The sequence below is a fragment of the Phocoena phocoena genome, chromosome 5, assembly GCF_963924675.1.
Source record: "Phocoena phocoena chromosome 5, mPhoPho1.1, whole genome shotgun sequence".
Lineage (NCBI taxonomy): Eukaryota > Metazoa > Chordata > Mammalia > Artiodactyla > Phocoenidae > Phocoena > Phocoena phocoena.
In genome coordinates, this window is record NC_089223.1 from 9,189,027 (window position 1) to 9,333,205 (window position 144,179).

Here is a 144,179-nt window from a genome sequence, read left to right on the forward strand (position 1 = left end):
CACAGTGCTATTAAGCTTACCAAATTAATTCTTTATTTCTGATATCATATTTTTTGTTTCTAGCATTTCCATTTTCTTTATAGTTTTTGTCTCTGCTCAAATTCCCTTTCAGACATGCTTCCCTCATTCTAGCAAAGTTAGGTTAAATTCTCTGTCAATACATCTAATATCTGAGCCTTCTCTGGATTTTTTTCTACTGATGTTTTCTTTCCTGACTATGGGTCACATTTTCTCGTGTCTTCATTTGTCTCATAATTTTTGAGAGGCATTATGTGTAAAAGAACTGTAGTAAATAATATTTACCTCAGAGAAGGGCATACCTTTCCTCCTGTCAGGCCTCTAGCATGGAGGTTGAGTCACACCAATTTGTAGTGAGCTCGGTTTAATCTAAACCAAGTTGTTGCATCTTTTATTAGTTTTAACTCACGATAGTTTTTAAATACTTTGAGGGTGTGATCAGTATTTTCCTTTCAACTAAGCTTAAGATCTGAGCAGAAACAAAGCTCCAGAGAGTTCTTTATTCTTTGCAATACAGAAAAAAGCTCTCTGAACTTTGTGTGTTATAAGACCTAAAATTAAGGTTTACTATCATATGCTGCTTTGACATGTGAAACCCCGAGGGCTTCATATGGCCTAACCACAAGTTCCCTTCCCCACTCTGCTCCAGCGGATAAGGTCCCCTGGCCAAATAGTTCTGATCACGGGGACCAGACACAGTTCCTGCTTGTCCCTGAGTAGTGGATTTCAGTTCTCTGCCAGCCTGTAGCATTACTCAAACAAGCCAATTGCATCCGCCAGTGAGAGCCGGGAGGGCAACCTATACTCTTAATATTACACAGCCTGCCTCTCACAGCTCCTGGCTGTTTGCTCTGTTCTCAAGTGCAACCCCTGTGTCGCTCTGCATGGTGTGTGGTGTCTCTCTTACCAGCTCTGTGAGTATATATTCATCCAGTATCGGGTGCCATGTGTTCAGCCACCCCCATAACCTTAGGGTGGGAATTCCTTCCTCACCAGTGAAGAGGAGATGATTAAAACACTGTGGGAGATCTCCTACTTTACAGTAAAAAAAAAATCTATTTTTTTCATCTCTGATGAGTTATCTTTCTTCCCCAGAACCACCCCTGGATTTCTACACTATGGAAGATATTTCTCCGACTTTTTGCCTTATCACCTACCTTTGGGGGACCATCGAAGTGTGCTCAGTGAAGACCTGGCATGCCTCAAAGTTATTTTTTTTCTATTCTCTTGCCCTTTACCCAGCCTACGGAGGGTTATGGCAGTGACTTAGTGGAGACTAAGTTCTCCTCTGTTAGCCTTCTCTTGTCACTACCCCAGGGAAGGGATGGGGGCTGAGGCTGCTTGTACAAACCTTGTGAGTGTGGAAGACTAAGCTCTCCATTCAGCCTCTGCAGGCAGGGACGGGGCAGCACCACAGTTCTTTCTGTGGTATTTTGTGCTAGTAGAGCAGTTACTGTCTAATAAGATTTCTGTCTTTCTAGGTTGACCGCTTTCTGGTCCTTTGGCTTTTCTTGGGTTTTTTATTGTTCATGCCATTGGTGTTTCTAGTTTGCCAAATTCTCCAGTACTCAGTCTGGGAGGTGTGAGGCAAAAAGAAAATCCAGAGAACCCAATGCTGTGTTGTTCCTTGGGTCTCCTAGCCAATCTGCCTTCTTTTCTTCACCTCAGAGTCTTATGTTTGTTTTACATATAGTGTCCAGGATTTTTAGATGTACTTAGCAGGAGGAATAGGGAAAAGTATGTCTATTCCATAGGTCCAGAAGCAGACGTCACTAATGATAATCACTCAACGACCAGACATAACTTTCATGAAGGTAAAGAAAATGTTATTTCTAAAATGTGCAAAAGAAATTAGGCTTAAAGACTTTTTAAATTAACTTTTTCAAGTGTATTGCTCTACTTAAACTGGAAATATAAAATAAGCAACAGTATAGTTTTACATCCTACCAATATAAACATTTGCTTATGAAGGATATTTGGTCATCTTTTATCAATTTGTTCTTAATGTTCCTAATTATAGCGTTAAAAATTTTATGTCAGTACAAAATATGTTGTGTTTTTTCCTGACAAACTAATACATTTCTCTCATTTAATATTAAGAATTATATGACTCATTATACTTCCGTATTCCCTTTTCTACCAGCCTACTTAGACCTAAATTTTACTCTTAATTTCAGTTTGTTGCACACCTGAGATTTTTCTGGCGTAACTACTTTGTTATTATCCTTTCTTATACAGCTCTTAGACTTTGCTCTATAGTCGTCATGTGTCTGCAATGGTTTCAAAATAAACTGTTTCAAATATACTTTGAAAACAGATGAGGTAGAAACAATGGGCCTTCTGAGTTTTACTTAGGAAGGACTTGCAAGAGGTAATCTGATTGAAAGGGTATTCTAGGAGACCTTTTGAAGCTGTGTTCATAAAGGGAGTACTTGTGTTTATTTACACTGCCTTTTTTTTTTTCTTTTGTGTGGCTATGAGTTGGGGAAATGGATCCTCCTCTCTAACCCCTGACATGTGCTACTACAGATATATAGAAGTACATTCATAGTTTTATCCATTCATGTGTTTGATAAATATTTATTGAATGCCTACCAAACACTGTTCTAGATGACGGGGATGTAGCAGTCTTATACTGTCCTGGAGGTTCCAATCTAGCAAATGAAAGGAGCACATTATCTGTGCTGTCAAGGATAAGGCAATGTCATCACTTACAATACTGCACAGGAATTGAAAAACGCACCCAACCAAAAAGAATAAAAAGTAAAGATTAGACTAAAAGCAAACTTATAAACACAACACTTCCCCTCTGATTCCATAAATTTGAACAAATAGAAATCACAATGTTATTAGCATTATCTCACTATATGTTTTAGCTGTGAAATAAAAGCTAAATATTGAGTTAAAAACAATAGAGAAAATGAATTTAAGAGCATTTGAAAATTATTTTCTCTAGATTTTTGTAAACTTTAGATGTTTACTATTTCTTTGGGGGGCATATTTTCAGATGGTGGAAAGAACCAGAATTGGACATACATATCTATCGATTACCAGTGTGTTACCCTAGGAAGTTACTTAACTTCTTTAAGCCTGATTTTCCCTCAGTAAAATGAGAGTTGGATACTTACTTGGCATAATTAGGAGAATTAAATAATAAGCCAAAGTTAACTTATTTAGCACATTGCTTAGCTCATCAAAATCACATGTAAATCTGTTTCAGTCCTTCCCCCAGCCCTTTTACTGTATGGTTATAACGCCCTTGGGTCCATATATAAATGTAACATGTTTTTAATACTTTCAACCAACATAAAATCGAAAAAAGCTTAGAGCACTGTTTTCTGCAATTATCTTTTGACAGTGACAATTTATGGAGAAGGGGTGTAGTGAAATATTATTTTAAAAGTTTCATACTAATTTAAGAAAATAATAATTTCTCATGTAAGAAAGAAAGAAGCTGCTAAGAAGTCCTAATAATCTAGTGGAAGTTATTCCTTACTCCCAATATTTTACAAAGGATAATAACTCTTGCAGCCATAAAAATGGCTTTAAATAATACATGGCACCATCTACAAACCATGAAATCCTTAATCTAAGATTCTCTTTTAACTCATATTTATATTTTTGTTTCAACTTAATAACACTTTTGTTTTTTTCCTATGATTAGAAGACTAAAATAATAATGTATAATAAATTAAATAATAATACATTAGAGGGCTTCCCTGGTGGCACAGTGGTTAAGAATCCACCTGCCAATGCAGGGGACACAGGTTCGAGCCCTGGTCCGGGAAGATCCCACATGCCGTGGAGCAACTAAGCCCATGGGCCACAACTACTGAGCCTGCACTCTAGAGCCCACGAGCCACAACTACCAAGCCCGTACACCACAACTATTGAAGCCTGCGCAGCTAGAGCCCGTGCTCTGCAACGAGAGGAGCCACTGCAATCAGAAGCCCGCGCACCACAACGAAGAGTAGCCCCTGCTTACCACAACTAGAGGAAGCCCGTACTCAGCAACAAAGACCCAAAGCAGCCAAAAATAAATACATTTATTTTAAAAAATAATAATAATACATAAGAAAAAGAAAACTGAAATAAACCCATTATACCATCACCTAGAGAGAACCACTTTTGCAATACGTATTCAATCTTTTGTTTATGGTACAAAGAAAAATGACATAAAAACCTCCTGACAGCACATAATATAATGAGTTTCATAGTTTTTTTCTTATAAATTACTCAGTGGAAAAAAAAGGCAATAGGGTAAAACATCATTTAATATAAAAAGTTAGCAGGCACAGGGATGTAGCAGAATGATGGGGTCCAGGTATACAAAAATCTGATGATATAGTTTAATCCAAGGATAGTATTTAGAGTAGTTAGAAAAATGATTGAGTATTCTTTGGGCAATAATCCCAGGAATATTATTTTTTAACTGTTATTTGATAAGTATTAATGAGCCTCATTAAGCAGTTTCTCTGACAGTTTCTGAAGTACAGACATAAATTACGTCTCCAGTTAAGGGATGATCCATACATCTAAAACCATCAGATGAGCTGGGGACTCTCTGGGGAGTTACAGCACAAGATGGCTTAGTGAATTGATAATGAGATACGGAACCTTCAGGCTTTTGATTGCAAGGTCACTTGTAGGCTAGGATAAGAGTAACCAAAATCATTATTGGTCAATACCTTACCGGAGGAGGAATGGATTGGTTAGCTCATTTCAGTTTTTATTACCATTTGAGAGCCATTTGTTATCACTTATAGATCCAATGAGTGACCCTTTACCACTCAAGTTCACTTGTCCTAAGCAGGATCAAGATGTTGTTTTTCAAATCATAGAAGCAAAAAAATCTACGTGTGTCATTATTCCGGTTGTTTCTTAAACTTTCAAGATGGTTTCTTCCTCGACTTTTACTAAATCTAGGAAAATGGATTTAAAATTGTACACTAAATAGAAATACTTTACTTGGATTTTTCTAACTGGTATTCTGCTCTAAGCCAAAGATAGTTGCTTGTGTCTCTTCCAGATTAAGAAGCTGTAATGTCTTTTTCTTAGTGCTGAAAACCATGTTTGTGTGAAAATTATGCCGTTTCATCACCCTTTTTAGTTACTAACTCTGCCTGGATTGTCTGTGCTGGGCTTTTCTGCTCTTTTACTAATGCAAAGTTTGTGGGATTGTCCTGTGATATATCCGAGAAACAGATGTTTGTACTCCATGCCAAAGTCAACTGGGGTTGCTGCTGACTACTGTGTGTCGTAGTTTAAATAACCTCATACTAGATACTCTCTAATATGTCGACAATATGCTTGTATAAGAGAATGGCAAAGAGTAAGGGGAGAAAGGAGTATTAACACCAAAAAGTTAGTAGTTCAGAGGAAAACTAGGTCTTGTTTCAAACCCCGGTGTCCTGTATCCAGGATTAGAGACAAGAGTATATATCTACAATAACATAGAACCAAATAGTCACAAGGTTTCCAATTTTCCAGTTCTGAAAGAAAACATTCCATGACTGAATATTTAACAAGAACCTAATGCCACACATAGAAGTTGACAGAAAGATTAATTACACAGAGATCTAGCCTTCAGATAATGTATATAGGCCACGAGCAAATTGAGAGCCAAGAATATTCTTGCTTTATAATCTCAGCACCTAAGCGAGTACCTTACTAAAGCTGACTGAGGGTTTGGGTAATTACCACATGAATGAAGGAAGGAAGGAAGGAATGTATATGGATGGATGAACTGTTCTAGCTTGTTACTTGTATGTCTGAAAAGTTTGCTATGGAATATTTTACAGATGAGAGAACTTAACGGAAGTCTGAGAATCAGACATTTGTTGGAGTAGTGAAATCATAAATCCCATGAAGCATCTCTACTGGGAAAACAACCACAGAAAAGTCTTTGATCGATTTAGTTCTCTCTTTTCTGCAGCTGTTATATTTTGCACTACAGAAGAAGTACAAAAACTGGTCCCAGTTTATTTTCATGTGACTCCACTTTTTCTTTCATCCCTTCCTTAGTGGTAAAATACTAATCACCCCCCAACCACTAGAAGATAAGGATTAGAAAATAGAGGAAGTAAATTTCTGATTATTCATTCCATTAATTGGTTCTAATAGAAATTTGGAGAGCATAATTTAAAGTGATTTTCTTGTATACTCGCATAACTCAATAATTTATGCTTTTCTCTTTTATTATCATCATTGAGATTAACTTCAAATAACGCTACAGCTGAAGTGTAGATATAAAAATAAGGATGTATATATATATTTCACAATTCAGCCTGTGATGTGTGAAAGAGCAGAGACATTGCAGATGAGTTTTTGTTTACATGTGTACATGCGTATGTGTCCTTGAACAAAATGTGGCTCTCTGGATGGGGCACAGTGGAAAGGAAGCATCACAAAACTTTTTCTCAAGTTCCTCGTATAGTAGAAAAAAAATGTTAAACTCCTTGATTCAGCCCATCCAAACAAAATTCCATTATCAACGTGAAATTTCTCTTCAAAATCAGCAGCACGTGAAATACGAGTGAACCTAGGAAAGGAAAGTTACTTCATGTTTCTCTCATGGGTTTTCCTGATAATAATTGCCTGTGTTTTTCCATTTACCCTTAGCCTCGTCAGACACCCTTCACTGCTTCCATAGATCATCCTACCAGAGGTCACAGATCACAAAGAACCTACAGAAACAGGAAATCAAACTTCCTGAGTCCACTGCAAAACACAGAAACCTGTTTCCTCTACACATCTCAAATTGGCAAAGTTCTGTCTTAGCAGATTCAGTGTGGAAGCAGCCATCGAAGAGGCTAGAAGGACTTTATCCCCCTCCCAATTTCACACGAGCTTTCTAGCTTCAAACTACTGAAATGAAAGGAGCAAGGCTATTCATCCTCCTTTCTAGTTTATGGAGTGGGGGGATTGGGCGTAACAACACTACACATACTTGGACTACACCCGAGGATGAGAACTCCTGGAACTCCCAGACCTCTGCTCCGGCTCCTCTAAGCAAAATACAAAGTCTTCAGGCGCTGCCAACCACCCAGATCCCATCAGTGGAGATGGCCATAGCTCCCGAGGCAAGCACTTCCGAGGAGAGTCTTCTGAAATCGACATTGCTTCCCTCAGAGACAAGTGCATCTCCCAAGCGTGTGAGAAACCAAACTCTCACACCCACAGGGAAGACAGAAGTGGTACTGAAGTTACAAACTCCTGCCCTCCCGACCAAATCGAGCATCAGGTTCAGTCCTAAAGCAGAGTCAGTGGTCCTTTCCAACTCCACCCTGAAATTTCTTCAGAGCTTTGCCAGAAAGTCGAATGAACAAGCCATTTCTCTAAACTCGGTTAGAGGCGTTGGAAATCGTTCCCCACGGGAAACGTACCTCAGCAGAGGTGACAGCCCTGGAAGCCAAAGAACCAGCTACCAAAAATCAAGCTTTGAAACAACTAGAGGAAAGTAAGAAACATTCTTTTTTCTTTTTCTTCCTAACTATAAGGTTTATAAGATTGCAAGCTAACAGCTGTCTTACCTCCAGAAAAGGATTTCATGTCCAAGATGAAACCAGATCATATTTCAGTGAGGTGAGGTAATTAAGTGTTACCTTATCTAAAAGGGAAAAGATGAACAAACAAAACGCAGCAATTTATTTCAATTGAAGTGGTCGAAGTTACTAATAGAGGTGCTTTAACTGGGGATAGTCGGTAACAAACTGTAACCTCACAGTGACTGTTAGTAAATTCAGATCAAGGGTAAGTTGGTCATGCTCAGAACTACACGCACAACATGAAAGAAAAAATGTCATTACAGTTAAGGTGTGAACAGGTTTAAAAACTGAAACAGCCTGCGCTGTGGAAAGCTCAAACTAAGCAGAGCTAGGTTGGAAACCTGGCTCCAGTACTGCCTAGATCCTTGACTTGAGCGAGTCAACTGATGTCCCTGAATATCAGTTTCTTCATTTGTAAAAGACAGATATGGTATAAGGAGTACAGATAAAAATCCCAACTTTGCAGGGTTATCATGCAAGATTCAAATTAATGAGATGTGCTCAGACACACGCTTCTCACAGAATAGGTACTCAACAAGTCATCTTTTACTAGGACCATTATACTGAATTATGCCATCATTATGAATGGGTTGACTAGAACGGCCAATTTTTCAAATTGATTTTGATTTAAAATGAGAGAAAATTCAATTTGAATTGTTGAAGCAAAATAATAAGACAAAGCTGAAAGGAGTATCATTAAAGAAGTCTTTCAAAAGGACCAAAAAACAAAAACAAAACCCTGGAAAATGTGCGTCCATGTTCTATTCATTTAATGTTCAAAGTTAAACACCTGACTATATAAAATAATTCAAGTTAATAATAGCAACTAACACCTGCTATGAAAGGCATTGTGTTAACACTGTTGTTGATATAAACATGAGACACTGGGAAGTATATAAGCCAATAGATTTGTATTTATGTATTCTTTATTATTCAAATCCATTTTTCACTGTATTTCAAAGGCTATGGCATTTTTTAAAACATGAAAGTAAATTTGATTTTATAAAAACTTATTAACATGGTGGAATTTGGAACATGCCAATTTACTGTAAAAACAAATGCTACAGATTACAAAATGTTCAACTTAGGATAGATAGACTGTCTAAAACAGACATTTTAACAGATATAAATTAAACTTTCTCATGTTTAGGAACAACAGAATGTGGTCTATTAAGTAAAAAATGTAATTTATTGAGAGTCTTTTCTGAGTCATGTATAATATCATTTCTATTAATCATATTTTGTTAGACTATGATTTAATTTTTTAAACCAATTATATAGAAATCTTAGGCACTCATAGGAAATGATTTGAACCTTTTAGAGATGTTATTATAAAGGGATTTTTCAATAGACTAGTAAATATAACCAAAAGAAGGGAACAGTTGAAAGTAAAATACCAATTAAATTTTACATAGCATATAGAAAGTGGCATATGGTTGTTTCATAATTAGAACTAGTAATTGATAATTTGATGAATACTAGTTTTTAAATAAATGCTAGTTGCTTTATCCAAAGACCTCACTGTCAAAGCTTATGAACCCTTACTCATTTGATGACTGTTTATACATTGCTGGTCTCAGGGGAAACAGAATTTTTCAAACAAAAATAATTCCTGCTCCCAAGGAATGTGTTATATAAAAAGCAAGCACTAACATATCTCAGATTTTTAAAAATTCATTATATGTTAGGAGGAAACAAGATATTAAAGGTGTAACTTGCTGAGCCGAACTCCATCCCATGCATTTTCCAATGAAAAGAATCTTAAATTATTTCTAGAGAAAAGAACTAACTGTACTTAGAGATTCTACATCCTGAGGTCCTAGAGAGCTAAGGTTCTCTTTGGTAATACTTTTCTTTTCTTTTATAAATTTATTTCTTTATTTATGTTTGGCTGCATTGGGTCTTCATTGCTGCGTGTGGGCTTTCTCTAGTTGCGGCGAGCGGGGGCTACTCTTTGTTGCGGTGTGCGGGCTTCTCATTGCAGTGGCTTCTCTTGTTGCGGAGCACGGGCTCTAGGCACGCGGGCTTCAGTAGTTGTGTCACGTGGGCTCAGTAGTTGTGGCTCGCAGGCTCTAGAGCGCAGGCTCAGTAGTTGTGGCGCACAGGCTTAGCTGCTCCATGGCATGTGGGATCTTCCCGGACCAGGGCTCGAACCCGTGTCCCCTGCATTGGCAAGCGGATTCCTAACCACTGCGCCACCAGGGAAGTCCCGGTAATACTTTTCATTAAGTATCCGTTCATTAAGTAATACTTCATTAAGTCCCAGACTTCTTACTCATTAGCCATGCAATTGATAATGGTATTAGAGAAAACTTAGGTCCATCTATTATGGCCACAGTGCTGATGCAAATAAGCCTTGGTAAGGTCAAAAGAGGTCTTTCATATTTTCGTTTGATTAGCAAATAATGATAATAGCAAACACTTTATGGCATTTTTCCTAGTACTGTACTATTCCGAGTGTGTGTGTGTATGTGTATATATATGTATACACACACACACACACACTCGCATATTTTCAATCCTTTAATCATAACCATAATTCCATGAAGAAGATTCTGTTACTATTTCATTATAGAGAGGTTAAGAAAATTAACTAGGGTCACTTAGCTAGTAAATCCCAGGACAAAAATTCAAACCCAGGCTGGCTGGCTTCAGAGACGTAGCTCTCAATCCGTACATTATACTCCTTCAGCAAATACAGTCTATCATCCCAACTGGGAAAATACAAGTGGCCAGTTTATTTCCCCACTTCTTAGGCTTCAGAGGCTATTCTTTGCCTCCAGAATAAATTCCAGATTTCATTCCCAGTCGGTCATACAATGCCATCCTTGATCTGGCTCCTGCCTACTTCCCCAGCCTCACCTTCTGTGACTTTCTGGCCATGAAAATTTGTAGTTTTCTAGTCCACAATATGCTGTTTGTTAAACCTATCTTTGTTCCCTGTTTGTCCCTCTGGCTAGCATGGTCTTCTTTTCCCATCACCTACTTCTTTTACACCTGATAATAATACCTCCAGGAAGCTTTCTCAGGCTCAGTTATGTGGCCCCTCTAACTGTTCATAGGGCTCTCTTTGAATTCTTCTATCACCGCACTTACAATGTTATAATTACAGTGAACTTGTGATCTCCTTGAGTTTAGGGACATATTTCCAGTGCTAGTAAGGTGTTTGGTTTACAATAAGTACACAGTATTTAACAAACTGAATGTAAAGTTTATGGATCTATATGTGAATATATAGATGAATCCTTCCCAAAGAAATATTTCTGTATAATAAAACCTTGTTGACTTGGGACAAACTCATCTTAGGTTTGGGGATTTTTTCCTTACTATTTTTGGAATTTTATAGTGGTTCTATGTAAAAGGAATACTTCTGTCAATAGAATTTTTCTGGCATATTTTTGTCTCATCTTGTACTTTCCCTCATCTTACCACCACAGGAACTCCTGGCTACACCAGAGCTGTGGTTTCCTGTCTGGAAAAGTGGGTGTTGGTCAGTGACCAAGCACTTTGAAACAGGCAGGATAAAAAGAAGAAATTGGGATTAATGCATTTAGGTATTGAACCAACATTTGCTGAGGACCTAATATGTGCCCAGCTTTGTGCTTGTGCTGAGGGTAAACAGTGAAGACAAACTCCCACCTGTTCTGTCCTCACGGAATCTGCAGTCCAGTGGGAAAAGGGCATGGGGAGGAAAAACAGTACATCACAAATGCTGGTGTTGAATCAAAATGGTGAACAAACATTCTGAACGAAGTTTATGAGAGAACATAACAGGATGAGTGGTCTACCTGGAGGCTATGAGCTTTCCCTGAGAGGATAGTAGGTGAAACGAGATACTGGCATTAACTGCCTACCTAACTTCTCTCACAATCCCAATCCCTGCACACACGTACTTGAATCTTCATCTCAGTGAACGGCTAGTTCCATAACTAGAAACCTTGGGTATACCCTTTATACTTTTTCTCTCCCGGCCTTTACATAATCAGTCAAGAAGTCTTCTTGGTGTTCCCTCCAATATCCCCCAAATCTGCCAGCTTCTCTCCACCTTCACCACACCATGTTATTCTTAGCCACCATTATCTACTACTCAGTCTCTTAACTTGTCCATGTTTCCACTCTTGCCTCCACACAAGTGTGAGATCTTTCAAACTTTTTTTTATTGAATACATTTGACATAGAACATTGTATACATTTAAGGTATTTAAACTTTAATGCAGGTTAATACGTTTCATCTATTGTGATGGGATTTTATGTACTAATCAGGAAGTATGACATTATTTAAAGTTTTCAGATTTATCTCAGAGTTGTTTTTGGTTTTTTTTTTTTTTGCGGTACGCGGGCCTCTCACTGTTGTGGCCTCTCGCGTTGCGGAGCACAGGCTCCGGACACGCAGGCCCAGCGGCCATGGCTCACGGGCCCAGCCGCTCCGCGGCATGTGGGATCTTCCCGGACCAGGGCACACACCCACGTCCCCTGCATCAGCAGGCGGACTCTCAACCACTGCGCCACCAGGGAAGCCCTATCTCAGAGTTTTTATATCACTTTTGCCTCCTTGAAATGAAGATATAAATGAAACTGGTTAAGACATTTCTAAGGCAATGACAAAAACTACTGTCTGACTAGTAGTGACTAAAATATATCATTGATTTCAAAATATATTCCTGATTTCAGAGATGTTTTAAAACCTGTAAAATTTAGTATTTTGCTCACATGCTCAAAATCACTTTGTAGCTTTCCAATACATTTAGAATAAAATCCTAAATCCTCACCATGCACACAGGGTCCTGCTTGACATGACCCCTGCCTATCTTTATGATCTCATTTTCTACCATGCTCCAAGCTCACTCCACTCAATCTCGTCCAGCCACACTGCCCTTCCTCCTGGTTACTGACCATGCCAAGTTAATACATATCTCAAGGAAACTCCTGTTTGCTCTTGAGAGAATGCTCTTCCCTCAGCATTTAGACAAATGGCTCCTTTTCTTATGCAATTTGAGCTTTAATGGCCCTCCCTCAAGTAGACCTTCTCTGACCACCCAATGGAAAGTTGCCATCCTTATCTTATCACCCTTATTGTTTCTTCAGAGCATTTATTTGAAATTATTGGGTCTATTTATGCAGACAGTTGTGTATTTTATATTTTTCCACAAAATACATTCTGTGAAAATAGGACCCTTGACCTTCTTACTTACTATTATTCTATTCACTGCCAACAATAGTGCTATGCACATAGAGAGAGCTCCACAAAACTCTGTGGAATGACAGATTATTGGATGGATTTGGAGTTCACAGCAGAGATAAAGACTAGAAATATAAGTTTGGGAAATATGAGAACTATAGAAATATGGATGCTCAATTGAGGAGTTTTTCTTTCTTTCTTTCTTTCTTTAATGAAAGGGAGGGAGAGAGGGCAGAAATCAGAGCTCTTCCAGAGAGTTTCCCACTTACCTGTTTGTCATTGTATTTGATTTTGCATATAGAATGGCCATAAATATGGTAAAATGTTAATGAAAGGGCCAGAAGGGAAAAGTTGAATATGAAACAAGATGAATCCTCTATTTGCTGAGTTTATTGACTTTATTTATTTTAGAATTTCACTTGTTTATTCTTTCTATAAGCTATGTAACTTGCTTTATGTACAAATAGGTGGCTCAAGTTAAATGAATTCTGATTTCTAACATGATAAACTCTACAAGTCTTTTATTAAACCACTTGTAAATAGAAAATTTTAATTTTAAAATTTAATGGTTTAAAATTACAAAAACTAACCATTAAATTAATTCTGCTGCCTATCGTCATATGCAATTTTCTGCTTAATTCTGTAAATTATGAGGTTTTACATGTGAAAAATCTGGTCAATTAAATTCAGATGCCACCTTAGTCCATTCAGGCTGTTATAACAAAATGAGCGACTGGGTTCCTTATAAACAACAGAAATTTATTTCTCACAGTTCCGGAAGCTGGAAACCCAGGAACAGGTTGCCAGCATGGCCTTTTTCAGATTCCCGACTTCTCATTGTACTCCTACATTGTGGAAGGCATGAGGGATCTCTCTAGGGCCACTTTTATAAGGGCACTAATCCCTTATACCTAACCACCTCCCCAAATCCCCATCTCTCGATATTATCATAATGGGAATTTGGATGTCAACAAATGAATTTTGGGGGGACACAACCATCCAGTCTTTATCATTTATAGTTGGCAAAGTTCTTATCAGTGGCCTAGTAGCATCCAAGGGGATTATTCTCACATGCTGTTAAATTATAAAAAGAAATACACCATTATATTAAAGAGTATTTTTTATGTCCTTGAGAAATTAAATGTATCTACTACATTACTGCCAGTGAAAATACTAAAGTATATTCAGTATCTCGGTTTTTTTCTCATTAATCGCTTCCTTTTTTATTTGTTTGATATTTCTACTCACTGCTGAATATACATACACATATTGTATGATACATGGCAGAATTTATACAGTCTAGGTGATTAAACAAGAAATGTTTGTACACCTTCTGTTTCTTTAAATACCAAAATATTAATTTAAAAATGTGTTATTTCGGGAAATGCTAAAAGAGTCAGTTTACAGGAACAACTGGTTTAAGTACAGAATTAAGCATCACAGCACCTATTAGCTTGCCTTTCCCGAGGCTCCGTGGTCTGCACACTGGGAAAGTCTGACACCTACTGGAATAGAATTTACAATGTCCCTGAATACGCTGAAGTAACAGGATGGGGAAACGAAACAAAAAAATACAGTTAGGTAAAATAAAACAAATTTGTGAAAAAAGTTTAATTAAGGTAACTTTAAGAATTGTTTCTTAGGTATAATGTACGTATTTTTATATCTAATTCAGTGTACCTCTTAAAAATGTACTGTCATTGGCTTTAAAACTTTGAAAATAGGTTGGATCCAAAAAGCAAACTCCATGCACATCCTGAGAAGGGGACACACTCAGCTCATTCTCCTAAAATTTTACACTGAGAAATTATTAGTAGTATTATTACTGTATGTACACAATGATTTGTGACTCTGAGGTACTATATGGCATATATCATTAAAAACTCAACTACATACTACACTGTGCCCAACATGGAAGGCAAATCAGTGCCTGACCAAAGATTTTCATTGCAAAAGTTGGTATGTAAAAGGGGTTTCATCTTAAAACCTAAATTAACCAGAAAATTAAAGTATCAGAAATTCCCCATAATCTGAGCTTTTCATGATTGCCTCTCAAGATTTGTTTCAAATATTTACACGATTCTTTTATAAAACTGATACTTCTATCCCAGTTTACATATTATATAGACTTTTGAAAAAGGATGGACTATATAAAGGTATTTACACTAAAATAAAATGAACCACAATATTTTTTTTAATTTGAAAATAGTAATTTTCTTAAGGAGATTTGTATCAAGATGGACTTATCTTTTGGACTAATAGCCAAAACTAAATATAAAAAGTCTAATGCTTTATTTGTGTGTGATTTACATATTAAAAATCTTTTTACTAAATCTAAATGCTTACTTCCAATTTCTGTTAATATTTCTTTCACACTGGGTATATTTCCTTTCTCATTTATGACTGATGAACTACCTGTAAATCCTGGTCTCTCATAATAATTAATAATTTCATCTTTTTTTTTAGTTTGATTGAAAAAATAAAGATTACATAACATTTAGGAAGTATTTTTGTTCATAACTACTTAAGACTATAAAGACATTTAGTATATATTTCTTCTGAGAGCTAAGCCTCCTCATATGAATTGAACATCACCAATAATAGTCTTCTGTCATGGTTTTCTGGAACTTATTATTGACCTGATACACATAAGCAATTATGGTTAAGACGAATTTATCAGGTCATTACAGAAACAAGAAAGGAGCAACCTCTACTTGTGTACGAGGCCAAAAACAAAATGGGAGATATATACATTCATATATATAGCTATATAGGTATCTATTCCTGTTATAAAAAATCCTACTGAGCTCTCTGAATCATCTAGGCATTACCAGCAGCAGCAAGTGTTTTACATATATTAAGTCATTTAATCTCACAACAATCCTGTGAGGTAGGTAATATTATTATATTTATTGTATCGATGAGGAAGCCACATTTAACAAACAAGCTAATGGCTAATAAGTTGTTTCATTTTCTCTTGGTCCTTATTGAATCCCTAAGTTCATCTCAATAACGGGATGACAGGAAACAAAGTCAAAATGTCCTTAAATATATCATCTCCCCAAGCAGAGAATCTTCTCCAACTTCCAAGAGAAAATTACATATCATTGGCTAGTTTATGGAGGGGATTTTGCGTTTACCTTGATTTCTAGTGAATAGCCTCAGGACTTGGTATTTTCATGCTATCGTGTCAATTCAAATCACAGGTTATGAATATAAATGTTTAAACATTGTCTTCTACGAACAGCAGACAAGCAAGTTATTAATCTGTGTTCTAAGGACTAGTATAAATAAATAACATTAATTCTTAGATTGATGTCTTCTATTTCTTAAGGAAAATACTTGTCATGGTCATTATTTAAATGAATCCTTTGTTGCTTCAGTCCACTCTCAATTCAGGATAAGAATGGATATGTCTGGACCAGGGTTTGGTCAGGGTACACTTCAAATGGCAAATGACCAATTAATGCAATCTTTGTTTTTAATTTAGTGTTTTCAGGGCTCCTTGGGAGACTGGATTTCTAAAATGTTTCAACCAAAAGTACAGTGATTGTTTACTTACAATGCTTTTCTTAGTTCATTATCCACAAGACTTCAAGTTGTCTCTGTCAAAATAGAATCCTTTTCTCCCTTTTGTAAGTTCTGCAAGCCAGGCTCATGTTCATAAATAACAAAAGATGTCTGCTTTTTCTTCAAACAAACATTTTACCTATTAACTTGGAAAATCCAAAGGATCAATACAAGCTTTTTTCAGTACATGTTGCCACACAAAAGCAACAGTGTTATTACCATTAAAGAGAATCCCAAATGCAGTCTGCTGTTTGGAGTGTTCGGACCCCACGGAAAGCTCAATACTTCAAAGAAACCGCTCTCCGTTGGCCATAATCACTCTGGAAAGGTACAAAGGATTTCTAGATTTAAGCAAAATACTTGTCTGGGATCATTACATTTGCTTTTATACTGGCCTGTCACCATTTCACCATGCTGAATTTTCTGTTTTTAAACTTCTATTTTCAGATTATTTCATTTTAAATTTATATTTACATTTTTAACATCTCTTAATGAGCTTATTTCATCGGTGGCATAAACCTAATTACAAGTCACACCAGGGGCTCTTTGGCTGTGGATTGTTCTTACAATTTACACTGGATCAAAGGTTGCTGGGCCACTGGCAATCTGCTCTTTTGCCTACTCAACTATTTTAGTCATGAAATGGTTTCACTATTTAGGGTTTTAAACAATCTCTGCAGGTGACACTGATTTATTCTCACAAACAATATCTTTCTGTTTGTCTATCTGTCTTTCTAACAACCATCTCTTTTCTTTTTTTTTCAGTACCCAGGGTATGCAGGGACGGTGGTATTTTTTCCTGCCTCGCCCCCGTGCCCTCCATAGTCATTCAGCCAATGCTCACGTGACAGACAATGTGTGCTTCTGATGAAGTTAGACATTCTCTGTGATTAGGATAATCAGTGGATTTGCAGGAGAAATCTACTTTTAAAATATCCCTTTATCATGGTGTCTTTATTAATTTTAAAATTTTTATTTCCTGTTTTTGCCGTACTTAGTTTCACATTATTTTGCCAAGTATCACCATGCTTGAACAAAATGTACCAACGTGTCTTTTCATGCCTTTATGGAGCTGAATCTTCAAACTTCTCATTCAAGAGAACCTTGCACAATAAGCTGTACAGTGCTCAATTTATCTGCCTTAGACAGATGAATGGCTGAGTCAGCTTTATTTGTAGAGGAACATGTGGTCCAAAGAGGCCTAAATATTCCAAAGCAGATGCTTACTAACTTCAGTGACTCTACTCTGGGGGAAGATGTGTTCCTTCTTTGTTTTTTAACATTTAGGTTGACTTTTGCGTTATTTTGATTATAATAATAATAATTTTAAGCAGCATAGAGGTCTTATGTTCTACTGATTTAGTGGTGTACATCTCATATTAATTTGAACTCATAGTGATTTGATTTTACAGTCATGTAGCATTTCCTTTAGTACTAGATTTTGTAAATCATTTCTGCCTCTACCCTCGATAAAAAACCTCAGAAAACAAACGAGAGGGAAGAATATAAATGTAACATAACAAGGTATATATTCACAATAGGGAAAAAATGACAGAAACAGAAAAGTAGAGAGAAAAAAAATCGTGCTATAATCCAATCATTCAATCTATAGTTATTAAGAACTTTCTACAGTTTAGTATAGGATGTTTTATAATAAAATAACTGGTATTACAACAGAAATGAGGCTGATTTTTGTTTTCCTAAACAGTATCTATATGATTTTGGATGGCTTCTACCAGGATGTCATCTAAAAATAGGTATTTTAATAAAGGCTCTTTTTGTCTGATCATGGCATTTTTGTGGCAAATGGCCTACTTTGATGTTGTTAAAGTTTCTCAGCCACTGGAGCGTGGTCAATTCATATTCCTCTACTATCTTATATGTTGAAGACAGTAAGCGTACATGGATGGACATAAACAAAGGTTTTTAGAAACGGGCTTGAGAAAAGTTATGGATACAGTATGGTCTAATTGATAAGACATGTGGATCAGAACAGCAATTCAGCTAAATCTTTCTGTAAGGCAGGATTTGTTATTCTTAATCATATCATTTAAAATTGTGCTATATTTGATACAAAATAGATGTGTACCTAATTTTACCATATGTATCCTTAACAGTGTATCGTTCACTTTTATATTTTAGCTTTATGTAAGAAAAAAATCATCGTATGTATTATTTCTGTAACTTGCTTGTATCACACAAGTTTATTATAAGTTATATTTGGGTTATTGAATATTACAGTTCATTTGTTTAACTGGTGAATAATGCCTATGTGTAAATATTTCAATGTATTTCTCCATTCTACGGTAAATGGACATTTAAACTACTTTTAGGTTTTGATAGTTATGAATAATGCTTGTTACTATAAATACTCAGATAACATGATTCCTGGAACACATGCGCAAGAGTTTCTCTAAAGTATATATCTAGAAGTATAACTGCTGGGTCAGTATACGCATGTTCATCATTACATGATATTAACACATTGTTTTTCAAAGTGGTTTTACCATATATTTCTACGAACAGTATATATGAGATTCCAGTTCTCTATATCCTCTGAACACATGAGATTGTCAAATTCTCAAAATTTGCTTATTTGGTGACATACACCAAGAGCCTGGAAAGGCCTTTCCTAGCCTTCATGAATTGGGCCTGGTGTCAACCAGCAGCTTTAACAGAAACCCGAGGTCTGTGTGATGCAGCAATGTTGGCTGCACCTGGAAAACGCTTGAGTTCACAGGAGATGAAGGAAGGCACATCTGGGGACTCAAAGCCCACTTCTTCCTTTATAGGAAGCACCTTGGCACACGAGAGGCTTGCCCCCTCAAAGGCTTTCCCCCTTAGTGCTAGTTCTGAGGGGTTAGCCATCCCCTCTGAGAATGGAGGTTTGGAGAGAGAGAGCACGAGACTCCTAAGTCACAGCTCAGTCAATATCCCAGATTTCAAACGCAAGAGCTGAGAACAGTCTATGGGTTGCAAATCTCTAGAAAAGGACCTTCCCTCACTCCCTCAAAAAGCGGAGGGAGGGGCTTCCCTGGTGGCGCAGTGGTTGAGAGTCCGCCTGCCGATGCAGGGGACACGGGTTCGTGTCTTGGTCCGGGAAGATCCCACATGCCGCGGAGCGCGGCTGGGCCCGTGAGCCACGGCCGCCGAACCTGCGTGTCTGGAGCCTGTGCTCCGCAGCGGGAGAGGCCACAACAGTGAGAGGCCCGCGTACAGCAAAAAAAAAAAAAAAAAAAAAAAAAGCAGAAGGAAATCAACCAGCCTCAAGAGGCGTGAGAGAGAAAGCAAGAATCTGAGGGTTTAAGAACCCATTCCATCTCCTAGTTCGGTTTCTGGAAAGAAGCAAGCCAATATAGCAGTGACTGTCTACAACTTGGCTATAAGAATTCCCTGAGAAGCCACTGAGGACCAAGTCTCCAAGACGACTACCTTTCCATTGGAGGTGGTTGTCAGAACTGTAGCCTACACGCATGCTTCCCAGCTGCCAAGGAATCCGTCCAAGCAGTTCCAAGACTGTAGCCAGTTTGGTCAGAGGATCCTACTAGTATCTCTCCCCCATGTGCTGAGGTGGACTTGCCTACCGCAGAGGAGCCTAGGAAAGTCCAGCCTCTGTTTCGCTCACCACCCTGAAAAACGTACCCAATAGGGAGGAGGGTGGAAGAAGTGACTGTATCCCCTTGAAGAAAGTGAAGTGGGGAGTCTGCCTGAGACTCAGAGCTGAATTTGACAGAGGATATAGGCTGAAATAATCAAGGCCTCACTCCTTTCTGAGCATGCTGGGGTTTAATCTTCATGGGAGAAGATCAAAACATTTTACCTCCCCAGCAGAGATCACAGACGAGCTAATCTAGACATCTGGGCAATTTCCACGTAGAATGCATTTAGGCCTCCATGTATCCCATGGTATTTAGCACCACCAATGTTTGTTCCTCCTGGAAAAGCTTCCTTTTTACATACATATTTACACACTTAAAAGCAGTTCAATGCCTGCTAGCTTGGCTCATACAAAAGAGGGTTAAAACTCTCAGAGGAAAGACCAAAATGTGTCCAATTGTATAAAGGCCTCTTCCCTTGCAAGAAACAGGGAGACAGCTGATTTCCTCCCATTTTTCCTCTTTTGCAAAAGAAGTCTTAATTGTAAGCTCGTGTTGTAATTCGAAGACCCATTCTCAGGCCATTTTCTAGCCGATGTTGGAGCCAGGCAGTGTTAAAAAAGAAAGTCATTTTCTTCTTTATCGTAACTCTAGTACACCACATACAGTAGGAAGTCATATAGAATTAAGAACATAATACGTTGCCATTTATAGAATAAAAGCACGTAGCTAAAAGAGCCACATTATCAGAAAGGACAGGTACAAACTTACTGATAAGAGTTCTATATCCAGTGGATTCTTAGATATTATCTCCATTAGAAAACATTATCTCCATCTTCAAAATACTTCAACCCTCTCCAGCCACTCTCAGATGTGTTTAATACGTAAGAGAATTCTTAGTGAGATTGTTGAAAATAGCTCTTATCAAGCTTTGTCTGTGTTTTGGAAGATTTTTTTGCTTTGCTTTACAGTCGGCTAAATGTAGGCCAAGTCTGATCACCATATTTATTATTTAAACTGCAAGTAATTATACACAATTCCTCTTTGTCCTGTTACTGCCTTAACAATCTCAACCTTCCTTAAATCCCTATTTGTCTAATAACATTGTCCCACCTGTTTTATTTCTTTAGTCTCTGCCTTTCATTAACTCACTCTAAAGACACAGGTGTGCTTTTTATTCCATGCTGACCACCAATTTGGAAATAGACAATCTTTCTCTTAGCTCCCATTTCACTAATTTTACTTCTTATATTTGCTATTTATTTTTACTGTGCTTACTCCTTAGACTGACTGGTATGATCACATGTCTCTTCTTTTCCCTTCCTGTTAAATTAGCAGGTATATCGCTGACATACCCCATTTTGGAAGGGCTTTTTCTCAGGATGACCAGAGCAAAATGACACCAAGGAGGCGTCTTGGGTGGAAATTCCTCTAACCCAGGCACAGAACATGTTCTGCAGTGGAGAGTTTTCCTGATTTACAGTCCCTCATTTCTCCTTTACCCTCTCACACAACATGGTAATCGGGGCAGGTTCCATTAAGGACACACACCTGTATCTATACCTCCAGGCGATCATATTAGGCATGGGTGAAAAACCAACCCCTGCGTAAAGGCAAGATTTCTAGTCAGGGAGCAATATCTTACCGCCTGATTCAGAGGACCCCCACTAATATCAGGTTTAATATTTTGCTACAGTCATCCGCGAGCCAACCCCTCTTAACCAATCCTAACAAAATAGACATAGACAAACATGGACAAAGAAATCCAAAGTCTTAGGACTCCATCCTTTGAGTACCTCAGCAGCTGTAACCTTTTATATTGTCTCCCTCAGGGTGGGAATCTAACCCACAATCCTGAGAAGGTTATTAGACAACTTTAGGTGCTGGCACATTTTAACAATGTTACTCACCCAAAAGACGTCTGATCCAGTGCGGTTTCTTCTCTCAAAAGTGAAAGTAGCACCAAGGAGCCTGGAGAGCAGCAGCGGGAAGCAGCAACGCGACAGCTGACCCTCTAGACAAGTTTGGTCTGGGTGACTGCTCAGGGTGGGTGACGAGGGTCTGCTCTCTGCCAGGGGCTGTGGTGCCTTTGGCAGGTAGTCATGAGATTTACATCCCTTTGTGGTGACCAACATTGCTACCGAGCAAGGGCTCCTTGCCCAATGTGCACAGAAGCCAATACCAAGGCACCGGCTTTTGAGAAAAATAAAAGCTCTACTGCGAGATCGACCGGCAAGGAAACAGGAAGCAAGGCTCTCGCATCTGTCTTCGCCATCCAGGGCTCGGGGTGAAGTTGAGGGGGATTAGGGAAATTTCAAACTTGGAAGCTGATTGGCTAGGCTTGAATTAGTCCATATAAGCTCCCACTGTTGCTGGGAGCCAGATTTTCCTTGTTGAAGAACTTCTCATTTCATCAAAGCCTCAACACGTCTATTCTTTGAGTTCCACAGACTGAAGACTCTCGGCTCTGGGGTTATACCGCACACGTGGGTTCCTGTCTTGCGCATGCCCGGGGCTGTCTGTAAAATAACTCAAGGCTTGATTAATCAACATCCTCTCTAAGGATGCAAAACCAGTTTAAGCTGGTCAACGTTTTACATGCTGTTAAATTTAACAAGAACAATGTTATTTTTCCTATTATAAACAGTATCTCTCTTAAATTTGCTGTTAGCACATCAAACTATAACTGATCTTAACTGTATGGCTAATCTTTTTTATTAATTATAAAACATTTTATATTGATCTTCACTAAATTGATGAACTCATTCATTATAATCATTTACATATAGACTCCTTTATATTTTCTTTCTTCATAATCATATCACCTGCTGCTAATAAGTTATTTTTTTCCCTCATTTTAGATCCTTACATCATTTATTTATTTTCATCTTACTGCACATTGTTCAATGGAAGTAACAGATCTACGTCTGAGTCACTACCTCAGTCTAATATTGATATCTGCATAAGGGCAATTTTGGATTTTGACTTAGCTTATAGCTAAACAATAGAGATTCTGGTTTTAGCTCTGATTTATTCTTAATTTACTTTTATCTTACAGTGCTTTTTTTTTAAACATCTTTATTGGAGTATAATTGCTTTACACTGTTGTGTTAGTTTCTGCTGTATAAAAAGTGAATCAGCTATATGTATACGTACATCCCCATATCTCCTCCCTCTTGCATCTCCCTCCCACCCTCCCTATCCCACCCATCTAGGTGGTCACAAACCACCGAGCTGATCTCCCTGTGCTATGCGGCTGCTTCCCACTAGCTATCTATTTTACGTTTGCTAGTTTATATATGTCCATGCCACTCTCTCACTTTGTCACAGCTTACCCTTCCCCCCCGCCATATCCTCAAGTCCATTCTCTAGTAGGTTTGTGTCTTTATTCCCATCTTACCCCTAGGTTCTTCATCACCTTTTTTTTTTTCTTAGGTTCCATATATATGTGTTAGCATACGGTATTTGTTTTTCTCCTTCTGACATTTCACTCTTTATGACAGACTCTAGGTCCATCCACCTCACTACAAATAACTCAATTTCATTTCTTTTTATGGCTGAGTAATATTCCATTGTATATATGTGCCACATCTTCTTTATCCATTCATCTGTTGATGGACACTTAGGTTGCTTCCATGCCCTGGCTATTGTAAATAGAGCTGCAATAAACATTTTGGTACATGACTCTTTTTGAATTATTGTTTTCTCAGGGTATATGCCCAGTAGTGGGATTGCTGGGTCTTATGGGAGTTCTATTTTTAGTTTTTTAAGAAACCTCCATACTGTTCTCCATAGTGGCTGTATCCATTTACATTCCCACCAACAGTGCAAGAGGGCTCCCTTTTCTCCACACCCTCTCCAGCATTTATAGTTTCTAGATTTTGTGATGATGGCCATTTTGACCAGTGTGAGATGATATCTCATTGTAGTTTCGATTTGCATTTCTCTAATGATTAATGATGTTGAGCATCCTTTCATGTGTTTGTTGGCAATCTGCATATCTTCTTCGGAGAAATGTCTATTTAGGTCTTCTGCCCATTTTTGGATTGGGTTGTTTGTTTTTTTGTTATTGAGCTGCTTGTAAATTTTGGGAATTAATTCTTTGTCAGTTGCTTCATTTGCAAATATTTTCTCCCATTCTAAAGGTTGTCTTTTGGTCTTGTTTATGGTTTCCTTTGCTGTGCAAAAGCTATTAAGTTTCATTAGGTCCCATTTGTTTATTTTTGTTTTTATTTCCATTTCTCTAGGAGGTGGGTCAAAAAGGATCTTGCTGTGATTTATGTCATAGAGTGTTCTGCCAATGTTTTCCTATAAGAGTTTGATAGTGTCTGGCCTTACATTTAGGTCTTTAATCCATTTTGAGTTTATTTTTGTGTATGGTTAGGGAGTGTTCTAATTTCATACTTTTACATGTACCTGTCCAGTTTTCCCAGCACCACTTATTGAAGAGGCTGTCTTTTCTCCACTGTATATTCTTGCCTCCTTTATCAAAGATAAGGCGACCATATGTGCGTGGGTTTATCTCTGGGCTTTCTATCCTGTTCCATTGGTCTATATTTCTGTTTTTGTGCCAGTACCATACTGTCTTGATTACTACAGCTTTGTAGTATAGTCTGAAGTCAGGGAGCCTGATTCCTCCAGCTCCATTTTTCATTCTCCAGATTGCTTTGACTATTCGGGGTCTTTTGTGTTTCTATACAAATTACGAAATTTTTTGTTCTAATTCTGTGAAAAGTGCCAGTGGTAGTTTGATAGGGATTGCGTTGAATCTGTAGATTGCTTTGGGTAGTAGAGTCATTTTCACAATGTTGATTCTTCCAATCCAAGAATATGGTATATCTCTCCATCAATTTGTATCATCTTTAATTTCTTTCATCAGTGTCTTATAACTTTCGGCATACAGGTTTTGTCTCCTTAGGTAGGTTTACTCCTAGATATTTTAGTCTTTTTGTTGCAGTGGTAAAGGGGAGTGTTTTCTTAATTTCACTTTCAGATTTTTCATCATTAGTGTATAGGAATGCCAAAGATTTCTGTGCATTAATTTTATATCCTGCTACTTTACCAAATTCATTGATTAGCTCTAGTAGTTTTCTGGTAGCATCTTTAGGATTCTCTATGTAGAGTATCATGTCATCTGCAAAAAGTGACAGCTTTATTTCATCTTTTCCGATTTGGATTCCTTTTATTTCTTTTTCTTCTCTGATTGCTGTGGCTAAAACTTCCAAAACTATGTCGAGTAAGAGTGGTGAGAGTGGGCAACTTTGTCTTTTCATGATCTTAGTGGAAACAGTTTCAGTTTTTCACCATTGAGGTTTATGTTGGCTGTGGGTTTGTCATATATGGCCTTTATTATGTTGAGGAAAGTTCCCTCTATGCCTGCTTTCTGCAGGGTTTTTATCATAAATGAGTGTTGAATTTTGTCAAAAGCTTTCTCTGCATCTATTGAGATGATCATATGGTTTTTCTCCTTCAATTTGTTAATATGGTGTACCACGTTGATTGATTTGCATATATTGAAGAATCCTTGCATTCCTGGAATAAACCCCACTTGATCATGGTGTATGATCCTTTTAATGTGCTGTTGGATTCTGTTTGCTAGTATTTTGTTGAGGATTTGTGCATCTATGTTCATCAGTGATATTGGTCTGTTCATCAGTGATATTGGCCTGTAGTTTTCTTTCTTTGTGACATCTTTGTCTGGTTTTGGTATCAGGTGATGGTGGCCTCGTAGAATGAGTTTGGGAGTGTTCCTCCCTCTGCTATATTTCGGAAGAGTTTGAGAAAGATTGGTGTTAGTTCTTCTCTAAATATTTGATGGAGTTTGCCTCTGAAGGCATCTGGTCCTGGGCTGTTGTTTTTTGGAAGATTTTTAATCACAGTTTCAATTTCAGTGCTTGTGATTGGTCTCTTCATATTTTCTATTTCTTCCTGGTTCAGTCTCAGCAGGTTGTGCATTTCTAAGAATTTGTCCATTTCTTACAGGTTGTCCATTTTATTGGCATAGAGTTGCTTGTAGTAATCTCTCACGATCCTTCGTATTTCTGTAGTGTCAGTTGTTACTTCTCCTTTTGCATTTCTAATTCTATTGATTTGAGTCTTCTCCCTTGTTTTCTTGATGAGTCTGGCTAATCGTTTATCAATTTTGTTTATCTTCTCAAAGAACCAACTTTTAGTTTTATTGAACTTTGCTATCGTTTCCTTCATCTCTTTTTCATTTATTTCTGATCTGATCTTTATGATTTCTTTCCTTCTGCTAATTTTGGGATTCTTTTGTTCTTCTTTCTCTAAATGCTTTAGGTGCAAGTTTAGGTTCTTTATCTGAGATGTTTCCTGTTTCTTGAGGTAGGATTGTATTGCTATAAACTTCCCTCTTAGAATGGCTTTTGCTGCACCCCATAGGTTTTGGGTTGTCGTGTCTCCATTGTCATTTGTTTCTAGGTAGTTTTTGATTTCCTCTTTGATTTCTTCAGTGATCACTTCGTTATTAAGTAGTGCATTGTTTAGCCTCCATGTGTTTGTCTTTATTACAGATCTTTTCCTGTAATTGATATCTAGTCTCATAGCGTTGTGGTTGGAAAAGATACTTGATACAATTTCAAGTTTCTTAAATTTACCAAGGCTTGATTTGTGACCCAAGATATGATCTATCCTGGAGAATGTTCCATGAGCACTTGAGAAAAATGAGTATTCTGTTGTTTTGGGATGCCATGTCCTATAAATATCAATTATGTCCATCTTGTTTAATGTATCATTTAAAGCTTGTGTTTCCTTATTTATTTTCATTTTGGATGATCTGTGCATTGGTGAAAGCGGGGTGTTAAAGTCCCCTACTATGTCTGTGTTACTGTCAATTTCCCCTTTTACAGCTGTTAGTATTTGCCTTATGTATTGAGGTGCTCCTATGCTGGGTGCATAAATATTTACAATTGTGATATCTTCTTCTTGGATCGATCCCTTGATCATTATGTAGTGTCCTTCCTTGTCTCTTGTAATAGTCTTTATTTTAAAGTCTATTTTGTCTCACATGAGAATTGCTACTCCAGCTTTCTTTTTATTTCTATTTTCATGGAATATATTTTTCCATCCTCTCACTTTCGGTCTGTATGTGTCCCTAGGTCTGAAGTGAGTCTCTTGTAGACAGCATATATACAGGTCTTGTTTTTGTATCCATTCAGCCAATCTGTGTCTTTTGGTGGGAGCATTCAATCCATTTACATTTAAGGTAATTATCAGTAGGTATGTTCCTATTTCCATTTTCTTAATTGTTTTGGGTTTGTTATTGTAGATCTTTTCCTTCTCTTGTTTTTCTTGTCTAGAGAAGTTCCTTTAGCATTTGTTGTAAAGCTGGTTTGGTGGTTCTGAACTGTCTCAGCTTTTGCTTGTCTGTAAAGGTTTTAATTTCTCCATCAAATCTGAATGAGATCCTTGCTGGGTACAGTAAACTTGGTTGTAGGTTTTTCTCCTTCATCACTTTAAATATGTCCTGCCAGGGCTTCCCTGGTGGCGCAGTGGTTGAGAGTCCGCCTGCCGATGCAGGGGACACGGGTTCATGCCCCGGTCTGGGAAGAGCCCACATGTCACTGAGTGGCTGGGCCCGTGAGCCACGGCTGCTGAGCCTGCGCGTCCAGAGCCTGTGCTCCGCAGCGGGAGAGGCCACAACAGTGAGAAGCCCATGTATCGCAAAAAAAAAATATATGTCCTGCCAGTCCCTTCTGGCTTGCAGAGTTTCTGCTGAAAGATCAGCTGTTAACCTTATGGGGATTCCCCTGTGTGTTATTTGTTGTTTTTCCCTTGCTGCTTTTTTTTTTTTTTTTTTTGCGGTACGCAGGCCTCTCACTGTTGTGGCCTCTCCCGTTGCAGAGCACAGGCTCTGGACACGCAGGCCCAGCAGCCATGGCTCACGGGCCCAGCCGCTCCATGGCATGTGGGATCTTCCCGGACCGGGGCACGAACCCGTGTCCCCTGCATCAGCAGGCGGACTCTCAACCACTGCGCCACCAGGGAAGCCCCCTTGCTGCTTTTAATGTTTTCTTTGTATTTAATTTTTGATAGTTTGATTAATATGTGTCTTGGCATGTTTCTCCCCGGATTTATCTTGTATGGGACTCTCTGTGCTTCCTGGACTTGATTAACTATTTCCTTTCCCATATTAGGGAAGTTTTCAACTATAATCTCTTCAAATATTTTTTCAGTCCCTTTCTTTTACTCTTCTTCTTCTGGGACCCCTATAATTCGAATGTTGGTGCATTTAATGTTGTCCCAGAGGTCTCTGAGACTGTCCTCAGTTCTTTTCATCCTCTTTTTAAATTCTGTTCTGCAGTATTTATTTCCACTATTTTATTTTCCAGGTCACTTATCCGTTCTTCTGCCTCAGTTATTCTGATATTGGTCCCTTCTAGAGTATTTTTAATTTCATTTATTGTGTTGTTCATCATTGCTTGCTTCCTCTTTAGTTCTTCTAGGTCCTTGTTAAATGTTTTTTGCATTTTCTCTATTCTATTTCCAAGATTTTGGATCATCTTTACTATCATTATTCTGAATTCTTTTTCAGGTAGACTGCCTATTTCCTCTTCATTTGTTAGGTCTGGTGGGTTTTTACCTTTCTCCTTCATCTGTCGTGTGTTTTTCTGTCTTCTCATTTTGGTTATCTTACTGTGTTTGGGGTCTCCTTTTTGCAGGCTGCTAGCCATGAAGCACTAGTCCTCTCCCTGCACTCCGACCAAAGCCCCAGCCTCAACTCTCAGCCCCACCCGCCCCGGCGGGTGAGCAGACAAGCCTCTCGGGCTGGTGAGTGCCGGTCGGCCCTGATCCTCTGTGCAGGAATCTCTCCGCTTTGCCCTCCGCACCCCTGTGGCTGCGCTCTCCTCCACGGCCCCGAAGCTTCCCCCCCTCCACCACCCGCAGTCTCCGCCTGCGAAAGGGCTCCTAGTGTGTGGAAACCTTTCCTCCTTCATGGCTCCCTCCCACTGGTGCCGGTCCCATCCCTATCCTTTTGTCTCTGTTTATTCTTTTTTCTTTTGCCTTACCCAGGTACGTGGGGGGTTTCTTGACTTTTGGGAGGTCTGAGGTCTTCTGCCAGCGTTCAGTAGGTGTTCTGCCAGCGTTCTGCCATGTGTAGATGTATTTCTGATGTATCTGTGGGGAGGAAGGTGATATCCGCGTCTAACTCTTCCGCCAGCGTTCAGTAGGTGTTCTGCCAGCGTTCTGCCATGTGTAGATGTATTTCTGATGTATCTGTGGGGAGGAAGGTGATATCCGCGTCTTACTCTTCCGCCATCTTCTCAAATCTCCCCTTACAGTGCTTCTTTTTTTTTTTTTTTTTTTTGCGGTACACAGGCCTCTCACCGCTGCGGCCTCGCCCGTTGCGGAGCACAGGCTCCGGACGCACAGGCTCAGCGGCCATGGCTCACGGGCCCAGCCACTCCGCGGCACGTGGGATCCTCCCGTACCGGGGCACGAACCCGTGTCCCCCGCATCGGCAGGCGGACTCTCAACCACTGCGCCACCAGGGAAGCCCTACAGTGCTTCTTTACTGTCCATCAGTACAGTAATGAAGTAACATATGTTTTCTGTCATTTCTACATATTTTAAAGCCAGATATCAAGTTTTCAATGTATCTGATACACAGTACTGACAGTATAGGTCTATGCAAATAACTTTGATGAAAAGAATTCTTTCTGACAATTCTTTTCTAACAAAAATTATCTCTTCCTTAGGAACTGGTGTGCTTATGTACATACCAGATTATCTCCAACAGTGATACTGGACAACCAAGTCACTTATATTCCAGCTGGCAAAGGGCCCTGTGGCTGGACCAGTGGATCCTGTCCTCAGAGGTATGTAATATTTTTTGAAAATACCTACTTCTTGTACCATAATCATGTGTGGCCTGGAATATATAGAGAAAGTTAATCATCCCAGGTACACGTAAGTATAGGAGGGTCAGGGTAGGGTCATCACATTAAACTGGAAGTATGATCTTAAATAAGTTAAAATGCAGAAACTAATTATACTTGCTTCATGTGGGTGTTTTTAGAATATGTGAGATAAATGGAGTAATATGTTTAGCCTAGGACCTGGTACTCTGTGAGTCTTCAGTGAATGTTAACTCATGTGTCTTTCTATTTTTACTATGACTATTACTTTTATTCTATGACCTGACCAACAATCCTGTCCTTTAATTCCATTAAATTCATACACAGTTTTAAAGGACTATTGATAATTTCCCTTTCATACTAGGCCAAAGAGAAGTCCATAACGTTGTAAGCCACTAATTGCTATTATGCATGGTAAAGCAACTAAGTAGGGCCTTTCTTCTTGTGTCTATTGTAATGACTTATTTAGGGGTTTTGTTTTAATTATGTAATTGTCCTAAAATGTGGGGCTGAGTAATTGATAAATTCTCTGAATTCATACAGTCACAGTAGCTCAGCTGGGGGTGTTTCAGGAATGCCTGCAATAAAAACTAAAATTGTCGTTCAGGCCATGATGGCTCATGTTATACAAATAGTCATACAAATAACTCAGGCAGTGAATCTGACACATTGGCAATCTGGAACAGTGTGCAATAAGGATACATAAAATCAAGGTGTTTCGTAGTCCCTAAAGAAATAGCTAGGGCTCATGGTCCAGAGAGCTAAGCACATCTTAGGGATTTGGGAGAGCTGAGCTCCAGTTCTGTTTCTGGCATTTACTCCCTTTGTGACAATTTCCTAGTCAACCTGAGATACAAAGAATGCACTGTTAATTCTTTAGTAATGAAACTATTACCACAGTAACCCCCATCATTCTGCCCTTCTGAGTTCAAGGTGAGCTTTTTTCTCTCTTTAAACAAACTAGGAATAGGTATCTTTATTCTCATTTCTTATCTTTCTCTGCATCTGAATAGTTCTCTCCATTCACTCACTATTTCAGTGCATATGCACTGTTTGTCACTTTTTCTTTCTGTCTGAGCCGCATAAGCCAGCGATCCAGTTTGCCAAAGCAGGAACATTGAGTCCAATAATAATGCAACTAACTGCTTGAGTTCACCTTAATCAACGCTAAAGAATCCTTTCTAAGCTACCTTACTTCCTGTTTAGCACTAGCTGTTGGACTAGATATGATATTTCACTGAACAGAGTTATTTGCTGAGTATAATTTACAGAAATAAACACAGATGAATGATTAGCCTACTTTCAGAGATGGAAGGAGTCTTACAGCTCATTTTAAAATTGAGGAATAATTTCACACATAATTAATTGCCCATCAGGTTATAGCAGAAACTAAAACCCAGTCTGTTATAATACATAATCCATGAGAGTGACTACTGTTGTCGCCACATAGTCATACGTAACAAACTCTAGATAATAACAGGAGAGGCTAACCCATGCGGAGTGGATTAAAATCCTAGCTCGGTAACTTTTAGATGTGGGACTTTCAGCAAGTATTCCATCTCTCTGTTCCTCAGGTTCTTCATCAGCACGTCAAGATAATAATAATACTTTCCTCATAGAACTAATATGAGGACTAAACAAGATAATACATACCCATTTCACAGAATCATTTGATAGATATTAGCTAAATGTTGAAGTCATGGGGATAAGGATAACATGGCCAAATTGGATTTATGATTTACATTTACATACATAATGCCTGCAATTTAGGGCCATTCACTACTTATATTGATTGTTAATTTGAAATGTTATAGTTTCTTTATTTCCCTTTCATGGTTTCCTCTCAAAAACAACATTTTCTCATGTTAGATCCTCTTCCCTTCCTCACCTCCCTCTCAGAGAAATACTAGATGAGAGAAATAATAGATGGTACAATTTAAAAACTTGAGATATGAGAAAGTACAGGTTGAAGTCACAGTGGAATATCTAATTTGTTTTGAGTTATTTGATATTGATCTGGAGGAAAACACATCCTTTTAACTATAATGATTTAAGAAATAAGAACTAAAAAAATTATTCCCATAAACTATTTAAAAATTAGAATTACAATAAGTTTTAACATTGGTTTAGTGAAAAGCATTACCAAGGGAAAAGTTATAGAGTCTTTAGAAAACATAATGAGAGGTATAAATTTAAAATACCAAAAAGTATAAACCTTAATGCTTTTTGTAATGTACTTAAGGAAATCTAAGTTTGACAATAATATTGATGATGAAGATTATTATAATAAGAAGAACAGATAACACTTACTGAATGCTTATTTTTTAAAAATATTTACTTATTTATTTGGTTGCATGGGGTCTTAGTTGCGGCAGGTGGGCTCCTTAGTTGTGGCATGTGGGCTCCTTAGTTGTGGCATGCAAACTCTTAACTGCAGCATGCATGTGGGATCTGCTGACCAGGGATCGAACCTGTGCCCCCTGCATTGGGAATGTAGAGTCTTATCCACTGCACCACCAGGGAAGTCCCTGAATGTTTTTTATATTCCAGGTATCATCCCAAACACTTTTATTCCAATTGATAATTTAATGTGAGACAAATAATCTGTTTTCCCCCAACTGCTCTCCTCTCTAGATCTCAGAAGATATCAAATCCTGTGTACAGGATGCAACATAAAATTGTTACCTCATTAGAATGGAAGTGCTGTCCTGGATTCAGTGGACCAAAATGTCAGTTAGAAGGTATATTCTAATCTTAATTTCATAATAACAATGAGAAGCATAAAACTTCTAAAGAATAAGCAACTGATTCCAGTGAAGAGAAGAGTTGCAATTTATCTTTTGAGCAAAGTTAATTAACATGTAGCCAAACTATCAAGACTGTTACTTTCTTCGAGCTTCCTAATTTAGTAGCTGTGATATCTCATAAGCTGTCCTTTAACTTCTCTCATCATTTTCATGTTGGTTTCACAGGATGAATAATTGGAGACCTGACTACGTATCTTACTGTTTCTTAGCTATATGGCATAGACACGTGCCTTGTTAAAATATCAGAAATCCTAATTGTATATTTTTAAATAAACTGTCATTAGCAGTGACCCTATGTAAAAATAAGATTACCCTCTAGTTTTGTTCCAGTTCAGTTATTTGAAATAATATCGTCTATAAATGAAATTCAGTTGTAAAGAATATACCAATATGACATGAATAACCCTGCTTTTTAAAAAATCTCCTAATGGAGCCATTTTTTCAACGGATTTTAAGGATTTTCTGGTGGCAAAAGGCTGATCAAGTAAGTACATGGTAACCTGCTGTGGCCTAGCATCCATGTGGCTGTTATTTTGCTTTGGGCTTTAAACAGGTTCCCTGTGAAACATAAGATATGGCCTCCGCATACATATTTTAAATGAATGAATATTACAAGGAAGGCTATTAGCGGTAGTGGGGAATTCAATCAGCAGTGTAAGAGACTGTGATTAAAAATTAATGTAAGTGTGGAGAAACCATTATGATTCACATTTTACAAAAAGAAAGTTGTAATATAAAAGCTCTAGAAAACCTGCAGTTTAGTTAAGGATATTATATATGGCTCTTCTAGCCCATTCGTTGAGAATCTATAGGCAAATTTCACTGTAACGCTATTTATTCTGGATATGGCCTTAATTTCAAAGATGTTATAAAAATTTAATACATTTCCAGAGTACAGCATGAATATGTACTTCATTTATAACCAGGTAAAATAAAGTTTTAAACAAAATATCATCTATACCAAAAATATTTGCAAACAAGATACTTTACCATATTCTAAAAAAGAAAAACTCCAAATATGATCCTGCTTTCAAAGGATTTCTAATTTCCATGAGATGCACAGATATACTCACAGCAGTAAAACCTATTTGTTTATAGTCTGTGTATGACAGACAGTTAAGAGTATTTAGAATTATATTTCTGAAGTCTAAGATTAATTTTTATATTTCTCTCCTTATGAAAAAGGATTTTAATTCCATCATCATTTCTTAAATATTCAGTGTTTGTTCACAATATACCCTTCTAGAAATTTCGAATGTCGTTCCACACCCTATCGTACATAAGAGATAGGAAGCAAAGTCTGTATGTCAAAGAATGTCATGGTGTCCAGCTGATGAGGACTGTGTTGTTTCATGCTTCTTCCTTTTATACCTGCTAATGGATTATTAATCACTATGATGGACTGTATAAGCCTAGGAGGGAAAAACATAGAATTCCATCATTATAAATATACACACAAGAGACAAGACTAGTTGACAGTTTTGAATACCTGCTACGTACTATTTTTCCCTTTTTTAGAAAAGTAGTATATGAAATATTTAAATGGAATTCAAACCGTTTAGCTTTGATTGCTTACTAACACCTCATGTTCTAATGGATGCAACCTGTGGATATCTTTAATACTGGATTCACAAATCGTTATCTTGAATCCCCATTAACAAAAATGTCCCAGAACAGTTCTATGACTCTCTGTCACAATACTGTAACTAGAATTACTCATAATTCAGGTGTGTGCTGATTAAACTGCTGTGGGAAAGACTTCTTTCTATTGAAATCTATGGTAGGAATAATTCTCTGATGGCAGATATGCCCATTGTGTCATTTTGTCATACAATCAACTCTAATACAACTGTGATTCCAAAAGAACTGACTGTTGCTCCCTACGGCATCCTGACCATCCTCATCTTCACTTTTATGGAAGTACATAAAAGCTGTTGAATTCTTTATTACTGAAGTTGATGCACTGGTAGTATCAAGAACTACTGAGTCTCTTTGTCCCTTGAGCCATTCTTCATTATCTCATCTATCCTTGGAGCAGGCAGTGGGGAGGTACACATATTTTCCTTCTGATTCCTACCCAATTATGTGCCAAGGTCCCCCTCCCCTTTTCATCACACTTTATATATGTGCCAACAGTCTTTTATTCTTATGTGGGAGAGAAAATTGTCAGGTTTCCTTTGACAGCACTCTCCACACTGTCTCATATGACAAGCAGCTCCAAATATGGCAAGAATAATCAGTGTGACTGATCCATTCTTTAAAGCTCTTCAGAGCCCTCAAGGGTTTGGAAAACCTGGTTATGTAGCTACCGTGATAATTACTTCAGTGCTAGTCCTTTACAACAAGAGGAAATTATTTTATTCACAGAAAATTTGTAAACTATTACATGAATTTCACAACTCCCTGTTTCCCCAACAAGTTTCCTCCCCACAACAAAATTCATTTCATAATAGAAAAAGTAACCATTTTAATTTAAATTGCAGTAGGGAGGTCTTTTTAAATATACAAAAAAATCGGTAGATCAGGAATAAAATGGAATTGCTGGCAACTGCACTCTTGTTTATTTCTCCTCCCTCACTTTCTACCCTCTCTTTTTCTTTTTCTGTTTCTCTCTCTCTCCATAGACCCATCCCTGACCTGTTCGGAAAGGATGTTGTGATTCAAAATTCGGGTCCAAAGAATTTGAAAAAGAACAGATCCATATATATGTATAAATGAATCACTTTGCTGTACACCTGACACTAACACAACATTGTTAATCACCTATACTCCAATATAAAATAAAGAGTTAAAAAAGAATCCATGGGGCAATTATTCTGTTGTCTTATTCTCCAATATGCTGTTTATAATATTACTAACCCTCCATAGATGCTCTTTTTGCTGTAACTCAGATAATCAAAATTCTGGTAATAAGTTCTAGATCAGTTTATTAAAAATATTAGTCATACTGTCAAGAAGAAACTAAGTTTTAAGAAGTCTAAGTGAATAGAGTTTTGCTGGGAGAAAAAGGAGCATTAAGTCCAATGGCAAAGTAACACTTTTTATATATTTTACATTTGTTATATCTTTTTGAGGGTCAACGAGTTTGTCTCAGAAAGGGAGCTAGATTTGTGATATGATATGCGAGAAAGTTTTTTGAAATGTCAGTAACAACATACTTTTTAAGCCAATTTTATAAAAAATGCAATAATTTGCTTTTCCAGTAGATGTCTCTAAAATGTTCTAAAGTAGTACAAGGAAATTGTGGCTTTGCTCTAATGACACAAAGTACAGGAATTTAAGTTCAAATAACGTTAGATCACAGAGGAGGAAAAAAAAACTTCTTTGCAAATCTGTTTTTAAAAAATCTACTCAGCATATGGTATTTGTTTTTCTCTTTCTGACTTACTTCACTCTGTATGACAGACTCTCGGTCCATCCACCTCACTACAAATAACTCAATTTCATTTCTTTTTATGACTGAGTAATATTCCATTGTATATATGTGCCACATGGGAAGCATCTGCATAGCACAGGGGGATCAGCTCAGTGCTCTGTGACCACCTAGAGGGGTGGGATAGGGAGGGTGGGAGGGAGATGCAAGAGGGAAGGGATATGGGGATATATGTCTATGTATAGCTGATTCACTTTGTTATATAGCAGAAACTAACACAACATTGTAAAGCGATTATACTCCAATAAAGATGTTAAAAAATAAAAAAACAAAGTCCAGCCAGCTTTAATCAGATCCTCTATGTAGGGAAAAGATATTTTATAAAATTGTGCTTTATAAAATCTATCACAGTTATTATGAATGTTAAAAAATGCAATTATGCAGTAATTGGAATAAACTAACCCTGCCATATGTTATGAATATATAAGAATATTTCATTTCACAAGTGTGCACTAATTCAATAAATTATGTAAGAGCTATTGTAACTAACATTTTAAATATGGGGCTTCTCTAGTAAGATTATTTTAAGTATTACTCCAATTACTATGCCATAAAAGTTATAATATTTAAAACAGAAAAAATCCTGTACTTCTTATATTTTTGCATATCTAGTTCTCCTCGGTGGTGATTAATGCTTTCCTCTTTGAAAAAGAACATTACCTCCTGTAAGCATCTTTGCTCAATAAAATTATGATACATTTAGTCAAAAAACACCAGGGACCTTTGTTGCATAAAACTGCATTCTACTGTTTAACTACTAAATCTTTACGTATGTACTGAACATCGTCATGCAAGCATTCAGTTGATATCAAAGAATCAGCTGGAAACCCGTCTTGTCAAGCCACACAGGAAAGTTTCTGTTTCTAAGGCAGAGAGAGCAAGCTTCCTCATTACTGAGTTGCCATTAATGACTTCCACGATATGCCTCAAAGGCCTGGAAGAAAACAAAAAAAACCCTCACCTTAAAAAAAAACCTTAAAAAAAAAGAAAGAAAGAAAAAGCACCTAATAAGAAAATGGTTGCTCTTGACACTTGTTGACCTTGCTTCTCTAAGTCCTTGATCCACGAAGATCAGAGTTTCTAGTGCAAGGAAAAAAGAGTAATTGTATTGGGAGAAGAGAAAAAAGAAATCCAATTTTTAAAATATATTGAATTTTTTTTAAAATGAGAAGTACATAAAGATCTCTGGAAATTATTTGACTTAAATAAATGCCCTTCTGTTTCAGCTCCAATATCTTAGAAAGGATCAAAAAAGAAGAGACAGAAATTTGGGCCCTGTGGAACAAAGTAAAGGTCTGTGCTTAAGTGCAAGATAAGATACATTGCCTGGAAAACCTAGAATCGTGGCAGTTCTGTGGTAGAGAATACGTGGGGAAGACAGAAAGATTGCTAAATGAAAAAATAAAAGAGCATCGATCAACCAGGAATTTTATCACAGGAGAGTAACTGACTCCGCTGTCAGAGATCCTATCAGTGCTTCTCCACCAGCTAAATACTGAGAAATAAATTGGGATGAATGCAAGTATTGAACTCCAGTCAACAAACAGAGCTAAGAAAAGATAACAAACTATTGAATTTGCTAAACAGGTATTTCAGGTTTTCACAGACCCCATCCAATGAATTCCAGAGAAAAGAGGTTCATATGACAATTGGATCTCAAAGATCTTTGTGTGATGCTTAATAGTTGTTTCTTTTACAATTAGGAGTATAATTTCCTCACCTATTTCCTCCTAAAACAATTAATTTTAAAATAACTATAGCTAAGAGCAAATGGAAAGTTTTATGCACACACACACATAATCACATTAGTTTTTGTAATTCAATATTGAAAGGATTCTTCCAATTACATTTTCTTTCAAATCAGTCTCTTTAAAACTTTACAAAAATATGGAGAAATTTTCATTTTTATTTCATAGATATTCTGTTTCCACATACTGAGGAGTGAATCACCAAAGACGAGTATGCAAGAAACCTGAAGACTTGCACTCAATACTTCTATGTGTTAATCTTTATCCCTTTCAATTTATTTCTTTTTTTTCTTCCTGAAAGCTTTCTTTATTTAATTTCTCTTCTCCTACTTGTCACTGATTTAAAATTTTTTTCTTCTCTTTTTAGTTTTTATTTCTAATTTGCTGATTTTCTCTGGTATGTCACTTTCTATTCTCTCATTTGCAATGCAATAGGATTTTTCCAGATTGCATGAATAAAACTTAATTGAAATTCTTTTGACCCTAAGGTCAATAGAAAATTACTTTTGAATTCTTTCTGTTTGCCTCCTTTCTGTTCTTGACCCTTTCCCTCTAACCTAGGTTTTTTTTTTCACTTCTTGCACATTCAGGATCTTGCCTGGGCTGAGTGGCAAAGCGAGAACTACGACTTGATGAATTACCCCCCCTCAAATAGGAATGGAGCACACGTAAAATACCCCCTACTTCCTCTTGTGTGAGTGTGAGTGTATGTGCGTGTGTGCGCGTGATTCCCTGCTTTGCCAGTACTTTTCTTTTTTTTTTTTTTAGACATCTTTATTGGGGTATAATTGCTTTACAATGGTGTGTTAGTTTCTGCTTTATAACAAAGTGAATCAGCTATACATATACATATGTTCCCATATGTCTTCCCTCTTGCGTCTCCCTCCCTCGCCAGTACTTTTCAAATGGAGAATATTCAATGAGATGCGATGTAATAATCTCTACATTAACTATGCAAGATGTAATACTCTGTAAAGAGATGAAGAGACCCAATTTCATTAGAATATGATAATGCAATATAAAATAATGCCTTATGATTTATAATAAAGCTTTAGCATAGGATTTTGAGCCCCTGGAAATAAACCCTATGTAAAATGCTGTTGTGATTTTTATTGAGGTGGCTCCACCTTAGTCAGGATCGTGACCGCCTCAACCAATCTGCCTCTTGATTATGAGGATGGGGTAAGAAGGGGCAGGGGTCATATTCAAACATTTGACAACTGACTCAGTGTCAATTAATATATACATTAATATAAAAATCAAAAATTAAGAATGTATTACTTTTTATTTTCTTAAGTTAATGCATATGTTATCTATATTATAAACTATATACCAAGTAATATAAGCCATAACACAAATCACTCATCGTGTATCATTCAAATAATTTCTAAACAGCTTATTAATTTCTACAAATTATTGGTGTGCTCTTTCTTTTGACATAGATGACACCAGCTAAATGATGTCAGAGAGATGATTTAATATAGGTAACTCTCTCCATCTCCTTTAGAGATTTCTCCATCAGATTTAGAGCCATTAGGTGACAGGAAATCTCAGTATGTTTATAATTTCTTTTAACATCAATGATATTGCCATCCTGCTGAATTATCTACTGGCCACTACTGATTTAACTGTGATTGCATTCCTTTTTTTTCAGTCCTTAAATAGTGTGTGCATTTTTAAATATTCAGTATATTTATTATTAACTAAATCATAAAAATTCTTGTAGGAATGTCCTATTTAATTAATTCATAGAGCTTTGCAAACACCATTTGGTCAAATTTAGGGCATCATAAATCAAGGAACTTAAACATTTATTACACTTTTGAGTTTTGTCATAAAAATTTCATTTTCATATGATTTATTAGAAAATCTATGTATTCTCATGTAGTTTATCCCTTATTAATTTTTGTGTCAAATAGTATGTATAAACATTTTTCATATGTAAAATATCTTTTATCAGTTTTCAAGTTATCTCCAGTTTAAAAAGGGGAATATTTTTTTCCCTTATAAAGTTAAAAAAGGATTGACATTTCTATTAGACTGTCATTTCTGAAAACCAATTCTCTTTTTTCTTTCTGTAAAAAACTTGTTTTCCAAATGCTAAATGTAAAACTGATTTGAAATGATATTCTTATATCAGAATTATTTTGTCAAGTAACTTCCATAATATTTTTCTTTTCTGAAATGATCTACTATTTCAATTATATGATAATGTTAAAAGTTCTAATTTTTTCTAAATACTTTTATTTTATTGATTTTTATTAACATACTTGATAAAGTGTTTTTGAATTTTTTTATTTCAAAAGCTTTGCTTAACTTGAAAATTTTTATTACAAAAGCTTATTTCATGAGACTAATTTCATAAAGTTCTTTAATATTTTTCTCTTGATCACAAATGAATTTTAACAGAAATTGAATGTCATTATGAGGACAAATAAGTCTAGTAATTTTTATTTTACTTTTTTCATATAGGCGTGTATTGTAATTTTATTTAGATCAGTATTGAGGGTTTACTTTTTTTAATTAATTAATTAATTAATTGATTTTTTTGGCTGTGTTGGGTCTTCGTTGCTGTGCACAGGCTTTCTCTAGTTGCGGTGAGTGGAGGCTACTCTTTGTTGCAGTGTGCGGGCTTCTCATTGCGTTGGCTTCTCTCGTTTGGAGCACGGGCTCTAGGGCATGTGGGCTTCAATAGTTGTGGCTCGTGGGCCTTAGAGCTCAGGCTCAGTAGTTGTGGTTCACGGGCTTAGTTGCCCTGCGGCATGTGGGATCTTCCCGGACCAGGGCTCGAACCCGTGTCCCCTGAATTGGCAGGCAGATTCTTAACCACTACGCCACCAGGGAAGCCCAATTTTTATTTTAAATGATACAAATTCATATCATTATTTGAAATCAACATTTATATATTAAGTAAAAATAGGCCACTAATTTTTATTGAAAATCAAGCTGATTTTATTTCAAAAATACTAATTACATTTTAAATTGAATTGATTTTTGATATTGATTTGATATTTTTGACTTTGATATTTTATATTTCAAAAGATGTCCCAGACTAACTGATTTCTGCACTGTATATTAGATAATCCAGGACTAGGTTCATTATTGAAAACATTTCTGTTTTTTTCTCAGATTCGAAAAATTCCAACTCATGATATCTAAAAGAAATACTTTGAAAATTTAAACTTTTGTCTCTTCCAGTGTTTTCAATAATTGATTATAAATTCTTTTTTTTTTTTTTTTTTTTTTTTTTTTTTTTTTTACGGTATGCGGGCCTCTCACCGTTGTGGCCTCTCCCGTTGCGGAGCACAGGCTCCGGACGCGCAGGCTCAGCGGCCATGGCTCACGGGCCCAGCCGCTCCGCGGCATGTGGGATCTTCCCGGACCGGGGCACGAACTCGTGTACCCTGCATCGGCAGGAGGACTCTCAATCACTGCGCCACCAGGGAAGCCCGATTATAAATTCTTTAATAATATTTAGCAAAAATTATGTGCTGAGGACAATTAGTGCTAGCAAGTAAACTAAAGTAAGTACCAAACAATTTGGAAATTCTAACTACTACATAACTCACACATAATGATAAACTGATGATTCTGCCAAAACATAGAATGTTTCGTAAAATCTATGTAGTGTGTGAAACAGGCCCAACAAACTGTTAGTTCTGAAAAACGGTTCTCGGATGTTATTATAATAGGAATTCCATACATTTATCATGTATCCTACAAGATATATCTTTATTCTTTATCGTGCATCCACAATTAACTTGATATAAGTTAATATTTTGACTTTTATAATTAACTGTATCAGTTATTACACTTTATATATTTGCCAATAGGTATGGCTGTATTTCAGTATTTTAATAATTGCTAGGTCACACCGGTGCATACTGACTAAATACAGTTTTGGAGTTGGGGTATGTGGAATGTTACCAGGTGGGAGTCAGGAGCTATAGCCTAGGCTTTGAGTGGAAAGGCCCTTTTATTTCTGAGACATTCTACAATTGTAAGTGGACTCTGGGTTTGATCGCTGGGGAGGTGGCTCAGACACTTCACATGCATCCATGCTTAGCAGTCCCTCTTCAGGGATCCTGTGTCCTAACAACAGAGAGAATAATATCATCTATACTAGGGAGTCGCGGACTGTGACAGTCATCCTGCACGTCCACCCCGCTTCACTTACTCCTTGTAAAGGCCCGCTTCTCTATGGAATGGTAGGAGACTAAAGGTTTTTATTCACTAGAGTTTTAATAAATCAAGTCTTTAACATATGCTCTTGTTATCAACAAGCACTTACGGCTGTTGAAAAATCTCTGAAGATCAATTTCTGGATTGCAATTTTTAACTTAAACATCTGGTATTTTCTGCCTTACACCATTTAATTTACTTACTAGAATTAGAAAATTTTGAAATTTGTTCTAAATTAGTGCTTTTTAACTAGGGTCATACATCGAAATCACCTACAGAGTTTAAAAAACTCTGTACACACATGCTCAATTCCCCAGAACAGAGTTACTGAATCATAATCTTCAGATGGGTGGGAGGGGGATGAAGAGAACATTAACACTTAGTGTTTCAAAGATAACAGATGCTTCTGATTTCCACCCATGATGAAAAATCACTATTCTAAAGAAACGTAAAAAAAAAAAAGCAAAAACATAATATGCATTAAAAGTTAATGATAGAAAAAGAAATTTGAAGAGCAACCTTGTTTGTATGTCACAAAACAATATGGTCTTTGTTTTTACCATAATTACACATTGCTTCCTAACAAAGTCTTCTAGCCTACCAAGTCGTGGTATGCATTTCAATACACCAGCCCTTTTTGTTTTCCTATGATCTAGCTCAGAAAGGTAAGCAGTAAAAAAATGAAAAGACCAATTTGTTCACTGTGTTAAACCCACCTGTTCCTTTTGCTGTAATACTGACAAGTCTGTATCCTGAACACTCTTCCACTGCTAAGAGAAACAGGGAAGGTAGCGAGGTGGGAAGTTGCTAAGGAAGATGTATCTTGATGCTCTACTCCAGTGGTTCTCAAACTTTAGTGTGCATTGGAATCAGCTGGAGAGCTTGTTAAACCACACATTGCTGCCTCACTCCAGAGTTTCTTCAATTAGCAGGTCTGGGATGGGGCCCAGAAGTTGTATTTTTAAAAGTTCCCAGGTGATGCTGACACTGCTGATTCAGAGAGCCTGGTTTGAGAATCATTTACTCTCTGGTAACCCTCCTGGGTAGATAGATTTTAGCTGCATTTTAGGAAAATGCTTTATTACATCATCTAAGAAGGAACCTTGATTTTAAAAACCATACAATTATTTAGCAGATATATTTGTATGCATTCATTTGAATTTGGGCTATAAGAACTTTATTACTAGGATCTAGCAGAAATTTAATACTTTTCACCACCTACTGCAGCCCTCAAATACATACACTTTTCCCCAAGCTACAGACTGTTTTCTTCCACCAAATAAATCAACAGTTATGCAGGACCATCTATTATGCAGTGGAGAAAAAGAAGAAACAAAATCAAAGCAAAAACCTTGGACGTGAATGGAGATTCATTAATTTAGCTCAATGCCCTGAAGAAAGCAATGCAAAATTCAATCTAGCAATAGAGACTAACTCAAATTAGTGGCAAATATATTTTCTATGGAGTAGAGATGCTTTAGTATTATTGTCCCAGCCACATATGCCCTAGGGAGCATAATTCACATGTACCAGAGGTGCAGTTTCATTGGTACATAATTTCACACGGGAAGAAGCACAGTCAGACACCAAACGCTTGTTTTCTCATGTCTGATATGCAGACTTCCATGAATAAATTTGTTCATTAGAAGTCTGCAAATTACAGACATACATTACTTGATGTGTTCGATATGTTTAATAAATCTTCCCTCTAAACTGTTTTCCCCAATGAAAAATTATATTGCCATTTAAAATATGACTTGATTCATGGGAAATGAGAAGCAATTCTTTAACAGAGTAAATTTACTTTACAAGAATTTCTATTTTTCTGAAATTTCACTGATTTTACGGATAGAACCCCTCGAGACATGCCCTATAATGGTTTACTTTTACATGCAGTCCTTACGTTTTGAGCCTATGCATTTCTTAAAAATCTGGGAACAACCCATTTAAGTGGCACTGTTACGCAGGTATTCTTTTAGTAAAGAACCTGTAGCTCTCCCTTACTTCCAAGTGGCCACCAGTTGGAAACTGCATTGTTAAACAAGCCATCTTTGTGACAGTCCACTTAGAAAGCTGCTCTAGCTTTTAACACAGCTGATTTTAAGGTTCCTCTCAATCATGCCGGCAGTTTACGTACCCCGGTTTACACGGCTTCCCCAAACTACCACCCATTTTCACCTAAAAGGAAACCTTAATAATTTTATTTTTTCCAAACAGAACTAGAGTCTTGCACTTCCAACACCAGTGTGGGAGCACATCACCCTGTGGATGGGGGTGGAGCCTCTTATTCTGCAGTCATCGCTGACCATCAAGCTTCAGTACACGGGAAAATGCACAGCAGCCATATTGCTGCTCAGGACTGGAAAAAAATGAGGCGGTCCCAGTGCTTAACTCTCTCTCTCCTCTTTTTGCTTCCCTCTAGCCCAAGAACAACAGCAGCTGATACACAGCAACCAGGCTGAGAGTCATGCCGCAGGTGGCAGAGGGACGCCCGAGCAGCAGCAGCAAGACTGTGGTGACCCAGGTCACAGACTGTAATTACTGTCATCCCTAAACCCAATCACTGTCAACACTGCTTATGATGACTTCCAAACAAGACGTCACTTGGCTGTCAAACGTTTGACGGTGACATTAACATACCTCTCGATCCTTTTCTATTTGCATGTTGGGAGAAACTGTGGGTGAGCTGCAGGTTCCCAGCCTGAAGGGAACATGTGTAATTACCGGAGCTCTGTGTGCAGACACAGAAGGAGAATAAAAATGCTGTCATACTAGGTTGTGAGGATATCACAGGTTTCCAAAATTAAACCAAACTTTGTCCTGCAAAGAGTACAATCATGGAAGAACCTTGACATGGATGGGCAGACTGGATCATTTTAAGGGAGCTAAGAAGGCTCCCTTCCCTTGGTTGATAAGAGATCACTAAGGGGTATTGCTCACTGAGTAGGGCAAAGAATGTGGCTCAGAATCAATGAGGACCTCGTGTTGATCTAAAGTTGGCATGTTACATATGTTCTCATCTTTCTATTCATAAATATTTTACCGTTCCTTCTAGACTCAACCTCATCTCTTAGAAACATAAAGTTGGTTACTGCTAAAAACATCTCACTATGTTTGGCATATATCTAGTGATACAAAATAAGGCACTCAAATCGAGAAATCTGATTTAAGGGGATCTCTTTAAGAATGCAGGTGAAAATAGCTTAGGATCTGTACTCAGATTTTTTAAGGGATTGAAATTCAGTATTTTCACAAGATACCGTAAAATCCTCCTTGAATTATTGAAACGCATGTGTAATGGCATGGAAAGTATCATTGCTTTATAAAGTGATTCTAACCAAATTCTGAATCTCTCTCTCTCTCCAAAGAATACCTCAGTAAAGAATAAAATTCTCAGAATACAGATACAAACTACATACATCCATGTAGTATATAAACATATGTGTGTGTATATATCTATGGTTACATCTATTTAATGCTGGAGCATTGGATTTGAAAGCAGAAGATAAAGCATTAGCTCTGTAACCTCAAGCAAGGTATTTCAGTTTTCTGACCCTCAATTTCCCCATCTATTGAAAGTTTAACAACTCTTTCAGGTTAACAAAAGAGAGACTGAAAATTTTGGACAAAGTTAAAACATTTTAGAAATCTAAGATATTACAATGCTTTTTACAAATTTCTACCCCTAAATATTAGTATAAAATTCAGGATGCCATTTGCTAAGTGCATATAATCTGTATTTTCAAATATGAAGTGCAAACATGGCTTATTTGAATTACCTTTCAATCTATCATGAAATTTGAGTGGTTTTTAAATATGTACGTTTAAACGTTTCCCATTTTCTCTTCTTCTATATGCAGCAGTGACACAAAAAATGACTGACCAGATGAACTACCAGGCAATGAAACTAACCCTTCTGCAGAAGAAGATTGACAATATTTCTTTGGCCGTGAGTGATATAAAGAACACATACTCCTCACTGGAAGGGAAAATCAATGAAGATAAAGGCAGGGAATTTCAATCTTTTCTAAAAGGTAAAAGTAAAATAAATTATTCATTCAGTTGAGACAAACAGCAAATGACTCATTTATCTTTTCTCACATCCTTTTGGGATCTTTGCTTTGGATTGGGTGATACAGAAGTCTAAGATTTTTTTTGAATAAGATACTTTCAAGTCCCTCAATTTCTGAAATAACTTGAAGCATCTAAATATTGTTTACAAATATAGTCAACTTTTTGCCTGAATGTTTCATCTGACTTATTGACGTTATGTACCTAGTTACAGTCTAACTTGTATTCCTTTATAGTTAAAATGAGCCGTACTTAATCCGCTCCAATTGTGGTTCGCAGCTCAAGATAAAGGTGAGGTTAAGGGATGATTGTCAGGGACAGCTAGATCCATGGTTATCTTAATGTTGATGAAGATATTGAGGATAAATCTAAAGTGCATTATTATCCCAGAAAGTATCTCGCTCATGGAATATAATCAATAAAATATATTCTAAAACACATCAGGTTGTTACCCATAGAAATGTGAGTCAGTTTTGCCTGAATTTTGTGCTCTTAAAAATAACAGGCTGTGTTCCTTTCTGGAGGATCTACAGGATGATCCATTTCCTGCTAATCTGAGTTGTCAGAATTCATTTTCTTGCGGTTGTAGGACTGAGATTCCATTTTCTTGATGACTGTAAGCTGGCTTTTTCCCAGCTTCTGGAGGCCGCTGCATTTCTTGGCTTGTGGCCTTGTTGAGCCCTCATGGCGGCTCTCAGGCCCACTCCTCTGCCTTCTCCTTCCTCTGTAAGGACTCATATGATTACATTGGACCCATCTGGATAATCCGGGATAATCTCCTCATTTCAAGGTTCTCAACCTTAATCACATAGGTCCAGGCCCTTGTGCCATGGAAGGCAACATATTCACAGGTTAACGGCATTAGGGTGTGAACATCTTAGGTGGGGCAGCGTTTTTCTGCCTACCAGAGAGATGTATGCTGAATCTGTAGTGAGAAATTGCCATGGTAGTGTTCTGTACAATACACTGGGGCCCCTTGATAGTTTCAATAAATCCAGTCTTAGACTTCAGGGAAGGTTTCTGCAAAGAAAAACCATCTCAACTGATAAGGGATCGGGGGAGTTAACTCGGCAGAGGTTCCAGGTAGCGCACAGATATTCCAGACAAGTATTTTGGTTACTAGGCGCATCTCAATCCACTGGGCTTATTGTTTGTTCCCAAGTTTCAGGATTATTGGTCCCTTTCACTTTGTTTTATACATAAAACATACTCACTGTACACCCCATTTCAATCACTCACAAGTTATTTTTTCTCTATTTTATGTGGTTCACAGGTAAAAGAAATAAAAAGGTGATTTCCATATCCTTTACCAGTACAGAGCAATCATGATTTTTTTTTAATCATGTAAATTATTGGTGCTATTGACCAACTGAAAGACTCCGTCCTACGTTTCTGGCATGCTCCCTATGGCTAAAACTTACCCATGGCAAGCATGAGAGAGGAATCTATTTTCCCTGAAGTAAGCATGAGAAAGAAGTGAAGTAGGAACAGTACATAATTGACTGTAACCACAGTAATGAAATTTGTCTAGCGAAATTTGGTTATCATAGCCTGAGTGAATTAGGCCTGTCAACAGCTTTTTGTGAACCTACTAACAAAAATTCCGACCCAGACATGAGAAAAAATACACACAGCAACAACAACAACAGTATTCCCTCTTCAACAGGACACGTTAATCATTTACTGAGCACAATCAATTAGGAGAACCAGATGGCTTGCAGTTAATGAATGTTTATACAGGAAACAAAAACTAAATTCACCCCCAAGGCACTGTGTCTTCCTGAAACCACCACCCCTTCTGGCGCTTACTCTACATCCAAGTTGAGAAGCAGTGCTTCATCTGCTAGTAGCCAGAGAAACTGTTCAAAATCAAATGCCCCAACACCTTAAGAAGTGTCTGAATCTTATGGATAGGCCATGCATTCACAACCACAGAAGGGACACGCCCAGGTGTCTGATAATCAAATATGTCTGTTGTTACCAAATACGATATCAAATCGTTTAGGAAGTAGAAGCACTTGGCTGATGTGCCCACTCATACACTGACATAAAGCACTTTGATGTATCTTTGCAAAATCAGATTCTTGCACAGTTGTTTCTTTAGTAACAAATTATAGAAATATTATCTGAAAAGCTTGTTTTCCTGAAACGAGCTTTTAAGCTAATAATCTGTTTGATTCCTTTTCAGACACTGCTGTGATTTTTACCCTGTGCCCAATGTAGTTTTCCACTGAAGGTTTTTTTTTTTCTCCTTTTTCACTTCCATTAAATACATCGGTAAATCAGCAGTTGCATTCTGTTACCACAATCGTTATGTCGGGAGAGGAGGAAAGGGGGGAAAAAGGCAAATGCTTTCTTAGAAGCCAAAAAAGAAAAAAAGATACCCTCCCTCTTAAAAATAATTATCAGAAGAAAAAAATGAAGAGCTGGGAAATAAAAACTAAGATTCCCTAAGCCCAACAGAGCTCAAAGGAAAGCAGAAGAGCTAATAGATAGTAGAAGGAAGGCAGCAGGTAGGCCCAGAAGCTAAGGCCAATCCTGTTCCCAAGGGGGGCAGTGGGGGGAGAAGAAGCCTGGAGAAATGGTTTCCCAGCCCCAAGGCAATGAAACATCTTTGCTACTGCTCCATGGGGAAAACTACACAGAGAAAGAGCTTCATTTCTAAGAAACTTAAGGGAGCCGGCGTAGTTCTTCCACTCGTAAGGATGCACTGGCTGCTTTGGGGGGCTAGTGGGTACTGGGAAAAGGAGGGGGAAATGTGTACATATTTCAGGGCCACGGGAACTAAGGCTGTCCCTGGTAAAGGAAGAGAATTTAGGTGTAAGTGGAAGAACCTAAGCTGGGTCCTTCAGAATCTCAGCTTCATGGATTTCTCAGCTTCTCTGGGACAGGAGGCAGTCTGCAAGCCAAAAGGGCAGAAAGGTTCCAATCCTAGGTCACTATGGCTTCTCCTATCTTATTTCCTCCAATTTCCTCAAAACCCTGGGCTAAAACAAGAAGGGATTTAGAGTTCTCTCTTGCCTTGATGGCTTCCCAAAGACATCTTAAAATACCTGATGAGGGAGGTGAAGAGAGACTAGAGATTTAGAAAGGACCAACATCCTCTGGTGATGTGAGATAGTTGTGAGGGACCCTCAGTGCCAGTCGTTCCCTGTCCACAGGAACAGGTGTCATGGTACTAGGGGGCCACAAGTAGGCCTCTGTGGTACTACCCTCCTAGTGGTATGCGGATTAAACCACTGGTTGCATGGGGGATGGGTTTGGGGGGTAAGCATGGAGGCACCAAACCGAAGATACTAACAAAGGAGAAAAGAAATAGAGCCTGATGGGAGGTGGGGGGCAGAACAGACTGCACAGTGGGAATAAAGATCATACCTACTTACAGGGAAGTAGAAAAGACATGGTAATAGGTGGATCAAATTGAATGGGAACCCTGGGAAAGGACAGAAAACTCTTCCATCTTGCTGACTCCTTTTCACTCCCCTACAATGGCCTGTGCTATCCTGAGACTGCTCTCCAGCTGCTCAGTTAATTCCTCAGGAAAGATAAACCTACACCCAAGAGTTAGGCTGACCAGAACATAGGTGAAGTAAGAATCAGAGTTGGAGGAAGCTAGCAATGGAGATTGGGCTTGAGTAGCCGTCACCGGTACTGTTCTCTACAGCCCCTCCCCAAACCTCATATACACCTCGGATTCCACTTAATTAAAAAGTTAAGAGGGCAGGTAAATCAATCAAGACCCCCATAAAACAGTATCACAACTGAACTACCATCAGTTAAAGTATAAACTGCAGGGGGGATATAGTGTCTGGGGCTGAGGCCATCTGAGCGCCAGAGAGAAAAAAATGCATATGTGTAAGTCAGAGGCTGGTCCCTCCCTTTAGATCACAGTAGAGCCAAAGATGCATGCAGCCAGTGAAGATTCTTTGGAGGACTCTGGGGTCCAGAATCTCCCCCACTATGGGGGAGAAGCTACCTAAGAGGCTGCGTGAGGGGAAAGTAAGCCTTGGAAGAGTTCCTGAGCCACAGATGACACTGCATCTCCACCTCTGCCCAGTTAGCTAACAACAAGACTCCAATCTGGTGCCGGAGAGCTTGCCTTCCCATTCTCACCTCTACCTAGAAACACCCTCCACAAGGCCAACTCAGTGTTTTCAAATATGAGAAACTCCAGCCAAATAAAAACAAAAAGGAAATGTTTCCTTACTCCCCTCTGCTCTGAGGCTTACTTTCCCCCAGGGCCCCTAATGTGACTGAACTGCAAACCTCCTTCCTCACTTCCTGGGTTCACTACCTTCTCCATCCCGGGGAGGGGAAGAAAAAGAAGATCAAGAACAGAGACTGACCAAAAGCAGAAGGGGAACGGGCAGGAGACAAAAAAGAGTTTTCTGAAAACATGGGGAGGAGGAGGAAAGATAAGTAGGTCACTGTCTTGCACCTATAATACAAAGTGAAGAAAGTTTGATTTGGAAGCTAAGTCATGGGGGATCTGCTCCCCAAGCCCCAGAGCAGGGGTAGGAGGCCAGTGGCAGCAGCTGCCTGGTGGTGTTTCTGAAGTGTTACAAAGTGCCAAGAGGCAGCCCTTGGGAGCCAGGGCCCAGTGTGCTGTTACCGTAGGGGCTGAGTGCTAAGCGGTGGGGATGGAGGTTATTTCTGGGCTCTCGCGCTAGCTCCATACTTGTTTGCTGCTAGCCACCCCTCAGTTGCTACAACACTGGCTCTTGGTCTGCTGGGACTGCTCATGGAGATCCACACCCTGGCTTCGGCCTGCTGCACCCCCCAGATCCTGGGGTTCACTCTTCGGCAACCTCTTAGCTATCGCCAGGAAGAGATCGTTCAGGTTCACAGCTGTCTTGGCTGAAGTCTCCATAAACAGTAAGCTGTTGTCATCTGCCTACGCCTGGACCTCTTCGTTCTCTGCCATGCGCTTGTTGGCCAGGTCAGCTTTGTTCCCCGCCAGGGCAATAACGATGCTAGGACTGGCCTGTCGCTGTAGTTCCTTTATCCATGTCTTTGCTCGGGCGAAGGTTGCCCGATTAGTAATGTCATAAACCACAGCTGCAGCTTGGGCACCTCTGTAGTACATGGGGGCCGAGCTATGGTATCGCTCCTGCCCAGCTGTGTCCCAGATCTCAAACTTGACTGTTGTGGCCTCTAGACAAACCGACTGGGTGAGGAAGGCTGCTCCAGTGATGCTCTCCCGGTACTTGTGGGACTGCCCTTCGACAAAACGTAATTCCAGGCCAGACTTCCCCACTGCAGACTCACCCAGCGGGACCAATTTGAGCTGACGTATTTTGCTGGCCTGGGGCTGCCCACTGGGCCTGGCTGTGCTTCTGCTAGTCATGGCTAGACTATGAGAGTGGGAAAGGGTGGAGGGAGGGGGATGCCACAAAGCGGCAGAGGGGGGAGAGGGGAGGGGAGGGGGGAGGGGGAGGGGAGGGGACTTCCAGGCTTCAACAGTCCTGGGGCTCCGTTTCCCCCCCGTAGGGCCCAAGCCTGTGTTGAACAGACAAACAGCTGCAGCTCAGTCAAACCCTCCTGCCTCTCCTCCTCCCCTCCCTGGGGCGGGGCCCCTGGGCTCCACTGAAGTTTTATAGCATGAGAGTACCTTCTAATTTTTACTTTGATTGTTTACTTTTTTCCTAATTAATTTGATCAAGATTCTGTACTGAATTTTACCTATTACAGTGTTTCTGCTTATTTTCATTCTTTTTCTGACTCTCAGATCATGTAGTTTTTCCCTTACTGAAGTTAAAATCTGTTGTTGTTGTACACAATTAATTAATTAATTGAATTACGCTTAAGTTCTATTTTACCTTGTCAGTCTTGAAAAACATTTTAAGCCAGAATTATGAGGTTATAAATCCTAGGGAAGTCTGATTCCTAACCTTAATTATTTTATTGTGTTTCATCTAGCTGTTTTTGTCATGAGAATTAAAGACAATTTTAACCCATAGGAAATGACTAAATGATCCTGTAGAAAGTGCAATAAAAATAACTTTGCTATTAAGTAGTGCCTTACACTCAGTGAAGCTAGTATATTCTAAGTATAAGAAATCTAATTTTCCAAATTTCATTTTCTGTGTAGCATCTAGAATGTACTCAGTGAAGATTTGTTGTATAAATGAGTGACATGTCAAATGCTAAGTAAAATTTAGAAAATACTTTAAAACTCTTCTTGGTATGATTATGCATGTTAGTAAATGCAAAGGTTAGGACTGTTTCAGTATAATTTATCTTAACTGCAGCTATATAATCTTTTCTAAGCCTTTCCTTAGTACTTTGGTGCTGTGTGTCACTGATTACTATTTCATGCTTCACATGCTTTTATTATTTTTTTCTATTACATACAAGTTGATTTTCACTTACTTATAGTTCTTAGACTTTTAAGTTTATATCAGTTTCCACTAGGTTTAGAAATGTAAAATAAATTTTTGTACTCTGGAAATCCTAGACCCTAAAGATCAATTAAAAACATGCATCTTTAAGGTCTAGGATTTCCAAGGAAGTATTTGTCCATTCACAGCTTTGTCTTTGTACCACATTAATTAGTATCAAGACCCTCAAGCAATATATCATTCTATTTGGTATAATTGCTCTTTCACAATATGTTTTATGGAGGTCTCTCAAGCAACTTAAATACTTTTTAAAACTTGCTTACAAAATACAGACATGTAGAGGCCACGGCAGTGAAAGTCCCGAGTACCGCAAAAAAAAAAAAAAAAAAATTAATGTCATATTATGAGAGTCAATGTGTATCTTAAATTTCTCTCATTTGACTTAGTTTTGTGATCCTCAAACCTCTCATTATTTTTATTTTATTGTTATTATGAACTATTGTTCAGTCTTGTGATTATTACTTCATATAGTTCCTCCTCTGGGAACCTCATTAAATTTCGTCTCTGCAGTCAATATATTAAATTTTTTGTTTTTTCTTGCGGTACGCGGGCCCCTCACCGCTGTGGCCTCTCCCGTTGCGGAGCACAGGCTCCGGACGCGCAGGCTCAGCGGCCGTGGCTCACGGGCCCAGCCGCTCCACGGCACGTGGGATCTTCCCGGACCGGGGCACAAACCCGTGTCCCCTGCATCGGCAGGCGGACTCTCAACCACTGCGCCACCAGGGAAGCCCAATATATTAAATTTTATAAGCTCGAAACACAAGTTCTGAAACCTAATTACAGTTGACCCTTGATCAACATAGGTTTGAGCCTCCTGGGTCCACTTACATAAGCAGACTTTTTTCAATGAAATACTACAGTGCTACACAATCCACAGTCGGTTGGTTGAATCTAAGGATGTGGAACTGTGGATTCAGAGGAATCTTGGATATAACGGAGGGCCAGCTATAAATTATATGTGGAGTTTTAGCTGTGCAGAGGGTCGGCACTCCATTCCCTGCATTGTTCAAGGGTCAACTGTACTAGAAACCTAATAAACAGTCATGAGCTAACATCAGGTATTATTTACTAAGGCAGAAAGCCCCAAACCATTTATTTTTATACAAGACTAAGGCTAGAATCATTGCATACAAGGGTGTATTAACTGAAGTCGGCAGTAGTTCCTTTATGCCTTTGTCCAGAGAATTTTAATTCTATGATTCTAGCGTGTTCCCGGCAACTGATTTTTTCCCCTCAGACTTATCAGTTAAGAGGGTGACCACCTTATATGAACTCTAGTAATTTTTTAAAAATTTCATAAGTAAATGTAGTCAAGAGATATTTTTATTATTTCATGTCATTAATGTTTAGTCTCAAACTTTTATCTTTTTAGAGCTATCTAAAGTTTACATTATTAAAATCATGTATCATTTATTGTTGTTTATTATTTCTTTCTCCAGGTCTAAAATCCAAAAGCATTAATGATCTGGTGAAAGATATAGTAAGAGAACAATTTAAAATTTTTCAAAATGACATGCAGGAGACCATAGTGCAGCTCTTCAAGACTGTATCAACTCTCTCAGAGGACCTTGAAAACACCAGACAGATAATTCGACAAGTTAATGAAACCGTGGTTTCAGTAGCGGTCCAGCAAAAGTCTGTTTTAATGCAAGAAAATAGGCCCACTTCGACTGATATACTGGATCTAAAAAATCGCATTGTGAATGTAAGACAAGAAATGACTTTTACATGTGAGAAGCCTATTAAAGAACTAGAAGCAAAGCAGACTCATTTAGAAGGTGCTCTAGAACAGGAGCGCTCAAGGAGCATTCTGTATCATGAATCCCTCAACAAGACCCTTTCTAAAATGAAGGACGTGCAGGAGCATCTTTTATCAACTGAACAAGTATCAAATCAGAAGAGTGTTCCAGCCGCTGGATCAGTTAGCAGTAACGTCACTGAATACATGTCTACTCTACATGAGACTATAAAGAAGCAGGGTTTGATGCTGCTGCATATGTTCGATGATTTGCACACCCAAGATAGCAAGATTAACAATCTCACCCTTGCTTTGGAGATGGAGAAAGAATCTGTCAGGGAGGAATGTGAACACATGTTATCCAAATGCAGAGATGATTTTAAATTTCAAATTAAGGACACCGAAGAGAATTTACAAGTTTTAAACCAAACATTGGTTGAGGTTCTCTTTCCAATGGACAATAAGATGGATAAAATGAATGAGCAACTAAATGATTTGACTTACGATATGGAGATTCTTCAACCCTTGCTCGAGCAGGGAGCATCCTTTAGAGAGACAATGACATATGAGCAACCAAAAGAAGTAGTAGCTACAAAGAAAAAAGTGGAAAATCTGATTACTGCTGTTAGCAGTCTAAATTTGCTTATCAAAGAACTTACAAAAAGATACAACTTACTTAGAAATGAAGTACAGAGTCGTGGGGATTCCTTAGACAGACGTATCAATGAACATGCCTTAGAAATGGAAGATGGTCTAAATAAGACGATAACTATTATAAACAATGCCATTGACTTCATTCACGATAACTACATGCTAAAAGAGACTTTAGATACAACAAAGTATAATCCTGAAGTCCATCACAAATGTACCCAAAATATGGAGACTATTTTGACATTTATTTCTCAATTCCAACGTTTGAATGATTCTATTGAGATTTTGGTCAATGACAATCAGAGATATAACTTTGTTCTGCAAGTTGCCAAGGCCCTTGCATATATTCCTAAAGATGAAAAACTAAGTCTGTCCAACTTTCAAAAGATTTCTCAAATGATCAATGAAACCAGTTCCCAAGTGATAAAATACCAGCAAATTATGAGTCATTTGGAGGAAAAAATACTCTCAGCCACAAACATTTCCAAAAATTTTGAAACTCGGTTGCAAGGTATTGAGTCTAAAGTGACCAAGACGCTCATACCTTATTATGTTTCACTAAAAAAAGGCTTTGTAGCTACAAATGAGAGAGACCAGGCTCTACAACTGCAGGTACTAAATTCCAGATTTAAAGCACTGGAAGCAAAATCCATTCATCTTTCCATTAATTTCTCTTTACTTAACAAGACTCTCTATGAAGCTTTAACAATATGTCATGATGCTTCTACAAGTATATCAGAACTGAATGCTACCATACCCAAGATAAAAGGTTCCGTACCAGATACTCAGCTTCTTCAGAAAGGTCTGACAGAATTTGTGGAATCAGTGATTGAAATAAAAACTCAAATTGCCCTATCTAATTTAACTCGGTATATAAATCAATCATTGTCTGGTAGTCTTGCAAATATTGTCAAGTCACAGAAGCAAATAAAACCATTGCTGAAGAAACCCAATACACTTAAAAAACCAACAGTGAATCTGACCACTGTCCTGATGGGCCGGACCCAAAGAAACACAGACAACATTCTACTTCCTGGTAAGCTATTGTTAAAAAATAACTTTTGATCTCTTTTCCTATTTAAGCGGTATTTAGTAGGTCTGTATGGTTTAGCAAGACCATAAGATATAAAGAGCACTTACTTAAACTTGAGTAAATAGTGAAGAAATTCAAAGATCCCTGATATATTATTTGAAGCTGATTTTATCCTATATAAAGCAGGCATCAATACAAAACAACTGTTTATAGTGTAAATATTTTTCTACATATTTCTTAACTTTTTTTCTGACAAGACCCCTATAAAACAATCAAGTTTGCCCTCGTAGAACATTTTTCTTTACATGTGTAATTAAAGGAAGCTATTAGACAATGAGCTCCCTGATGGGTAAGACCAGATTGTATCCCATTCATTCTGGTGTTACCTGGCGAAGTGTCAGCATGCAATAGGAACTCAGTGAATATCTGTTGAACGACTGTCTGGCTGAGTGAAGGTACAGTGAGCAGGTATTCAGTTTGGGCAGATCACAGAAGGCCTTGAATGACAAGCTAAGTATCTTAGTCCCTTTGGGCTGCTTTAAAAAAACGCCAGACTGGGTAGCTTAGAAACAACAGAGATTCATTTCTGGACGTTTTAGAGACTGGAAAGTCCAAAATCAGGGTGCCGACATGGTCACATTCTGGTGAGGGTCCTCTTCCCGGTTCACTTGGTTCCAGTAATTGCATGCTGTGTCCTCACATGGCAGAAGGGGTGAGGGAGCTCTGGGAACACTAATCCCATTCATGAGGGCTCCATCCTTATCTCCTAAGCACCTCCAAAGGCCCCACCTCCTAATCTCAGCAACTCTGGAAGTTACGATATCAACATATAAATTTTGGGGAGATACATTCAAGGCATGTAGACATGATTTTGTAAAGAGCGGTCTTTGAAAATTTCAAGCAGAGCATTGGGTATGGTGAGAACTGTGTCTCAGAAGCACGAAGCTAGCAGTAGTGTGTAGCATGACTACAAAGAAGAAATCAGAGATACCAGTTAGGACACTATTGGCAAGATCAGTGAAAGCCAGATCTTAGGAAGAGGTAGTTGCATCAGAGGAGATGAGTATGAATAGTGTCATGAAAGTAATATCAACAGAAACAGAAAGATTGTGGGAAAATTAATGGTCTAAGGAACAACAAGTCATGATTCTGGTCCTAGTTATTTCTGTATGTTTCTGTGCAGCCTTGAGTAATTCCCCTCTCTGGGTCTCGGCTTCTTCCTTTTATGAGATGGGATTGCAGTAGGTATTTTTCTGAGCTCATTAGTAGAAATATGTTGCAGACTGGATTGCTGTAAAAAAAAAACATGAGCTTTTCACAGCCCGAATACACTACACAGCACTTGGGGAGGGGAGAGATCTAGAATATTCTGCGGTTTTGCATTTGGGAAATGAGAGGGTAGAAGTACCATGGACAGATGTTGTAAACACCAGAGAAGCATACATTTGGGAGGAAAGAGGAACTTAGTGTAGTGCATATAAACTACTTAATAGTCTCTCTGTATGAAAGAAGTGTTTTATTAAGATGTCTGGCATATGAGTAATATTAAATAATCTTTCCACAATGAAAAGAATAGCTACGGACTCTTATTAAAAGAAATACAGTGAACCTCTCATATGAGTCTGCTGTTAAAATATACACTCATTTGGATGAATTTTGAATTTTATTGCTTTTTCATTACAAAAGGGTAATCATTATCCTAGCTTAACATGACCCTTCATGTTTAATCTCTGAATGTTCAGAGAATACGAAAAATCACAGAATAATACAAAGTTGAGTTGTCTCTTGACTATTTAAGCTATTGTATTTATTTATGACTCCTTCCAAATTAATCTGACCCAGGAGGACTAATCTTACCATGTGGGATCACAGAACAAATTATTTAGGCTTACATGTTTCCAAGAGAAAAGTAGCATTTCAGTACAAGATGTTCTTACAATAATCATTTTAGGAAAAATATTGAGTTGTTCTTTCTCCAAACTACTTTAATCCTTGGTCCTCTTGTGGACACTGCAAATGAGTTTCAGTTAAACTCTGCAGGATATGTGATCATACACCAGGCAAACTGGGTCATTCTTTTTTCCTTAAACCAAAAAGTACCCGTGTCTCTACAGTAAGTATAAATTTAAATAGCTTCAAAATTAATTGAGTTAAGAGACTCAGTAGAACATAAGAACTAATAAACTTTCAGAGTAGAAAGAATGCATGTTAGGAGCTTATAAAAATTGCATTGAGACATTTACATCAAGTTGACTCAATATTGGGCTTAATGGGCTAATAATTAACTTAGTACTGATTCTCTTTTTAATGATGCCTTGATCTAATTGTTTCTTGTTCCTTTATTTACTGTAAGTAGAATTTTTATAGGCCTCAAGTTAATAATTAATTAAAAGTTCTTTATTTTATCTTTGTAAAGATAACCCATAATGATATCAGGGCAATAAAGGTATATTGGCCTAATTTCATATGTGGGGCAGATACATTCACTGTACCGCAGGATCAGCAACAAAAATGTGTGAGGCCCTTTCAAGTATATGCGTAGATACGCGTGCTCTTTAAGCCGGCTCTGCTTCTATGGGTCATAAAACTGACGGTATTCATTGAACAGCTGAGCAGGTAAAGCCTATGCAAGATGATGAAACCAGTGGACTCAGGCTAAATTCTCCTCTAAGAATAAACCAATTGCAAAATAAACTACTTCCTTTGATACCAACTGTGAGACACACGGACACACTAGTTAAATTTGGCTGTGCTTCCTTCGGCCTTTGCTATGATACTGTAAATACTGTCTGGCCACATTACTCCCCTACCTAACACCAGAAGGTAATTTATCACGATCTTACAAATCTCACAATAATATTATTCAGATTATAGCCACTATCATTTGCAGAATAAATGCAGTTTGTAGAAAGAAAAAACACAGAAACATAGTTTTTAAAATTTAATCTTTTTTTTTCTTTTTCTAAATTGAAGTATAGTCGATTTATAATATAGTGTTAGTTTCAGGTGTACAGCACAGTGATTCAGTTATATGGTTATACATATATATTCTTTTTTAGATTCTTTTCCCTTATAGGTTACTACAAAATGTTGAGTAGAGTTTCCTGTGCTATACAGTAGGTCCTTGTTGTTTGTCTGGGTTTTTATTTTGTTTTTTTTAAGATGTTGGGGGTAGGAGTTTATTAATTTATTCAGTTATTTTTGCTGTGTTGGGTCTTCATTTCTGTGCGAGGGCTTTCTTTAGTTGTGGCAAGCGGGGGCCACTCTTCATCGCGGTGCGCGGGCCTCTCACTATCACGGCCTCTCCTGTTGTGGAGCACAGGCTCCATACACGCAGGCTCAGTAGTTGTGGCTCACGGGCCCAGTTGCTCCGCGGCATGTGGGATCCTCCCAGACCAGGGCTCGAACCCGCGTCCCCTGCATTAGCGGGCAGATTCTCAACCACTGCGCCACCAGGGAAGCCCTGTTTGTCTGTTTTATATAGAGTAGTGTGTATATGTTAATCCCAACCTCCTCATTTATCCCCCCTCCCTCCCCCTTTCCCCTTTGGTAACCATAAGTTTGTTTTCTATGTCTGTGAGTCTCTTTCTGTTTAATCTTAATTTTAATAACTGATAACCTCCTTTGAAGCCTAATAATAGTAATACTATAATGATGTAATATTGGACACCATGTATTAACACTTACTACATCCCAGGTACTGTACAAATTATACTACATATGTTCTTTCATTTAACATGTGTGAGGTAGCCGTCATTATTCTTATTTTGAAGGTGAGTAAACTAACCCTCAGAGAGATGGCCTAAGGGATCCTGCCTAAGGTCATGCAACTAGTACGTGATGGAGCCTGACTCCTGGTCTGTTGGACTCAGGGCTCCGCTCAACTACTGTACTGAAGTAGATTGTGAAGTCTATTCACCTGCCTTTCTCTTCCTTCTGCTTGTGTTTGATGAATCATATCTATCTCAGAGTCTGGCCATATCTGAATATTCCGTAGATATTCCCAGGGAGTTTGCTTTCTTGAGGATCCAAACATTACCACTTGTTTCTGCGTTGACCAGAAGGAAGTAAAAAGGCTACTTTTCAGTTTAGCTTTTCTGTGTTAATGGCCAGTGGGCAGTTGTCATTGAAAGTTGGCATCAGTTGTTCACCATATCTCCTCTGAGCTGATGCAGTGGGAGGTAACATTCAGAGTTCTCTTCCATATCACTTTCTTCTGAGCCATTCCCACATCCATTTATGCTAATTATGATTCCTCTCAGGCCAATTCTGATAAACTGTTCTGGTTGAATCCCTAAATATTTGATTTGTTTCTAAACAAAAGTCCAGTAGACACCAAGAGGATTTTATTTCCTCTTTGAAGATTTGTTTGTGGAGCAATTGGCAGATTTGTCCCCGCAGAGCAGGTCGGGCTGCTTGCCTTGCAAGAGGAGCTGAATCCTGAATTGAATTGTTGTAACAATGTCAGCGGCATGGCTGACGATGCGCCTTCTGCTCGTGAGACCACTGACTTTTTATTTTAACCGTTCCTCCAGTATTTACCAAGTATATTAACTCTCCTTAATAAACTGCTTTTATTCATCACTGTCACTTTAACTACTCTTAAGAAAGACTACGAAAAAAAAAAGAAAGAAAGAATACATTCTGTAACAGATTTGGCAGTATACCAAATGCAACTTTAAAAATTATCATTTCTGTGAATATAAGCAATTTAAAAGAAAAAATAAGAACCTAGTGAATATTTTACTGTCTTACATCACTTTAAAACCATTTCTAAATTTTATGACACAGCACAGAGGCAGTTGTGATGACTAAGAAGCACTGAACTTGGAATCAGGAAAACAAAGTTTAAGTCCTGCCTAGCAATGTGTTTATTTGTAAAAGTCATTTATTTTTCTAAAACTTACTTTCCTCATTTATAAAATTAGAATAACATAGCTACCTTACAAAGTTTGAGAATCAAAGAAATCAACTTTCATACAGTATATTATTGAGGTAGTTAGGATTATATGATACAATTTTCTCAGCTATATTCGATGTTTATATTTTATTTTCTCTAAAATTTTCACTTAATATTTGATATGCAATTATTTCCATGTAGCAACGTAATTTAAATGCTCATCGTATTCCATTGTTCCATCTTTAATTTATGTCACTGTGTTTTAAAATCAGCATATGTTGATAAATGAGCTTATGCTTACCACATAATAAATCAAAAAGAACAGGATTAAAAATATAAAGGCTTAAATGTATAAAAATGCATGGGTACTGACAAGCACTAAAAAATATCCACAGAAGTGTTAACAAGAGTTTTTTCCAAGGTATTTCAGCTCTTTATATGCTTTTCCATATCATAAGAAATAAACATTCTCACATATACCTCAGGATAAGTTGACTTCTATACAAAATATTGAATATAAGCTAATTAAATTTTGAAGGATAGCTACTTGAATTGAGTTTACAATGTGTTCTGTAAGGTATCCAAAATGACACACAAGCTTGCTATGCTAGAAGCATTCATGGGACTCAGCATTTAGTTATACACACAGCTAAGGATTATTATAGTGAAATAATAGATGATAGGATCAGCAAGGGGGAAAGACCCAGGCGGAGTCTGGAGAAATCCATGCATAGGCTTTCTTATGCTCTCTCCCTCCCATGAGGGGGTGTACTTCTATGTGCTCTGTTTTCCAGTCACCAAAAAATGCAGTCACATGTGTGCAATTTTTCTGCCCAGAGAAGACCATCAGATACTAAGCTCTCAAGGGTTTTATTGGGGCTTACACTGCTATAACAATGTACCATAGATAAAGTGGCTTATAGTCAAGAGAAATTCACTTCTCACAGTTTTGAGATCAGGCTGGCATGGTCAGGTTCTGATGAGAGCCCTCTTCTGGATTGCAGACTGTCAACTTCTTGTTTTATTCTCACATGGCAGAAAGGGAAGGAGTGAGAGAGTTCTCTGGGGTCCCTTTTAAAAGGGCACTAATCCTATTCGTGAAGGCACCACCCTAAATACCTAAATGACCTAAATACCTCCCACAGGCTCCACCTCCTAGTACCATCACCTGGGGAGTTAGGAATTCCACCTATGAGTTTTTGGGGGACACAAACATTCACTCCATAATAGGGCTGGTCACGTAGGTACCCTCTGTTGAGCACATACCAAAACTCCATACTCTAAAAGGAAAGTGGACGTTCAGCATAAACCATATAGCTTGTCTGAAGAGTCAGGGCACTGCAAAAGACACTTTTTAAATAGTTAGAGAATAGAGACAAGCCAAGTTCCCAGGCATAGATCAAGGGAAAATCCTTGCAAGTCAGCCTTTCTAAAGGCAGCAGTCTCTGGCCTGTTATATTGACTCTTTTCTGCTCATGATATTAAAGATATTCTTTGTGTCAGAGTTGGTTAGCAAACCTGTCTTCTGGGGACAGCCTCCCCAGTTTGTGTCAATAAAACATATCAGTATTGAAAAGAATATTAAATGAACTAGTTTTTGTTCATTGTTCCCTGGGAGAAGAAAAGACTCCCCTAGTTTTCCAGAGGATGCCCCTTTGTATGGAAGGATGACAGTTGAAGAGAGGATGCTGACAAAATTAACAATCCTTCCCTGCTTCATGTCTTGCAATAAAGTGACCATGGTACCTATGGTGAACAGTCAGAAACTCATGCACCTGACACTCACATCTGAACCAAAATTTATGACATATGGTCTGACAATAAAAAGGAAATGGTCACTGCATATGCTGGGATGCGTTTTCTAACAAGAATCACGGGAGCTATTTCTCAACAACAGACTGTTTCTTTGACACCAAAGTTTTGACACCAAATTTGATTATTAACTGGTCTGTAATTAAATACACTGAATCGATGTCTTTCTACCAGTCCCTGCCAACACTATAAGTTCAAAATTGTACATGATAGTATTATTTTGTGCTGTATTGATTATCAAGCATGAAAAAGAATGTGCTGGGATTATTAAATCACAGATTGTGACCATGTGGAACAGCAGTCTGAGTGGACATGATACCCGCAACTTGACAAAAAACTTGCAGCATAAAAAAATAGCTCTGCCGTATATTAACTGCGTATGAAATTTGAAAAACATACCCTAAAAGTTGTAATTGCCAGTTTTACTATACACAGCCTCAAAGTGGATCTGAATGGAAATAATAAGTATTTTCTTATAAATTTAATTTGAATTATTCAAAGCTGTTTATTTTGAATATCATTGTTTTAGGGGAAAATATCACATGGCACTTTGTTGATACTCTGGATTAATGAAAACTCAAGTCTCTTCACCTCTCGAACAAATTACCAGAAAAATTATTACATAGTGTCTGGACAGCTAAAGAAATCAGTGAAAGAAAGTTATTGTGTGTCACTGTGCCAGAGTCATATAGGAATTAAAATACACATCTAACTTTTACAAAAAAGGAAATCAATTTTTATAGTTAATCAACAGTCCTTTAAGAACTTTTTTCTAAGCTTTATAATCCTAAGCAAGCATTAAATTTAAAATTTTTCATGGATATTTAGATTCGAGAGGCATCAGCACAAATATTGTGCCTATAAAATCAGGTATTGTTATAGATGCTTTGGATACATCATAACATTTTTAAAAAATTCTATCTTCTTGGAGTTTACACTCTAGCAAGGATAGAGAACAAAAACATAAGTAAAAATGTAAATTACATAGTATGTTAAAAGGTGATAAATATTATGCATAAAAGAAAAAGCAGAGAAAGGTAGAGAAGCAGAGTTTTGTGGGATGTGCTGAGTGTGTTGGGAGCCAAGTGCAGTATTATTAAATAAGATGGTGGGATAGGCTTCAACTGTGGGAAAAATAGTGAATTCTGCAGGCAACTGGGGATATAATGGAAACTTTGTTATTTTGTTGTAACAAAAGTTGACAGTGGAAGATGTACCTATAGAGTAATGTGATATTTGGTTGTTATGTTTTATGTTTTAAAATGTTTTCCATGTGCTTTTGAACACTATGCTGTTATAAAGCTGTTTTGAATGTGAAAGAAAAGAAACATGCCACAGCATATACTAAGCACTAAATGAATGTTATAGGAGTTCATTATCATAAGAGTTTCGTGTCTTATTGAGAACTGGATGTTTGGACAAATCTCATGGAAGAGGTAGCTTTGGGCTGAGCATTTATTCAATCAACCGTTTACACACTGTGTTAAGTATGTTTAAATTCATCCTATTGTTAACAATTAAACATTTCTGAGCAGGAGTATGACATCACCTCGTATGTGTATTATTAAGATTTATTTTGAGTTCTTCCACAGACCAGTTAGAAAATTATTACAGCAGCCCTGGCTTGAATAGATTAAGACTTCAAATAGTGATAGAGAAAGGAACAAAATGGAAACTAGGAATGTTAGTTAAAAGCGAATATATATTCCGTAGAAAACAGCTAATTGAAAATACAAACTCTTAGAATAAAGAATAACACCAAAGTTTAAATAAAGCATCAGTGATGGGAAGTTGGTCATTCCATTAATGGAAATAGGAAGGTTAAGGAGGAAGTACAGTTGTACACAGGAAGAGAAGTTTATTCTGTGATACATGAGTTTAAAGATCTCTTCTCCCTATAGAAATGTCCAGAAGTCATTTACAAATGTAGGTCTGGAACCAAAAGAGGGTTTGTAGATAAAAAGTGGAAATTATTGCACAGAAGTGATATCTGAGGGCAAAGAAGTGAATTAGGTAGCTAAAGAAAAAGAAAAGAACTGAAGACAGAAACATGGAGATTTCCTTTATTTGAAGAGAGCACGGGGGTTGGGGGAGGAGTAATCAGAACCATCAGAACAAGTGAAGTGCGTGATTCTCTGAACTCAAAGTCTTTAAGAAAAAGAAAAAGACAAGAAGACATAGTGATGTAGGAGACCTGTGCAAACAAAATAATAGAAGTAAAAATATTGGGGAGAGATTTGTTTTTTTATGGTATAATTTACATAGAGTTCAAGTCACTGTTTTTGATGTGCGGTCTATGAATTCGGACGATGTGTAGTCATGCAATCACCACAACAATGAAGATGAAGCACAGTTCTATCACCCCCCAAAATTCTCTTATGTAACTTTGTAGTCAAACCCTACCTCCACTCCCAGCCACTGGCAACCAGTGATCTGTTTTCTTCCCTTACATTTTCAAAGTGTATTAAATCATACACTGTGTGTAAGCTTTTGAGTCTGGCTTCTTTCACTTAGTATAATATGTTTGAGATCCATCCATGTTGTTGCATATATTCCTCTTCATTACCAAGTAGTAGTCCATTGTGTATGGCTGTACTACAGTTTGTTTACCCATTTAGTAGTTGAAGGATATGTTGGCTGTTTTCAGTTTGAGGTGATTCTGAATAAAGCTGCTATAAACATTCACATAAAGGTTTTTGTGTACACATATGTTTTCATTTCTCTTGAGCTAATATGTACCAGTAGCATAGCCTGGTTGTAAGATAAGTACAGTTTTAACTTTATAAGGACAGGCCAATCACTTGCTATTTCCATGAGTAATGTATGAGAATTCTAATTGCTCCGCAACCTTGTCAGCCCTTGGCACTGTCAATTTTGTTTATTTTACCATTTTAATAAGTGTATTACTGTATCTAATTGTGATTTTATTTTGCATTTTCCTAATGACTAACGTTGAGCATATTTCAATATATTTGCCACTTTTCATACTTCTTTTGATTGAAGATTATAAGAAAAAGGCAAAACATGATAACATCAAATAAAAAACATTAAATTTTCTGGGTCATGGCTTAAGATAAATGAAAATAGTTTAATGACAAGGGTTATAATAAATCATCTGGGACAGGGCTACTTCATTTGGTAAAGATTGCTGATATGATTAAATGAGCTTTAAATTATATTTGAAAGGTTGAGAAAAAAGATTCCAGAAACAATATCAAGAACAACAGATGTGATTTAAAAAGAACAAAAATTAAAACTGACAATTGAAGGAAAAGTAGTAAAGGTGGTTGGAGACAATATTGCCATCTGTCTACACACCAATGAACAGAATATGAGTGATTAGAGCAATGAATTTGAAAATTTAATATAAACAACTGATCACATTTCTAGAAGTTGTTGAAAAGGGACATATGAAGTATTTTTAGCGCAATGGAAGGATAAGTATTATTTGATAGGTATAATTTTGACAAATGATGCAACAGAATAGCATTGAAAATTAATGTATCCATTGGTATGAGGGTGAAAACATGTTAGAGAGCATTGGCATCAGGATGAAAGATAAAGAAAAGTTCTAATGTTGTGTGGATACAGTATCTAGAGCAGATACTGGTGGATTTGTATAACGTTTTCCTCTATGTATGACAAAACTCACCCAGAGGCAGTGATAGGTCTCCTCACTAACCTGTTGCAAACTTCATTCTGCCCTAAGCAGAGATCAGAGTTATCTGCTCTCTACAACGTTACTATTTAAATGAAGAAATAAAAAAATAAAATACTGATGCTAAAATAGAACTAAGCTTTACAAATTTAAAAATAATTTAAATAAGTGATTAAGAAAAAACTTATGTTACATAAAACGTATTATATATTACACGTTAGGGTTACTATAAATAAAAATAGAAGACATCAATATAAAGTGCCCTTTCATTTTATTCATTGAATACCTATTGAATAAGTGCTGAATGAGCGCCAAGAAAGGTTGAATGGACAGAGTGGTAAATTCAACACAATCCCTCTTCTCATGGAGTTCAGACATTAAGCAAGTAATTAAAATAAAGAATGGTAAATACTGGCAAAGACAGTGCTTTGAAAATGTAAGAAGCTCTTCAGTCAGTTCAAATTTAACATGAATATTTATGAAATATGGAAGTAGGATTAATAGAAAAGTGTAACTTGAGCACGTATTAGGGCACAGAAATCAAAGATCAGAACAAATTGAGACTTATGAAACATTCCAAGACAGTGGTAAAAGAATTTTAGTCATGTTCAGAGCAGAGAAATGAATATTAACAGATTAGTTATGCTCTTTGCACAAGATAGTAGAATGTTGAGTTGGCAGAACTTAACTAATTGTACGACCTCCAACAAAGAAAATAAATGGACTGGAAGGAGTTTAAGAGGTCATGGAAGCCCAAGGTAGAAGTTGTGGAAAGTTTGCTTGAAATAATTCTACGTCTCTAGAAAAACATGCCAGTGACATCATAGCATCGAACTCTACATGATGTTTTAGAACATGTGATGAAGAGATAAGAGTATTAGATTAAGGATGAGGTCATCTACTCCATCTTCCATTTATTTGTTCATTCATCTTTAGAAAGGCAATTTAGCACTTCTATATGTCAGGCACTGTGCTAGTCAATAGTGACACAAAGTTTAAGAAATGGGAGGACCTGAGCCCTCACCTCACAAAAGCCCACACTCATTGGAAGTAAGGACAAGTGAGCAATTACAGTAGGGTATGATAAATTCAACAGCACTTCAGAGCATCAGACAACAAATAAGAGAATGCATACAATTAATTCTATCAAAAGGGATGAGGAAAGATGTCAAAAAGAAAATGATGCTTTATTGGAGTCTGATTTTTACTGTTAATTCAAGAAGAAATTGCCTATTGAGCACAAATATGTACAGGAACTTATTATAAAGGTAGCTAACCATTTTTAAAGTATTTTAGTAATAAAGTAAAAAAAATATGAGTCAGATGATATACAAAAGTAGATTTGTAGCTGGTTGCATAATGAAATTCAAATAGTTTCAACTGACAAATCAGTGCCAACCAATCTTTGGTTGTATGTTACAAGGCTCTGTACTTGACACTGATCCATTAAATATTTTTCTCAAAATAGGAATATAGTCAATATTTTATCATAACTTTAAATGGAGTAGTTTGTTAAAATATTGCATCATTATATTGTACACCTGAAACTAATAACATAACACTGTAAATCAACTACACTTCAAAAAAAGTTTTTTAATTCTAATTATACAGGCATGCAGTTTGGTCACATTTTATATGAATTCGAATTATTAAATATGAGGTAGAATTATTTAAAATATTTTTAGATCTCACTCTTGAGACAAATGTTAAAACAAATAACCCTAAATTTAAAAATCATCAGTGACCATGATTGGAAATGAGTGAATTGTAAACTGTTTACATTATTTCCACTAGGTGGAGCCATAGTGGTAACTGTGGCTAGTAGTGTATTCTTCCAACCTTTTCTCTCCAAATAATTATGAATTATGTTAATAACCATATTCACAATTTGAGGCTTCCTAAATAACTGAAATTATTCTATACCTAATAAGTGAACTGAAACTTGCCGTCTTCAGCAAATCAAACATATTGGGGATTTACCCCACTCTTTTACTGCTGTCTAATATTCCTTGATGAAAAGATACTATAAATTCATTTAATAAGTCCCTCATCAATGGTCATGTAGGTGTCCTACAATTTTTCACTAGTGCAAGTAATATCATAAAGAACTTTCTTGAATAATTATCTTTGTATACATATGCAAGGGTATCTGGAATATATATTCTGGCCAGGAGAAATTTCTGACTCCAAAGCGAAAGAACCTTTTTAATTCTGTCAAATATGGTCAAATTGTCCTCCTATTCGAAGGTTCCAACGATATAAGCTCTAACCAACATTGTATGAGAATGCCCATTTTCCTTCATATTGCATGATTATTTTGTTTTTAAATGTTGCCACCTGATAAAATGTTGTTGGTGGTAATTTGTTATTCCTTAATTAGTAGTGAGGTTGAATAAGTTTTGAAAATTTTAATGAGCTTTTGTAGTTTTTGTTCAATGATTTGCCAGTTCATATTATTTGCCCACTTTTCACTATTTTTACAGGTTTACATACTTTTTCTTTTGGATTAGTCAGAAGTTTTCATTTGCTATAATTAGTCATTACCTTGTTGTAGCTGTTAAAAAAAAATAGTTTCTCTTAATCTGGCACTTTGAAATTCAATAATGGGTGGTTTTCATTGCAAATGAGTTTTAATTCTTAGGTGGTCAAATGTCAGGATTTTTCTTTTATGGCCTCTGGGTTTTGTTTATTTTGTTTGTGTTGAAAGAGCTTTCCAAAATTTTAAAGCTCAACAAAGATATTCCTTTTATTTGATTGTAATGCAATCATATATGTTTTTTTCACATTTAGTATTTTTACACACATGGAATTTATATTTTTATGGATATCCAACTAGCTTAGCACCATTTATTGAATAGACTTTTTTTTCTCCAATGATTTGAAATATTACTTTTGTCATGTACTGGTTCCAAATATACATGATTGTGTGTCCAGATAATCTATCTGTTCTACAGTTGACCAAAATCTTAATATTTACCACACATAAATGCAGTGAATCACAGAATTAGTCCCACTTCCAAAAAGCAGGAAAGGGCTTCAGAAGAAGCCGCTCAGGTAGTTCAGAGATTTGCATGAAGTCCCATGATTACATTGGTGGGTGTCCTGGGCCTGGGAATGCATTTTCCTTAATTCTAATTCTGCTGCAAACTATGATTTGAGATCAACAGGAAAACAGGTCACTTTTACCCTCTTTTATCTTGATTCTTTTTCAGTAACAGAGGAGTATTCAGACTGTAGTAGGTCCCCATGCCAGAATGGGGGCACATGTATAAATGGAAGAACTAGCTTTATCTGTGCTTGCCGACATCCTTTTACTGGTGACAACTGTACTGTCAAGGTGGTGGAAGAAAATGCTTTAGCTCCAGGTAAGAAAGTACACGCGTCCTTGGATTTGCTCAATGTCATAAAAACATTTTTTGAACTGTTTACGAATGAATGTTTAGACCTGCTTAATCTGGACTCACTTGAGGATTAATTCCTTTTACTTCTCAAATTAAGTGAATAACATACATGATTTTGTCGGGTAAACTCATTGATATACACAAGTTGAAATTGTCAATATTGGTAGAATAGAGGCAGTTTAGTGAAAATTCCCCCCCCCACTTATTTTTTTCCTAGTGCATCTTAAAAGAAAATACATATATATATGTCGAACTAGTATAAACTTTTTCTCCTCAAACAAGTTGTTAAAGAATACATCTTTGATTCATATCAGATCTGATCCTTTAAATGAAGCCATAATAAGTGAACAGCAGTATGTCTTCTATGAAGGTCAAGTTCATAGTGTCATTTTGACTGGCTAAGGGCTGTTACAACATGCTCAGATGTATTGAGTAGAACAAAGGTGCCTTTTTGCCCATTTACTTTCGTAAGTATTGGTTGCTATAGATTTACTTCCAGAATGTACCATTTCTGATTTTTATACAAGAAAATGTGTGCAGGGATTAAAATATATTCTCTTTAAAATGACAGCAAAAAAGTATGTTGCAGATCAGGCTTTTCTTAATAGTGCGCTGCATAATAAAGAGTAAGTTTTTTAGTCTGTTTTTAAATCTCAGCCTTTGTAAGTACATTTGGCATTAATTACATAGAAGACCGCTTTTGTCTCCTTCTCGATAGTGCATACAATTTCATTGGGTTTCTGTTTTAGCCTCTAGAAACTGTTTGACAAGGTGCTGCAAAAATTGTTTCTGCATCATATCAGCTTTAATTCATGCAAGAGGCTTTAAAACATTCTGACATACCATAATAATCAGAGTGCTTTGAATTCCTTCATCTCTGGAGAGATCAAAGCAACATGCAAATTAATCTCTGAGGCATTTCTATGAGGAAGGTATTGAGTGTTACTACCACCATTCTACCCTGATCTAAATGGAGAAACAGTCTCAGAGAGGCTAAGCAATTTCGGGTAGCTCAGGCAAGAAAAGGGACAAACACACCCAGACACATACGCCCTTGTTAAGTCTGATGAATGACCTTTTTTCTTCTACTAACGCTTTCTGTAACCGAGATAAAATGATAACGATATAAACAGAACAAGATCAAAACATGAAAATTAACTCTTTCCATTTTTTTCCGCTAACAGATTTTTCCAAAGGATCTTACAGATACGCACCGATGGTGGCATTTTTTGCATCTCATACATATGGAATGACTACACCTGGTCCTATCTTATTTAATAACTTGGATGTCAACTATGGAGCCTCATATACTCCAAGAACTGGAAAATTCAGAATCCCTTATCTTGGGGTGTATGTTTTTAAGTATACCATTGAGTCATTTAGTGCTCATATCTCTGGATTTTTAGTGGTTGATGGAGTAGACAAGCTTGCATTTGAGTCTGAAAGTATTAACAGTGAGATATGCTGTGACAGGGTTTTGACTGGGGATGCCTTATTAGAATTAAATTATGGGCAGGAAGTGTGGTTGCACCTTGTAAAAGGAACAATTCCAGCCAAATTTCCCCCTGCTACTACATTTAGTGGTTACTTATTATACCGTACATAAATTAGTGTGAAAGACAAGACTGTCACCTTTACTGAGAAGCAGCCAGTGTTTTTATTTATCTTTGCATGCACATTTGCTCTGTTTTTGGTTTTTCCACATGAATGAAAACCAACTTCTTTTTTAAATCTGAGTAAGGCTGCAAGTTTGTTTATTTCATAAAATTATTTGAATATCTTTTGGACAACCTGTATATGGAGTTCTTGCTCCTAAGGAGATTTAGAGGCATGGAAAACAAAGTGCATTTGTTAGCATAACCATTCCTATTTTTGTCTTTTCATGTTAAGGCATTTCAGTGTAAAAGAAATATTATAAAATGACAATCACTCAATATTGCCAGTCACAGTTGTCTTTTCAATAGAACATTTAACTTTTGTTATTCCCTGTGTACATAAATATATAACATATGTTTCTTAAATTCACAAATTCAAATAAAGTACTCAAAGACCAAGAAGTTTCTTTTAACTTTGATTTTTATTCTTTCCTGTTGAGTTGATTAATTTTACATATTAAAATTTTCATTTGTAATGAGAATTTTTAAAGCTGAATTAGAAACTTAAAATATGCTTAACTATTATTCCCTTCCTAAACTATATTCAATATCCTGTGATCAACCATAATGAAAAATTTGACAAAAGAATATATATATGTATTACTGGATCACTTTGTTGTAATCCAGAAACTAACACAACATTGTAAATCAACTATACTTCAATAAAATTTTTTTAAAAACTATTGTTCCCTTCCTATAATTAGAGAATAAAGTAGTACTTGACACATTTGAACACTTACACCCAAGTCTAAAAATATAGAAGTGGACATTTTACCTGCCTCCATCATACAATATCTACAGGGGAAAAAAAAAACACTTTTCTCTAATGGGTATCCTGTGGTAACACATGCAGACCTGCCTTATTCTTATAACAGGTGCATATATGCCATGGTGATACTACAATTTATGGATTTATGGGACGCTCCCTCTGCCTTGGTTTTCTTCTAAGCAACTTATACTGATTCCTTACAAAAGCTTTTATAAGGTGGGTATTATTATCATCATTTTTATGGTTGAACAGCGATTGACTAAGGAATGGACCAAGCTTCACAAGTAGGAAGGACTGAGGCAGTATTTAGAATCAGCCATCCTTCTCCAGCATCCACATCCATCCTTTCTGTATGTTACCTCCTAAGATGTACCATAACTGATTTAATAATCTCTTATGAAGGCCATTTGCATTATCTCCAATGTTTCATTATAACAATGTTATTGTAGTAAACACCCTTAAACATATATTCCCTATGTATTTAACAAGATAGTTTTGAACAAGAGATTCCTATAAGTTATCCTAAAAATAATAAGTAAGAAGTTTTTGGTCTGGCAAACATTTTTCATGAATTAATTACTCTAATGCTTACTATAATCCTATGTATAACATACTAACCGTGTGAGATATGTATCATGTATTATTCTCCTTATACTTATGAGGAACAGAGGCAGGAAGAAGGTAATTTTCCCAATAGTTCAGCAAATTGTGAGAATTTCAGGAACAAAGGATAAGCATGTATTTTTATTTTCTAACGTACTATCAAGGTGCCCTTGAAGAGATTTGTACCACTCCATAGGCCCAGTTTGCTCATGTTTAAAGAGTACTCATTACCCCCAACACATACTCATCAAAACTCACAATTTTTAAAAATATTGCCAATCTCGAAAGTGAAAATATTATCTCCTCATGGCAGAAACTTAAAAATTTTTCAAATTTGCTGAAACTTGAAAGCATATGTTCGGACAAAGAGTTGTACACAAATGTTCAGTGTAACTTTATTTATAATAGCCAAAACCTAGGCTCCACCCACACGTCCAGCAATAGATGAACAGTTAAGCAAACTCTGGCATATCCATACAGCAGAGGACTGCCAATCAATAAAAAGGAATGAACACACTACAACACATACCACAGATAATCTGTAGAAGATTTCAAACTGCAGCCTAATGAACCTGGAATAACGCTGCAGGTAAGTGTGAAGTGACTATTGCCCATCAGAATGTCTCATGTTGAGCCAAAATAGCTGTGCCTTCATAGCTGAGCCTCACTCAGTACACTGGGGAAGAGTGTGAGCCAGATGCTGACAAGTAAAGCCTGAATGATTGACAATTTCTATTCTGTGTAAATGTGGCATTTTCAAAAATATTGGGAAAGTTTTGAAAATTTCTTTAGTCCCTGCCTGAAATTACATCACAATCTACAAGAGAGGCAGGTGGGAGAGGCCCTCCAGGACCTGAGGAGTGGGAGAGGAGCGGAGGACGTTTGCCCCACCCACTCGAGCCTGGGAAACCTGATGAGCACCCAGGCTAGTCCCCCACCCTCTGAGACCAGAGGCAGGAGACCCGCCTGGGCCCCTTCTGTTCTGTTGAGCCTAAGCTCCACACTCCACAGCCCCCAGGGCCTTTTCCAGCCCCATGGGTGCTAAGTATAGGCCCCACCCACCACCCAAACCCCACCCCTTCTTAGGCCTCACCCTCCACAGCAAGGCCTTCCCCCCCATTTTTTTCTTCTCCTTTTTTACTATTGTGGTTTTGTTTCACCTTCCAGTTGTTGTTTCATCTATATTTTTATTTTTATATTCTTTCCAACATACCTGTTAGTTTCCTAGTCTAATTTTATTTTTTATTGTTCTCCTTATTATTATTTTATTTTTTGGCACCCCGTATGGCTTGTAGGATCTTGGTTCATGAGCCAGGGGTCAGGCTGAAGCTGCTGAGGTGGGAGCTTCAAGTCCGAACCACTGGACTAACAGAGAACCTTAGACTCCAGGAAATATTCATCAGAGTGAGGCCTCCTGGAGGTCCTCATCTTGGCAGAAAGACCCAGGTCTACCCAACAGCCTAGAAACTCCACTGTTGGAATCCTCAGGCCAAACACTCAGAAGGACAGGAACACAATCCCACTCATCCAAAAAAAAAAAAGAGAGAGACAGCAAAAGAATATGTCACAGATGAAGGAGCAAGGTAAAAACCTACAGGACCAAATAAATGAAGAGGAAATAAATACCTGAAAAAGAATTCAGAGTAATGATAGTAAAGATGATCCAGAATCTCGGAAAAAGAATGGAGGCACAGACTGAGAAAATACAAGAAATGTTTAACAAAGACCTAGAAGAACTAAAGAACAAACAAACAGAGATGAACAACACGACAACTGAAATGGAAAATACACTAGAAGGAATCAATAACAGAATATCTGAGGCAGAAGAACAAATAAGTGAGCTGGAAGACAAAATGGTGGAAATAACTGACAAGGAGCAGAATAAAGGAAAAATAATGAAAAGAATCGAAGACAATCTCTGAGACAACACTAAGTGCAATAACATTCGAATTATAGGGGTCCCAGAAGAGGAAGAGAAAAAGAAACGTCCTGAGAAAGTATTTGAAGAGATTATAGGGGAAAACTTCCCTAACATGGGAAAGGAAATAGTCACCCAAGTCCAGGAAGCACAGAGTCCCATATAGGATAAACCCTAGGAGAAACATACCAAGACACATATTAATCAAACTAACAAAAATTAAATTCAAAGAAAAATTAGTAAAAGCAGCAAGGGAAAAACAAAAAATAACATACAAATGGATCCCCATAAGGTTATCAGCTGATTTTTCAGCAGAAACTCTGCAGGCCAGAAGGGAGTGGCAGGATATATTTAAAGTCATGAAAGAGAAAAACCTACAACCAAGATCACTGTACCAAGCAAGGATCTCATACAGATTCAATGGAGAAATCAAAAGCTTTTCAGACAAGCAAAAGATAAGAGAATTCAGCACCACCAAACCAGCTTTACAACAAATGCTAAAGGAACTTCTCTAGGCAGGAAACACAAGAGAAGGAAAAGACCCACAAAAACAAACCCAAAACAATTAAGAAAATGGTAATAGGAACATACATATCGATAATAACTTTGAATGTAAATGGATTAAATACCTCAACCAAAAGATACAGACTGGCTGAATGGATACAAAAACAAGACCCATATATATGCTGTCTACAAGAGGCCCACTTCAGACCTAGGGATGTATAGAGACTGAAAGTGAGGGGATGGAAAAAGATATTCCATGCAAATGGAAACCAAAAGAAAGCTGGAGTAGCAATACTCATATCAGACAAAATAGACTTTAAAATAAAGACTATTACAAGAGACAAAGGACACTACATAATGATCAAGGGATTGATCCATGAAGAAGATATAACAATTATAAATGTTTATGCACCCAACGTAGGAGCACCTCAGTACATAAGGCGAATGCTAACAACAATGAAAGCGGAAATCGACAGTAACACAATCAGAGTAGGCGATGTTAACACCCCACTTACACCAATGGACAGATCATCCAAACAGAAAATAAATAAGGAAACACAAGCTTTAAATGACACCACAGACCAGCTAGATTTAATAGATATTTATAGAACATTCCATCTGAAAGTGGCAGAATACACTTTCTTCTCAAGAGCACATGGAAATTCTCCAGGATAGATCACATCTTGGGTCACAAATCAAGCCTCGGAAAATTTAAGAAAATTGAAATAGCATCTTTTCTGACCACAATGCTATGAGATTGGAAATCAATTACAGGAAAAAAAAAAAACTGTAAAAAACACAAATACATGGAGGCTAAACAGTGCACTACTACATAACCAAGAGATCACTGAAGAAATCAAAAAAGAAATTTAAAAATACATAGAAAGAAATGACAATGAAAACACGACGACCCAAAACTTGTGGGATGCAGCAAAAGCAGTTCTAAGAGGGAAGTTTATAGCACTTCAATCTCACCTCAAGAAATGAGAAAAATCTCAAATAAACAATCTAACCCTACACCTAAAGCAACTAAGAAGAACAGAGAAAACCCAAAGTCAGTAGAAGGAAAGAAATCATAAAGCTCAGAGCAGAAATAAATGAAATAGAAATGAATAAAATAGTAGCAAAGACCAATAAAACTAAAATCTCGTTCTTTGAGAAGATAAACAAAACTGATAAACCCTTAGCCAGACTCATCAAGAAAAAAAGGGAGAGGACGCAAATCAATAAAATTAGAAATGAAAACGGAGAAATCACAACTGACACTGCAAAAATACAAAGGATTATAAGAGACTACTACAAACAACTATATGCCAATAAAATGGACAACCACAAAGAAATGAACAAATTCTTGGAAAGGTATAATTTTCCAAGACTGAACCAGGAAGAATTAGAAAATATAAGCAGATCTATCACAAGTAATGAAATTGAAACTGTAATTAAAAATCTTCCAACACACAAGAGTCCAGGACCAGATGGCTTCACAGGTGAATTCTATCAAATATTTAGAGAAGAGCTAACACTGATCCTTCTCAAACTTTTCCAAAAAATTGCAGAGGGAGGAACACTCCCAAATTCATTCTACAAAACCACCACCACCCTGATACCAAAACCAGAAAAAGATATCACAAAAAAAGAAAATTATAGACCAACATCACTGATTAACATAGATGCAAAAATCCTGAAAAAAATACTAGCAAACAGAATCCAACAACATATTAAAAGGATCATACACCATGATCAAGTGAGATTTATCCTAGGGATGTGAGGATTCTTCAATATAAGCAAATCAATGTGAAACACCATATTAACAAATTAAGGAATAAAAACCATATGATCATCTCAATAGATACAGAAAAAGCTTTTGACTAAATTCAATACCCACTTATGATAAAAACTCTCCAGGAACTGGGCATAGAGGGAACTTACCTCAACATAATAAAGGCCATGTATGACAAACATCATACTCAGTGGTGAAAAACTGAAAGCATTTCCATTAACATCGGGAACAAGACAACGATGTCCACTCTCATCACTGCTATTCAACATAGTTTTGGAAGTCCTAGCCATGGCAATCAGAGAAGAAAAAGAAAGGAATACAAATTGGAAAGGAAGAAGTAAAACTGTCACTGTTTGCAGATGACATGATACTATACATAGAAAATTCTAAAGATGCCACCAGAAAACTACTAGAACTAATCAATGAATTTGGTAAAGTAGCAGGATACAAAATTAATGCACAGAAATCCCTTGCATTCCTATACACTAATGATGAAAAATCTGAAAGGGAAATTAAGGAAACACTCCCATTTACCATTACAATGAAAAGAATAAAATACCTAGGAATAAACCTACTTAAGGAGACAAAAGACCGTATACAGAAAACTATAAAACACTGATGAAAGAAATTAAAGACTATACAAACAGAAGGAGAGATATACCATGTTCTTGGATTGGAAGAATCAACATTGTGAAAATGACTATATTACCCAAAGCAAACTACAGATTCAATGCAATCCCTATCAAAGTTCCAATGGCATTTTTCACAGAACTAGAACAAAAAATTTCACAATTTGTATGGAAACACAAAAGACCCCGAATAGCCAAAGCAATCTTGAGAAAGAAAAATGGAGCTGGAGGAATCAGGCTCCCTGACTTCAGACCATACTACAAAGCTACAGTAATCAAGACAGTAAGGTACTGGCACAAAAACAGAAATATAGATCAATGGAACAGGATAGAAGCCCACAGATAAACCCACGCACATATGGTCACCTTATCTTGGATAAAGGAGGCAAGAATATACAGTGGAGAAAAGACAGCCTCTTCAATAAGTGGTGCTGGGAAAACGGGACAGCTACATGTAAAAGAATGAAATTAGAACCCTCCCTAACCCCATACACAAAAATAAACTCAAAATGGATTAAAGACCTACATATAAAGCCAGACACTATCAAACTCTTAGAGGAAAACATAAATAGAAAGCTCTATGACATAAATCACAGCAAGATCTTTTTTGACCCACCTCCTAGAGAAATGGAAATAAAAACAAAAATAAACAAATGGGACCTAATGAAACTTAATAGCTTTTGCACAACAAAGGAAACCATAAACAAGACGAAAAGACAGCCCTCAGAATGGGAGAAAATGTTTGCAAATGAAGCAACTGAGAAAGGATTACCCTCCAAAATACACAAGCAGCTCATGCAGTTCAATCAATATCATAAAACAAATAACCCAATCCAAAACTGGGCAGGAGACCTAAATAGACATTTCTCCAAAGAAGATATACAGATTGTCAACAAACATATGAAAGGATGCTCAACCTCACTAATCATTAGAGAAACGCAAATTAAAACCACAATGAGGTATCACCTCACACCGTTCAGAATGGCCATAATCAAAAAATCTACAAACAATAAATGCTGGAGAGGATATGGAGAAAAGGGAACCCTCTTGCACAGTTGTTGGGAATGTAAATTGATACAGCCATTATGGAGAACAGTATGGAGGTTTTTTAAAAAACTAAAAATAGAATTACCATATGACCCAGAAATCCTACTACTGGGCCTATACCCTGAGCAAACCATAATTCAAAAAGACACATGTACCACAATGTTTACTGCAGCACTATTTACAATAGCCAGGACATGGAAGCAACCTAAGTGTCCATCGACAGATGAATGGATAAAGAAGATGTGGCACATATATACAATGGAATATTACTCAGCCATAAAAGGAGATGAAATTGAGTTATCTGTAGTGAGGTGGGTGGATGGAAATAGAGTCTGTCATACAGAGTGAAGTAAGTCAGAAAGAGAAAAAGACATACCATATGCTAACGCATATACATGGAATCTAAAAACAAAAAAAATGGTACTGATGAACCTAGTGGAGAGCAGGAATAAAGACCTCGACATAGAGAATGGACTTGAGGACACGGTTGTGGAGGGGGAAGCTGGGGTGAAGCGAGAGAGTGGCACGGACATATATATACATTTGGCATACTACCAAATGTAAAACAGATAGCTAGTGGGAAGCAGCTGCATAGCACAGGGAGATCAGTTTGGTGCTTTGTGACCACCTAGAGGGGTGGGATAAGGAGGGTAGGAGGGAGGCTCAAGAGGGAGGGGATATGGGGATATATGTATGCATATAGCTGATTCACTTTGTTGTACAACAGAAACTAACAGAGTATTGTTAGCAATTACACTCCAATAAAGATCTATTAAAAAATAAATTAAAAATAAAAATAATTTTTTAAAAATTTATTCAAGTACTCCTAGATTAAACAGAATCTTTTTCTTCCAAATATACTTCAACAGATACCAGTGATTTCAATGTCCTGCATTTTCTGTAATATTAGCAAGAACAGAAGGAAGTAAATCATTTGACAATATTTTTATTGCCATGCACAATTTAATTTTTGATTTTGTAATTAGATAATTTAGAACATTTAGCACTAAATGATGCTTCGGTGTTTGGAGTTTTAATTACTAATATTATTCTTTATTTTTATACGTATTTGTAAAAATACACAGTTAAATGACAAATTGCCACCAATAGCCAAAAAGCATTCTAGCCACCTCTAAGTTGCTGTGAGCTTGTCTCGGTATCTTTTAAAAAGCCACCCAATAAAATGTAGGACAGCTGTGTAATATATTTCTAATCATCATGATCAAACTTTCCATGTATAAAAAATATAACACTGGGATTTTCTTGATTTTTCCTATGGAGACAGCAGACTTTAATGGATATTATTTCCTAGATTGAATTCCGGAGCTCTTCTCTCTCACCACACCTTCTTGCCCAGCAAACTCCCAAAGTATACTAAGACTCTAATTACTGATGACAATTTCATACCCATTCATTCATCAATTATTTAATAAACACCTACTTTGTGACAGGCAGGATAAATCATATATTAAATAATGTAAAAATAAGTATCAAGTAAATCAGCACAGATAGATACTGCATTTTAAATACATTATTCAGAGTCATGCTGGGATTTACTCCACCAAATCGTGAGTAGTTCCATAAGGACAGGAAATGTATCTTTAATAACCAACCCCTCTTTTTTCTGCACCTCTGACTGAACTTCCATTACTTGCTTTTGGATCACTCTAAGAATTAAGAAACTTCATATTCGAAGCCAAGTGTGCCTACATTGCTCTTTCTTACTGTCTCTTACCAAATTTCTCATTTTGGTAGAATGGGCTAATATCATTTGGGCATTAAGATGCTAAAAATAAGCCATATTGATTTTCGGTTGACTGGTTTAATGCTCTTAAAGGGGATTTTCTGAACTTGTTTATCTGTTTCAAAATATAAATTTACTGAATTGAATAGAAGTTCAGTTATATAGAAACATTTTATATATAATACATATATTTATATTACATATACATTCAGTTATGTTATATATATATAACTTAAGGTTTTCACTTACCTAATATATATTTAATATAAATATTTTTCTGTCTAATATATATAAATTATGTATATCATACATATAAAACTTAAGATTTTTATCATGTACTTTTTATCCAAGTCTAAAGAAAATGGGTATACAACTTGGTACTTTAAAAAAAAATTGCTATGGTTTATTACTGTCAACTTTTTCACATTAGAAACTAGCTGAGTAATAATCTTTGTCTTCAAAAGCAATTTTTGATGCAATAAAATTCTCCTTATTCAAAATAGTTTGCCTATCCTCTATCCTTGCAAGCATGTGTGGGATGTATTAGAGCAGAAATGATAGCCTGCCCTTCCTAGATTGTACATTTAGTTAGGTTGATCCTCCCTGTAAGAGGCAGAGGTGTTTGCTGCCCCAGGGGTTTCAAACCCAGGGTTTCATCAATGAGCAGAGGAGTGTTATAAAGCACCTTCCCTTGGGAGGTTTTATCACAGCTCAGTGAGAACCTTCAATGAGCTATACTGCGTTTGTGCTTGGAGAAAAACAACAACAAAGTAGTGTTCATTTCTCTGGGCTGGCATCCTGATTAAACAATCCCAAACTCTGGAAGAAGTCCAAATTTAGGATTTTTTAGTACTTTTATTCGTGGGCTTCTTCATGAAATATCATGACTTTGGTCAAAACATTTCCCAGGTACCAAGTGTCAGATGTAGTAATATTTAGTATTACGTAGTAATATTTTAAAATGTTATTCCCATATTTTAAAAAATATTAGGCCATAGCAGATCCTGGGTTGTAACATGATTTTCTGTTGGGTTCAAATAAATACTTACATCAAGCCCATTGAAGACTACAGTTAAAATGCTACAAGGCTGCAACCTAGGAGTTAGTGGGTGTTTTTCAATGTATTTAACTCTACATCCAAATATTTGTATTCAAACACTTGAATTCCCTATATCTTTTAGATTCAAACAAAAACTGTATCAAGTCCACTCAGGTTAAGAATGAAAATACTACATGACACAACCCGAGGGGTGAGTGTTCTTATAAATACTACTCTACTTTGCTTACTTTAGCCACTAGTGAAGAAATTGACTAGATCCTTCTTACCAGGAAACAAGACAATTACAGATAGTTTCTAAAATTACAGATAGTTTCAAAAAGTTTTTCGGTAACTTACTTCCCTCCATTGATCTTTGCTGTCACCATCATCACCACCAAAGCATTTAATTGTACATAATATGTATAAAGAGGACTGCATATCTATTTCTTCATCTATATGAAATTTGTGAATTAAGGATGACAATAATTTGCCAGAAAACATGTGTAGAAAAAAATACACTTATCTGTACCACCTAGCCATTTCCAAAAATCATTTGAGGTGGCTAGATGAATAATATATGATAGGAAAAATATTAAACTTTAACAAAGATCGCTGCTACTTACACATCCAATATATGTCAAGAACATGTGCTTTTCTTACCCTAATTTCTTAGATATACACACATGTACTACTTTTCAAGATTTGTCACAGAGTAATCCTGTGTTTAACACAGAATACTCTACAGAGATGCTTCCCGCAATCTGAAACCCTCTTTCAATCCCCTACTGCACCTGATTCCCTATCCCACCATCGTAGAATTGCTGTTCAACGAACATGTTTAGATCTCTTTAATCCTGCTGAGGAGGCAGCTAAATAGTGTGGAAATTATTCTGTAGATTTAAAAGACTCTCCAGAGATTACATGTCTTTTTAATGCTACTTTCATTGCCCTTTCTGAAGCTTGTCATTAAGTTTTTGAATCATGATTCTATTTCATAAACACTAATTCTCATTCCTTTAAATGGTTGGCAAACTGACAGGTCACACGTGGGTTTTAGCCTTTCACAGAGTTCCATATTAACAGCAAACTGTGAACTCTACCCCACTCAATGAATGGAAGCAATAAACAAAGACCATCACTGAATGTCTGTATAATTTTGGCTTCTCTCATCCCATGTGGTATACTCAAAGTAGAGCATATTTGAGAAAGCAACCACAACATCATTACCAACAACGACCACCAACATCCCTAAAGGCATTCTTGGGTATCACAAAGGAACCTATCTTTTTATATTTCAGAAATACATTGTAAATATTACTGGAGCAGTACCAGTACCTGAAAACTGATTCTGTAGTGTATTCTGAAAAATGGGCAGACTGAGATGCCTATAAAGCATCTTACAATAGAATTCCATGAGGTCGGGTACCATTTGCCCATCAATAAAGTTCTTGGCACTGCAGCTAGTGGAAGATCACTGAGATCAGTAAATACACAGAACATGCTGTAAACCGAAAAGAATTAAATGTCTTAAATTTATTAATTAACTTTTACTAAAAGAAAATTTTCTAGTAAAATTCATTTTACTTACTTTAATGGAACAAAAATAATTTGAATATTCAAATTTGTGATCACCAACCCCAAAACTAGTCCTGATTTTCTTTTTTTTTTTGACGTAGAGATTTAAAATGTGACATCTATATTTGGCTAATGTTGTTACCTTTGTTAGACAGAGGTTTTAGCCCTGTGATGAAGGCATCGAATTTTCTCATTCTGGGCTGTAACAAACAGCTACTTATTTGCCCTAGATACATCCTTAATACACTGATGCAGTTTTGCAAGCAAGTTATGTCTTCTTCACACCAATGGAAAAATTATCTTGGCAAGTGACCTTGTGAGGAAACTATTTGCAAGAAGGCAAAATAGCTACCACCTCAGGGAGAACGACTACTTTCACTAGTAAGTAATTTTGCAGAATTTGAATTGCCATTCTCTTTTTGAAGTACACATCACACCAATTTACTAACCTCCCTTGTATCACTACACACACAGACCTACTAGAGCATGGACTTGAGGATATGGGGAGGGGGAAAGGTAAGCTGTGACAAAGTGAGAGAGTGGCATGGACATATACACACTACCAAATATAAAATAGCTAGAGGGAAGCAGCCGCATAGCACAGGGAGATCAGCTCGGTGCTTTGTGACCACCTAGAGGGGTGGGATAGGGAGGGTGGGAGGGAGACGCAAGACAGAGGAGATATGGGGATATATGTATATGTATAGCTGATTCACTTTGTTATAAAGCAGAAACTAACACACCATTGTAAAGCAATTATACTCCAATAACGATGTTAAAAAAAAAAAGTTATAACATGATTTTTTTCCCCTACAACTATAAAATCAAAAGCAACACAAACTACAAAGAGAAAGCTCCTAAATATTTTCTTTCCCTCTTGCTTCTGACAGAAAATGTATGGAGACAAGAGAAAGAAGAAAGATCAAAATAGAAATAAGCGGACTTCCCTGGTGGCGCAGTGGTTGAGAGTCTGCCTGCCGAAGCAGGGGACACGGGTTCGTGCCCCGGTCCGGGAAGATCCCACATTGCCGCGGAGCGGCTGGGCCCGTGAGCCATGGCCACTGAGCCTGCGCGTCCGGAGCCTGCGCTCCGCAACGGGAGAGGCCACAACAGTGAGAGGCCCGCGTACCGCAAAAAAAAAAAAAAAAAAAAAAAACCGAAATAAGGAGGAGGAAAACGAAGATGAGTAGAAGGGGGAGGCTGCCCATGAGAGGAGGAGAGTGCTAAGAGGGAACAGAAGAAAACACTAGAGACAAACTGGTTACTGTTGAGAGACAGAGTATGGTCAGACACAGCATGAGATAGCGTGGAGGAGTGAAAAACATCTGAGAGGTAAGGTACTGGTACCATTTCATCAACTTACCTCTAAGCCCAGACGACTTCGTTACCCAGCAAGGACTTGCCGCCTCTCACACACAGAAGCAAGTACTTTGGCACTGGCTTTCGAGAAAATAGAGCGCTTTCTTCTGAGGTCCACCAGCAAGGAAACAGGGCTCAACTCTGTCTTCCTGCTCTAGGCTTCAGGGTGAAATTCAAGGAGTTTGGGAAATTTCAAACTTGGAAGCTGACTGGCTAGTCTCAAAGCAGTCCATATAAACTACTCGTGCTGCTGGAAGCCAGATTTTCCTTACTGAAGGAATTTTTGATTGCTAAAGGGCTCTGGTGGCAACACTTCTATTCTTTGAGTTCCATAGACTGAAGATCCTTGACTCTGGGGTTATCCAGGAGACATGGGTTCTCATCTTGCACATGCCCAGTGCTGTCTATGTAAAATAACTCAAGGTTTGATTAATCAACAGCCTATTCAAGGAGGCAAAAGCAGTTTAAGCTGATCAGTGCTTTACCAGCTGTTTCAGTTTGATTAATCAACAACCTATTTAAGAAGACAAACTGGTTTAAGCTGGTCACTGTTTTACGCAGTGTTTCAAAGTGTTTTCTCTTGCAGAGAAAGTCTACAATGCCTATTGTTACTGTCTCTCCTCACTCCAGCTGCCTTTTGGAAAACCTGTAACTTTGTCTTAAAAATTTTTTGACATGGGCTTTGCGGAGTACTATTCTCTGAGTAATGTAACACTAGCTTCACAAATTGGGAAGCAAAGGGGAAAGTATTACTCCCTCATTCCAAAAATTCTTTTTGATTGTTTTCTCATATTTTGGTTCTTGAAACTTGGTAATGTGTCTAAGAAGAGAAAAAGTTAGCATTCCCACAAATTTTCTTTTAGTGGATTTTAAGATTGTTTCCTGGTATAACATGATTATTAGGGTGTTTATTCAGCATTCTCCTTGAAGTCCTATGAGGCAGGTCTGCACATTAAAACAAACGGCATGAATGGGTAACGTGGCCACATTTTCAACAAATGAAGCTTATGCTCCAGTAATGCTAAGAAGTGCCAAGCATCTAAACTGGCATTGCTGCTGAATAAATGTAGGAAGTTAGCAAATATAAACTTTCTATATGTTTTCTGAGATCTAAAAGCGAAGAAAATGCTATCGAATTTTTAAAAATGTAGAGTTAGTGGCTTTGAAATGAATCTGCATTTAATTCAGATTGCTCTGAATATAAAGTATAATATGTTCTATATAAATATTGATCATAGGGCTTCCCTGGTGGCGCAGTGGTTGAGAGTCCGCCTGCCGATGCAGGGGACACGGGTTCGTACCCCGGTCCGGGAAGATCCCACGTGCCGCGGAGCGGCTGGGCCCGTGAACCATGGCCGCTGAGCCTGCGCGTCCAGAGCCTGCGCTCCGCAACGGGAGAGGCCACAACAGTGAGAGGCCCGTGTACCGCAAAAAAAAAAAAAAAAATATATATATATATATAGATAGATAGATAGATAGATAGATAGTTAGATCATGAAATGATGTCATAATATGCATCTCCCCCAAATTTCTCTCTTTTTTCTTAAAAGATAAAAGAAATTTCCACCTAAAGTAACATTTCATTGATTTCAGCCTGCATGTCTTTTGGAAAAGGAAAGAATTTGATAATCAAATGCATTATATAAATAATTAACTGTAGGGGTGGAGTTTGGGAGAGGAAGTTCTTTATAAAATCTCAGAACAGGTATCAGAAGCACATAATTCTGATTTTCCCTCCCTGAAATATAACATCATCCGGGATTAAAATGACAATTTTTTCAGAATAAGTGGAAAGACATTCTGGAAGGTATATTATTTTATTTTCCAACCCTTTTGTTGAAAAAAGCAAAGAAATAAGGGCGACTCTATTCTTTTTTTGCCCACTTTAAATCTTACTTTGACCTCTAGATTCACCCTTCCTGTGTTTCTCGGCAACTCCCCACATTTCCTCAGGAGCCTCTCAAACTGCTGTCATTTACCCAGCAACCAAGACGGTTCCAGGTGCAGACGAATGGCCTTTGCAAGACCTGAGAACCAGCCAAGACCTAATTGCCTCTCCCCAGGTCCCATTGGCAGGAGCTTTCATTCATTCTCCCCCTGCAACCACTCCTTTTCTAGGAAAGCAAGCCTCCAGGCAGGATATCACCTTCTCATTACGCAACAGCTTGGCGAGCTGCAGGAACGTCTGAGCCTTAGTCTGAGAATGTCTGGCCTTGCCAGTGAAAGGAGGAGCTTTGGTCTTGAACTTTCACGATTCTGCTTCTCCTTTGGCAGGTCCCTTCTATTTCCCTTTCCTTTTGCCCTCGCCCTCCGCCTCTTCCTCTCCTCTTCTTTCTTTTCTTCGTCTTCTTTTGGTTTTCTAACTGCCTGTGTTTTCTCTATTTACCCCTGTTGGCCTCTTCTTTCACTTTCATGATCTCTTTGGCTCTCTCCTTTGTCCTCCTTTGTCCTGCTTTTTCCTCCCCACTCTCCATTTCTTACACACATTTCCATAAACCATCATTTAAAGAATGTACAGATTATAAAGTCCTGCTGTCCCTTTTTTCCCTATTTTATTTTTTGCCCCATATTTTCTAAGGTCCAAGAATAATTCAAAACAAAACACTCTCCAGGAAATTCTATATTTTCAGTGAAATTTATTTTATTGTGTAATAGACCTGAGGGAAGCCTAATTGTATTTTCTTTTTTGCAAGTATTACTACTAATGTGTTGTTCAATAGGATTCTGTAACTGTCTAAATTAATTAAACTGCCATCTGGGTCGTATATTTCAAAGAAATAATTTAACATCGTTATTTACAAATTGCTTCCAGTTTAAGCATAAATTTTACTTATTTAGGTGAAATATTTATCTTATGCAGATAAATACTCTACTTATTTAGGTGAACTATTTGTCATGTGAAAAAAACATATATATGGAATGAATGACCACAAAAAAAAAGGACTGTATATGGCCACCTTTATAATCAAGTAATATGAAAATAATACACAACTAAATAACATGATTTGTAATAGATGAGGGCAATCCTTGGGGTAAATTAGCCACTGAACAAAAAATGTCCCAGTCAAAAGATTTTCTTCCTAAGTATCAGAAGCCTTTTGAATGTACAGAGCTCACATTATTGAAAATCAGTACAGTTCAATCGATGAAGATTAAGCATGATGAATGCTTGATTGTCTCAGATGAAATCACATGTGCTGACAGAACATCTGTTACAGGCTTCCTGTTATTTTATTGCAAATTTACAACTTATTGCAACTAAAATAACATGATTAAAATTATAGACATTTTGAATAAAGGATAATTTATAGACCTCTCTAAATAATCAAACTTATTGCTCAAATAACCAAAATTTTAAAAAAGAAAAGATTTCTGAAACCCTATACGTGTTGCTTTTCATTACAAAGAAACACTGGTGTTTGGTATCTACATTCAGGCATAGCTACTATAAAAAAAAAAAAAAAAAAAGGAATCCCAGAATCAGAAATCTTCAATGTTCACTTATTTGTTATATTTGTTAAAGTTATTTCACAGACAGTTAATCTTGGTTTTTCCTGTTTGCAATACCCACAGGACTAACCCAATGGTCAACATACAGTAGACATTTATTTAGTATTTGTTTACTGAACACTTGACTTGAATAAAAATATCTGAGTAAAGTATTCATAAGGTCATGTTTTAGGTAAGTACAAATGTTTCATGATGCCTAAGAAAGTAAATAAAATTACTTCAAACAGATAGATGCCATAAAGATTTGCATAATTTATACATGCAGGTGTGTGAAATAGTAAGTGTAATATTTAATGTTTATAAAAACAATCTCCCTTATATAATTGGAGTTCCCTGTAACCTGTCTGTTCTGCGTAACAATTAAACCTATGGAACTGGGTCGACTCCCAATAAAAGGCTATAAAAACCATTTGTAAACCACAGCTTGACTATTTGCATATTGCTAACTAAAAGTTCCAATTTCATTATTTATTTACCTTAAGTCAAATTTCCTGACTAGAATTAATGATAGAGTTAGGAGCCAAGATGGTCAGGAGTTTCTTTAACAAGGCTTGAAATCAGTTGTCAGTTGGTCAAACCCAGAGGTCACACCTATTTTATGGGAGAGGCAGTCTATTAGGGGGGCCGATCTTATGGGCATGGATTACTAAGTTCAAACTCCAGTTATGAGCACTGGACTCTTTTGTGCCTCATTTTCTTTATCTGTAAATAGACATAAAAATAGTTCCTACTTATTATTAGGATTTGTATACAGATTAAATATGATGGTTCATGTAAAACGTTAAATGCAATGATTAACACCTAGTAAGTACTCAATAAATGAGGAGCCTAGCACTGTGATGCTGGAAAGAAGATTGTGAAGGTAAAGGGGAAGGCACAGAAAAGGGGAGGAGACAAATAGCAAGTTCGCAACTACTGTTGGATTCAACTTTTAACAAAGAAATAAAAAGCAATTATTAGTACAGTAAGAAAGCTTATGAAAACGTTTAAGACAAAATATACCCTGTTACCAGAAGACACTTGCATAGTCATCATGTAACAGACTGAAAAACTGAAAGAAAAATAAGTACAAAGAAACCCTTGCACACTGGATAGCGTACTTCTGAATTGAAATGTATCCTTAGCCTGTGGTGATACATCAGTGTTTGGGGGAAACATAGAAAATGAGGGCATATGAAGAAGAAGAAAAGGCAACAGGAAATTATTTGTTCCACTTCAAACGCTATATTAATTCTTCACGTTTCTTTAGGTCATAGTGACACAAACCTCACAGGGGAGTAAAAAAGTTTTATCTACAAAAGGATATGAACAAAAACATTGCCGAAATGAAAAAGGATTTCTCATATAGGTAAATTTTAAAAAATTGAGATATAATTGACATATAACATTATGTTAGTTTCAGAAGTATAAATAAGTTGCTCAATAAAGTTTTAGCCTGATTACTTGGTTTTTTCTTTCTTTTTTTTTTTTTTTTGTGGCTGTGTTGGGTCTTCGTTGCTGCACACGGGCTTTCTCTAGTTGGTAGTGAGCGGGGCTACTCTTCCTTGTGGTGCAAGGGCTTCTCATTGTGGTGGCTTCTCTTGTTGCGGAGCATGGGCTCTAGGCGCACGGGCTTCAGTAGTTGTGGTGCATGCGGGCTCAGTAGTTGTGGCTCGTGGGCTCTAGAGCGCAGGCTCAGTAGTTGTGGCTCACGGGCCTAGTTGTTCCGTGGCATGTGGGATCTTCCCGGGCCAGGGCTCGAACCCCTGTCCCATGCATTGGCAGGCGGATTCTTAACCACTGTGCCACCAGGGAAGCCCTATTTGGCTTTTTAAAATCAGTTTTACCATAGTATTTGTATCTTCTTTAGGTATTATATTAACCATAGTGTCAAGATAACAGATTACATAGAACATATAGAAGTTAAAGCTATTGAACTTCACAAACTGTTCTAATATATCAAAATTGCATGAAAGTTAAAAAAATCATTTTATATTGCTAAGGATTGTTTGGTTCAGTAGTGGTAAAATGCTTCCCTAAAATATCTTGATTTATCTAAAGTAAGAATTTTTAAAAGTTGGATTAAAAATATTTTCCCCCACTCTTGCACACTAGAAAAGACCCGAAAGAAAAAGCAGAGCAGAAGCAATTAAATAAAAGATTTTTAAGGAGGTAGAATGCATAATATTCACAAGTAAGATTGCTTAGCTCAAAACCTGACTCTGCCACTTACTGGCTGTGTGCCCTTAGGTTAGTTACTTAATCTCTCTGAGCCTCAGTTTCATCTTCTGTAAAATGAGTGGTAATAGTATTTACCTCATAGGGTTGGTGCAGGGATTAAATTAATAGACATACAGCATTTAGAATATTAACTGGCATATAATCAGTACTCTTGAAATATCCACTATTAGCATTTCTGGAATTTCACTTAAAGGTGATGGCAAAAAATAAATGAAATAATCTTAAAGTTAAAATAATGATTAAAACTTTTTGGACATCAGTACAGTGTTGCTCAGAGTTGTACACTCCAATTTATTATCTAACAAAATATTTGTTTCTAATCTCAGAGATATCACTTTAAACAAAGATTTTGAGATTCCCAGAAAATCTCACTTGAAACAAATACAAGGAAAAAACTACAGGAAATATTTTATTAAGAAAATCTTGAGTAAGCTAATGTAGAAAAGAAACATTCAGATAGTACTAAAACGATTTCCACTTATCTCTGTTGCCCACCTGAAGCTTTTCCAGTATCTAGTCTATGGTACAGGTAAGTCACAGATTTCCAACTTAATCCACTTGGATTCCTGCATGCTTGATTTAATTATGTTTCACTCAAACAGGAGGTCAGAAAATATCTAATTAGCTATTTTACAAAGTGGTTAAATCCACTGTGATGTTGTGATGTAATAGAAATAGATATTTGCTTTTTATCCACAGTTCCTGGCATAGAGCTTCTAAAACCCTCATAATTTCTTGAATGATAAGGCTGAGTAGATTGTCTTTTGTAATTCATAATAAGTCCCTTTCAAGTACACCTGAGTATATGTTAATGACATGACTGGTGGCTGGAACCCCTAGATAGCTTTCGGATAAGGTTCTGGTTACCAGAGGGACCAACCATACGATTAGAGGCCTGAATCTTTCAGTCCCATTCGCTGGACCTCCAGGGATGGGAGAGGGGCTAGGGACTGATCTAATCACCATAAGCCAGTGATTTAATCGATCATGCCTAGATAACAGAACCTCCATAAAAACCTTGAACAAGGGGATTCGGACTGCTTCTGGGTTGATCAATGCATCCTTGAGTGCCAGGAGGCTGGTGTACCCCAAACTTCATGGAAACAGAAGCTCCTGCGCTTGGGACCCTTCCAGTGCCTCCATCTGGCTCCTCATTTGCGTCCTTTAGAGTATCCTTTACAATAAACTGGTAATAATAAGTAGAGTTTTTTCCTGAATTCTGTGAGCCATTATAGTAAATTATTATTAAAACTGAGGAGGTGGTTGTGGAAACCCCCAGTTTGTAGCCAAGTCAGACAAGAGTGTGGGTGACCTGGGGACCTATACTATGTGTGATTGGCATCTAAAGGTGGAGGGCGGTCATGTGGGACTGATCCCTTAAGCGGTGGGTCTGGGTAGATAGTGGCAGAATTGGTGTAGGAACTGAGCTGGTGTCCACAGAGAATTGGGGAATTGCTTGGTGTGGAAAATCCACACATTTGGTGCCAGAAGTGTTCCATGGAGGTAAAAACAGATCATAGTAGTAGACCACTATAAAGAACTAAGGAGGGCTTCCCTGGTGGTGCAGTGGTTAAGAATCCACCTGCCAATGCAGGGAGCACAGGTTCAATCCCTGGTCCTGGAAGTTGCCACATGCCGCGGAACAACTAAGTCTGTGTGCCACAACTACTGAAGCCCCGCGAGCCTGTGCTCCGCAACAGGAGAAGCCACCGCAATGAGAAGCCTGTGGGCACCGCAACAGAGAGCAGCCTCTCTCACCAAAACTAGAGAAAGCCCATGCGCAGCAATGAAGACCCAATGCAGCCAAAAATAAATAAATAAATAAATAAAAATAAATAAATTTAGAAAAAAAGAACAAAGGAATATTGATGAAAGAATAAGCATATTAAAACAATCGAACACACCTTGACAGTGAATGCAGTTAGGTAGAGTAAAATGGGAATAGAACTCGGTTGAGACTGACTCTGTTGTCTAGTGACTGATCCAGATTAGTGATTTGGCAAAGAGAGAAAAGAGCAACAAGGTGAGAATGGACAACACATTCACAGAAGATACGGTTTCTTTTGTCATATACATATACATCTGAAAAGTTGAAATATTGAAAAAAAAATACTGGGAGAAAATAATTTTGCACTCTAGATTTCCCATCTATTTTTGAAATGCACATGTATCATTAACCCCTAGGAAATCAGTCATTTTGTGTTTGGGGGAAAAGTTGGGTACTTAAAATGAGAGCATAGACAGAAGAAGATGTAATAGATAACTTTCTGAAATTCAGAATTCTCTTATCTTTATGCTGTTGTATAAAGCAAGTAAATACCTTGTTCCATTTAAAGTAATAACATCAACATGAACTATAACATGTGTTTATAGATTTAAAATATCTTTATTCACAAAGCACCGAGCTGATCTCCCTGTGCTATGCGGCTGCTTCCCATTAGCCATCGGTTTTACATTTGGTAGTGTATATATGTACATGCCACTCTCTCACTTTGTCCCAGCTTACCCTCCCCACTCCTTGTGTCCTCGAGTCCATTCTCTAGTAGGTCTGCATTTTTATTCCCATCCTGCCAATTATACTCCAATAAAGATGTTTAAAAAAAAGATTATAAACACAGGAAAAATAATAATAAACTATCTTTGTTATATATCTCAGATTTGGAGAAAAGTCACAATTTTTTGTTTCATTATATGGTATTTGTTCCCTTTACCATATCAAAATGTTGGGGGAAAATTCAACTTAACATCAAATATGGGAGAAAAGGATCAAATAACTTGCTAGGTGTAGCAATATGACTCTCAGGCCAGGAACGCAGGGTCAAATCCATTTCCCTTTCTCCTAGAACTGGTTCTGCCCAAGCTAAACCTAACTTCTGAACTCACGATCCTATACAAGGTACACAACACTCTGGGAAATGTAATCCAGTCCCTCTTCTCAATCCCCATGCCCCCATCTTCTGTCCTATTATGGCTGTTTCTCTTTTGGAGAGCAGTTGCCCAAGCAGGGTCCTTTCTAAATCACTGGGAATAAAAATTTCTTCAGTTAATTTGGTCTCATTATTTGATTTGTCATGAATTAAGAGACAATACAAAGAGAAGATGCACAGTCAGAGGGTGTCAAGCTTTTTGAAATTATTCCAAAAAATTCCATTTATATATTATACTAAGCTACCATAGCTCTTAAGCCATACAATGGACTGCATAGTTAATTCTTTGAAAAAAGAAGAAAAAGAATGCACCAGCATATATTTGCTTTTCCATTGAGGATAACATAAATGTTTCATATAAAAAAAATCACTAAAAAGAAGGAGTTCTCTTGTTGATTTTTAAAATTTATTAAATTAGTTTTACAGTTAAAAATCCTCAAAATATTGAAAAACTGAAGGAGAATAAGATGATAACTGTCCCATTATATTTCATAGTCTTTGACCTTCCAGAAACCCTGATGCTATCAGATGTAAGCTTTCCACTTATCTGCAGATTTCTTTTCTCTGGGAGGAAACAAATCAGTAATTACGTGCACAAGTTAGATCCAGTTACAATAACAGTAGAAATTGAAAGAGTAGAGTATTTCATGGAGGGTGGCCTGGGGATTATCCTCCCTCTAGATACTTATTGGACAAGGGGTTAACCACATAATAAGAAGCCCATTCTATTTTAAGCCACATAGATTGTTCCCAATATTGAGGTAAAATATATTTCCCTGTCATTTTCACAAGTTAGTTTAGTTCTGCCATGCACAGTCATGTAGAAAATAATTTCTACATTCTTGCTGTGGCTTGTTAATATCTCTTTTAGAATGTCATACCCAGAAGGGAATGCTGTGCTTCAAGGACCAGTTCAAACACCATGTGGTAGGATGCTCAGAAGCTATACCTAACGGGAATCGTCAGCGGTGTGGCAGGTTTTTGACACTGAGATTGCTAATGTCCACCCCTTAGCACTTCCAGTTTCCCTGGGAGTGTCACTCAAGGATCATTTGACATAGGACTGTAGGCATCTTGTTCCACTGTTGTAGCAGCTGAGACCTAAAAGGAGTCTCGAGCCATTTCACGTTAAGATATTCTATAAAAGAAAATGGAACACTAAACTTAATCATGTAAAACTTTTAGCAACTATAATCAAACTCTATTAATTATGTGGTTATAAACATAATTAATATGTAGTCATAAACATAATTACTATAAAATGTATTGTTATGGGCTGAATCGAGTCCCCCTCAAAATTCATATGTTGAAATCCTAATCCTCAGTACCTCAGAATGTAATTGTATTTGGAGATAAGGCCTTTAAGAAGTGCTTAAGTCAAAATGAGGTCTTGAGGGCGGGTCTTAATCCACTGACGGGTGTCCTCATAATAAGAGAAGCACCTGTACTGAGGAAAGACCATGTGAGCACACAGCAGGAAGAGGCCATGTGCAAACCTATGGGAGAGGCCTCAGAAGGAACCAAACCTGTGAACATCTTGATCTTAGACTTCATGCCTCCTGATGAAATAAATTTCCATTACTTAAGCCACTTACTCTGTGGAATTTTGTTATGGCAGCCCTAGGAAACTATACGTGTATATTATATATAATTATTTATATAATTATTATACAATCATATACATGTATTTTTGATTATATACATTAATAAATACATTAATATATAACAATTAACATAAATTGACATATAACATTAATATTTATATATTTAGTTATATATAATTAAAAGAGTTTGATAACATTAAATCTATGTCTATATCATCTATATCTTATCTATAAATGTCCCGGTGGAGTGAATTCCCTTAGAAGAAACAATATTAAGGTCAGTATAACTTATTTATGTCAATAATAAATTTTTATTAGTTTTCATCTATCCTGGAAAACACTAACTGTGAATTGAAAAAACAATAGAATGCAGAGATCATTCCTTATAGACAGCTTGTAGGGGACATATAATTTACTTTGCTACCAAGGAATTTGCCTTTTCTAGCCAAGAGCATTTTCAAGAGTGCTGACAACACACTTACACAATTGCCTCCAACCTAACAAACTTAATGAGAAATTTCTATCTGTGTTTTGATCTTCCCACAGCATGGTGGCTGCCTCTCTCAGAAGAATGTACCAATCATTCGCTCACGTATGCTGATAACAGCATGCTTTCAACCTCCACATTGTTGGACAGGTCTATTGTGTTTGAATCCTTAATCATGGGTCCTCACATTCTCATAGAGCATACGTTTTTCCTTAAATAAAGCTTATTCTTTGCTCATGAAGTCCATATGGTACCTTATTGTTAATATTGCCAAGCATTTTCCCATTCGTTTTAAAGATATCGTTAAGACCCATGGGATTTAATTCTTGAGAAAAAGTGGCTCCAGAATTGTTGAATCTGATTTATATTTTCCTTCCAAGACTATCATCTGAAGTACAGTTTCAGCTGACATTATTACGTTGATAATATGTGAGTTTATTTTTCATCTCTCAAAGAGCAATTGAAAAATTGATTAAGTACCTGAGTGTCATTTGTAAAGTAAAATTGTGAGAATCATTCCATCACCTGAATGGTGCTTTATAATTCTCACTTTCATAGGAATTGTATTTACTCCATAGTTATAGGGATATTTTGATTCATATATTTTAGTGACAGCAGGAAACTTCACTGGATTCTACTACAGTGCAGGTTTCAAATATTTTGGTACTCTACTTCTCTAAAATCTTACATAAGTGGTATCTTAAAATGACATTATAAGGCATCTTATGTACAATAACCATTTAAAACTCAAAATTAGCCTACCAGTAAGATATTATTATCCCGATTTTACATAAGCAGTTACTGAGAGACTCAGAAATGTTAGACTATTAACTAATCTGAACCGGATGTCAGAGGAAAGATATGAACCATGTCTGACTCCAAAATCCATTCTCTTGCCTACTATGCTACACAAATATATAACTCTCACTAAAATAATTGTGAATCAGTTCTATTTGGGTTCTGCATTGTAAGATTTTTATTTTCAGGTTGATGTTATTTAATAAACCAGGGTGTTGAAAACCCTTATTTAAAATTATACAACTGGCTGATCAGGTAATTAAAATCAAGCATGAAAAATGGTTGGATAAGCCTGATCACAATAGAAAAAATCTGATATTTTGTTATTAAAATTAATGATAGGAGGGCATTCCCAAGACAGCACAGCAGAAAGATCCTGAGTTCACGTCCCCTCACAAGCACACCATAATGATGACTATTTACAGAAAAACTATCAGCGAAAAAGACAAGAACGTACCAGAAAAGATCTTCTCCAGCTAAGGGTATAAAGAAGGGACCACAAGGAGATGATGAGGAGAGGCTGAGTCACGGTATCGTCAGGACCCACACCCCCGGGTGGGTGACCTACAAATGGGAGAATGACTACAGTTGCAGAGGTTCTCCTCAAGCAGCAAGGAACCCCAGGAAGATAGGCCCCGCCCAGTGTTCGGCTTTGAAGGCCACCTGGCTTACTTGCGGGAGACGTAGAGGGCTGTGGGAAACACAGACTCCACTCTTAAAGAGCATCACAAAATCTCACGTGCTCCAGGATCCTGGGCAGCAGAGGTCTTTTTTTTTTTTTTTTTTTTTTTTTTGCGGTACGCGGGCCTCTCACTGTTGCGGCCTCTCCCGTTGCGGAGCACAGGCTCCGGACGCGCAGGCTCAGCGGCCGTGGCTCACGGGCCCAGCCGCTCCGTGGCATGTGGGATCTTCCCGGACCGGGGCACGAACCCGTGTCCCCTGCATCGGCAGGCGGACTCTCAACCACTGAGCCACCGGGGAAGCCCCGCAACCATGTTTTTGATAATTTGTTACAGCAGCCCTATGAAACTAACACAGGATCTTTCCAGTTTTAAAATCGTATGATTAACAAAAACATATCGAAGATGTGAGTCAATAGGCATTCAAAATAGCTTGCTTTTACTAACTAAAATTCTAAAGTCCTACTTGGGTGTTAAGAGCTCTGGGCTTCTTGATGTCTATGAATCTGGTGGAGAGAGTGGCTCTGATTTTATTTTGTTTTTTTTACACTTATTTGAATGCTTTTTTACTTGAAAAATAAAACTAGCCATTCGTTACTAGTCTGGAGCTGATCTAATGTCTAACTTACGAGGCTTACACTACAATCTCCTATGATATAGGATTTTCCTGACCTTTGTTATTGCCTATCCTGCAACTCATCCTGTGGCCTACTCAACATTTCCCATTTACTGAGGGACCAGTCAGTTGTTTGGATATCCAATTCATTCAATAAATATTTCTTAGGAAATAACCCTTTCTGTTTTCTACTGTTTTTAATTCTTCACTCAGCTCTCACTCTTCAACAGCTCTGATTGCTGCCTCCACCATTCTGGTAAAGCTATTTTTTTTCAAGGTCACTGATATCCTCCATATTGCCAAATACAAGAGACACATATCTGTTCTCTTCTTACCTTCCCCCCAGCAGTATTGAACATAGTTGATTTCCTTTCTCAATCATGAAACAATTTCCTCTTTGACTTCTACATCACCATGCTCTCCCGCCCATCTTTGATGGCTCCCTGACGTATATCTGAACTCCAGATTCACACATCCATCTGCGAGATTCATGGCTCCTCTTGAGTACCTAAAGGCATCTGAAATTTAAATTGTGCAGAAAAGACTCTACTTTTCTACTTGCATGCTCCCCTTCCCATCTGTTCTTTCTCTGGCATTCCCTGCCTTAGTAAATGCTGCCATCATCTCCCAGCTTGCTCCAACCAGAAACCTGTTATCATTAATACTTCCTTTTCCTTTAAACACCATGTTAGATCTATCACCTAATTTTGTACATTATGACAAATATGTTTTCTATTAAATCATGCCTCTCCATTTCCATGGCTACCTTTGTTTCTTGTCTGGACTACCTCCTTCCAGTCTTGCCTGTGTCCAACCCATTCTCCATTAGGCAGCCAGGTTGATCTTTAGACAAGTTTACTTGGTTGCTTAAACATCCTAATTTCCTCTAGATATAATTTTATAAGTGAAATCCATGCCTAATCTAGCCCCTTCCTGTTTCTCCAAACTCATCTCAAACACTTCATCACATGCACAATGAACACTTACGAATTTCTTCAGTTTCTCTAAATGTCAAGTTCTCTAACTGACATTTCTTTCTACATAGAACATTCCTCCAACCCCACCTCCAGCTACTCCTATGTATGATTTTTTTCAGGGGTTTTGTTTTTGGGTTTTTTTTTTGGCTTTGTGGCCTGTAAGATCTTAATTCTCCGACCAGAGATTGAACCTGTGCCCCTGCAGTGGAAGTGTGGAGTCCTGACCACTGGACGGCCAGGGAATTCCCACCACGTATGACTTTTTATTCTAACTTCAGCTTACATTTTACCTCTTTAGAGACATTGTCCCTGACCACCCAAGACAGAAGGAAAGAAATAAAGGAAGAGAGAAAGAAAGAAAGAAAGAAAGAGAGAAAGAAAGGAAGGAAGGAAGGAAGGATGGAAGAAAAGAAAGAAAGAAGGAAAGAAAGAAGGAAAAGAAGGAAGGAAGGAAGAAAGGAAGAAAGAAAGAAACCTCCCCAGTTATTCTCTATCAGGTACCCTGTTTGCTATTGTTCCATTATTTTATTTATTTAGTTATTATTTACCTGTTTCCCTTACTAGACTGTAAGTCCCATGACTTACAGAGGTGAGACCTCATTAGTCCCTGTAAATGTTTTGTTTTTACTGTGTTTTCTTTTCACTGTTATTAAAATTTTATGTGTACAGAAGATTTTTAAAAAATTTTTATTGGATTATAGTTGATTTACAATGTTGTGTTAGTTTCAGCTGTACAACAAAATGAATCAGTTATACACATACATATATCCACTCTTTTTCTTTTTTTAGATTCTTTTCCCATATAGGTCATTACAGAGTATTGACCTATGCTGTGCTAGACAGCAGGTTCTTATTAGTTATCTATTTTATATATAGTAAAGTGTATATGTCAATCCCAATCTCCCAATTTACTCCTCCCCTCCACTTTATCCCCCCCCCCCGTAACCATAAGTTTGTTTTCTGCATCTGTGACTCTACCTCTGTTTTGTAAATAAGTTCATTTGTACCCTTTTTCTTAGATTCCACATATAATTGATATCATATGATATTCGTCTTTCTGTGTGTGACTTACTTCACTCAATATGACAGTCTCTAGGTCCATCCATGTTGCTGCAAATGGCATTATTTCATTCTTTTTTTTTATGTCTGAGGAATACTCCATTGTATATATGTGCCGCATCTTCTTTATCCATTCCTCTGTTGATGGACATTTAGGTTGCTTCCATGTCCTGGCTATTGTAATAGTGCTGCAATGAACATTGGGGTGCATGTGTCTTTTCGAGTTATGGTTTTCTCCGGGTATATGCAGAAGTTTTAAAAAGAAATAAATGCCTAAGTTTGGTAACAAAGCAATCCCGTGGACGCTTTCCCCACATTTCTCCTTTTCATAGGCAATGATGTTCATCACTTTTAACTGATTACTGTGGTATTTAATTCCTTGGTTTTCATCAACATGTTGGTATTCCTACTTCTTGATATTTCAGTTTTAGGAATCATTTGATCAGTTGCTACTGTGGAAGATGAGCCCCACAAATACACAACCATCCCATTACCAATCCTCCCAATATAGCTGTGTCGTTTGGTTGATTAGATTAATATTTTTGTTTACATCACAATGATTATGCAAATGCTAGTAACAGACGAGTTTTCTCTGGAGTTAATTATCTTCTTTGTTTGCTTAGTTTTCTCTGTGCTCATCACTAATTCAATCCCAAACCTTTTGCCAAATGTTTAAATCTTCTCCTAAATGATCAGATTTATGTCATTCTATCAATTTCATTTTTTGACTCCAATCTAGTCTCATTGCCCTCTTGGCCTGGTGCACAGCTGTCTTCCAGGGACTCTTTGTACTCTCATTGTGGGGATTCCTTTCATGTCTTTCCAAACAGAATCTATTCAGTGTTTTCCTCTTTCTTGTTTCAGTCCTTTGTGTGAATGGATCATCTTTTCTGGCTTTCACAGAAAGAGTACAAGGGACATAATTCGTTGCTACCCCACATGTCTAAAATATCTTTATTCTATTCTCATCCTTGATTGAGTGTGGTTTGATCTCGAATTCTCAATTTAAAACAACTTTCCTTCAGCAATCTGAGCATGTTGTCCATGATCTTTCACTGTGATCATGGAGAAATTCAAAGTTCTTTTGACCCTTCACCCTTTATTAGTGTCCCTCCACTTTTTTTTTTTTCTTTTCCTCTCTGAAAGCTTATAGAAGTTTCTCTTTGTCCAGAGTGTTCTGAATATTCACTATGTGTCTAGGTATGGATTTATTTGTATCCATTAATTCGGGCACTCCATGAAAAGAAGGGAAGGATAAAAGTAGCTGAAATGGCAAAACTGAGGTAATTTCTCTTGGAGTTCATTTTTCCAATAAGGTAAGGTCTCCTACCAAGGCCCACAAGAATTGTTTGGAAAATTATTCAAGTCTATTGTGGAAAATGGCAATGAGTTCTTATTAGGCAAGTTTATTCTTATCTCAAAATAAGAAAATGGGCCTCTTTGGATCTTGAGGATAGCTGAAGGCCCAAAAGTTTGAGAACTTGTTGGCAGTTTGAGAATTAACACACAGCTTGCAAGTATTTCCACATTTCATAGTCATGTGCTAGACATCTATGCAGGACTTGTAAAGCAGGTGATCAAAAATTAGCTTTGTGTACTTAGCCAATACTTCTTCCTATGCCATTCCCTCTTTGAATTCTAGAAGCCTGAAGTTGAATGAACAGGAGAGAAAGAGTTTCTTGGAGGAAAGCTAGTGAACTACTGCAGCATTTTCTCTTCCCTTTCCCTTTTCTCCCAGCAGAAGAAAGGATCAGGTTATTGGCCTTTTAACATGAGCAAATCAAGTGGGTAGTCAGGAGGACTACTCAGAGAGTTTGACTTGTACTGCCTAGAGTTTTGGGGAGGTACTACGGCAGTGTCATTCACATCTGGAAAAGTTTTATAATGAGATATTACAGATGACTAGCTTTTCTGATCTTAAAGTAGATAGAGGTGACTATTGGAAACAAAAACTGTATCTGTAGGTCTGTAGCAGGGCTCGGGATTAATGTTTTCCCTGAGCCAGAGTCACCCTGAAGGGACCTTCCCCAAGAGGGTGACTGCCTGACACAAGGGACCATAGGAGTAAAAGGATAGATGTGGGGAGGGGATGCAACAAGAACTCAGCCAGGTATATATCACTCGTGTAAAAAAAAAAAAAAAAACGAGTACATTGTGCAAGTCCTCCTCGCAGAAATAACCAAGAGTGAAAATCAGCTTCGAACAAAGGCCAACCATAAAAAGCTTCAAAACCAGATTGCATCAGTACTGGTAAATATCAACAGATTCCCGATCCGTATGGATTATAATCCAGTACCGTAGTTGTGTATATTGCTGCTTAAATAGGTCCAGATATGACCATTAGGAGCTCCTTCAGGTTGGCTCTTATGTCCTTTCAATCTGACCCCAGCGTTTTTTCTTTTTTGTGCATGTGTACATTCTGGCACCATGAGATGCTCTAGGCTTCTCTTGCATTTTTCTCAGCACAGCCCTGGAATCAGCTTCTCCAAGGAATTCTGGGTTCTTTTATTGGAGAATGTGTTCAAAACCAAGATCTAGATGCTGGGTGTGCTCTTTGACAAAGAGCTACTCACTGCTTCCAGACCCTCTCAGTGTTTGAGCTAGGAAATATATGCATGTACCCTGAAACTTTACTCACATACATACACTTGTTTTTTGTCTATCTATCTATTTGTAAATAACTAGTTGTAATTAGTTCCGCTGATTCCTATCTAATGCAGTACCACAGGGTGCATTCTAGCATTCCCCTTTTGCTTAACCTCTTTCTCAGACAGTAAAAAAAAAAAAGTATTTAGACCCTTTAAAGGGCTTTCCCCTAGTACTCAGAACATTATTTGCATGGATTACAAGCCCTGTATGATCAGTCCTGCTTTCTACTTACTGTTATATATTCGACTCTGAGCTCATTGGCCTCATTTCCTTGATTGGAAAGCCCCTGCTCTATTATGAATCTAGTTATTTGCTCTAGAGATGCCCTCCCTGTGTTTTTTGTCTTGCTGGCTCAACTCAAGTCACCTCCTCTAAGAAGGAGACCTTCCCTGACCATGACCAACAGTGGCACTCTCCATATACCTCTATCATATCATCCTGGTCACCCTTTTTATCGCACTCAACAGTAACTGAAACCTTCTTTTATTCTGGTTCACTCGTTTATATTCTCTCTCCTCAACTGGAATGTGTTGTGACAGAAGGGACCTATTCCTGTTTTCCTGACAGCTACCTCACCAGAGCATAGAATAGCTCCTGGCACATGATAGAGATTTAATAAATATTTAGAGAACTGCTCATAGAATGACTGACAGTCAGCAATGGGAGTTTGTTCTATCAGGATTGGACACAATGAGTCTGCTACAGTATCAATTTATGCAATTATGACCATTCAGTATCTCCTGTATGGGAAAAGAAAGGTGGAACTACACTGATCTAGGGTTGTCATTTTGCCAAACGGACACAACAAAAAGATAATAGGATAAGGCTGTTCTTGAACATTGGCAAGAAAGTAGTTGGGTAGCAGGAGAGGAGGGTGCATAGCGTGGAGGATGATATGGATATGAACTTTCCAGAATTATTAGTCAAAGTAGTATATGCTGCTGGTGGTGGTGAGAGGGAAAAGAGCGAGGAGGCAAAAGGACTTAGACCTATCCAAAATTACATATTCTGTATTGAATAATTTTATTTATGACTGAACCATAGCACGGGTGGGCAGCAAATAATGTCATTTGTAATTTCCTGGCCTCTACCAAGTTTTGGAAAGAGTAGCAGTCTCTGATGCTTGCAGAAGATAGATGTCTTGGGACTCCATAGGAATAAACATTGGTCAGCTTTTGAATTCCTAATTAGTACATAGCTGTCTTGATAGGACACCTAAGGCATTATCTATCGTGCAAGCAGCTACGATAAACTCAATTTTTGTCTTCCTCCAGCCCCTATGGAGATGCATCTTGCTAGAATGAATTCTTCCTGGTGGCTGTCATTAGATCAATGAATGCGGTCCCTGCCTTTTCCTGCTATAATTAACTATGTGTTGTTTGGTCATTCCCCAAGAATAAGTTTTAAAATCATCTGTGCTTAGATGAAGATATAGCTGGCAGATGATTTTCAAGGTTAATAATAAAAAATTAGAAAGAGGGACCAATAATATGTGATACGTGACCAGTCTGATGGGAATAAGCTAAAAACCAAAATGAACAAACAAACAACAACAACAAAAACCTTTAAAAACCCAAACTGCACAGAATGTCCAGAACCTAATAGAAAGAATGGAATGAGACATAGGTTGTTTTCTCTTCTGAACTTCATGATCTCTTTCAGGCTACTAAAGTACAATTTACCTCACTAGAAGTAATTTACTAACTGTATTCTGGAGGAATCCCTGAATCCATGTTATCACTGAAAATGAGCAATTTGTTCCTTTCTTGTAGTAACAGGCTCAACAAATTATATAGAAATAGGGGAACAAGAAATGTCATTAAATATATTGAATTGGTTGAAGTAGCGGTTTTCAAACTGTGTTCCAAGGTCAGAGGCCACTTGATGAAGGGTAAAGCAGGGGCAGCTTCAAGTAGCTCAGCTCCATGTTTATCTGTTTTCTATATTGAGCTCCTGCATGAGATTAAATTTAAAAACAGGATTCTGCTCTAAAATGAATTAGAAAATCATTGGTCTTCTAAGGATAGAAAAAAGGAACATTTTAAAAATATACACACAACTATTTTCAAATATACTATATATATCAAAAACATAATATTTTAAACTTCTGTAGCTATCATTTAAAAACATTCTCATATATTTGACTTAGTAACTTTGAAATTAAAAGGAAGTAAGAAAGAGAAAAAGAGAGGGAGGGAGGGAGGAAGACAAATGTTGGGCTGGATTCCAATTCCAACTTATTCATCTTTTAAGCAAACGTTCTTTGACAATTCCCCTTAAAGTCTAAGACTACATGAAAATAGATTTTAAATAGACATGTAATTATTTGTTTTTATCCACAAACCTAATAAAACATTGCTTAAAAAAAAAGAAAATTTCCCCAGAAGGATGAACCAAGTGATACTAAAATATAACTAGAATATACTAGGCACTCTATGAATATTTGTTAAATAAATAAATGATGAATAAACCTTCAGGAGAAGATGTAAAACTACAATTTCACCTATTCATTCAAATGCAAGGGGATTATTAAACTTTTGTGGAAATATACATTTCCTCACATTGTCAGGAAAAATTTTATCTTTCTTTGGATCTCCAAAAAGACTTGATTCTCTCTCTCTTTTTTAAATTAAGGTGAAATTCACAAAACATAAACTTAACCAGTTTAAAGTGATCGATTCAGTAGCATGTAGTACATTTACAATGTTGTGTGACTCCAATCTGTACCCCATTTCAAAACATTTTCATCACCTCAAAGAAAACCCCCATGCCCATTAAGAAATCGCTCCCCATTTCCTGCTCTCCTCAGTCCCTGGCAACCAGCCCTTTGCTTTCTGACTCCATGGATTTATCTATTTTGACTATTTCATATAAATGGAATCATGTAAAAATGTGACTTTTTCCATCTGATGTATTTCTCTTAACATAATATTTTCAAGGCTCATCCATGTTGTAGCATATTCCGTACTTTATTCCTTTTTATTACTAAAAATATTCCATTGTTTGTATACACCACATCGCATATATCCATTCATCTGTTGATGACATTTGGACCGTCTCCACCTTTAGCTATTGTAAATAGTGCTGCTATGCACATTCATTTACAAGTGTTTCCTTGGGTACCTGTTTTCAGTTTTCCAGAGCATATACCTAGGAATGTTGCTGGGTCATATGGTAATTTTATTTTTAATTTTTGGGGGAACTGCCAACCTGTTTATCACAGTGGTTGTACCATTTTACATTCCCCCCCAGCAAAATATGAGTGTTCCAATTTCTCCATATCCTCGCCAGCACCTGTTATTTTTCATCTGGTTGTCTTTTAATCAAACATTTTTGTGATTAAATATAATTTTTGGTTTAATAGAATAAATTATTTATAAAAGGATTTTCTTTTTCATATAATTCCTTTGCTATTTTTCCAACATTGAATTTCTTGCTCCTCTTTATTCAACATATATAAAAGAAGAGTTTCTGACTTTATTAATGCCCAGATGTAGAATACCATACCGTTATACTGTAGGGACCTAGGCAACATTCCTCGTCGTTTTTATCACTTCCCACTCCATTCTCATCCTCTACTCAATGGCCTTGCTGTAGAGTATCTAGGTCCGTTCCAGTGAACATGGGGAGAGACTAGGGAACAGAAACACAAAGATGAGAATTAGAAAATATTTTTTAAAAATCACAGTTTGAACACGTATATCCATACTATATGCTGTTTCACATATGTACACCAAATTATTTCATAGCACAAGGAAATGTAGTCTCAGAACAATGAAACATGAATGTTTTGGTCCATCTTTTGACGCTTTACCATTATTTTATGTGATTTCACTGGTAATTTTGCTTTTTGTTCATATAATTTTATTTTTCTGCTCCACGGCTACTTTATCATCTATAATCAGTTGTTTAGGTGACAGTAATGGGGCCACATATCAGTTTAATACATTTCTGCTCAAGCAGTGATCAGTCACACACCACCTGCCAAGCATTGTAACCGATCGCCAAGTAGACGATTTTGACAGGCTGTTCCCGGGAGATTCCTGCGTTGCAGTTTGTAACAGGCGGTTGCCCAGCAGGATCACAGTCTAGGAATGTAAACTCAAAAGCAAGAATGAAAAAAGAGAGAAATAAAGGATGAAAGTGGCTAAGCACAGAATAAAACCTTTAAAAGTTAGAAGTGTTGAAAGATTTTAAAACCATGAGCACAGGAGAGAAGCATTATAAAGAGTATGGCCTCAGAATTAAAAAGAGATGTTAAAAATACTGTACCACATTATGAACAATGAAAATCAAATATGGCAAACAGAAATTCAGAAAATGACAAGGGGGAAAACACATAGCATTTGGCAATTTTTGCCAAACAAGTTGGAAGGATAGAGGATATAAAGCCTAACGTAGCAGAAATAAGCAAGGAAACACAAGTAAAGCAATAATTCCTAGAGGCTGTAGTCCACTGATAGAACACACTTTCCCTGTATGAAGCATAGGGTTCCAGTCTCATCGTCACCTGCTTGTGTGCACTTACAGGAGCTCAACCAATATTTATTGGTTCTGTAAGAAACAAAGACACGTTTTACATATGTTTTACATATGTAAAACATAAAGAAAAAACCGGTTTTTTCTTCTTCTAACCTGTGGAAACATATTAATTTGTATGTGTTGATATTTCCTAAAGGTGTCCTTCCTCTGAGACCGAATAATGTGCCTTTACTGTATGATGTACTTATCAGGAAATAACACCAAGTAAACCACATAAATATAACCAAAGGAAAGCTTGCTTCTTTCAAGACTCCTGTTAAGAGTTGTAAGCTGGACTTCAGAAGTGGGATGAGGGTCCCCAACCGTTTGCTCCCAAGTGACTCAGAGTAATGTGGCAGGTGGGAGGACCACAGACACATTCTGCTTCCTCCTGTCACGCTGAACAGCTTGGAGAAAGCTACAAGCAAAGAAACCAGGGCTGTCGCCTTGAATCCTGTTCAAGAGGAAGACAAAGCGCCTTTGTGCTTGCTTCTGCCCCAGGGAGAGTCTTGTGGGCACAGGATCTGTTACAGAAAACCTGCCTAGAAGGAAAGCATATTTGAGACCAGACTCTGGGTAACTGGAGAGTCAAGCCTTTGTGTGATGCTGGAACCTACAGGGGACAGCCCTGATTTGATTTGTACATGTCTGCTCTCTCTAAACTGAGCAGTGATATGTTCTTTTGGTGAAGACACCGAAGTTGGCTTTGTGGTAGAAAATGATTTTAGTGTTACACTTGCTAACTAATTTTTATGAGTTGCAGAACAGAACAAGATAAAGTCACAAAGCCCCAAAGTCCATGGACATAGAAGAAAATGACCAAATAGTTCTTTGAAGAGTGGATGGAAAAATATTGGGTAGTTGTACTAAAGTGGAGGTGGTGGTGAATACATAAGAATCAAAAGAAGTTTGAGTAAGAAGCACCAAGGAACTATTAAAAATACCTCTTTGGAGAAGACTATTATAACAATTTAAAAGAGTATATCCTCTAATTCTAGAAATTCCACCTTTAATTATTTAGAATTTAAATATAATCTTGTATTTACGTACCACATGGATTCATTCTTTAACAGCCAGTTTGCATAAAACCTACCCAAGATGATTCACAGCAAATTTATCTAACAAATACAGAGACATAGTGTGATTAGCTCTTCACACTGAATAAATTTTTTTCCATTATAGCCATTAATAGATAGGTTAAAAATAAGGTATTTCTGACATCTATAAGTTTAAGGTATAACAGAAATAAGCGTAGACAGATCTTATTCAGAAATCTTTAGGTAAATGATGCTGCTTGCCTGGTCAGCCCACATGTACAAATATGGGGGTTGTTTTTGTGGTTACAACTATGAGTTTGGCACGTGAGTTCAGATATCTCTCTCAAGGTCAACACAATCATGTCGATAATCATTGATGAAATATTATGGGTTTGGAATTGGATAATGGAATGAACAGGTTATAATTTACTAACCAGAGCAGATGTTGTATAACAAATTCAAATAATATGCAGATATAATTACCATGACATTCTTGCTAATCACCAATACCTTCTTACTTAGTCATTGAAAACACCTTAGCCCAACATACTAATGGTTCCATGAGGATCCTTTTGTCCTTTCTCCTTCTGTTTCCTCATTTTGTGATAATTTATATTCTACATAGGATTTTGGAAATAATATAATATCTGTACCATAGAATTTTGCTGAAACATGTCAGTCAGATTGAGCATTTCCTTTTTATCAGAATTAATGAGAAAGTTTCAAAACTTCTCAGCAATTGAGAAAACATGGGCCTTTAGCCAGACCAACCTGGGTTTGAATCTTAGTTCTATAGCCTCTGTCAAGTGACATAACCTCTCTAACCCTTGGGCTCCTCCATGCAAAATGAGACTATCTACCATCCAAGGTTGTGTTAGGATCAGGACACCTTGCTGAAGGCCTGGTGAGTACTTGGGTACTTGTACTTGTATCCACTTCCAAGAATGGGTACTTGGAAAATGGCAGATTTTTGTTTGCTTTTTATCCCTCCAATTGTTCTAGGTTCAATCTTAAAATTGCAATGATTTTCTTCCCCAAACAGATTTTACTAATCCAATTTTCGTTGCTCTAGTCCTTTAATAAATTGTTGACACAAATACCCATGCAAGAAAAGACATTCTGGCAGTAAGGTTCTATCAGGTGTGTACCAACATATTTAGTGTGTCTTCACTATCTCAAAGGGAAATGAGTTCAAAAAGCGGTTCTTTTGCTAAATTCTGAATTATAATTTCATTATTTATTTTAAAACTACTATATATGTTTTCACATGTATCAAATCCATGGAATTTTACCACCCCTTAAAAACTACTGATTCGGGCTTCCCTGGTGGCGCAGTGGTTGAGAGTCTGCCTGCCGATGCAGGGGACACGGGTTCGTGCCCCGGTCCGGGAAGATCCCGCATGCCGCGGAGCGGCTGGGCCCGTGAGCCATGGCCACTGAGCCTGCGCGTCTGGAACCTGTGCTCCGCAACGGGAGAGGCCACAGCAGTGAGAGGCCCACGTACGGCAAAAAAGAAAAAAAAAAACCCTACTGATTCACAGAGCTCCTATTTGCACATATGCTATGTCAACCCATTTATGAATCTCAAACTTATACCTTAATCTCCACTAAAATTACATAATTCATGCAGGACACATGCATGAAGTAAATTTCATTAAAGACTTTCATGGGAGTGAGGGAGCTGAGAGAGGCTGACACTGAAGCAACAGCAACAACTTCCAATCAGATATTGACAGCTATGTGCTGTAAAATCCTTTTGGCTCCCATGCCACTTGGTTCCACTTAAACGAACTCACTCAGTCCTTCTCATTCCCACCTCATTTGCTCTGCTCTTTCCCCCCGGGCCCCTCCCTAATTCAGTCTCTCAAATTGTTTTCTAAAGGAGACCTTTCATGTCGCACATCAGAGTATTATCTAAACACCTTAGTTGGCAATAGTCATTAAATTCCCTTAGGAAATACTGGCCTAACTCTCTTTGCTAAAAGGCACATTTGAACCAGTTTGGTCTTGTAGTGGACACTATGGTGTGGCACTAAGATCCCCCATCAGGAAGGAAAGACTTCTCCCGTAGCCGTTGGTAGTGTTGTCTCTGTGAGCCCCGGAATTGGCTCAGGTGAAGACAGTCTCCTTGACCAAGGGCAGCCCAGAGCTAATGATTGGTCTGTGTATGAAGGCCTTGGCCCCTTGTAACCGAGCAGGACCCTATGAGGCCTTCCCAGAATAGATCCCCACCCGTGTCCTCTGCCTGCCTTTTGTCTGTAGAAAAACTGTGGTCAAAGAATACATTTGATCAGAGAAGTGAGGAAATGGAGAAAGAAAGGAAAAGAGTCAAGCAAGACAAAATAATAATACTTTAGCCATGAAACAAAGTCAAGGACCTTTAGTTCTTCCTCAGGACTATAGATAATATTCTGAGCCATGTCCTTTGAGCTGTTCTGCAGATACTGAAACCCCTATCAGGTGGGAGAAGTGAACTGTATGTGAACTGCCCACAAGCAAGTAGACCCCAGACTGGTTGGAACCAGAAGGTTGATGATGCTGACTCCCGATTACCTCACCACCAACCAATCAGAAGAGTGTCCACGAACTGACCACGCCCTGCTTCTTGAACACTATAAGACTCTTCACTACGCCCTCCAGGGCAGGACACACATTCTTTGAGGGCATTAGCCGGCTGTGGCCCCCTTTGCCTGGCAAAGCAATAAAGCTATTTCTTTCTACTTCACCCCAAAGTTTATCTCCAAGATTTAAGCCAGCACCAGTGAACAGAGACTGAATTTTGGCAACACCCACATTTAAACTCAGGACTGATGATGGGCCGTCTCAGCCCCTGTGCTCCCTATGGGACCAGCTGACTGACTGAGCTGAAGACTTGGATGTGGCTATGTTGCCACTCAATCTGTTCCTCTGCTCAGTCCCGCTTTCCTGTCTTTTCTTTCCACAGTTGTCAATCTAGAGTCCACTCTCTAATAAACCTTATGGAAAAAAAATTGGATCTCAGCGTCTGCTTCCCAGCCAATCCAACCTGCAAAAGTCCCTTGCTAGTTAAGAATATGAAATGAGTAAGATAAAAATGCTTGAGACAGACGGAGAAAATAAAACTGTGGAGAGACCCAAAAATTTGTTTAGGAAAATAGAAGTGTGAAGGGGAATAATCCAATTTCAACATTTAAGAATGAAAAATTCAGTTGTAACATCTTGGCAGTATCAGCCTGGTATTAAGAGAGCAAGTAGCAACTGATGGAGATAAAATAGTAAGAAAGGAAATGATCCAAAGAGAAAAGTTTCATTACATAACAGGAATGTTTCTCTGCAGCAGTTCAGAATGGCATAGTGGTACAGTAGGGTTTAAATCATCTTTGTGCTTCCCGTAGTTTTGAAGCACACAGTGCTGTACTTCCATGAGACACAATTTTTGGCTTATTGATTACGAGCCCAAAGAGTCTTACTTCGCACCTAAATATAGAAGCAGAAGATAAATGCCTGATTATGAAAACTAGGAATATTTTAACAACCTATTTGAAAAAGGATTCCCCAGAGACATTGACCGTGAAAACCATTGAAAGATATTTCCTTGGTTTTGGTCACGGTAGGTTCACATCTGGCATTTGGTCAATCACTCGTTAAATATTAATTAGCATTATTTATGCAATTTCAGTGCTCTTGTACCCTTTTAATGGGAGAAACCTGAAGAAAAGGGCTCTTCAAAGGACGTCAGGTTCTTTCTCACTATTCTCAAATTAAATAAATTTGTTTTCCTCATTTCCCTTTACCTTAAGCCTGAAGTAGCAACAGTTAATTAAACACAAAGACAAGATCTTTCCTTCTCAGCATGGAATTTTTTCCAAATAAAGTTATCCAGTTCGTTTTTATAAATGTAGAGGAGAAATCACTACACTACAGAGCATTTTCTGAGTCTGCATTTTCAGCTTTTTTAAATATATAGAATAATTTAAAAATAACATCACTCTAAAACTGAAGCGTCTTATCCACAGAAAGCTGTGCATATGTCTAGCAATAGCCAAAACGTGCTACACGCAGTTGGCTCCTGAACGTTCCAAGAGTTTAAAAACCAGTTAGCGACAATGCAGGGATCTGGAAGTATTATGGAATAGTGACATCTTAACGAAATCATAAAATTCTTTCTCCAGTACATAGTTGAGCCTCTGCTGTGTGTCAAGCGTGGCGGACAAAGGGTTTCAGAAGTAAACATGACCTCCTGCCCACTCAGCAGGAGCTCACCTTCTAGTGAGGAGACTAATGAAAAGTTAGCAATTATAACACAGGGAGAAAAGTACTGCAGTGGACCTAGCGCAAAGAGGAGAGAGGGAGGGTCTAATTCATCCTGAGGAATGGGGCACGACCAAGAAACACTTGCTCATGGAGCCTAGAAGAACAAGTTAGTCGTACACAGGTGGGGAGTGAAAACAGGGAATAAGACAAGGATAAGAGAGCATGTTCAAAACTGAGAACGGCCAGTGCATCTGCATCTTTGAGCAAAAGATGTGTGTGTGTGTGTGTGTGTGTGTGTGTGTGTGTGTGTGTGGGTTCATGGCAGCAGCTCAGGCTGAATATACATCTAGTGAGAAATCAGCGAAGGGTCTTGAATGCTCTGTTAAGAATTTTAACTTTATCCTGAAGTCCATGGGGACCCAGTGAAAGATATTCCAGATATTCTAAGTATCTAACTCAGGAAAGATAAAAGCAGCCAGGGCTTTAAGAGATTGATGGATGTTAATCTGTTCCACGCTCGTGGCCCTGGGGCAGGGTAGGGGACTGTACTGCTAATTCTTTCCAGTGGCCTTGGTTTTACCCAACTGGATCCTCCTTAGACAGCCTATACCAGAGCTCCTCACACAAGAATCACCTAAATATCTGCTTTAATTGGTCCAAGGAGGTCTCTGGGTATGGGGTGTTTTTATTGTTGTTGTTGTTTAGCCCTTTAGGTGACTCCAAAGGGCAGTAAAGGTTGGAGTTGCTAACTTTCCCTAAATCATGGAAGGAAGTGAATAAAAATATGAAGTTGTGAGGTTTATAAAGAATGGAAGACAATCGAACTATAATGTTCAGCTATTTGAAGTTTGCATATCCCCCAGAGTCTAATGCCTAGTAAGTGCTTAACAGGGGTTGTAATAAATGAACACATTTAAAAAGAAGGTTTATAAGCTAAAGTAGAAGAATTAGATAAGGTCAGTGTTGAGGGCTGTCATTCCCCCAGGATACTCTGTGAATACTGTTCTTCAAACATCCTCTGAAGTTTTATACATTTCTGCCTTTGATATCTAGAATAAACACTCCCAAACTATTCACATGAGAACATCTTATCCTGGCTTCAAGGCTGTTTTGCTGGGTCTTTCCCAAAGCCACTTTCACATCCAGGAAAGAAGAGATCGTTGCCTTTGCTAGGCTCCTGCAGGAGTGCTATTACTTTGATAAAGCACTAACCACTGCTGTCCTTGCTGGACTGTGCACTCTGGGAAGACTAACTCACCTGGAATCCCCTTTGCAGCGCCTAGGAGCAAATGTTTGTTGAATAGCTTTGAGTATGTAAAGGAGAAAAAGAAAGTTGCAGATTATATATGCAAAGCTGCATAATGGGAAAGGTGGGTGAGCAGAGAGCAAAAGGGATGAAAGTCATTCTGAGACCTATTTTCCCAAACCGAGAGATTACACAGAGAGTTGGGAGAAAAAGAACTATGATTGTTAGTCAATATCACAATGTTGACATGGAGGGAAATCATCATGCATTTCTATCTGTGGTGGACTTGGGCTGTTGCTGAATTGAGTGGAAAAGGATAGAAGTTTTCCTCAACTCCAGTTTTCAATTGCATTAAGCAACTGAAGTATGGGAGTGAACAGGTCCTCAGGGAAATTCTCAAAACTATTTGTGATCTAAATAATAAACAATTAACTTGGTGAAACTCAGAATGGTTTAACTATAATCTACTATTTTGTGACTTCTACAAAGTAAGAAGCTTTTCTTTCTATCTTCCTTCCTTCCTTCCTTCCTTCTTTCTTTTCTTTTCTTTTCAACTTGAGATTTGGGGGAGCACAGGCAAGGCAAAACCCCAAAATCTTGTGCCACTTTGGATAGGAAAAACAAAAACAAACAAAAGCAAAACTAAAACCACTATGTGTGGTATACTGTTGTTACCTCCCTGTTCCTGAAAGCATATGTTCAGACTCAGTCTCTAATCACACCTGTGGTAACAGGGCCCATATGTCCCCTCCACACGGATGGGCATGAATAATTCACATAGGCTTGTATTGGGCATTTTGCCTTTGATTTTCTTTGTAATTTATTTCTGAAATTACATTTAGCAAATCAAATCTATACTTTTCCTTAATGTATGTTGTGGTTATATTGGGAAAGAAGTAAGAATATTCTATCCTCTTTTAAATAGCAGTATCTCTACCATTTGAAGATTATTTTTTATTTTGTAAATAATACAAAATCTGTACCCTAGGCTGTTTGTAATGTGCCAGAGATTAATATGCCTCTGGGTTATTATAATATTTGCTAAAAATGGAAGACATAGATGTTTGAGGTTCAAAATATACAAACATAATATGTAGGACATAATCAAACTTAAGTCTTCAGATTTTATCTTCTACTACAGAAAATCACTATAAAAGACTTCCTTATTAAGGATTAAGTAAAACTGAATAAAGGGCCGGCTTCTTATTTTGTCCCTCTTTCCTGCTGATCTGATTTAAACGAAGTTCAGATGTCAAAGCCACAGTTGAGATAAAATAAGGAGTTTGATTTGATCCTGCCATCGATATACTGTGCAACCATGGAGCAGGCCTTTAACCTTTATGAAATTCGCATTCACTAAGTCAAAAAGGACTTTATTATGAGGTTAATAAGATTGTGTCTGTAGCATATTTTAAGCGCTTTTATTTTCAGAATGATAAGCAAACCTGAGGTTTTATTATCATTATTATCATTGGCTTCAAAGGGGATTTGGCTTTCATAGCTCAGTGGGGTGAAAAAAGATAAGCTGGCTACTGGTGTTCAAATAAACATCAGGGTTAAAAATTCAAGGAGGAAGTGAAGAGACAGAGGGAGAAAAACCTCATTTCACTGATACATCAGTGATGAGAGTCAGCTTGAGCAAGATGGAATCCTAAATAAACTAACAACAGGGCCAAACATACATATCTCATCTCCTCTCCCCCCCCCACACACACGCACTGGCTCATGTGTAATATATTATTCATGCTCCCATGTTAAATTCTAAAGGTAGTAAAATTAAACGTATTCCTGACTGCTTTTCTTTTTTTTTTTTTTTTTTTTTTTTGCTGTGCGCGGGCCTCTCACTGTTGTGGCCTCTCCCGTTGTGGAGCACAGGCTCCGGACGCACAAGCCCAGCGGCCATGGCTCACGGGCCCAGCCGCTCCGCGGCATGTGGGATCCTCCCAGACCGGGGCACGAACCTGTGTCCCCTGCATCGGCAGGCGGACTCTCAACCACTGCGCCACCAGGGAAGCCCCTGACTGCTTTTCTTAATGCATGTGTTCATGGCATTTCCCTCATGCTTAATGATGCATATATTAATGAAAAATACAGCAGACCACTTCTGTTAGATCAGCCCACAACAATTTGGTCCTAAGAAGTAATACCTGTAATCTCTCAGTTTGAGATGGATGATAATTTTGAAAAGAAAACCTTAACCTTCTAGGGCTGTTGGTTCTCCCATGGTAGTGAAATCAAAAGTGACACATTTTTAAAATGGTTTAATATTTGCATTTTTTTTAAGCTCAACTGAAAGCTAAAAGAAAAATCTGCCTCATATATGTAATACTGCTCATTGAAATGTAAATCACAGTAAATGATACATGTAGAAATAGATGGATAAACAGCAGAAAAAATAAAAATGTATTACCTCTATGCAGCCATTTGTCTTCTGAGAGCCTGAGTGAAGCTTAAGTCAGATACAATTAAATGGACTGAAGCTTTAACAGTGACTTTTGAACTGCTTGAATTAACAAAGTCAATCCTCATAAATTAAGCTATCAGTGATCTACGATACAATTAAGTTCCATAATCAAAAAATGCTACAGTGCATGCAGTGTCACTTGTGCTATTTCTAACACTGAATTTTAAGTACTGCTGGCTAACTCTTCCTGCAGGGTTGTGTAAAACCCCATCTGGCACACTAGACACTAACACTATGATACAGGGTTTCTTTTCCGTTCTTCAATTTAGGCTGACATCTGGTGGTCTAGGGAAACGGCAAGTTAATGCTTCTGAATGTCAGCCAATTCACAAATGTGGCGTTTTTCAGTTTTCCCTTTGTCTTTCTGAAGTGCTTGAAATTGCGACCAAACCAGTTAATTACATGGAAATTCACATAGAATAACTATTTAAACGGCAGGACAATAAGGGTGAAGAAAGTGACTTTCGTGTGATGAATTATATACACGTAAGTACACGGAACTCTGCAGTGACGGAAAAGCATCGATAGAAAGCACCATATATCGGCCAATTAGACCCACTCAGAAAGGGTACTATTTAATGGCACCACACTGGGGATCATAATGGGAATGTGAGATTTCCTTCTTTCTCTTGTCAGGATAGTTGGAGGGAGGGAAACGAAGAGAATGAGGGGGAGGGGTCGAAGAAGCTACTGTGTATAGTCAGAAATTGATGTTTAAACAGGCATAAGGTAGTGTTCAAAAGCATTTATCTTCTATTTTTTCTCTGGGAGGAAGGGGCACTTCCTGCAGTTTGTGGGCATCCAGATGGTAAAACACAGAAGCGAGAGCAATTCAGTTCTCCCTATGCCGAGGATTAAAAAAAAACACATACGCAATTAACTTACTGTCGTGTGTTCCAGTAATTAGCAGGTCATGGAGGAATAGAACGGTCACTGTCGGCCCTATGACGTGCATACCAGTTAAGAAAAGTAAAAAAGCACCCTGATTTTTCTTGCTTTCAGCACTTAGCTATATCATTTGTAGTGTTCTGACCACGAGGAGACTTAATAAATGGGCATTTTTGTGTTCAGATCTGATTACTATTTTTCTGTGTGTGTGTCTCTTACGGTGATTCTAATACAGGAAATAAATGTAATGCCGGATTGACTTTGTTCTATCTCCATATTTATAAAAGGTTCTAGATTGACAGAATTGCAGGCAAAGCTCCCTCTTATGAAAAACAACCACACAATAAAACAAAACAAACAAACAAAAAGAGACTTTAACCTTGTCCAAGAAAGACCATTGTGAATATTTGCTTTGCTCTGTTTCCACTTACCCTTGTGACTCTGACAAGGTTATTGGAAGGAACGCCAATTACACTGGTGTTTTGAAATACGGCCAGTTCCTCTAGGAAGTACCACAGGCTGCCAATGCCCAATTTCAGAAAGGTCACTGAGAAGTTCAAATGAAATTGCTTTGAGTTTAGTTTACTATAAAACTCACCTGAGCTGAAATGAGTAAGCAAAAGGTGAAGTGTTTGCATCTGCTCTCACCGGTCCTTTCTTCCCTTTAAGAGTGAAGTTTAGTTCTAATCAGTAGCCGTAAGTTCTCTCAAGAAAGGAGGATTTTATTTTCTTTTAATAAGCTTAAAACTATTATATAAACTTTTAAAGAGGGGAAAGAATGAATACATGTCTGTAAAGAAAAGTCTACAAGAAGTTATCAACTGGAAAAGCAGTGCCATTCAGTAGACTTCATGTGACTATTACATTTATGAAGGGTTGTGGCAGAGGAAAATTTACTGTGATTTTAGGAGCGCTCAGAGAGTCTTTGTATCTCTCACAAATATCTTACATTGACTGCTAATAAAAGTGATCTCAAAGCTAGACATTGGCTTTTATTTTTTTGGCTTTGGATTCTGTGGCCTCCTTGAATGTGAATATTTTCCCCCCAAATCACTTTTTGAAATATAAGTCTTATTTTTTACCAGTCTAATTTCCTCTAGAAAAAAAAAATTTTTTTCACAAATGTGATTTCCATTTCTTCTAGTTACTCCAGTCTAGGTATAAATATGGTGTCATGTTCAGACTAAGTAAAACTATTTCTTTGAAAACATAGTATTTTATGTTCTTCAAAGACTTTTTCACATACCAGGCAGAGTCCCAAGAAGTGGCTCATGTGTACCCTTGGATAAGCCGTCTATTCTGAGACCTCCATCCTGAGTAACCCATAGGAAACCTCTTCATCACCTCTACCAGCACCACTCCTCACTGCCACCTACTACCACCTCTATCACCACTGCTTCCGGCTGAGGTTGACCTGGGTGGTGCCAACAAAACCCACAAATGCCGGCACTAGTCACAAGATGAGAGCACTTCTGCTGTTGTCCACTGAAGATGGTGTGGCTTTGGCATTGGAGCACAGTGGCAAATCCTCTTCTAATTTCAGATTTAGGCTTCCTTCCTTCCTTTATCAAGGAAAGTATTGCTCAGCTAATATGTTTAGATGCTAAGCTATTTACATAGAATGGAAATATAGTTACCATGTAACTTTGTAATATGATCCCAAGCTTTTAAAAATACAGAGCGTGCTCAGAAGGAAGCAGGGTTCTATAAAGTATTGAGGGCGAGAGCCAAGGATTTATCTTTCCATTCCTAGTAGAGTAGGGCTAGATGAATTTTAGATAAACAGATTCCTTAATTGGTGCTATTTCTGTTGGGTGATGCTCTGGTAATCCTATTTTAGAATCTATTTCTTAGAACTACACAGACCCATTTTTGAAACTTATAAACAAATGATAGCATAATAAAATAAATGCTGGGCAAAATGTAAAGATCAAATAATATACTGTTATGTTTATGTATATGAATTATTTTAGTGTCCCTCTTATTTTTTTCAAAACTTATATGAAGCATGATTTACAGATGTTGCCAGGAAGGGAAAGGAGAGAGGGAATCATTGAATCAATAATCACTGAATACTTTGTTTTTCACATAGTCCTCAAATTCTCATGAGATTGTGGGAAGGGGAAGACAAAAGTAACAATTTTTTTTTTTCAATACAACTGTTAATGAAATGGCTTCATTGCTTGTCTCCTATAAGATATAGAAGTCATAAAAAGGGAACTAGAAATGTGGAATATGTTTTTAAAAGTAGATTTATTGTATGTTGCAAGTTCGGTTTTATGTAAAAATACAGAGACTATGTTTATATATTAAAGAGCATCTATAATACATACATTCATTAATGTTTGAATGCCATTATTTTAAAATGACAATCATTTCATTTTTTAATGAAACTTGACCCTTTAACAAATGAAATTCAGTTTAATATTAGTTCATAGGTATTAGGGGTTCATTCCGGAAATGTAGAGCACTTTCTGTAACTCTAGCAGTTGGACCCATTATATGCTTCTAGGTTTAAGATACAGGAACCCTGGTTTTGGACCAGGGCTACAGTGCCAGTGTGTCTGGATGTGTACAGACAAGGTGGCTCATCTTAGCAAGCAGGTTCATTTCCAGATGGTTAGCTTGAGTAGACAGTGAGATTAGATGAGTCTTGTCAGGAAGCCAAGAATTCCTGAGATGGTCCAAGATTTGTGTTCCAGAAAGCAGTACCTGGCTGAAGGAAGCTGTCATGGCTGCTGACATTTCCTTGGTACAGAGGGAGCCAAGTAGCTCTTCTTTGTTGAGAGGCTGGGTTTTTGCTGTTATTGTTTTTTTTTTTTACCTGCATAGTCACAGCAAGGATTAAAATGGTTAGCATTTGTTTCTCTCCTTTGAGAGCCAGTGATTTTCCTGCCCAGCTGTCTGTAGTTCCAGAAGCCATTATGCATGAGGTTGCAGAAGCCAAGTAGCAGTTTCCTTGATTCATTCCTAAAAACTTTTCCTTCCCTCATCTTTCATTCCTAGGTGTCCACATGGCCTCACTATGGGAGCCAGAACCCAGACAATGAGTCAGCCAAGGGCTGATTGTTTCCTAAATGTACTGGTTGAATAGTAGTGATTAAGCCTGCCTTAAACATATCTGGCACAGTTTGAAAGACATTACTTTCCCTTCTCACATATGTAACCTGGAATTTCCATCATTTGAATCATCATTTGATTGAAGGTATTATCACTGTAAAAACCAAATTATGCACCAATCACTATGCTATACATTGGAGATAAAAGATGACCAAGAAACTGTCTAACCATTACTATGTAATGAGATAATGTTCAGTAGAAACACAGGAAGGAAGAATATGCCTAGGAGGGGCTTCCCTGGTGGTGCAGTGGTTAAGAATCCGCCTGCCAATGCAGAGGACACAGGTTCGATCCCTGGTCCGGGAAGATCCCACACGCCGCGGAGCAACTAAGCCCGTGTGCCACAACTACTGAGCCTACACTCTAGAGCCCGCGAGCCACAACTACTGAAGCCCGCGTGCCTAGAGCCCGTGCTCCGCAACAAGAGAAGCCACCGCAATGAGAAGCCCGCGCACCGCAACGAAGAGCAGCCCCCGCTCGCCGCAGCTAGAGAAAGCCCACACGCAGCAACGAAGACACAACGCAGCCAAAAAATAAATAAGTAAATTTATTTAAAAAAAAAAAAGAATCTGCCTAGGCAAGAGAAGGGAGTCAGTGAAACTAAGACAAGGAATGAGTGCCTTTAGCAGGTAGAGAGAAAAGCATGATGCTTCAGGGGAAAAAAAAGAAATAGCACAACCTGTGAAAGTAATGGGAAATGAGAGAGTTAATAGTGTGATCAAATTTCCAGCAACGTGGAAGGTAGATTTTAAGGCTGAGTGCTGAGAAAGCAGTTAGGACATAGATGTAAAGAGCCGATTGAGATGGAGAAGTACCATTGAGAGTGGAGAAGAAGGGCCTGAAGTGAGAGGCATTCAGGAAGGGATATACCTATGTTTAGGGGTGGGGACCTCCTTTGGAAGAACATCCATGAACATAGTATAAGGGACATATGCACTGGATCAGGTTACATATCAAATTGCAGAAGTCGAAGGCATATAGCACCTGGACAGGTAAGTTCAAGGGGCAAGATAAGAATCTAGGACTTGCTCAAGGAAGAGAAGGGACCCCTGACTTGGGCCTGTAGGAACAGAGCAGTAAGGGCATCAAATTCACAGCAGTGTGCAAAGAAATTCAAGTGTGCAGAGCATCTTCTTCCCAACGGCTGAATTACATTGCAATCCTAACAGTTTCTCAAATACTAGCAGCTAACGTTGCCATTAGTTAACTTCTGATTATTAACTAGGTTAGCTCACGATTCACCGTGTATTGTGGCCCTTTTGCAACAAGTTGAGAAAATGAAAGTAATTCTTTACCATTTTGTTTCCAAAATTGAGTATCTAGCATGGTACTGGTGGTTTACAAAGATAGCATCAATATTCTTAAAGAATTTTTCCATGAGAATTTAACCAATGAATTATTTTAAGTATTATTTTCTACTGAAATTACACAGATAAATTATTGATGAGAACACAAAATGCACGTGAAACACAGGACTTAGAATTAACTTAAGGTGAGAGGTCAGTTCTCAAGGTTACATGTTTATTTCTCTCTGCTGCAGGGAACAATTCAGTGAAATATTTCAAATAATTTCCATTAAGATATTTTCCAAATAACATTAATTTTCTAGCCGAAAGGGAAAATGTTTAAGTATATTCATGGCTAATCAAGAGTCAAAACTGGTAAGTAATGTGTTACTCATCAGTAAGTATTTTGTCTTACTCCAGTACCTCTAATGGGACTAAACAAATAATGTCCCATCATCTTTCTCACAGTCAAAAGCATTCACAGTGGCGCTGGTAGGCAGAGAGAAAAGGTGACCGTTGGATTAAAGTTGGAATTGGTTGGGGCATTGGTGGTGAAAGCTTTCTCTCTTTAATGCAGTGAGGTTATCTCAGCCCACAAAATCCCACTATTTGAACTTTTGTTTAGTTTTAAAAAAGAATATTTTTCTCTTACTATGATACTTGATTTCCATTTCAGCAATGCTATCACACTGTAACATAGTAGCCGTTACTGACAGTATTTGAACATAATGAGATTGAATGCTTCTTTTCATTCCCCAAAACCATGCTTCCAGTTCAAGACCTCATTAATTCCTGTCTTATTTACTATAATAACCTCCTGACTGGTCTCTTTGCCTTTAATCTATCCTGACTTGAATCCATCATTCTGTCTGCTTAATCTTCCTTCAATACCATTCTTCTCTTGCTTGTCTCTTTATCAAAAACTTCAATACCTCTCAACTCTGCATTTCAAAAAAGATTTTAAATTCTTTAGATCAACTCTTTGCAGCATTTTGGGTTCCGGCTCCAAGTAATCCGTTAATCTGCTGAAAACCATAGACCCTCTCCCAATAAAACTGCAATTATCTTTACATTTACACCAAAGCTCCATAAAACGTCCAGCTAATTCACAAGACTCTGAAACAGCTATGAAAAAAAACCCTTGTCTTTCATTTATTTAACAAATGTTAGTAGACTTTATTACACGTCAGTCACTGTTCTAGGTATTGAGGATAAAGTAGTAAACCTTTATGTAAAATTCCTATCCTTATTTGGCTATATTCTGGTGTGGGGAGGTAGACAATAAAGAAGATAAATAAGTAAAATATATAGTATGTGATACAGTGATGAGTGTTAAGGAGAAAATAAAAATCAGAGAAGTGGGAGAAATCAGAGACATCCTGAAGGGCAGTTGAGAAATTAAATAGGTCAACCAGGGAAGGTCTTCTAGAGAAAGTGGTTATTAAGCAAAAACCTGAAGGAAGTGAGTGAGTTAAGCGTAAATCTATTTGGGAAAAGTATCCAGGCATTGGAATTAGTAAGTGCAAAGGCCCTGAGGTGAGCATGTTTGGCAAGTTTAAAGACCAAAAAGAAGACCATCAGAGCTGTAGTGGAGAGAACGAGGAGATGAGTAATTAGAAATGGAGTCAGAGAGTAACATTATATGTAGGGCCTCATAAGTCATAGTAAGTACTCTAAGGACTGTGGTGTTTGAGTGGGATGTCAGTCTTCAAGGTATGTTCCAATTTCTCCACAGCTGGTTTTAGCCAACTTTTTGTCTCAACTGTGACTGCTCTCCAAACCATATAATTTTATTTAATCCTCACAATGTAGAATTTAACCACTTGCATCTATACACATACATACATACACATATGCACACATAAATACACACATATGCATATATACATGTAGTTTTAAGTGTGTATGTAGATAGGTATGCAAAAATGTTTTCCTGTCTTTCATAATTAGTAATTAACTCATGCAAACTAAAATGTCAAAATTAACACAGAACCAAAATGATACTTGATCTTTATGGCTTATAAATCACACACAAGTTTAAGAAAATAGTATTTATCACACTGTTACCAAGGCAGAAAAAAATCATATCAGATAATTCATGTTATAGTAACTGCTGAAGAAAAGTGTTTTCTTATTCAAAACATTAAGTTTTAGCAATTAATCCAACCACATAGTGTTTTAAGGCCATTAAATAAAGATTCAGACTTCTTGGAGTATGTATTTATCATCTATTATGTTCCAGGGATCTTGCTATGGACTGGAGATACAATGATACATCAATTAAATGATTTTGCTGCTAATAAACTACTTAAAAACTTAGTGACCTAAAAACAGCAAACTTTTATTCTTTCTCTTGAGCCACAAGATCCACTGGGCAATTCTTCTGGTCTGAATCAGTTTGGGTGATCTCTGTGGTCAAGTAGTGTCTTAGCTGGGGCTGTCTGGTCTAGGATGACCACCAGAAGTGTGCTTGGGCTTGGGGGCTATAGCAGAGATAACTCAGCTCAGTTGTATGTGATCACTCATCCTCCAGGAGACTAGAGTGGACTTCTTTTCGGGGGACAATCACAGTGATCACAGGACCAGCAGAAAGGGAAACCCCACAGTGCAAGTGCTTTTCAAGCTTTTCTACTTAAGTCATATTTGCTATTGCATTGGCCAAAGCAAGTCATATGGCCAAGCCTGGAGTCAGTGTGGGAGGTGACAAGTGGAGGCCATTACTGCAATAGAGTACCATAAACAGAGCATTGCTGAAGGTGACAATTACGGTAGATGCTCTTTCTTACAGTAGTAACAACAAGACATTTAATATTGCAACATTCATGAGTGACATTTTGAAGAAAAGCCAAAATGCAACTCAAACTTTGTCAGACAGCTTTTTTTTTTTCCTAAAGAAAGTTATTCTTCAGGGAAAGAGGTTACTAAGAATAGCTTCTATTTGTTAACTACATTTTCTAATTTAACATTTACAGAAAATCTGCCAGGTAGCAAGTATTATTCCTTTTGCATAGACAGTAATTTGAGGGTCTCAGGGGTTAAGATACTTGTCCAAAGTTACTTAGCATGTTTTGAAATCAGGATTTAAGCTGAGGACCTACTGAATATAAAGTCTATGCTCTTTTCCTTCTCTCTTCCCCTGTAATAGAAAGAACATGGGCTAGGAATCGAGAAAAAAGATGCCTTCTTGGCTAGACATACTCTCCTCATGTACACAGCATTTTACCTCCTAAGTTCTCTTGGCTCCATCCTCTGCTTTCCACCTTGCCCTCTGTCACCCTAACCCAAGCTGATAGACTTCGCCTGGACTATTACAGTGACTAATCCCAGAGGAACTTTTTCAAAATTTATATCTGCTCATGTTCCGCTTCCTAAAATCTTTTAATGGTCTCTCTCTCCCCCTCCCTTTCTCTCTCTATCTCTACCTCAGTTACATCACAAGACTGCCAGGTCTGGCCCCTAACTCCCTTTCTAAACTTCATGCTCCAGACACAAGCTTTTATTCCTTCAGCAATCAACCAATCAGTCAATTCAACCAGTAAGTATTTTTTGAATGACTACTATGTATCTGTCTGTGGTATTTGGTATACACCAGAAAAATGTGGCATACGGCAGACAAATATTGTTGCCCTCAACAGAGCCTATGTTCTAGCTGAAGTCAGTTAATACACAATAAATATTTACATATAACTAAATTATAAACTATGTGGAAAAGTGATATCTTATGGGAAGAAGAAAAAAGAGTAATCACGCCACATAAAGCAGGACTGGAGGATAGAGCGGAGCAGATTATAGTGTTATGGGAAGTACGGTGGTCAGGAGAGACTTCATTGAGAGCATCCACCTGATGTATGTTAAGGAGCTGTCTGAGGAGATATGGCATGGATGAGGGCTAGAGCGTTAAGGGTTGAGGAAACAAGCTCAGTCTTCTCAGAGGATGGCAGGGAGGACAGTGTAACTGATACTGAGTGGGGAAGGGGACACTGGAGAAATGTCTAAGAGGTAATGCGGGCTTTGTAGACCACCCACCATGGGGCCTTTCTACTTACAAGGTTCTCTCCCTTATTTGGTTAATTTCTACTCATAATTCAGCCCTTAGCTCAAGTTTACTTCTGCTAGAAGACCTTCTTGATCAAGTCAAGTAAGGCACCTTATTGTAGGTTCTCACAGCACTATGGATTTCTCTTGTATTATTTATCACAGGTGTGCTTTATATTTTTGACATGATTATTTTGTAGTATTTGTACATTCTCTGAGGCTGTAAGCTCCATGAGGGCTAGGACTATTTCTGCCTGTGCCTGCTACAAACTCTACAGCACATATCACAGTGTCAAAAACCCAATAGATGTGCACTAAATTGTGTTGAGATAATCAGTAAATGAAGTAAATATTAAGCACTTGCTATGGAGTGACACAGCAGAATAAATCTGAACAAGTCACATCCATGAGCCAGGCTTCCACTTCTTCCATGTTAAATGGGGAATTGGACTGAGCTATCTCCAAGATCACATAAGGATATACAATTTGGTGATTCTATGAGAGTTAATATATTGCCTTCTAATATATTAAAGAGTTAGTAGTTGTTCTAATGCTTTTACAAAGAGATATTATTTTAAGTAAACTTTGTTATGGGCCAAGCTGTGAACCTTCCAAAATGTATCTGTTGACTTCCTAAAATTCAGTACCTCAGAATGTGAGTGTATGTGGAGATAGAGCCTTAAAGAGTTAATTAAGGTAAAATCAGGTAACCTGGGTGAACCCAAATACAATATGACTGGTGTCCTAAGAAAAGGATTTTAGGACACAGACAATACAGGGGTGACCATGTGAAGACGCAGCGAGAAGATTGCTATGTACAAGCTGTGTTTTTTAGGTTTCCCCTACATCTTTTCTCTCTTCTTCTGGTAAAAGCAGCCAAAATTCATTTCAGGGAACTGGCACAACTCCACTGTGTATGGTCTTGCTAAGACTTTAACTCAAGCCAAAGTTTGGGCACTTAACCCAAATAGGCGAATCAGACTCTGTCTTTGTTTGTAGAATATCTCCAGCCATTTAAATATTGAGAGGAAAATCTCAAGAACAGACGGGAAAAGGTAATTTGTAATCTAGACACTGTGGGCCAAAGTAAACAGTAGTGGTGATGTCATGGATGGAATGTTCATGCCTGCCGACCCCCCCCCCCCCCGCAATTTATATATTGAAACCTAGTCTCCAGTGTGATGGAGTGGGTCTTTTGGGAAGTGATTAGGTCATGAGGATGGAGCCCTCAGGAATGGGATTAGTTCCTTTATAAAAGAGACCACAGAGATCTCCCTTACCCCTTTCACCATGTGAGGACACAGTGAGAAGATGGCCACATAGGAACCAGGAAGAAAGCCCTCACCAAACACTGAGTCTGCTGGCACCCTGATCTTAGACTTCCCAGCCTCCTGAACAGTGAGAAGTAAATGTTTGTTGTCGTAGCCACCCAATCTATGGTAATTGTATGTTAGTAACTCAAACAGACTAAGATAGGCAGGTTAATTATAATTTTATAATTCATTATATACATGATTAGAGTATTATGGATGAGAGTGTACTAAAATATGAAGTTCATTTTGTTTCTTCTCAGGGGAGTGAAGATTTTCCTGAATTGCCTGGAAATAGAGCTTCAAATTAAGAGCCTAAAGTTTGGGAGCACCCACGTACTGTGCCACTCCTGTGAGACAGTTACCTCATCCAGAGCCCATCCTCTCACGCACAGCTCTATACGTGTGAGTACAGAAATGCTCAGCTGTTAGGGAATGGGGTGGCTATACGGACAAAGACAGACCAGGTGGAGAGTGTGATCAAGTTGCTGTCTGGAAACCGTCAATGAAGTATGGTAAGGAACAATGCAGGAATAAACCAGAGGTTCTTGAAGCAATAAGTGCTGTTGATCAAAATCTACAGAACTTTGGTTCTAAAGTTTTCCAATACCTCCAGGATTTATCTACCAAGGAAAATTACATTGTAAAAATAGATTGCCTAAATACACAAGGCTGTGGGTTTTTTCCATTATGTATGGTTGCTTGCTAAAATTAATTTAATTTTTAAAAATTAAAAATCACTTCTGACTATAGACGCTTACCTTTCTTGAACATTCTAATTTATTTCTAAAGAAAAATGAAACTCACTAGCATGAATATTATGATAACTAACTACTCTGCACCATTGAATTTCATAGAAAACCAAAATAACCTAGACAACGAAAAAAAAAAAAGGAATAAAACCCAGAATCCTTAATCTTAATAAAGCATGCAACTTCCTATAATATTCCGACATGGATGGCCAGCTGTGGTTCCCCAGAGCACTTCTTGGATATTTGAAATGAGATTAAAAAGCAGTCTCATTTTCTTCACACAGCAAACTGGAAAACCCTCTAAAACTAGCTACTAGCAACATCTCTTTCTGAAAGTATACTACTACAGAGCATGCCCCACATCCAAATCCCTCCTAAAGAAATGACTGTGCCAAGAGGAAGTCTAGCTATATTAGAAATTTCACCTCCGTATATAATATTAAGTGAAAGATGCACATTCCCACACAGCAGCCGTTATTTCCCTTTACCTCAGTGTTACTTAGATTTCACCACAGTTTATGGTTCGTTGCAAATGGAGTAGATAACCTGCAAGTGTGGAGATCTGTTCACGCCTCAGTGAGGCACCCTTTGTTGTTAATAGGTTTTACACATTGTTTCAGATTTGGCCTTCAGCCTTTCCAACATCTTCACACAGAATGTGAATACCAGTGGTAATATCCGTAATTTTCCTTTTTTGCCATCTAACGCTTAGCTGTCACCCCTTGAGTTCCGTTCCCTTTATTTGGTACACAGCTTGACCCTATTTTGTTATATTCTTCAGAACTTAGCCCCCATCTGCATGGTTCTTTTTGTGATCCAACTGTGTCATAACCCTTGTTGTATTTCCTCTGTCTCAAGACACATTTACATCTTGCAGTATTACCCTTCCATCTGGCAAATGGTCTTTTATCATTTTTTACTTATCAAGAAAGGCATGCTCCTTTGTTCAGGAGATTTTGTTTATCATATGTTTTCCACATATATTAAAATCATTGCCTGTCTCCTTAACATTACTTTTTGGTAGATAATATTTTTTGAGGAAATAGAAACATGAAACCTGAATAAGCTTGTTGTCTGTTAAAGATGTTAGGCCACTAAGAAATAAACCCACCGATGAACATCCGAGTTACTGTGCTCCACTCGGATTCATTGACTACTAGTGTGGCTACATAGTAAACTCAGTACTTCTATAAATAGAAGCCACTACTCTCTTAGAAAATCTTAACTACTGTTCAAAAATTAACCACAGGTATACCTAACAAGGATAAATATCCGACATCATTAAGAAAATATGAAAGTGAAGTGAAAATTTAAAAAAATAATTAAAATATAAGAAGTAGATTGTCAATTTCTATTGAGTATCCAGACTGCTAGATACTAAACATTAACTTATGGGTTTTTTTTCCCTCCTAAAAGAGGTGGAGAGAATGCTTTGGAATTAAGTTCCCTATTCCTCAATCTTATCATTCTAGCCACAGTAATGCAACACAGCTTGCTACTTTATTAGGGGCAATGTAAGCGACTTAGACTTGGATTCTACTTCTCTGTCATTTGTTAACTCTCAACTATAATCATATCATTTGACTTTCCCATTCCCCATTTCTTCATATTCCAAATGAAGGAACTGTAGTATTTGATCCCCAGTTATACAACTCTGTGATGACACAACTACCACACGTTTCTCGTCTCCTATCTCTTATCCCTTAACCCTAATTCTCTAAAATTCCCCAGTTTCTTTCTAACATTAGTTTTGTGACTATGCTTCAAATTTATATAACTTTTAATTAAAAATAATGTATTACTGTGCCCTCAGGAAATCCACTTTCAGTAGGTATGCCAGCCAGTAGAGCATAGTTCCTAAAAAGCTAATGATAGGGAATGATCACCTCATTGACCTGTTTATTTTATATATTTAGAAACTGAGGGTCAAATAGATTAAGTAACTGATTAAAGTTCTTAACTATTTGGTAGCAGCATAGGAATAGATTCCCATTTCTATGTTTTTTGCTATACATTTCCCTCCTTTCTGAATTCCCTCCAATCTGTTAATATTGTTGGGTTGGGGTATTTTTAAGAAAAAATTTTATGCTGTACTCTCAGACTAATGCTTCATGGTCAACTTGTTATGAACTATATGATCATAAGCCATTTTTCTCTGCCAGATTTATGGGATATTTTTGTTTTCCCTCCTAATGCACAGCTCCACAGTTGTCTTTATTGAACTACATCCTGTATGTGATTATTTCTTTATTAAACTGTGGTTTCTTGCAATCTTTGTGACCTTACTTAATCTCCTGGGCCTCAGTTTTCTCATTAGCAAAATAAGGGACTTTGAGTGAACTAACTCCTGAGGCACCTTTTACTTCCAAAGCACCATTTTCCAAACTGGGACTGAATCTATGCCACTTTCAGATTTTAACAATATGTTCTGTATTTTATCATCCAGACACTTGATGAGAAGTGTCCCAAATCAACTCTTCCAAGACACCATTTGTCACATTCTTCTGAAGTTGACATTAATGCATTGATCACATCCCTATTACTCGTTTATATTTTCGCTAAGTGTTTTCAGTTCAGGGGACATTTGTCTGTCAATGTTTTACAAAATTCCTGGGGCGGATTAATTTTATTTTCTGTATCTTTATATATTTTTTAAAAGTTTTGCTTTTTCAAATTGATGAGCTTATACTGATTTATTTTTTATATTGTTTCCAAGACTTTAAAAAGATGGAAATGTTAAATCAGTTCAACTCAGTTTAAAATATCAATATTCTATTGATTCCAGGAATACCAAATTTATCTAGTTTTAAGATTGAGAGACAAATGGACTGTAGCTATTGTCAGAGGCTTACAAAGCTTAAATTCATCTTGTAAAGTAATTTAGCTTTACTTTGTCTCCTAGAACTTTGATGGAATTAACCAAATTAGATGTGTAAGCTTATTTTTAAACAAATTAATACAAACTTTTGAACAGTAAAAAAATAACATTGTTATTTCCCAATAACTTCATTTAGCTTTTGCTATAAACTGCAATACCAAACTTGCCTGCAGTTCTTTCAAGACATTTACTGAATTAATTCAAATCTGTTTTGCTCCGTCTGTAAAATGACTGAATATAAGGTGCTGTTCTGCTTCCAGGATTTCATTTCTGTCTCTAGAAAGAGACTCTGATCTTAACTTTGCCAGCAGAGGGCACATACACATATCCGTCTTTGTTTCTTCTAATCTACAAAAAGGAAATTTTTAAGAAGCCTCATTTGAGGTTCTATAACATATTACCTTATCGGAACTGAGTCTAACTGAAAAAAAAAGAAAACAACACAAACAACACATTAAGATTTTCTTTGAAAAGTCTAATGCCTGAATGAAAACCAAGAGACACTGGAATACTACTGCCACTGAACCAGAACATCAGTTTAATATATCTATTTTTGCGCTGCGAAATTTTGGGGGGATTTTACTGCTCATTTTGTTTTGGTCATATTTTGATCTGGCCTTTCTGCTTTTAGTGTTCAATTCCGGACTTAGAATTAACAAAGAAGTGGGCAACTAATATTTATTTACGTGTTCATTTATTTGTAGAATTAGCAAAACTTCAAACAACCAATCATCTATGTTGTAGCCTAAAGTTGCTATAATAAACACATATGCAGACTATCGAATTTAATTGGACAGTTATTTAAATGTTTCTGAGAGAAGGAGCGATAAAAATCAGTCTGTTGACCATTTTGGTTAATGGCTTAACAACAGTCGTGAGCATTTAAATCTTCTGGCTGCTTACAACGAGCGGATAGAACGGTAGCAGTTTTTACACTGTCAGCTATGTGAGCGCAGTGGAGCATCTGTAATTTCAACATTATGTATATGCATCATGTAATTATATAATTGCAGATATGTTGTGCCTGCACACATCGAAAGGTTATGCTTTTAAAATGGAAAAGTAATGTGGAAAAGCAGAAGTCAGAGGCTCATGTGCTGATATCTATCTCCAGCAGCATAAATTTTAAGGATTTTGTATAAGCCACTGTACAGCCTGACTTGCACCAAAACCAATCCAAGAACTCACAAATGGACGTTCAAATGTTATATCGACTTTTAAAAAATTCTAATGCATTAGGTCAAGATGCTAACTAGTCTTTACAAGTTAGTTTAGACTTTAGTATATGTGGAAGAAGAGCCACTGTGATTGTTTTTATTGAGATGTATAAATCAGGACACTTTGGACTTCCTTTAAAAAATAAGTTATTTGAAACTTAAACACAGAAAAACATTAATAGTAATGTGAGAGTTCAGTTCAAAGCTTAGATTCTGCTATTTTTAAGTTTTTCTAGCAAAAGATAATCAAAAGTGAAGACACAGACCTACCAGAGAACGGACTTGAGGATATGGGGAGGGGGAAGGGTGAGCTGTGACAAAGCGAGAGAGTGGCATGGACATATATACACTACCAAACAGTAAGGTAGATAGCTAGTGGGAAGCAGCCGCATAGCACAGGGAGATCAGCTCGGTGCTTTGTGACCACCTGGAGGGGTGGGATAGGGAGGGTGGGACGGAGGGAGATGCAAAAGGGAAGAGATATGGGAACATATGTATATGTATAACTGATTCACTTTGTTATAAAGCAGAAACTAACACACCATTGTAAAGCAATTATACCCCAATAAAGATGTTAAAAAATAATAATAATAATTTTTAAAAATGGAAAAAAAAAGTTATTGTCCTAGGAGGAGAGACACGGTTCCAGACAAAAGAAGCAAAAACACCCTGAGAATATGAGACCATTTCCATTCATAGGAGGGCTTTTTCCAAATAAAGTCTTTCCTGATTGGGAACCCCAATAACTCCCTCCATAAAGAGTTATTTTTTCCAAGTAAAGTCTTTTCCAATAGAGACCAATTCCAATTGCAACCCCAATTGTAAGGTCACTCAGATTACTATTAATGATACCAAACATTTCGTCAGGTCCAAAAATCTTAAGCCATGTTTTAAAATTTACATATTTATATATAGCTTTAGTTAACATCTACATATATAATTTTAAGTAATAATGCTTAATTATGATTTTTAAAAAGACCTAGTGCTTGTAGCCCATAATATTTTAATGTCTCTCTCTCTGTCTCTCTTTGATAAAATAGAGACTCTACAGTCTTAAAAAATTGAATCTGTCTAACATCCATGAACTGGAATGCTGAGTAGAAAAAAGAGAAATAAATTGTAAGAACACAGAATAATCAGGAAGGTTAAGTGCCTCACAAAGAAACAGACTGTACACACTGTGAGTACCTAAGTCATGTATGGTTTCCTTCCTAGCTGACAAACATCAGGCTCAAAACAATGTTTCTCCAGTAACATTACTTGTTTTTTCTCTCTCCATCCTCATCTGTCTACATTTTCTGTCTTTCTTTCTCCTTTTGCTCAACTGGATTACAGAATCATAATTTGCTGAATTTATAGCTAATACCTTAGGTATATATCATTTTACTTTAAAATCTGGCCAGTATCATGGAAAATTAATACGCTATTACTATGGCATGCATGGAGCAACGAGGCCTTAAGGAGGAGGTATCAGACCAGGACTCAGTGCTCCTAATTTTTTGTAATTTACAGTATGGAACTGGACCAACCTCTCATCTTTCTTTAAGTCTCAGTTTACTTTACTTCCTGAAACAAAAGAACAGAACAAAAGCAAAATCTGTTTCAAATTTCTACGGCTTGCTTAAATTGTTAGTGTAACAAATTATTTAAAATTTGTACTGCTCTGGCTCATACAGACATTTTCAAATGTGCAGCGATTGACTTCTCCTTTAGCAATAAGGTAGTGGGCAAAAACAAGAAACTTGTGGTGGTTCCTTAAGGTGTGAACCTACTGGGGTTTTCCATGATATGATTTATCCTGAAATAGAGAAAGAGAACTAGAGCATAAACATTGTTACTACACCAATTAAATGAATGCATTTATCATTCTAACCAATAAATTTATTTTTAAATTATTATTATTCATGTTTTATTTTTAACCTCTTAGGTTGTATGAACCAACAATCCGAAGTGGGTAAGTCAATTAATACCTTCACCTGAAAGATCTAAAAAAAGAATACTTTCTTTAGTTACCTGGGTAGCTTTTTATTAATCATATTATTTTGAGGTATTACTCACTTTGGAAGTAGGTGAATACTATGGATATATATTTATTTCTGTCCTATCTCAAATCTGCCTTAATGCAAACGAAACCTCTTATATGGAAGTGGGTATTTGGTTGCTTTTATGGTAATTATTTTGTGTTAATGATTAAACAGTACAATACATATGTTATAATTACAATGTGATAAAATCCTTACAAGAGCTAACATGAATAAGTGAGATCAGTTTAATACTTTCCTTCCTAAACAATGGTCAAATGAGAAAAATATGGGTGAGAATGGGCTTGTGATAACTACATAAATAAATACTGAATTCCAGAGTACTTCGCATACACATGGAAGTGCTGTATCCCTTGGCAAGAAATTTTTTTTAATCAATTTATTAGAGTTAAAGAAATGGAGCTGGGTGAAGGCAGAGAAAGCATCGTGGAGGTCCCCAGCTATAGGTGAACTTTCTGCTGGCCACCAGAATGTTGCAGGTTCATGGAGGTCTGCTATTTAAAAGATGGAGAGTATATATACCTTGAGGTTGACAGAAGGGCGTTGTTAGTAACGATGATGGGAGGTGTGATGATAGGACCTAATTAGGTGGTTGCTAGCATGTTGGAAACAAAAGGAAGATCATGTCTATTCAGAAGCTAAAATGTGCTAATACCAAACTAGATGCTTAGTCAATATAACCACCACTGCATGTGGTAAGTGCTTGTACCTCAGAGAAGCAGTTAACTATCTCTCTTCAATTTACCAGTCTCTGCTTGAAACCCAACTTTAGCCATGTATTTAATGCCATAGTTGAGGAAGATGTAGGTTTTTTTCCTCTGTATGAAACAGAAACAATCTATTTCTTCCCCAGAGAGTGACATTTAATCACCCCTGTGTTACTAGGCTTATGACTGGGATTATGATTATTATTCTCATTTGCCTTGGAGGCTTTGTGCTTTCAAAGCCTTTAGAGCAAATCACATACCCACGGAGAAAGGTCCACTGATCACCAGTTCCCCAGCACCCTTTATCAAGGGGGCCCTGAAGAAACTTCTTCATATTTCCTAGCACATGGTTTTAAGTTGTTTTTATTCTATACAGAGTAGATGCAGGCCACACACAAAACCATTTCAATTTCTAATTGTATATCTGAGTCAACTGTATAAATTTGATATCTAAAAATAACACTTTGGTCAAGATTAGTGGTTATTTTTTATATCCCCTTGATTTTTTTATGCTTTAAAAACTGATGGTAATTACTTAAAGAGGATGAATAATATTGTCTGATGTCCAAAAATGTATGTATACTTTCTTTTAAGGAAATCCAAGGGCTTTATAGGCAATAAAAATGTCAATATTCTAAGGTCTCTATTTACTGGATCACTGTTGAAAGACTAACGTACCAAATAAAACACAGAGGAAAATGCATTATATAATTTTGTCAGTAAAATTTTTTTCTTGGGTACATCTCAATGTCTTTTTAGTTTTTTTTAATATAACAATTCAATTAATATTTATTTTAGCACCTACAAGCCACTGTACTAGTGGATTTAGGCATTTGGGAATAATAATATCTCAGTAGTAAGCCCTTCCTCTGCCAAACATTGCACTCTTTTACTCATTTTTCCTCAGAGAACCGCACAAAATAAGTATTACTATTATCTCTGTTCATTGATGGGAAAATTGAGATACAGAGAGGGTTAACTAATCTACCCAAAGTCACACAGCTTATAAATGATGTATCCTGTATTTGGACATAAGTAGTGTAACTCCAGAGCTTTACTCTTTTTACTTTTGAAAATGAATCTACTCTCTCCCCTTATCTATCTAAACTGAGTTTTTCCTATTTCTGCTTTTTAAAAGAAGATGTAGAATTGTAATAAACAAAAACCAAAACCAAACAAAGCAAACACAAAACCTGAAATGTATTCACTGCTAGTATAATTTAATTATTTGCTATTCTTTCTTCGGTAATTCGTTTAAAAAGTCATTTACTTGTTCTAAAAACAACACACACACACACACACACACACACACACTCCATGCTATTTGGGTAATGTAATACACAGCAAACATCTACAGTCAGCTGCATTAATTTGTGGTGCCCAATGTGAAATGAAAATATGGAGTTCCTTGTTCAAAAATTAAGAGTTTTGCGATGGAGACAGATAAGTATTAAACCAAATGAGACTGCATAGGTCACATGCTCATGATGCTGGCTCTGGCAAGAAACTAGCATTGCTCACTGAAGACCTTCTATTGTCAGAGTAACCTGTGAGCCAAAGAGATTCCTGGGAGACACAAAAGGCCGTGAGAATAGATAAAATGTTGGTTGTATTAGCTCATCTTTCTATCAGTGAAAATCTCCTTGAATACAGTGTGTAGAACATATGGCCACAGAGAGTTTTTCTGTTAACAATTTTTACGAAGCAGATGCAAATATTTAACTGAGAGTTGAGTATGTTCCAAAGAGATTCATTTCTTTTCCTTTCTTTTTTGCATGTGCATGTCCAGCTACTCCAACATCACTTGTTAAAGACTATCTTTTATCCATTGTATTGCCTTTCTCCTTGGTCATAAATCAATTGACTAAATTTCTGTAGCTTGGTTCCTCATTCTGTTCCATTGATCTATTTGTCTATTCTTTCACCAAGACCACACTTAACTAACTTTACAGTAAGTCCTGAATACTGTAGTTTTATAGTAAGTCTTGAAGTGTGGTAGTGTCAGTGCTCCAAATTTGTTCTTCTCCTTAAATATTATGTGGTTATTTGGGGTCTTTTACCTTCCCATATAAACTATAGAATCAGTTATTCAATATCCACAAAATAATTTGCTGGGATTTTGATTGGAATTGTATTGAACCTATAGATCAATTTGTTAAGACTGGACATCTTAACAATATTGAGTTTTCCTATCCATGAATATGGAATATCTCTCCTATTATTTTGCCCTTCTTTGATTTCTTTAATCAGAGCTTTGTAGTTTTCCTCATGTAGCTCTTGTACATATATTGTTAGATTTATACCTAAGTATATCATTTTTTGGGTCCTAATGTCAATGATATTGCATTTTTAATCTCAAATTCCACATGTTTATTGCTGGCATATAGGAAAATGATTGACTTTTAGCCTTGTATACTGCAACCTTGTTATAATCACTTATTAGTTCCAGGAGTTTTTTTACCCATTCTTTTAAATTTTCTACATAGATGACCATCATCTGTGAAGGAAGATAGTTTTATTCTTCTTTCTCAATCTGTATACTTTTTAATTTCCTTTTCTTGTCTTGTTGCACTAACTAGGACTTCAAGTATGACGTTAAAGAGCAGCGGTGAGAGGGGATATACTTGTCTTTTCCTGATCTTAGTGGGAAATCTTCAAGTTTCTCACTATAAGTATAATGTGAGTTGCAGGGGTTTTGCAAATATTCTTTATCAAGTTGAGAAAGTTCTCCTCTATTTCTAGTTTACTGAGAGCTTTTATCATGAATGGATGTTGGCTTCTGTCAAGTGCTTTCTGCGTCTGTTGATATAATCGTATGATTATTCTTCTTTAGCTTGTTGATGTGATAGGTTACATTTATTGATTTTGAATGTTGAACCGGCCTTGCACACCTGGGATAAATCTTACTTGCTTTGGGCCTACAATTCTTATACATTGTTGGATTCAACTGGCTAATATTTTGTAGAGGATTTTTACATCTATGTTCATGAAAAATATTGATCTGTGTTTTTCTTTCCTTGCAATGTCTTTGTCTGATTTTGAGTTAGGAAAAATTCTCTCTCTTCCATCTTCTGAAAGAGACTGTAGAGAATTGGTATAATTTCTTCCTTAAATATGTGGTAGAATTCACCAGTGAACCCATCTGGGTCTGGTGCCTTCTGTCTTAGAAAGTTATTAATTGTTGATTTAATTTATTTAATAAATAGAGGCCTATTGACATTGTCTATTTCTTCTTGTCTGAGTTTTGACAGATTGTGTCTTTCAAGAAGTTGGTCCATTTCATCTAGGTTATCAAATTTGTGGGCATAGAGTTGTTCATAGTGTCACTTTATTATCCTTTTAATGTCCATGGGATCTGTAGTGATGTTCTCTCTTTCATTTCTGGTATTAGTAATGTGTGTCCCCTTTCTTTTTTGCTTAGCACAACTAGAGGCTTATTGATTTTATTGCTCTTTTCAAAGAACTACCTTTTGTTTGTTTGTTTTTTGACTCACAGACCTGTCCAATCTGAGCCTCCAATGATTCTTCAATTACAATAGGTTTTCCTTCCCCAGCATTGGTTCCTGCAAAGGTATTTACTTGGGTATTTCTGCTCCAATAAGTTGTGCCTTTTTGTATCCAGCCTGTCTGTCTCTCCAGTTTGGGGGGCAGTGGTTTGCCCTGGGACCTCACTTCTCTGACAGATCCAAGAAGAGATGTTGATTTGTCTGTTTGTTCAGCTTTTTACTTGCTGTTAGGACACAGCGACAACCTCCAAGCTCCTTACATGTGAAAATGAAAGCCAGGGTCTAAAAGTAGTTTTAACCCACAAAGCAGGATTATTATGACGAAAACTTATAATAAAAGAAGTCTGAAAAAATTTTTAAACCATATGTATCATTGCCACTCTAATTCCAAAGTCTTGAGATTTCATCTTCCGTTGAATGTCATTTGCATTTTCTAATTTGCTCTTATCAGGTTTATCCTGTCAATCAATAAGTATACTATAAGCCAACAAGATAGTCTAAAATGTTACCTCCCTCACGTGATTTACTTAGACTGATTTTCTTTAACCAAATGATTAATCAAATATACAATTCTAATTGATTCTAGAGCATATCAGTTAAAATAATTTTCAATATTTTTTATTAAAAGGCTACATGACTATAATTTCCAAGGCTTTTTCCCCAACAATTTAACAAACATTTTTATTTCATGCCCAGATTCCAGTTAAATGTGCAAAAGAGCAAGGAATAATTTATATATATATATACATATATATATACATATATATGTATTTAAATCCTTAGAAGAACAAAATTAATAAGTATTTATCAGGATATGTCTCTGAATTAAATACAATAAACAATTATTACATGATAAATTTATATTCAACTTAAAAAATAAAACTTTCTGAATTACATGAAATAAAATTTAGGCAATCGAAGTAACCCATACACAGGGTGTGTTACACTGTTTCCTTTTCCCTTAACCTCCATTCAGTGAGCCAGGAAAAAAGTGCTTGCAAGAGACAGAAAACGTAAGGACATTTTCTCTTGTTTTATCAAAAAGAAAACCAGACTCTTTCCTGCTTTCATTCATATATAGTTTTGCACATGAATGCATACAGCCAATAAAGCAGCAGTGTTTTCTTTTTCTATCTTTATTTATTATTAAATACTTAGTCTTCATTGAAAGACACTCTTTTGTGTTAAGAGGGTTAGGTCAAGTGGGTTTAGGAATTTTCAGTAATTGTTTTCAGCACCACATAGTTCTTTGAAGGGAAGGACTGATAGAGCAAGCATGAAACATAAAGAAGAGAATGTGTCATCACCGTCATGAAAATCCGCTTTGAATGGCAGTGATGAGTCTATAAAATACGAGCAAAGCAGACAGAGTTCCTATTCTCTAGTAACATAGCAGTAAATAACAGAGGTTGTGCCTTAGAAACATCCTTGATGCATGATCTGGAATTCTTAACACAAATTCAAGTATGTCTGATAGCTCTTAATGGTTCATGTGAAATAATGAGAAAGCTGTAATTTCATTATCCTGGGAAAATCCTGTTCAAATTAAGTAGAACACTGTGTTTTGCTTTATCTTTTACTCAATCACTTTTACCTTCTGGAAGGTAGAGGGAGGCTAGGATGGCAAAAGAGGGATAAAAATACATTGGCCTAATTGTCCACATCTCATTGGTCCTTCAGTATGTTCATGATAATGCATTTATTTCTTTATCTCTGGCTTCGTATGCACCCACAGAAGTTCTTTGTCTTCCTGGTAACCCTAACTGGGGACTCTTCCAAAATAATTTCCATCTGAACATCCATCCAACTGAACGAAGCCTCTGCTGAGAAGTGTGCAAACAAAAAAGTTTACCTAAGAACATTTCTTTGTATATGAAAGGAGAAACACAGTTTGTAAAGGAAAAGCTGAAAACCCCTTATTTCTTGATAGAAGGAAGTTTTATATGAGGTATATTAAGGCAGAAATTTTGATGTACTTGGAATAATTTAGAAAATTACTGCATGGAACGGATTCATGTTGAGTTGAATATGGAAGAAAGTAAATAAAAATGGACCAAAAATATTGTTTGTTTTGGAAAAGTCAAGGAAGAAATATAAAATATTGCAGACTAATATAAATTAAAATCAAGTTCTCAACATATTCAGATTTATCATTTTAAGTAAGAAAAAAATGAAAATACTGGTAATAGAAGGATAGAAAGACAGATAAATAGGTATATAGATAGGCAGGTGGATAGGCATATATGTAGCATGGTCAGTCATAGCCAAATGTTCTGCAGTGAAAAAAGGAGAACAATCTAGAGTTTCTTATTGATGACCCATACATACATCTATACTAGTTTCCAAGAAGAAAAGTAATTATTAGTTTGTGATACTTACAAATTGACAATACTAAGAGTATAACCACCTTACTTGAATTAAAGACTCTGCCTTTCTCTTTGATTTGAAACAATGGATAAGTTACTAAGACTTTTTGCCATATGGTTTCTCCATTGTGAAAGTTGATAATGTTGACTTTCTCACAGAGACTGTGAAAAGTAATGAGATAATAATGTGATTCTAAGGTTGAGATAGATGTCCAAAAAAGTGCCACATTACTTACCAAAATGAGAAGAAAAATGCTTGTGCTATAAAGCAAAATCACCTTTGTTCAACTAAATGCAAGACAACTGACCTATCATCTAAAAATTTTCCCCCATTTCATACAAAGGTGCGATTTTATTTTGAAGGGGAATTTCCTGTATAATACATTTTTTTAAAAGATAAAGTAAATTAGAACCAAAGCACATGCAAAGCTATTTAATGGCTAATAACCACAAATCTTCAGCTAAACTTTTCTTATCACAATAGACGTTACTGCATTATTACTTGTAATCTCACCTGTGCCTGATTGCTCTAACACTGCTTGATACACTGCTGCCAGTGGTTACTGACAAATAAATTATCACAGTGTCACCATTTTCTTTCGAATAAATAAACAAATGATAAAACAGCTAACTCTTACCTGCCTGGCACATAGCAAACACTCCCAAAATGATGGCTATTATACTTGCAAGACACTGTTCTGAGTCATCCATTAAATTCTAAGAATGATTTACATATACTCTTATTGAAGTTTTCAATAACCCTATATGGGAAATGGTTTATTATTACCATTTTACAGATGAGTAAACTAAGACATAGAGAGGTTAAATAATTGACAAATGTGTTAGTCAAGGTTCTCCAGGGAAACAGAACCAATAGGAAAGATAATATGGAGAATTATTATGAGGAACTGGCTCACACGATTATGGAAGCCGAGAAGTCTCAAGATCTGTTGTCTACAAGCTGGAGACCTAGGAAAGGTGGTGATGTAATTTAGTCCAAGTCCAATGGCCTGAGAACCAGGGAAGCCAATGGTATAAGTTCCAGTCCAAGGGCAAAAGAAGATGAGAGGAGATGTTACAGCTCATGCAGTGAAGCAGAAAAACAACGGGCAAATTCCTCCTTTCTTCACTTTTTGTTCTGTTCAGGCCCTCAAAAGATTGGGTGATGCCCACCCACGCTGGGGAGCCTGCGGATTCACATGCTAATCTCATCCAAAAACACCCTCACAGACACACCCAGAAATAATGTTTAACCTGAGTACCCCATGGCCCATCAAGTTGACACATAAAATCAATCATCACAACCAAAGTCCCCTAAGTAACTGGCTCTACAGAGTCTGCCCTCTTAACTGTCATGCTCAGCTGCCATTGCCATATACAACATACAGTTTGATGCAGATTTAATGAAATCCGTTAAATTCTAAGATTTAGCAAATGTTGAATACGTAAGTTTAGAAACACATTTATAATACATAGACTATGTAATATTTTCCGAAATATCAGACTCAGTTTGATATCATTAAGTTTTATTAAAATGTTATTAAATATTTTATTAAATATTCACTAACTGAAAACTCAAAAGGTCTTAAATCTGTAAGAGAATTACAATCCACTAAGTGTTTAAGAACATTTGAATAACATTTTAAGGAAAAACAACCTCCATAATTGGATTAAAATACTAGCAGCAAGATCATTTTTTATAAACCTCTTTTGGATAGATTTTCTATGTGGAACACATTTGAGACATATGACTGTAGAGTTTGATGTCCACCCCCAAACTGCCCTCTTGTAGGCATTCCCTTCTTTAGGACCCTAGGACTCTGGGGAATGAACAGTTTGAGAACCTAATCTTAGACTAAACTAATCATTTTAGGATTTATAAATATTACCTCGAACGTGAAAAATTGTAAATCTATTTTACAGAAAAAGCAGGTAGAAATTCTATAGCCATATAAGAATATACAAAAATATTTGCCTCAAAATTGCAAGTATCATTTTGTTCTTCTGAGAAAATGATTTTGAATTGCCTCCGTCACTAACTGCTTTATGTTATTCTGGTCGGTTTTCACATACTGTAACGTCTCAATTTTTATGTAGTGGTTTTACTATATTTTCTCTTTTGCCCATATTTTTTTCTTTTCTTTGTTAGCATTGGTAAAATAAGAACAGTGTACCCAAATCATAATTCCTGAACACAGTTATCTGACTGGCTAGGAAAAAAAATATGTTTAAGTGTTGAATTAACTCATCTTCCCTTGCCTAGCAGTCTGGCTGGAGTGGGTCACCTCTGGCCCCAAAGCCACTCCACAAATGCATATTGAGTATCTGCTCCGAACCAGGAAATGGATCTGTCAAGCCGATGCCTTATGATCTGTTTTTAGCGAGTTTTAGATTGGGATAGAAATTCTAGGCTTTACAGCTACTTCAGGGAGTTAGATAAAGATAAGTTAGCAAAGGGTGGGCCTACATGTAATGAAGATATGAGGGAACAGAGAGAAATTCCTGAATTGGGTTGTAAGTGGTGAATATGGGTGGACAAAATGTCTATAGATGGGGGAAATGGAACAGAAAGGAGTGGCACCAGGCATATTAGTTATACAATTAAAATACGAAGGTCACACCAATTATATTACATCCATTAAGTCACTAAGTGCCCTGTTTTCTAGTAGACACTATGAGATATCAAGTGCATACAATTTTGTTTGTGAAATGGTTTCCTTGGATACATGTAGTCCTGACAACTGATTTGAATTTAAATTCACGAACACCATCTAACCATATTTCCTTACTAAATTCACTTTCCCAATCTCTATCCAGTTATTAGGTTCTTTATAATCAAGTGCTTATGGAAACTGTAGCCCAAATTTCTGGATGGCAACCTAATTATAGGAAACAGCCTAGCCTTGTAGTCAGACAATGTGGTCTTAACTTGGTTTCCTCATTTCTTAGCTCTGTGACCTCAAGTAAGTAAAATAACCTTCATCTCAAAAAAACTACAGCTAATAATAGGCACCCCACCTGGTTGCTATTAGAATTAACAGGAATGCACACATAGTGAGCCCAAAAAGTGTCAGAGAAAGAAAGCGTCCAGTACAGGACACAGTGTTCAAGAATTCTACTAACTTGGAAAAATCAATAAAGCCTACCTAAATATGTCAACATGGAATTCAAGGTGTACTGAAGGAGATTTTATATATTTTGAAATGTATATTTTCTTGGAGCAGAGGCCCCAGAAATAAAAGATGTGAGAAAAATCCAGAGGAAGATGCAGGGCAGTGAGAGAGCAGTCAGTTTTCTATTTTGGGATCAGCAAGAGATGGGCATTAATAGTCTTTCGCACATTGTGTTTTTGCTGAAGAAATACTTAGCATAAAAATTGTCTGGATTAAGGCAGATATAGGGCTTCCCTTAGGTTGCTCTTGGCAGAACTGTTTTGAGCGGACTTGGAGGCCCCAAATTCTAAGGAGATTAAGCCAGTGGAAATAGGCCTGATAGGACCCTGGTTATCTCTTTGTATCCAGTATGACAAGCCTTATTCACAGTAAAGCAATTGCTGATGACATTTATTTTTTCCAGTTTTACTTTCAATTGATTTAAGTGACAAAGTGATAATCCTGGGCACGAGCTGAGAGATCTTCACATGCAGGAAGAAAAATGGAAAAGCTTAGCCACAGCTGGTGTTCGGTTTGGGGCTTTAGGGAAAATCTGTGACACGTTCCTTCTGAGGATGACTTCCATCCCAAGGCAGCCAGTAGCTGTGTGACTGCATTTGAATGCTAACACCTGTAACTTTTAGAAAGGGTCTTTAACACCAGCTTTTCCTGGTATAGAAACTATTTGAAATCAAGAGAACTCACGTTTTCCTCACCTTTCTAAGTCTTGCATCAGGGGGACGGTGGGTGTGGGGAAGGGAATTGTTTACTCTTTACCACCTGCTTTTGCTTCTGCTCAGAGGCCTGACTGCCTCCCTTCTTCCTAATAAACAGAGGGGGCTTGTATTGACCAATTCATTTTCAAAGAGACTTAAAAAGGCCTTAAGCAATCAGTTCTCACGTAGGGTCCAACCCGAGTCTCTCACTTACTCTTTTGCCTGAGAAGAACCGGAAAGCAATATTCACATAAAACATATTCACTCAGGAAGTAGACAGTGGTATTGCTTTATTTACTGACATTTACCATGATAGCAGGCTTCTTGAATACTATGTCGTATACTGGTTGCTTTTTATTACTTTCCTTCTTCCCCATTTCCCTTCTGTGTTTCAACATTCGAAATTTTATAATGGTTAAGGTTTATTTACTTTTATATATGTTGTCTTAAAGGCTTTGGAGAAAAGCGAATTCAAAATCTCACTAAAAAATTAAAATGCTTACCAAGGTAGCCATAGAGGCAAAAGAATAACTTGCTCAAATATTATTGTTTCTTTTGATTGATGTTTTCCTTTCAATGATAATGACATTTCTGACAGTCAAGGTCATTTATTGTATGCACCTAATAGAAAAGTCCATATTGTTAAATTTTATTTCTCTTTGATGTAAAATGTATTACGTGAGGAAAACAATGTTATTATTATTATTGCAAATAATAACCAACATTTGCACAATACTGTATAGTTTTAAATGTGCTGGCACATGAATTACCTCATTAAATGAGACAAATGAGGAAATTCACAGTTAATAATTTCAATTCCTGAATGAGATAGTTTAATTTTCCCTTCTCATTACCAGACTTGAGGAGCATGTCTATTAAGTTCATGTTCATTATCTGTGAGGATTCCAAATGCAGCTAGATTGGAGTATTGAAG

At 37.2% G+C, this 144,179-nt stretch overlaps 1 protein-coding gene and 1 pseudogene across 1 annotated transcript; one reads left to right on the forward strand and one right to left on the reverse strand.

Moving 5' to 3' along the window:
- Positions 1–6,890: 6,890 nt before the first annotated feature.
- MMRN1 (multimerin 1) lies at positions 6,891–71,226 on the forward strand. The gene is made up of 8 exons (XM_065878078.1): positions 6,891–7,477; positions 29,627–29,746; positions 32,420–32,526; positions 44,378–44,479; positions 45,816–45,989; positions 53,867–55,852; positions 69,438–69,584; positions 70,805–71,226. Exons 1-8 carry the CDS (start codon positions 6,891–6,893, stop codon positions 71,224–71,226), a joined length of 3,645 nt encoding a protein of 1,214 aa, XP_065734150.1.
- LOC136123535 (ras-related protein Rab-5B pseudogene) lies at positions 50,726–51,373 on the reverse strand (annotated as a pseudogene).
- Positions 71,227–144,179: the final 72,953 nt, after the last annotated feature.

Bases quoted from the DNA above. Each gene is read 5' to 3' on its own strand.
- MMRN1 (XM_065878078.1), top strand. From the start codon at position 6,891: ATGAAAGGAGCAAGGCTATTCATCCTCCTTTCTAGTTTATGGAGTGGG. The intron at 7,478-29,626 runs GTAAGAAACATT...TCTCTTCCTTAG, and splicing joins TTTGAAACAACTAGAGGAAA to GAACTGGTGTGCTTATGTAC. The intron at 45,990-53,866 runs GTAAAAGTAAAA...TTCTTTCTCCAG, and splicing joins ATTTCAATCTTTTCTAAAAG to GTCTAAAATCCAAAAGCATT.